Source organism: Pleurodeles waltl, chromosome 10 (genome assembly GCF_031143425.1).
Source record: "Pleurodeles waltl isolate 20211129_DDA chromosome 10, aPleWal1.hap1.20221129, whole genome shotgun sequence".
NCBI lineage: Eukaryota > Metazoa > Chordata > Amphibia > Caudata > Salamandridae > Pleurodeles > Pleurodeles waltl.
Window position 1 is genome coordinate 902,244,121 of NC_090449.1, and position 144,179 is coordinate 902,388,299.

The following is a 144,179-nucleotide window of genomic DNA, read 5'->3' on the forward strand; positions in this document are numbered from 1 at the left end:
CCTTTCTCCAGCCGCAATGCAGGTGGTGCGTGGATTTCAGTCCTTGTTCTACCAGCTTCACCTTTCAAGGGCCCAGGGACGGGATAGGGCACCATTTGGCAGGGCAGGAGTCTGAGTAGAGAGTCCAGGTGGTGGTAGTTGGAAGTCTTTGATGGTCCTGAGACTTCAAGCTCAGTCCAAGTCCTTGGGGATTCTTCACAAGCAGGAATATACTGCAAAGTACAGTTGTTGTCCTTTTTCAGGCAGAAACAGCAATTGCAGGCCAACCCAGAAGAGCAAAGTTACAGGCAAAGGGGCAGTACTCCTCCTCCTGCTCTTCTCCTTGGCAGAGGTTCCTCTTGGTTCCAGAAGCAATCTGAAAACCCGGGGTTTTGGTTCCACTACTTATGCCACTACTTATATCCCTTTCTACCTTTGAAGTAGGCAAACTTCATAGGAAAGTCTCTGTTGTTCACAAGATCCTGCCTTGCCCAGGCCTGGCTCCAGACAAACAGCAGGGGGTTGGAGACTGCATTGTGTGGGGGCAGGCACAGCCTATTCAGGTGTAAGCGACCACTCCTCCGTCCACTCTAGCCCAGATGGCCCATTAGTATATGCAGGCTACACCCCAGCTCCATTTGTGTCACTGTCTAGAGGGGATTCACAAACTGCCCAAGTGTCAGTCTGACCCAGACAGGGAATGCACAAGTAGGCAAAGTCAAAGAAAGGTTTAAGCAAGAGAATGCACACTTTCTAAAAGTGGCATTTTCAAACTGACAATCTAAAAACTAACACTACCAAAATATGTATTTTTAAATTGTGAGTTCAGAGACTCCAAACTCCAAATTTCTATCTGCTCCCAAAGGGAAACTGAACTTAAAATATATTTAAAGGCAGTCCCCATGTTAACCTATGAGAGAGATAGGCCTTGCAACAGTGAAAAACACATTTTGCAGTATTTCACTGTTAGGACATGTAAAACTCACCAGTACATGTCCCACCCTTAACATAGACTGCACCCTGCCCATGAAGATACCTAGGGCCTACCTTAGGAGTTCCTTACGTGTATAAAAAGGGAAGGTTTGGGCCTGGCAAGTGGGTACACTTGCCAGGTCGAATTGGCAGGTTAAAACTGCACACACAGACACTGAAGTGGGAGGTCTCAGCAATGTTTACAGGGCTACTCGTGTGGGTGGCACAATCAGTGCTGCAGGCCCACTAGTAGCATTTGATTTACAGGCCATGGGCACCTCTAGTGCACTTTACTAGGGCAAATATGCCAATCATAGAAAATCCAATTACACATATGATTTACACAGGGTGCACTTGCAATTGCACCTTAGCACTGGTCAGCAGTGATAAAGTGCCCAGAGTACCAAAAAACGCAAACAATAAAGTCCAGCACACAGTCAAAACATAGGAAGCAGAGGCAAGGATACCACGTCTAACACATACTAACTAAAAAGTTGTAATGTGTGGCATAATAGCCATCTATGTGTTTGTCATACACCAGTAACTAACATAGATTGAAATGCAGCCAGGGTAAGGTATCACAGTGTACTCAGGATCCCAATCTCAACACTCTTTTGCCACATCCGTGATGTCATAATCAAGGCTTATGTGTACTGATAAACCTACAAGTCAAAACCACATACATACAGGTCAATTCTCAAAGTGTAATGTCCAGGCTGTAGTAGAAAGTTACTGCTAGCTACATCAGTTTGTACCATATAAAAACATCCGACATTGCCATACGTCAATCTAAGTTAACTATGACGCCTTCCCCTACAAAAAGGATTAGCTGATTGTTGACCATAAATAATAAGACTATTCATGTCACATGTTGGGAATTTACTACATGTACTAAGCAAATAGCTATGCTAAGTTAAACGAACCAATCCAAGGCTGTGCTAATGTCATGTAGGGAAGCAACTACATCAGAGATGTGAAAAGGACAAATGTATATGTGAGTGTCAAACAAGTCGGCACTGTCACAACATATGTATCACTCAATATATGCCAGAGAATCTGATTATAAGTTTTTCACTTTGCAAATATTGTGAGTGTAAATAACATAGAGCTGTTAAGAACATCCCAAAGATACTTAACAAAGACATCAACTGCATAAGCATGCATGTAGAAGTGTCCAAAGTAACAGGGCATGGTCAACATTTGCAAAGAGACATAAAACTTGAAGATACGTGTGTCAACAAATGGTCAACAGTATTTAACACATATTGTTCAAAACTGTAAGAAATTAATATGTGTTAGCCAGCAAACATAGGTCACATAGACAGTTATGTCTCTGCAACAATGTGCATAATCATTTACTGTTGGATTTTTTTTACTTTCGGCTGACCAAGGATGTGGGTTGCAGCCATGGGGAATGACCCCACTTATCCATCCCCAGATGGAGACAGAAAAATACTATAACACGGCACACAGAAAGACCAAGAATATTGTGAAGAGGGTTTTTAGAGTTCTAATGTCGAGGGCCAGATGCCTGGATATTTCTGGGGAAAGACTATTATATTAACCCCTATGGTCTGCAAAGTAATCCTTGTCTTTACTATATTGCACACCATGTGTGTTAAAACAAAGGCCCCAGGGGACTATGACCCAATACATATGGAGGAAATGGACGAGGATCAAGACAAAGAAGGTGACATCTAGCACACATTGTCCGGTCAGCAGAGACGTGGCCAGATTGTGGCTAATTTCTTCAGCAAAACAAATCACCTGATGGTAAAAGACAGAAATTATGTCAACCTATCTACATATAAATAAATGAATCTTCAAACTTATATCATTGTGTTGTCTCTAATATGTGAAAGTCAATGTAAAAATCAAGTCACTCACAACTTCTCAACTAGATGGAGGCCTCAACATGTAACAATCATGTTGTCTGAGCTGTTGATCAACATGGGGCCATAACTCAAGAAATAATTCAGTCAATGTAGCAACCCAATGTGATATAGTGTGCTGCATTAAAGGGACAGGGCAGGACCACCAGATATCACCATATTAATGAACCATTCCTGTCTTCACACAATTAAGCAGTGCAGTGCAGCACAGCTAGCAGTCTTGCTGTTTTCTGCAGCAGCAAAGTGTGTTTCATGTGGTACTCTGTGATTGATGGAATACAATCTTCCACAACCCTCACTGTAGTTTGACTCATCAATGGACTAGCAAACAGAATGTCAGCACTTTGCAGGCGCAAATGTTGTCACAAATACCATCACAGATCATGAGTGACAGTTGTCATGGACAAGGGCATTATCCCAGTTGTTGATGTTAGAATGTCGTATGTAAAGAAGGCACCCATTTATGTTTGGAGATCCACTATACACTACACATGTGACACCTTTCTGGGGCAGATTGATGTCAACACCATATCTTGCCACAGTTGACAAAATACACATTTACCATGCTTTGCACAGCAATGCAAGCAGGCTCAAAGGCCTCTAACAGAACACAATAACCTGATGAAGTAGCAATGTCTGGCATTAACAGAAAAATAAGACAAGGGAGATGTTTGCTAAACATCATATCGCCTCAAGAATACAGAGATGGTAAACGTGTGAAGCGTCCATTTCAAAAGTCACCGCGCAAATATATGTGTACATACGCAATCTCACTGAATATGGTACAATGGAGATGTAGTATATGGAATTACCCCTGCATGTTAAGAGTACTGTAACCCTGCCCTCAAAGGAGTAGCCATAAAATTACCCCCCACTTTGAACCAAAGCTCTTTTGGCATCAAGCACACAAAGTAAGTCTTCACAACCCTCCCCAGAAGAGCTTGCTTGTCTCTTCCAGCCACCCATCTATCCATTCATCCTTTCATCCTTCCATCCACCAGCTGATGTCCACAATTTCACCTTTAAATTTGTGTCTTGCTTTAATCTTGCTTCTAGCATTTCATCTTTCACCATTCTGTCTGTCTGCCATCCATAGCTAAACTTATACAACTTTCTCCACATCTGTCTATCTATCTATCTATCTATCTATCTATCTATCTATCTATCTATCTATCTATCTATCTATCTATCTATTGATCTATCTGTTTGTCTGTCCGTCCATCCATCTGTCCTTCCGCCTGTCTGACCGTCTATCTATCTATCTATCTATCTATCTATCTATCTATCTATCTATCTATCTATCTATCTATCTATCTATCTATCTATCTATCATCCATTTACCCTTACACTAATTCATCCCTCCATCCACCCTTTCACATTATATATGAGTCTTTGTTTGATGAGTTGCAGAAAGGAGAGGCTCATCAAGCGTCCCACCCCTGCTGGAGCTGCTAAAGCTGAGGACTCCCCTGCCTGCCCTGAAGTTAGAACTACAGAGTTGTGTGGCTCACTTACTCTGGTACATACCCAAATGGGAAAAGGGAATATGCATGTTTACCATGACCTAGCCATGTTTTAAGGATTGCACTCTGCTTGGCCCAGGATGGCCACAAAACACATGACCTCATAATAGATGTATGCTACTGCATTTGCAGGATTAAGACAAAGCTAAAGTGGGGATGGCAGCATGTTATGTAGTGAACAGTAGTAGTGTTAATTAGCATTCAACCCTGTTTCACTGCAGTGAGGCCTACTAGATCACACACCTCTTCCAAAGGTCTGGTGCTATGTGTTACAATCACCCCTACCACAACAGCAGGTTGTACAGGAAATGTACTCCTTGTTATTCCTCTCCTGACAAGGCATTACTTTCTTTCACATTCCCAGGTCTACCAGTTCTGGGTAATCTTTGAATGCGTCTAAAATCAAGGGAGTTGTGTGGGAACAGCCATTTGTGCTGTGTTGTTTTAATCCTGATTTATGTCACCACTCAGGACCACACAAAGTGGCATTGTGTGCCTTCATAAATCTCTCTTAGGAGTTTTATTGCTATTGCACCACCTTGCGTGGTGCAAGAGCCACCCTAAGTCACTTATAAATATGGTCCTAATAGTCAGGTACACAAAAGAAAAACAAACCACCCTGCTTCAGCACCTGGACAATCCCATCTGCCACTCTGACCTGCCAAACGGGGCCACCCCAGTCCAGTAACAGTAACTATGGAAGCGGTCCTGAGGAGTATGATTCAGCCAAAGCCATGCTTCTACTATAGACCCAGCACATTCTCCCTGTTGCTTGGCTCCTAACCCGCACATTGCACCTGTTGTGCAGCTCCAAACCCGCTCATCGCCCATGTTGTGCTGGTCTGATTCTGCACATCGCCACCATTGCATGGAACTAACTATACTGCAGAAGTGCTACTGCTCAGTGTACCAGTCTTATCCATGCTTAGCAATGCATCAGAAAATTGATGCAGTTGTTGGAAATGTGCAGGACACGCCGAAGAAATACCACAATGGGTGTAGCAGGCTGCATTCTTGGAAATGTGCAAGTTAGTTCACTTTCTCTTTCAATCTGGCAGTTTGTGCTGGGTGTTGAAGGTGTTTTGGAGTGTCTGTGGTTTTGAACAAATTCTGGTCTTGTTGGTGTCTAATTTGTCCCGGTCTTGTGTGATTCATACACCTTTTATGTCTTTCAAAATTGTATTGTATAAATATGTGTCTTTGTGTTGTTGGGTGTACATCTTTTTCGAGGATTTATTAAGTAGGGGTAGGTATAGTTTTAAGGGGTGTTTCTTTGAAGTTTTGTATGTCATGGAGAGCTAGGCAGATGTCATGAAGGACTAAGGAGAAAACATTTTCAGAGGGAGAGTTGGGTGGCATCCTATGGCTCATAGTGCATTATCTGCCCAGGATACTGGCCTCTGGGGTGGGGTCAGCCAGGGGTATCCACACAAGGACAGGAAGGACAGGAGGGAGCATGTGTGCTGGCACCTCAATAAGGTCTTTGGCCTGTATCGGACCGCCATCCAAATAAAACATCGTCGGGCTGACTTGGTGGCATGGGAGGCTGATCTTGTGGACCTGCTTGGACTGGAGATCGGAGGTCCACTAGGTATGTTTGTATGCATATTCTGTATGTACTAATGTAGCTATAGCAGCCATGCAAAATGCTAAATTTAAGGGACATTATTTGAATTGTTGAATTTTCACATTGCATTATGCAATCGGCAACATGTGCACTGCAATGAATTAATTTAAAGAAAGTATGCTACCTAAGAAAACTTTGTGTGCCTCAGAGTGGCCACACTAAGCCAGCGTAAAGCAGCGCAGTGGCAATAGATGCGTTACCACACCTTGGAACAAGGAGTTGATCAATGGGCTGTGGGTGGTTCTATACAATGAAAATGCATGAATTTATGAGCATTCACTTATTTAACATACATGAACTACCAGGGAATGCTACCAAAATGTCAGAGTTGCACCTTTGATGGCTAAGCAGAAAATATATGTTCAATCTACATTTATGTTGAATGTTCCATGTGTGCTGCATTGTGCTGCACACGTACACAGATTAATATGCCTCAAACAAATGTAAATGTACCAAAATGTGGGCATTACAGGGGAGCACAAAAACAACCTGCTTACAAGGCATGCATCCTTGCACAGACATGCAAGGTACCACGGATATCAGCTAGTCAGCACTCTGTGCACCAGTGCCATTAAACTCTGATATGGCTTTTTCAATGTCACATACTGTGTATACCAGTCCTTTCCATTTGAAGCACTACTTTGTTCAGCCTATAGCCAATGGTGTCACCCATGTGTCATGGTACAATGGGGACTGACATAATACTGACCAACATTAATGAAAACATCACATGCCGGAGGAGTGTTTCAGGCATGTAGTGATAGATACCTATGACCTTCACCATCCAGCCAGCTCAGGCCTGCAAGCCAACTAACTGTATCACATATTAATACGATGTATACATATGTGTGTCTAGAGTGTTGGATATATCTGAAATACTGAGATGAGATCGCTTTCAACATTGCATTTTGACCTTGTGTAACAGCACTATTTACAATGAAATGTCCCAATCTTTATCTTCTATGTGGTCAGCTCCCATACAGCCAGGGTGAGGTGGACAGCTTCAGGGACCGCAATGCTACCACTGAGAGCAATAAGTACATTTATGTAGATTTTCAATATCTCTGTGTGATCTGTGTGAATTATAACTGTGTTTGATGTGTTTTGAGAAGTATTGATCACCTACAACCAATTTACAATCTGTGCGCCAACTCAACAGTACTTGGCCACAGAATGGTTTGGAATGAACAAGGAAGCATGTCATTGTGAATGTAGGGTCAATGTAAGCAGGCCCACAGCATTGAAGGATCTTTATATCTGTGTTGATGTTAGCATATCTATAATCTCAATGCTTTTGGCATATTAACCATCATCTGGTGCATACTCTGCAGGTTTTCAACACAAACAAATTTGGTCCTAGCACAAACTGCACAAACATGAGGCATCATGTTTCAACATATGCAGCTTCAAGGTCTATGGAACGTTAATAAGCTTGTCTACAGAGGTTTATGTTGCATATGTCTAAACTTGTGTATGATGCAAGGGCTGATGATGTGCAATGATAATACACAGATGCTGTTACCAAGGGTGAATGGGAAGTTAAAATAAAATCAGAAGTGTTAATGTGCCACATATATTCCTTCATCATGCTATCATAGGCACTACATTCATTTTGTAGAACCTCAACAAAAGAAACATAGACAACTGTCAAGTTTCATAGACAAAGGTTTATACATTATTTCATGGGGACAGGAGTTGGCAGCTGCCTGCCCAGCTTGCGAAGTGAAACCTCCATTCAATCTTTAATTCATAAAAAACACAAAAGGCGGGAAAACTCACATCCAATCATGACACAGAAATAATGATTACTTCATCATTACAATTAGATACATTGAGTGATGTTGATTAAAAGGTACAGAAATTGCACAACCATTAAGTATCGAGCCAATCAAAAAGAAATGACAACTTGTGGCAAAAGCGTGATACAAGATGGCTGCGGGTGTGTCCTCTGAATGACATTTAATGAGAACTTTCCAATGTGCAAATATACAAATTCTGCACAATTCATCCCCAATCCAATACAAACCTTTAGGTCTTTGACTCTGTACATCATAGAAATGTCTAACTATTGCTATTGCTGGGTTGGCCAGACAATGCACCTCACATGAAATGTTCTTTTGTGCAATCCTTGTATTACAAGCTGTTCAGCAGAGTACATTGGTTTACCTGGGGTCACCTGACCCATGGTCATGTCTTGCAGGCCTTGTCATCATTTGAATATCACAAACAAGAACAAGACAAAACAAACATTCCCTTCCATCTGGAATCTAGAAAGCAGAGTTGGGCCACTACTTACTGATCAATCCATTACCAAACACCAAGCCACTCCTCCTATTATTAGCAGCACACTGGGAATTCTATGAAATTCATGATACATTATTATTATGGACAACTCGTATTAGAAAGGTAATGAAACGTTCATGTTGATGTATTTTTTTTTCACAGCTATAGCTGGTAAAGGTGATGTGCCATACTACTCTGTAGTTCTTTATCTAGTAGACACTGTTGGAGCAGGTGTGTGCAAATATTACATGACACAATGCATGTAACTATGTACCATACTTCACTCTCAATTCAACATAGCTCTTTTTCCCTCAAAGCATGTTTGCTGACCCCCTTGATGGTCAGTTGTATTGTCAGTCTAGGAAAGGAGTTCAAATTCTCAAAGTACAAAAAGCGTCAGTGTCATTCAATGATCCTGTTTTGAAGTAAGAGGTATTTGCATAAAGCCTGTACACATCATGAGTATTGCAGTAGCACAGAGAGAAGACTGTTGTTACCCATAGCCATTTCTTGGTGGGCCTTGAAGAAGTGTCAGATGTCGTTGGCTCAATGAAGTGCAAAATAAACCTTCAAAATGATCAATTTCCTGTCCCTCATTTGTTCCATCAGAGGTCACCAGTACTTGAGGCAACAAGTACTCCAGAACTCCAGAACTTTCAGCCAGAACTGCAGGTGATCAAGGCGATGAAGCGGATGGTGCCCCTGGTCCTTGTTGTTGCTCCATTGGTGGGGGCCCCTTCTTGCGTGAGAGCTGTGTGTCCAGGAGATTGGCTCCTCACACTTTACAGGTTGGCCAGGGCCATTTCCCAGTTAGAGATTGTGTCCAGCTGGTGTTGTTGAGTCAGTAAGGGCCTGCAGCACCTGACCGGCCAAACAGTATTTTGGGTGGGCTCAGTTTGGCCACTCTGTCATGGGTGCTTCTCGAGACCAATAAAACAAGTGGTAGTGCATCAATTCAGAACAGTTCAGCAGAAGCGCAAATCTTTCCAATTTCTTTTTTAAGCACTCCATTCCTGCGATCTGTGCCCTCTGCTGGAGAGTGTTTAGCACAGTGCAATTTTACATGTTCCCAGGGCCCTTGCAAAGACCTTTGATCACTTTGGAAACTAACGTTGGTCCATTGTCAGGGCTCAAGGAATCAAGTCCTTGGCCACAGTCATAATTCACTGTTCTTTTCTAGAGTATGTCTCTAGTTCATTGTAATTGTTGCAGAAGATTAGAAGCAATGGGACTGGGATATCTGTCACTGTTGTGACGAAGTAACTCCTTCGCCGAAATCTAAATCAGGCCCTTCATCTTTTAGCTCATGAGGGTTTGCAGAAAAAGTCATACCTTGATGGAAACAGCACAAATTTACATGGAGTAAATCATCATCTTTGTGCGCACCTGTTTCCACAGGCTATTGTACCACATGTGTGGTGTAACACATAGTAAAAATCAGTTGAATCATGTGATATTCAAAAGTACACTTAATAGTACAATTCTCTCCAACTAAATGCTTTCAAGACAGCAATGTAAATTTTCATTTACATATCATTCCTTCAGGGCACAATTATTATCATTGAAAACCACACTTGTACGACATTGGGAACCTGTGACTTATCTTGGTGAGGCTGAAGTGGTGCTAGAGGCATGTGCATCTAAAATAATTTTTAAACCAAGAAAACCTAGTCTAGATGTGCAAGGGGAATAGGTCCCCTCCTCTGTACACAACTGCATCACTTCAGAACAAGGTGTATTGAAACATGATATTTAATTTGTGCTGTGGGATAAAAAATCTATTTTTATCTGATAACTGCTTAATGCAACATTTACAACAAAATCTTATTTCGTTATACATGAAAAGAAATTAATATTTTTTTAAAAGCAAATCAGTGTTAGTAGTTAACCATCATTGTTAGTGCGTAATCTATATGGATAAACGCACTGGACTGCATCTTCTTCTATTTCTCAGTCACAAAACCCCTTTTCCCACTTACCTTTTTTCTTTATCTCATCACTTGCCTTACATCCTTCTGAACCCTTGTGTTCCCTTCCTAAAAGTCCATAATACACAAGGCTGTCTCCTAAAAATAATCCCCACACTCCACCCACGCTATCCTGAAATACACATGCAAGTATTTTCTTTCTCATTAAGATGTTTAAGGCATTTTGGGCCTCATTACAAGTTTGGTGGTCAAAAGGCTGGTGGAGAAGACTGCCAAATTATGACATTGGCGGCATTCAGTACAGCACACAGCCAAAGCACAGACAGCACTGCCACTGCGCTCTGGCCGTCACAGACGATGGATGCCCCCTGCAGGACAGGGGAGACCATGTTTCTGCCAGACAGATTACACGGTTGCACACCGCCACAGTTTCCTCCACGGTTGCACCACCACAGAAACCCAGGCAGAAACCAACTGCATAAAAGGAGACACTCACCTTCAGGAAGCCATACTCATCCGGAGCCGCTGTGGAATCTGAACTAGAAGTCTTCCAGCTGCTCCTGCTCAACCATAGACTCCGGAATCTGCGACGATGACCATTAGTACACACACTTACTGGTACTGTTGTAGATTGTCAATTTGTGTACACTCACCCAACATACATTCTGGAAAGGAATTTGAGGGTGACACTCACACGTAACAGCACACTAATACTCACACTCACATACAGGCACACACACACCCACACCCACATATACACAACGACCACGCTACGGCCACCACACACACACAAAAACACACATAGGTATACACGTAAACACTGCACAGGCCCACACTCACACAGTACCGCACAACACCACAACACATCCCAACCACAACACAACCGCACCATCTCCAATCATATGGCAGGGACCCACAGGAGACACTATCCAGGGAAACGTCACACCTACATCACAACATAATACCAAGAGGCAAAAATACACACAAATACACAACCATACTACTTACTGATCTACTTACACAGATCATCGTATAGAACATACCATACACAAAACATGCACACGCACACATACACATTCAAAGCATACAAAGCTACACAACACACTAACAAACACATCTCAACACAAATAACACCCAATACCAACACTACAAAAAATCTTGAACACACAATTGTCAGTCACACATCACACACCTTACCACTTTCAGACAAAAGCACTGCACACAACTTCACATGCTGGCTAAACAACACAGGTAGCCCAAGCAGCTCACACACAACTAATGAAAGCGAGGAACAACTCCATACTAGGGAATGAAATGCATGAAAAAGATTTAAGCAGGAATCCAACAACAGGTTGGTTAAAATTATTATTAAATTCCAATAAATTGGAAAAACAGAAAACATAGGCCCTCCCTATATCACAGTCTCAATGCACACAGTGAACATATGTGTGGCCCAAACTTGACTCCTGACTGCCATGTAACCTCCACAGGTAGGGTAATCTGTGGGTCAAGCAGGTACCTCAGGGGTTATCTGGGGGGATGGCGGAGGGGGTGTTTGGGTTTTAGCTATAAAGGGGGTCTTTGGGCTCTGGTTTGGGAGGGGGGTCTTGGTTGAATCTTAGGTTTAGTGGAGGTTGTTTTTTTAGGAGGGGTAAACTTCTTGACAAGGGGAGGGGCATGGGTACTTGCAGGTGGGGCAGGGGAGATCTTGGAGGTGGTATGGCCGGACTTGGGTCCCTCAGTGTTGGTGGAATCATGACTTCGGGCCCCATGGCCAGCAGCTTCCCCACTCGGCTGTGCCCCTTCTCCTTCCGATGCTGATGCAGAGAAACAGAGAGAGAGGTAGGGTCATCAGATTCTTTACATACCATTTAACTTACACCATACACTACAGTAACATCACATCTATGTGTAAAACACCCCCAGGTAGAAACCATTTTGAGCCAACATCATGTTACAACAACAACATACATTCCACAGCCTTATATTACAGCATTGTCACACCCAATATAAGCCTGCTATCTGACCACTGCATCACCATCCTATCAATACAGCTAAAACACAAACATTTCCTGTACAAGAGGATTTGTCAATATAAAAAGTGGTTCCCTATCAGAGCATCAATGTGAAGCAACAATCCATCAATGGAAATTAGTATTCACTTTGATTTCAAATTCATAACTACTCCAAATCCACACTTGCTCAGTCCATTGCCAGATGTCATGTTCTATGAAAGTTACCTCATCACATTCCAATTACAACACAGCATTTTGCTCAGCCTTCACATCTCTAAAATGTAACTGTGTCTAAAACATTCACAATAGCAAATAATTCAGATACAGCTACCCCATATGGCATATCTCATTTTGAAGTATAATAGACTTCCAAACCATTTCTCCAACACATGTATCAACTGTATTTTTTTAAAGGATTGCACAGGCACTCTGGACCTACTTATCGTAGTCATTTTCACACAGAAAACAAAGACATGTACAGCAATAGGGATCTACTGAGCACACAGGATACACCCACAGACAACCACGGGGAGCCTACCGACACCTTCAATACAACGGACAATTGCTGTGTGCATGAAGGCGACATACAATTCCATTAATCACGCTGAGTAGCAACCTCAAGATGACCAGTTCAAATGACCAACATCACTATTAACACTTCGCACATGAATCACCTTACATCTTTGGAGTACAGTTACACTGACATAATCTACTTCTAAAGTAACCATGATTGACACATACACCGAGAGTCCAGCAATTTGACTGACAACATATACCATTCCACCAACATGTAACTGTCAACTCAAACACCTGCAACACTATGAAGTCATGGTTAAATGAGCTTATCCATACCAACATACTTAAAAAAAGATCCAAAATAGCAAACCTATGCCAAACCTAAATCCTAAATCTGACAAACGGCAGGAATTACCAATGTACACATGATGTTGGCAAAAAACAGAGGATGTTGTACCTATGCAGAATCAATCAATCAATCAATCAATCAGGGAATTTGTAAAGCGCACTACTCACCCGTGAAGGTCTCAAGGTGCTGAGGGGGTGCAGGCAGGGGGGAAAGAGGAGTGCTGCTACTGTTCGAACAGCCAGGTCTTGAGAAGTCTACTGATGAGAAGGAGGTCCTTGGTCTGGCGCAGGTAGTGGGAAGAGTGTTTCATGTCCTGGCAGCGAGGTGCGAAAAAGATCTGGTTGTAGTTCTGCTGATGCGTGGGATGGTTGCAAGGGCGAGGTCGACGGAGCGGAGCTATTCAGTCGGGGTGTAGAAGGAGAGCCGTCTGTTGAGGTATTCTGGTCTGGTGTTGTGCAGTGCTTTGTGAGCGTGGGTAAGGAGTTTGAAGGTGATTCTCTTGTTGACAGGGAGTCAGGGCAGATCTCTCAGGTGGCCTGTGACGTGGCAGTGTAGAAGATGTCCTGCCCTATGTAGCATGGGCAAAATAAATTGGCTAAGTGAATAGCAGGCTAGCCACTTACCTTCTCAATAAGTCTGAACTCACATGTCTGTGACATGTCTTGCACTAGGAATGTATAATTACCACAATGCTTTTCATTATGTAGGATGTCCACCATGATCAAACATCACATTTGCTAATGTACAGTCCATACTTAACAATGGAGACATCTCCTCACACCTCTAAGTAAGTGTAGCAAGTATGCCATGTGAAATATCTGAATGAGATAACACCCTCACATAAAGTTGCCATCTATTTCACAACTCATGAATAGTTGGCCTGTTTCTCACATGTGACACCCTATGTTTCACATAGAGCTAGATCCAGTGGAATAGGAATGGGAGGAGACCAAAGACATGGACAGCTTACCAACAGGATATCTGGACTATGGATCAGTAGGTGGGAAGGATGACACAGCAGGTTACACATATGTATTGCACTGTAGAGGTACATATATGAGACAGTCACATGTGCATCACCACATGCTGTCATACAAGAGGCTTAACATAGGTGAGTTAGAATGCCCTATACACAATACCATGTCCACACCTGTGTATAAATGGTACCAACTGTACTTCTATGTGTTTCTAGGAGACCCTTTACCTTTAGCACTTACCACATTATTACAGGTTAGAGACTTATGCATCAGACACAGAACTGGCAGAGGGATTTAAATGTCTGTAGTCAGTACTTAACCCATTGTGGCTGCTGTGCTGCCCTGAGACACCCATTCAATTCAGGGTAGGCCACCGCCAAAATGTGGGCCATTAGGGGGATCAAGCCTCGACGGGCACCCCTCCCTCATTGAGAGGACAACCCCAGGTGGGCTTCTGCGGTCCTCTGGGCTCAGCGCCTAAGGTCCTCCCACCGCACATGCAAAGTCATATTGTGAAAATGACTAGTTAGAACTGATGTATGTTTACAGCTATGCAGTGTCCATTATCTCTGTCAATCACAGATTTGGTGAGATTCTGTTTGGCTCTTCATTATTGGCAAGACACAGACAGTAACGGAGGCAGATGGGAATTGCAGACCAACATGAGAAGTGGACATGTATGAAACCAAGTAATATGGCCAGACTGTTAGGACACTAGGGTGGAATTGTGTTTTCCCACCAAGAAGACCTGTTTGGTACTAGAGGTGGTCAAATGGTTTGATGTGTGTCTCCATATGTGTCTGACACATGAAAATGTTGAACCAGATCCTCTATCATCATAATGGTTTCTGTTGTATGTGACCTACCTGTAACATAGCTGTCAGTGTGTTCCTACTTTGAAGACCTATGTGCATGTCTCTGTGGACTGACATAGGTGAGTGGCAAGCCTACAGGTACATGCCCAACATAAGTGAAAGGTCCCTAGACTGGGGACATCAGTACTGATCTCCGTCTGTAACATGGGGTTTGATTATTAGGAAGCTAAGGTATGGGATAAGGCTTTACATGGTGTTACAAAGGACCACTCTGTATACCTCCCAGCTTGTAGGAAGTCTGACATGTCCCTAACTTCTCTAGCCTATGGGTTATCAGTCAATGACTGACAATCTTAAGTCACTAGCAGTACTATTCTATCTGCTGTTTGCAAATCTAGAAATACATTTGTGGAAATGTGGAATACAGCTGTATTGGCTTCTACCTGTGTTACAGTCTTAATGTAATGAGTCTCCTGGTGATAGAATACACGTGTGATGCCCATAACAAAGGTTGTACAATACAGAGTGACATATTGATACTACAGTTGGCATCAATGACAGTTATACATGGTTGATAAACAACACTTAGAGAGGCCTGTGTTGAAATGTTATTTATTGAGAAGGGTTCAGTCGTGCTGGCTGAAATCACCAGGGCAGCTACTACACCATTAGGAAACACAAGTCGAGTGTCTTTGCACCACAGGAAAATGGAGTTAGGTTTCGGAACAGTCAACAGAGTGTATCTGTGGCACAGAAAGGGAACCAGTCAAGAGATGTTCACTTTCTGGCAGTGGGTTTAGTCTTGGCATTTGCTCCTCCTGGATGCCTGGTTAGATTTACACGTTTGCGGGTTGGGGGGCGGTTCCTCTGCTACAGAGGGTGGGGTGTCTGAGGCATGTCCTTCCCCTGGCAGGGCTTCCATTCCACTAGCAGCCGCAGCTGTTGAACAACCTGAAGAGTCACTACTAGTGGAAGAGGCCCGATGTTGTGGGGCATACCTACTCATGGTAGTATTAATGTCCCTCAGCACCCAAGCAATGGAAGCGAGGATGGTATTTTGTGCCTGCCACTGCTGCATAACTTCCTGGTGGTTGTCCTTCTTCAGCTGTTAATTTTCCCCCATCGTGTTGACTACCTGGCCCATCATGCCTTGGGAATTTTGGTAGGCTCCCAAGACTTGGGAGATGGTTTCCTGATCAGTATTGTCTCTTGAAGCCCCATCCTCCAGCCCACACCATCCCTTCCACGCATCCTACCCGCACATGCCTGTGCCCCTGCCACAGTGTGCCCACTCCCAGTGGTGGCAGGACCATCATTGTCAGGAATGACAAGGTGAGACTCAGATACCTGTACTGGGGGGCACACAATGGCTGAAACAATCCTTGGGGCACAGGCTTGAGGGCAAATGGCTGTCTGTGATGTTGATCCAACAGGGCTAGGAGAAGTCACTGTGGGCACAGTGAGGCTGACAGTTGTTGGCTGACCAGATGACCCTGATGTGCCAACTTTGTCCTTAGTAGTGGCAGTCTCTGGTATCCTCTCCATGGTGGCAATGGCAAGGTTACCTGTGGGAGAAGTGGAACACAGAGCTGCAGTAAGTGATACAACAAGTGATGTTTAATTTAGAGTATTAGTGATGCTGTGTGAGATGCATACACTGACTTAACATGATCCCCAGAAATGACGACAACTGCTGCAAAATCTGACTTAGTACAACATGACAAAAACAACAAGTGATGGACGGAATGCTGAACATTGTCAAACACTCACCCCCAGTCATAGATCTGGGTTTAATCCATCGTTCTTTTGCTCACCATGCCACCCCAGTTTGGACCCAGCCATATGCAAATCAGTCTTGACCCTGTTCCTCATGGGAACAGTCCAGACCGAACTGCCAAGCCAGGTCCTCACTGGACCGGAAACAAGCATCCTGGGACCGGTTAGTACAACATGAGACACTGTAATTTCAATACCATACCCCATGCTTACAGTTGTTAAACTATGCTGGTAGTCATTAGACTGCTGATACCATCTTCTGTTGACATGGGTGTTCACCTTTGTTACCTAGTGAAGTGTCTGGCATGATACATGGCACAGAAAAAGCTGGACAATGCAAAATAGTTTCAGAGTAGGGACATAGTATTGGAGTAAGCAATAGACATTGACCACATTCTGGATGCACCACATGTGCATAGACTTTGGTATCTAGTTTCCCACCCCAGTTGAGTAAATTTCAGTCTTAGGAATCTTTCTTCAAGGGGCAGTTTGATCGGGCACTCAGCTGTAGCTGTGTGTTGCTTGAAATGATAATAGGAGAATACTTCATCTGGAGTCCTTTAGTTCATTGAACCTTTCCTCTAGAAAAAACAGTTTCCATGGGTACTGGACTTTGTCACCTGTCGGGGACAATTTCTGACACTATAGCCCCATTCCTCACAATTATAACACTGAGGTTGACTACTACTCTCCCTCCCTACAGGTTTGGGAAGCCTAGGAATATCAGGTGGCTCTTGGAATGATGGTTTCGCTGTGGTGAGTTTCCCTGTGGGAGGAAGTGCCCTTAGGCTCTATGACGGATACGTTTTATAGTCTATGATATGCATTTGCCAGTTCAATAGCTTCAGACATGGGTACATTTGGATGCTGGTTTCTCCAATTTCTAGTGGAATTGGGTAGGGCTTCCAAAGATTGTTAAAAGAGAATATTCTGAATGATTTCCTCTTTAGTAGACTCCTCAGATTTTAACCACCTTAAGCCTAAATCTTGGACTCAGAAAAATAACGCTATAGCATTGTCCTGCGCACCCCACTTCTCTTGCCGAAATCGTATGCGATAATGTTCACTGTCAAATCGTAACCTCTTGAGTATGGTTTTTTAAAGTTCATCATACAGGGTTGTTCCCCCTGGATTGGTGGCCTGATAGGCATTTTGTAGTTCGCCTGTCAGTAAGGGGGCAATATATTGACCCCAATGTTCCTTGGGCCATGTTGTAGAGAGTGCAATCCTCTCAAAATTTGTGAAAAAGGAGTCAGGATTCTCTCCGGGCACGTATTTCTGCAAGACTTAACTGGGCACGTTGGGATGGACCTTGGCGCTAGCAATTGTCTCGGACAGTTTTTGTATGGGGGTCTTGTGCACCAACTGATTATTCACCGTTATAGTGGCATGACTTTTTAATGCCACCTGGAGTTGCTCACTGCCTTTTTCTGCGTTCTTTACTTGTTCCTCAAAGACTAGCTGTAAGTGTCTCTGACCCTTGGCTAGTTGGCGTATCATGTCCGCCAGGCTAGTGTCGGCATCCATTGTGGAGTGGGTATAGAAAGACATCTATTTCCAATTCCACTTCTAAAACCACTGTCCGAGGTTAATACTATGACTATTTATGGCAATGTAGTCTAGGGTGGGTGGTTATACATATTTATTCGTTTTGTGACATATATAAAGACAGCGTCTTGTAGTATATCTATAGTTCTTTCTTTTTTCTCTCCTTTTAGGTTGGTTCCTCTGCCTTTAGATGGTATGGTGAGAAGATTTGCTGTTCTGAGGTCACGTTCTCTGTCAGTATACCTCGGAATGAAGGAGATCCATGTATCAGGTAAGTGTAATAGTGGGTAGGTAGTAGGGTTGGGGTTTCACCAGTGAGAGAAGTGAGTGAGGGAAGTGAGGTAGGAGTCACTCCAAAGTGAAGAATGCTGTTTTTAAATGCAAAAGTGGTATTCTCCTTTCCCACCTGACCTGATTTATCTAGGAGGCTACCCCTTCTAGGATTCCCTTACTTTCCCATGTGTCCGTCAGCCCCAATAGGTACACTCAAGGTGAAAAATGTCCGTACCTTGTGTTCCCACGTCCCTCCAGGAACGTGGTGTGGTCTTTTTGCGGTGTCCTCCTTTTCTGGCTGGCTCCCAGTTCACTTCAACACCAAGCGATAGGTTCCCTCCTCGTGGCCCTCTGTTTTCCTCCTCGTACTTCTCCTTCTTGTTGCTGTCTGCAGTTTCTGTGCCTCCCTTGGAGTCTCTGTTTGATCCCGGCTGCTCTTCTGTTGTGTTTTCTCCTTCCTTGCCGTCTTTCTGTTTACTGGCATTATCTGCTTCCGTTTTGTCATCCTCTGCTCCCGTTTAGGCGTCCTCTCGCTCCTCTCTAACTTGCTGGTCCCTCCTCTCCTCGCATTTCTTTTCATTGCCACGCCAGCCCTTCTCCGAAACTTGGAAATGCTCGCTCCCTGTTGGGTCTCTGCTCTTTGAAGTGCCCTGGGGTTACTTCCTGGGAATGGCTTCCAGGGATGCCTCAGCAACCTGCTCTGCCGGCTGCAACCTTGTAATGGGGGCCCGTTACATAGTGCTATCAGTTCCCAGTACTTTACATTCCATTCCCAAGGGCTGCGGTGCCAGATAAGTTTAGTGGACATGTGGCATGCCAGTAAGGGGTATTAGGGCATTTGGACAGAGGGGTGGTCGGTGGTTTGTTAAATGAGGTGGGGTATGGTGGTGAGTGCGCATGCAGGATAAAACGATTGGATGACATGAATGTTGTGGCGATGTACCAGACTCCACTCCCCCAGGTATTCCTGTCAGGCCCTCAGGATGCAGTATGTCCAAGACCTTCTCCTCCCAAAATGTGAAAGTAGGGGGAGGATGTGGGGGCCCACCGCCAGTCGTCAATACCACCAGCTGGTTCCTGGATGCCATAGAATGCACCTTCCCCCGCCTTTTCCTGATGTCCTCCCTTGTGCGTGGATAGGTGCCTACAGCATTGACCCTGTTGATTATTCTTTGCCACAACTCCATTTTCCTGGCTATTGATGTTTGCTGGACCTGTGCTCTGAAGAGGTGTGGCTGCACCCTGACAATTTCAGCCACATAGCCCTCAACTCATCATCAGTGAAACGTGGTGTTTTTGTGGGGACTTGGTAGTGGTGGTAAAGATGGTGAGGTAGTGTTCAAAGAAAAAGCCTGAAAAAGACGTCAGTGATGAGGTGTAGGTGCGGTGATGTGAGTGGGTGACTGTTGTTGTGTGTTGGGTGTAGCAGTAAATCGTGTGTTTTGCAGGTGTGGCGTGTATGCATGGTGAAATGTGTATAGGTGGCAGAAGTTGTTTTAAGAAATCTGCATTGGTTATTGCTTCTATGTGGATATGTGTGGTGTTTTGTTTGCAAAGGATTGTGGGTTGCGTAGGGGTGTGTTATATAGTGGAGTGTGTACGTGTGTTGAGTATGTGGATGCATGTCAGGTGTGGGATTTTCAAACTATCGAATATGGTGTTGTGTTTAGTGTGATGTGATTTGAGACCACTGCGGTACACACTACGAATGGTTTTCTGCCATGGAAGAACTGCTGTTGTGATTTGTGGTTCGTAATCTGATGGGAGGATTTTTGTCGGGCTGGCAGTGCTGGAAGTGGAACAGATTCTTTTCAATCCTCCTCTGTCCTGGTGGTTTAAAAAAATTGGCTGTTTTTGGCAGACTTCGCATTGTAACTCTTAATACGGCAGTCGGCCGTCACCATGGCGGTCTTCCCAAAAGACTGCTAAACTTGTAACCAGCCCCTTTATGTTCTATGGCAACATAATTCTAATGTGATAGGCCAAGGATGTGGCGAGAGGTATTTGGTGTGGAACAATGAAAATGTTTGTAGACTCATACCTGTCCCTGTAGCGGAGTGTCAAATCAAATGCCTAATGATAAAATTATGCTGGAGAGTGTCAGCAGGATAGCCATCAGATTCGGTTCATTAGGACTATGATAGATGCTGAAAATGGTGTTGTGATGGGGCTAAGTTATTTGAAACCATGAATTTGAGCCATGACAAAAAAAAAATGACAAAGTATTTCTGTAATGGTGTTAGTACATTACCCTACATACTTAAAAAAATCTATTTCTCAACCTAACCCAAGGTATGGCTGTTGTAATCCAGCCTCAGGGGTACTTGAGCCTCCCTCAGAGTAGGCCATATGATCACTATGTAAAATGGTATGAAAAAGGAAGACTTACACATATGCCCTGGAGGATGTAGAGTTATAGGCCTGCTACTCTAGTTAACCATGAGTTGGTAACTAGGTTTTGACTGACTGATGCACATTGTGAATGTGGATGTTCACATAGCACGGTATTGGTGATGTGGTTTGGCAGGTTTTAACTGTATGTCAGCCTTCAAATATCTGTGCAATATGTATTTTGTAATCACTTTCTGCTATTGCAATTGCTGTAAAACCTATGGAGTGTCAGTAGGCCTCAATGCATTGATTCAGTCTAACTGGCATTGTGTGGCCAGCTGGACAAGCTCACTAGTCTACACATGAATGGTCACTATAATGCCAAACTCATGGTCGGTATATCCCTTATGTCCCATTTCTTGGAGGGATTCATACAATGCAAGGTATATCATTATTGATATTGGAACAGTTGATGTCGATGTGCACCATGATACGTTCACATATAAAAACAAAATCACATTACTGCTGTCAAATTCACCTTTCATGAATTCTCCGTCAATCCTGACTCAAAAGTATGTATTCAGACAGGCTTTAAGACCCAGGCCTGATGTTACTGATTGATATGTCATAGGTGGGGCAGCACATAGCTGGCAGACAAATGTGCGGACAGGAACTAAGATCAACTCCACAAATAGGTGCAGTGACACCACAATGGTCCCAGGAGATTGACCACAATAAAGCACACATAACCGGAGGAGGTGTGCACATTCTCAAAACACCATAAAGTTAGATGCCACATGTAGTTAGGAACACCGAGCCAATCAGACCACAACACACACAGTCACAATCAGCACTCATGCACCCCACAGCCCAGACATCTGGACACATTAACCACTGGCACTCATTGTCGAGGCCTACCTGCATATGTTATCAATACCTTATTTATGACTCCAAGACAACTGCTTACATTCTTCACCTCAAAAGGAATGTTGTATTGTTTTATTGTACCCAGAGAAATGCATAAAACACCAGCAGATCGATTGAACTTTGAGACAATCCCGAGACCCCATTTCTGTAACTGCTCTCCTAGCCATAATGTTTAATTAAACAAACCATTCCTGTTTTGCCAAATGCCCCTTGTCTTGTTTTTTCACAGTAAATTCACATTCAAGCAACATCGTATAGTTGCTGCATTGTGTAAAAGCTCAGGAATTGACATACTGGTGGGCTATGTTAGACTGCCTAGCACCAACAAAGTCGACCTGCATAATAGTGCAAGCTTCATTGCATTATGTGCTACAAAGTTCTTGTGCAGATGAGTGCTTCAGCATGAATACACACTACTGAGATGCATTGTCCTATTTACAATGTGTGCAGATGAATGCAACCCTGGGAGAATGAGTGCACTCAAATATATAGGTAAGAGTCAACATGTTTTTGGTACAAGTGAATACCAGAAGCAATATGTCAGATTACAGTCCATTTGCCTGAGGCTAAATTGATGAAGTGTATGCCAGTAAGGTTTGGAGGAGATAAATCATTACACTCATCCATGTTTTGGCTACCTGACACTGAGTAAGTAAAGTCTTCAATGTGTGCTGCCTTGTGTGACTCATGATGATTTATGCAATGCAGAGGAAAACTAACTTGACTGTCTTACTTTGTCAACTTTCACGTGTGTAGATGAACACATTTCAGTACACTTGCATGATGTAATACCAAGAACGGAGGTTTCAATTTGTGTGCCATGTGTCATATTTCAAATAAACACTTCATCATGAGTTTGACTCATTGATCTGACTGATGTGATTGTAATTATATTGTGACTACATTCCCATATTGTGCACCTACACTGATTGGACTTGACTCTCTTTGCCTTTCTCAAGTAGGAGATGTCTTTGTACTGAAGGTACAGTGTCCATATCTCTATCTCATCATTTTGAGTTGGTCTGGACAGACACATATCACTGTATAACAATGTCTGTCTATTTTCACAGACATCATGTACATTTACAAATTGAGCTAAATTTGATTAATTTACCTACCTAGATAACATGACAGCTGACCAGGCAAAACCTTTGAAGTTCGTAGGGATCCCTACCGCCACACTAGGCACATTTCCAAAGCCTTCCAGAAGATGGGCACACTGTACGAGAAGGCCAAGGTGTGGGAAACTGGAGGTATGACATGCAATCCAGACAAGCAGCATCTGGTGTTTCCAACATCACTTCAAGTTTGCAGCAGCAATATCCACTAGCACAAACCCAGGCGACACCAGAGACATCTGTTGCCTCATAGCCACCATTAGCACAGCCCAGAAGACCAAGAAGAGCCTGAGGATTGGTCTTCAAACATTTTATTCTGAGGAACACTGAAAAAAAGGGGATGGATACCATGCGAAAGGAGCAGGCCAACCTGCATGAACCTGTACTCAACATGCAAGATGCCATGGTGCAGGTTTCCAAACTGGTGTGAACTCTTCCTTTGTACATTACCCTTCACTTTATTATTCTGTTGTTTTTATTGTATATTTATTAGGCATAATGTTAGTTAGTGCTTAACATATGTATGATTTAGTTAGGTGTTATTTTTAAATATTTTAACCCCATAGATGCAGGTGTCGGGCACTGGCCGATGCCTGCACACACTCCCTGGTGCGGTCATGAGGACAACGCCACGGAGGGGTTTGAAAAATCCTCCATTTTTTAAATTTAAAACCCCCTCAGGAGACGCAGAAGAGCTGTTGCGTCTCCCCCTGTACTCCCACCCGTCCCTCTGTGAGGTCAGTGCACGCTGACATCACACATCGTTTTCCCCACCACAGCAGGAAGCAGCAGGTAAGGCCACTTTCTGCTCCAGTGGGGAAAACGGGCCCAGAAGAGCCACCCCACCGTTCAGGAGATTCTCCCCTTTCAAACAAGGCTTTCCTGAAATGGATTCCTGGCCGTAGATCGCAGCCATGCTGTGATCCACAGCCAGGAAACCCCACTAGACACCAGGGATTACACTTGGGGAGGGTCGGCCCCATCTGAAAATGGGCCGTTCCACCCCTCCAGGGTACATATTGTTTTAAAAGTTGATACCCCTGGCTTACCCCTTGTGACCCCTGGCACTGTTTTTGTGACCCCTGCTCTCAGAGGTGGCAAAATCAGTACCAAGAATACAACTGAAGCTTGACCTTATGGACGCCGGTTGCAGCGCCACTTTCCTTGTTGTCTGACAACATTTTATTACAGTAATAGTGGCTAATGTTTTATTTTTCACTATTACTGTTATAAAGAATGGATTACAATTAGATGCAATATGATCCTCCCTAGCAGTTCATGCAAGCAAAAAATGCTTTTAAATAAGTTGTGTGCATGCCTGCAGGTGAGAGTGTGTTTAAGAGAGAGGGAGTGTGCGCATGAATGTGTATGAGTAATCATGCATGTGTTTGTGAATGAAAGAAAAGGTTAAATGGTATTTGACGTCACTTCCACTACCCCTGGCATTTTGGTGAAATGACGTTCATGGTTCTTTACGAATCTATTTTTAAAAGGTTTAGGGTTTTAGGAGGTTGGGGATTGATGTTTAGTATTTAACAAAACAAAATACAAAATACCACAAAATATATATTTGTTTAGCATTACATGTAATAGTTAGTATATGTTTAGGTATAGTGCCTGTTTGTTTTGTACCAAAACATGAGTATTAACGGTGGTGGGGGTCTAGGTTTAACTTGTCATTTGTAGTATTTAAGATAGTTTAATATAAATTAAGACAGTTTAGTCTAGTGGTAAGGTTAGTTGGTGTAGGATAGTTAGGTTTATGTAGCTTAAGATTAGATAAGATAGGGTAAGGTAGTGTTAAGGTTAGTTAGTGTAGTCTAGGTAGTTGTAGGTTTTTAGTTAGATTTTAGAGTATTAAGTGTATTTCTACTTTCAAAACATTGTCATCATTTCATAATTAAGAGTTGTTATCATTGAGTAAGTTGAGGTGAGTACATGATGAAGCTATTAACCTGCAGTCTTTGAAGGCATATGATGCTTTATCAGAGGCCAATAGATAAGTGTCACTGTTTTGAGTCAAGTATGGACCCTTTACCATTCTTTAAGCAATGTAAGCATTCCTCTTTGGGTGATGTTACAAATAGTACAACACAGCCAGCCTCCTATTGTGCCTATTGTGATTCCTGGGTGTGATGGGACACACGCTGGTGCCTGCCACTTCCGCACACATCCTTGCACCTTTGTACAAACGGGTCATAGTTGTTGGCTAGTTAAAAATTATGAATGTATTCACACCTGCCTGGAGAACCTCTGTCATCATTGGCATTGGCTACTTGCTAGCTGTGGTACTTCATGCAGCTCACTTTTGTTAACTACTTTCAGAGTTTCATGCTCATAAGACTCCTATGTCCTCTTCCCATGGGGAGGTGTTGCATTGATTATGCTTCCATTATCTAGCTGTTATGCACAAATATGTGTCTACAATGTACAGTAGGTGTAATGTGTGGTTGGATTCACACTCAACACATAGGAGAACTCTCATGGGTAGAGGGACACAAATACCCTACTTATCACAGTGTAGCACAATTCACCATATATCAGTTGACAAAGAGCCCAGACAAGAAGCCCTTTGATTTCTTGCTAACTGGCATTCAAGGTACTGTATTGTCCTTCTGCACCCTTGTGTGGCACAGGTATGATGCAAATTCTTGAGGAGTATGGGCATGATTATCTGGCTTTTTTCAGTTCAACCATGTAAATTTCTTTACTGTATTATTGATTCACTTTGGGCTTTGAGGTTATCATATTAGATTGATCATGTTGTCATGTTCACCAAGTTAGATATATGTGGATGGGTGGAACAGTGTTATCTCCTCACATGCCACACACATCCCATTTATAGCAAGTAATTATTTGTGTGTTTAGAAAGAGTTTCTCATTGTTTGCCAGTGCTAAAGTGCTTGTACTTGTGCTCTCTCCCCTAAATGTGGTAACACTGGGTCCTACCCCATTGGCATATTTAATATACCTATAGGTCCCTAATAAAGTGCACTATGGCGCTTATCATTACACTGGGGGTAAATCGCACTTACCGCCATGCTGACTGCCGCCAACATAACGCCGCGGCAGATATCCGCTTACCATATTATGACACACACATTGCAATCTGTCACTATACAGCCACAGACACAACTCCACCACACCAAAGGTCAGTGATAAAGTGGCGGTATCCAAACCCACACGTTATGCAATGGAACTACGCCCATCACATTATGACCTACAAATCACCACGGCATACATTCAACCGCGGTACATACTGCCGCGCTCAAAATTCACACACATACAAAACAACACCACATTGGACAATTCAAACTACACAGACCTGACACTCATATACACACCGCACTCACACCACTATAAAACACACACCCACTTTACCCACAACCCTTTACAAATACAAACCATTGCCAACAGAGATAGACAGCAAGAGCACCCACACACCCAGAGCCACACACCGCCATCACCTATACACCACCCACGCACCTCACAACACATACCCCAACACATCAATCTACACACCCTCATACACACCACTCACACTACACCCATGGCACCCCAAAGACACCCCAGGTTTTCAGAGGAGAAGCTAAGGGTCATGGTGGAGGAAATCCTCTGGGTCGAGCCACACCTATTTGAATCACAGGTGCAGCAGATATCCATTGCTAGGAAGATGGATCTCTCGCGGAGAATCCTGGACAGGGTCAATGCCGTGGGACAGTACCCCAGAATAAGGGATGACATCCGGAAGAGGTGGAACGACCTACGGGGGAAGGTGAGTTCCGTGGCAGCAAAACACCAACTAGCTGTACAGAGGACTGGCAGTGGACCCCCACCTCCTCCCCCACAACTAACAACATGGGAGGAGCAAGTGTTGGTAATCACGCATCCTGAGGGCCTGGCAGGAGTAAGAGGAGGACTGGACTCTGGTAAGTCAACTCTCAACTATTTCTATCACCCCTCTACCTGCATGCCATCACATCCACCACCCTCACTCCCATTACTCCACCACCTCCCACACACTCCACCATCACATCTCACCCATCCCAATCCCAAACCCTGCATGCACCACCAATGCATGGACACCACTCACAAACCTGCATGGACACCTATCACTAAAGCATGCACATCAGAGGGAAACAGCTAGCCCACCAAATAACAACTCTGTGACGGTGCACACAGGACAGATCCAGCGAAGGAGTACCCCGGGGGCACTGCCGGCAGCAGTGACGCTGACCTGGAAGAGGTGGGAGCAGCTGCGGCGTGGGTTCGCACACCTGACACTGAAAATCGAAGGGTTTTTAAACCCGAGTGGGGGAAGGTAAAGAGAGAGTTGTATTCCCCAAGAGGAGAGGAGATGAGGACGGAAAACGAAACAGAGGGAGGAGTGCCATTGCGGAGCGCCGCTGGAGGAGAACACCGCGGAGGAGCCGAGCGTCACCAGAGCAGCGTGAGCAATGTGAGCAGAGGGCAATCAGGAGGAAAGGAGAAGTGAACAGGCCGGCCACATTCTGGGAAGAACGTGGCCCAGTCAGGTATGGCCTATCACTGAAACGGGTCACGGGGAGGGGGGCAAGGATGGGAACTAGACGACGAAAATAAAACCGAAGGGGGAGTGGCAACAGAAATTGACACAGGAGAGCACCACCATAGGCTTTGGCAGTTGTATTTTGTTTTGTTTGTGTTTTGAAGTTAGTATAGTCTTGTTTTCCCGCACGGGCACCAGATATCGTAAGAGAAGAAAGCTGTCAGTCACAAAAGTACGATAAAGAAAACAAAAGAGGGAGACTGAGCATACCTAAAGAAGCTAGTACCCCTACTAAGAGACGAGGTACCACAGAAAAGGAAGGAGAGAAACAGACCAGAGATTACCAAGAGAGACAGAAAGGTATTAAAGCCTTGAAAAGAAAGAAAGAAGGCACAAAGGACAGGAAAAGGGAAAGCCAGGAGCAGAAATAGAAGTGACAGCAAACGACCAAGAACAGGACAGGATGGAAAGGGAAAGACAGCGCCAAGGAACAAAAAGAAGACAGGAGAAAGGGAAAACCAGAAGTCAGAGAAGACAGGGAAAGAAAAGGAAAATAAACAATTTTAACCTTCTAAAGGTCTTCTCTTCTCTTCTTTCCTACTATGCACCTCCCGGATGACTCCTGATATTCCACCTGAAACCACTCGAAAAGAAAGATGAAACAGGATCAAGAAGCGGAAGACGTACCAGAAAAGAGAGAGGGAGAAAAAAAAAACTGAGATGCATGTATAGAAAGTTTTGAACACATAACAGAAATAAAAACCCTAAAACACTACATCACCTACAAGCCTCCATTATTCTGACCCTGTCACAGTGGTGTCAGAAGTGGGATTGTCAACTACCGTCTCCAGGACAAGGGCAGACAATGGACGAGAAACCAACCCTGACAGACATCATTGCTCAGTTAGCTGAAGGACAGAGACATTTGCAGCTCATCTGGGAGGAACAACTAAAAGAGGCCAAGGAAGAGCATGAAGCACTACAAACCGCTTTGAAAAGCCAGGCAACTATCATCGCTAATAATCAGTTAGTGCATGAAACAGCCTTTGGGAAACTTACTGAGACGATAGACACGACCCGGGTCCATCCTAATGTACCTAGTAGCGTCCTACAAAAATATCAAGAGAATGAGGATCCAGATGTCTTTTTTACGAACTTTGAGCGGGTAGCTAGCTCTGCCAATTGGCCTATGGAGAGATGGGGCCAATACATTGCACCCCTTCTCACAGGAACTCTGCAGGCTGCTTACCAGTCAGTGAATCTAGGGAGTGTAACTCCCTTTACGGAAATAAAGAAAGCGATCCTAGAACAAGTGGGACTAGACCAAGAAAACTATTGTGTGTGTTTCCGACATACATAATGGGTTAGTCAGGAAAATCCCAGGACCCTGTATTATAGGGTCCATCATGAAGCCAGTAAATGGTTGAACCCCACTGATTCCTCAAAAGAGGAAATGTTTGACACAAAAGTACTTGAACAGTATCTAGACGGCCTACCTTCATCTACAAGGAACTGGATTCGGCAGCGTCTGGGGCTCAATAATAAAACCGCCATCACACTGGCATGCGCATATCACCGGGAACCTGACTTTAGAGGTATCAATGTAAAGCCCATACCATTGATGACACGAGCAAATCCACCAAAACCCTTTCCATCAAGATCATTACAGGGTCCAAGTACAGAGAAACCTGGTCCTCCTCGTAACCCATCAAAAGACTTCCCAATGGGGCCTCAATGTTTCCACTGTGCAGAGTGGGGACATATTGCGAGATACTGCCCTCTTAAAAAAGATCAGGACGAACCAATGGAAATTGGTATGACTAAGGGAAGGGTATTGTGGTTAGGTCAGACAATGACTAGCTATACGACCTCGCTGTTGGTGAACCAAAAGGAAAGAATGACATTGGTCTATTCCGGCTGCAGTCAGAGTGTAACTAAACAAGTATACGTCCAACCAAATCAGTGGATAGTAAATACATAATGTTAGAAATAGGGTCTTTGGTTGGCAGTCAGGTTATCCCCTGTCCAAGCAAGGACCCTCACTCTAGTCAGGGTAAGTCACACACAATCCAAGTTATCCTGTGCCCACCCTCTGGTAGCTTGGAACTGAGCAGTCAGGCTTAACTTAGAAGGCAATGTGTAAAGTATTTGTGCAATAAATCATACAATAACACAATTTAGCGCAACAAAAATACAACACACAGGCCCTCATTACAACCTTGGTGGTAAATCCCACTTTCCGCCATGCAGAATACCGCCAACATACCGCTGCGGCCGCGGAATTCCGGTGCAGGTATTACGACCCATATCTCGGAATCCGCCACAATACAGACACCCACACAAGTCTGCCACACCAAAGGTCAGTGAGAAACTGTCGATACCAAAACCTACACCGTCACACCAACAGGAAAACGCCCACACTATCACGACCCACAAATCAACGTGGCGAGCTTTCAACCGCGGTAAACCATTGGCGGTACACACCGCCGCGCTCAAAATACACACACATTTACAAAACACAACCACATTGGACAATTCGAAATACACACACCTGATACACATACACACACCACACCCACACACTGATACCACTATAAAACACGCACCCACATTACCCACAACCCCTTACAAAAAAGTTTTTGGGAAGAAGCAGACAGAGAGATTACCTAACACAACACCAGCATCCACAGACACACAACACCATCACTTATACAACATCAACGCTCCTCAAACAACACACACCAACACATCCCCTCACACATCACAACAAACAGCACATCACCCACACCACATCATGGCTCCTCAAAGGCACCCCAGGTTCTCTGAGGAGGAGCTCAGGGTCATGGTGGAGGAAATCGTCCGGGTAGTGCCACAGCTATTCGGATCACAGGTGCAGCAGACATCCATTGCAATTAAGATGGAGCTATGGCACAGAATTGTCGACAGGGTTAACACAGTGTGACAGCATCCAAGAACAATGGATGACATCAGGAAGAGGTGGAACGACCTATGGGGGAAGGTACGTTCTGTGGTACACCAGATTGCTGTACAGAGGACTGGCGGTGGACTCCCACCCCCTCCCCAACAACGAACAACATGGGAGGAGAAAGTCTTGGCGATCATGCATCCTGAGGGCCTCGCAGGAGCAGCAGGAGGACTGGACTCTCGTAAGTCATATCTTAACTACTTTATCCCCCCCACCCCACCTACATGCCATCACATACCCCCACCCATACCCTCACACCCATCACCCCAACAACCCACAGATACCCCACTAACACAACCCACACATCCCAAAACCAAGCCCTGCATGTAACAACAATGCATGGACACCCATCACCAAAGCATGTCCAGTAGAGAGACTCACTCATGCCCCAAAATCACCAATCACACAAGGGCCATGGCAATAATGCAAGCACAGGAGTAGAGGGTCACTCACCCATTGCACAAGATGGCACACACAGATACAATAACTATGCATTTACACCCCAACAGGACCCCTACCCAACGTCACAGAACAGGAGGTGCCAGACATATCCAGTCCCCCCACAGAAGAGGCCCACAGTGACGACAGCAGCTCTGCACACCTGGATCAAGATGACCAGCCCGGCCAATCAGGGACTTCGGGACAGTCGGTTCCCCTGACACAGTCACAAACCACCACTGAGCCTCCCCCCTCAGGAAACACCACCACAGCACCCACCCAGCGGGCCCATCCCTCTGTCCCTAGGACACGTCAATCAGCAGTGTGTCCACCACTACAGGGAACCCAGGCAACCCCACTAACACAGGACAATCAGGGACCTGGGGGCAGTGGCAGTGGGCACACGGTTCAGGGGACAGAGGCACAGGATAACAGGGAAGCTGGGAGGACTGCTGTGCGACAGGGGGAGGACAGGCCCAGGGAACTGACACTCCACGAGGCATTCTCCAACATCATGGGAGTTTACCACCATTCCCAGGAGACCATGGGCACGGTACTGGCCAAGTTTCAGGAGACCCAGCGGCTGCAGGAGGAACACTACCTGGGGATCAGGGAGGACTTGAAGTCCATCAACACCACCCTGGTCACCATTGCAGGGGTGCTGGCAGACCTTCTCAACACCAGGAGGGACACAATGGCACATCAACGGGCCCCTGACACTAGCCTGGACAACGAACAGCCCTCCACCTCCGCCGGTGCTCGTGGACAGGAGGCCCTGCCACAGGACCAACAGGCCACCAGCACCCCACCCCCTGCAGATGGCGAACCACCCCACAAACGGTCCCTGAGATCCAGGAACAAGACAGAGAACATTGCCAAGACCCCGCCAGGAAATAAGACCCACCTGAATGTCACCCTTCTGTCCCACTTTGTCACCCTGTCCATCTTAAACTGCCATTGCTCCACTTCCTATGCCCCTTTGGACAATGCACCTGTGAAACAAATAGACTGGACTCTGCCATGGACATTCCTCCACCATCATCCCAGCCCATTTTACAACCCCCTCAACTTATTTGCACATAAATAAACACACTTCAATCACAAAACAATCTCAAATCAGTCTGTGCTTTCACAAATGTGTAATTGCAATATCTATGGAATATAGCAATGTCAATGTACTTGTTCACATACCAATGTAACACAGCTGTAGGCCAACAGTAAGCATAGCAGAGGGCACAAAGTGAACCCAGATCTGTGAAATGGAAAGTCAAAGTGACAAGTCAGTGTCCATACACTGAGTGAAAATGACACACTTATTCTAGCTCCAACAATAGTATGAGATGTGGAAAGCAGTTACATCTTCTTACCTGTGTCTCACTGGAAGTATTGCATGATGATGTTGTTTCGGTTGTCGACATCCTCCTCCTTTTCTTCACTGTCCACAGGCTCCACAGCTGCCACAAGACCACCATCTGGCCCATCCTCCTGAAGAAAAGGCACCTGTCGTCACAAAGCCAGGTTGTGCAGCATACAGCAGGCCACGATTATCTGGCACACCTTCTTCGGTGAGTAGTGTAGGGATCCACCTGTCAGATGGAGGCACTGGAATCTGGCCTTCAGGAGGCCAAAGGTGCGTTCTATAATCCTCCTAGTTCGCCCATTTGCCTCATTGTAGCGTTCCTCTGCCCTTGTCCTGGGATTCCTCACTGGGGTCAGTAGCCATGACAGGTTGGGGTAAACAGAGTCACCTGCAAATATCGAGGGACAACTGTTAGCCACACACTAACCCTTATGGCCCACAACATACCCATACACCAACATCCACTGGGTGTGAACCAGGGCTCATCTATTAGCCACACCCTGTGCCTCTGGAGTTGGCCCATCACATTTGGGATGCTGCTATTCCTCAGGATAAAAGCATCATGCACCGATATTTAGGATATTTAGCATTGGCATGGGAGATGTACTGGTCCGCTAAACACACCATCTGCACATTCATTGAGTAAAAGCCTTTTAGACTTCTGAAGACCTGTTACTTTCGCCTGGGGGGGGGGCAAATGCTATATGTGTTCCATCAATAGCCCCAATAATGTTGGGGATATGTCCCATTGCATAAAAGTCAGCCTTCAATGTGGCCAAATCCTCCACCTGGGGGAAAACGATGTAGCTGCACATTTGTTTAATCAGGGCAGACAACATTCTTGTCAGAGCAATTGAAAACATTGGCTGTGACATTCCTGCTGCCAAGACCACTGTCACATGGAAAGAACCAGTTGCCAAGAAATGGAGCACAGATAGGACTTGTACAAGAGGGGGGATCCCAGTGGGGTGACATAAGCATATCAGGTCCACCTCCAATTGGGCACACAGCTCTGTGATTTTTGCCCTGTCAAGTCTGTGAGTGAGGATAATGTGCCTGTCTTCCATTGTTGCCAAGTCCACCAGGGGTCTGTACACAGGGGGATGTCTCCATCTCCTATTCATCCGCAGCGGTTGCAACCTAAAGAGTGAGGAGCTGGCCATTATCTGTACATTGTAACCACTACAGTTCAATGCATGATGTGATTTTTCTAATGTATTAGTGGCATATGTCCTGAATGTACAATTGTGAACTGTGATGCATTTAGGATCCATGGCCTGCCCCCCCTGAAATGGCGTACGCCTGTCCTGTATGGAGGGACAGGTGGAAGTGAGGTAATTCCGCTGACATTGTGTGCCTTTGCGGGAGGCGGTCGGGAACCACCGTGCAACTCCTCATTGGTTATCATTGGGCCCTATGGGGTACAGTGGCCAATGGTGATGTACGCCGGGGATGACGGTGTACACCGCTGCCGACGTCACTGCCATTTTCTATCTGTACACTCACTTGCTACCTGACCTTCAACAGGAGAGGACCTACACTGTATGTGTTGCTGTGACCTGTGTCTGGAACCTACCATGGCTTGTGTAACTGGGGAAAGGGCCCTGCCTTCACCTCGGTGGAGTTGGAGAGACTGGTGGATGGGGTCCTACCCCAGTATCGACTGCTGTATGGGCCTCCAGACCAACAGGTGAGTTCACTGACAGCACAATCCATGGGTCATGAATGCATGGAGTACTGTGTGAGAAGGCCTCATGTTGGGGGGAGTTGGTGGATGGGCCCTGGGCAGCATGCAGCATTTATGCTGGGCCATGGTTGTGCGTAAGGGGAATGGGAATGGGTATGGTGGGCCATGAGTGTAACAGGCAGGACGGTCTAACTAATACCTTTCCCTGTGTATATTTCCTCTGCAGGTCAGCACCCTTCAAAAGAAGGGAATATGGCGCGCCATCGCCAAGGACGTGCGGACCCTGGGGGTCTACGGCAGGTGGAGCACCCACTGTCTGAAACGGTGGGAGGACCTGAGACGCTGGGCATGGAAGACGGCAGAGGTCCAGCTGGGGATGGCCTCCCAACGAGTAAGGGTTCCTGGCGAATCCTGACCCGCCTGATGGCCCGCATACTGGCGGTAGCCTATCCGGAGCTGGATGGGCACTTGGGGGCATCACAGCAGCCACAAGGAGGTGAGTACAGTGCCCATCATCACTACTTACGTCTGGTAGGGTGGTATCTGGGTGGGGGATGTGTGCCTGTGGGTGCCCCTAGGCCAGGCTTGACATTGATGAGTAGGTTCCATGTTGGGCAGGGTTCTGATGTGAATTTCCTTCAACCTAGCTAGTAGGCATCGACTACTGGGCAGGGCTATGTGGGCACCAGGTATGCTGCAGTTGGCGGTATGTGTCCCTCCCCATGCCCTGGTGACTAGCATTGCTACTGGTAGTGCATTGACTAGTGCATAGGGCTGTTCCCTGTGTGTGAGTGTGTTGTGTACGCCAACAGTGGTGTTGGTGAAGCAATTGACCAAGTGTATCCGTTGTCTATCACCCCTTTTTGTTTTGTCACCCTGTCCTTATGTGCATTAGCATCATCTGGTTGAGGGGCAGTGGCACCGGTGACGGAGGGAGCTGCATCCCACAGGACCCAGTAGGGAGAGTCCACCAATGTTGAGGGCACCAGTGGGATGGAGGTCGAGGGGAGCACCATGCCGGAGACTAGAGGGGACAGTTCGGACACAGATACCTCCTCCGATGGAAGCTCCCTGGTGGCGGCGGACACCTCTGTGCCTACCCCAGCTACAGGTATAGCCGCCACCCCCATACCAGCACCACTCTTCCAGCAGCCCCTCATCGAGTTGCCCGTGCCCGCTCACCCAGGAGGGTGGGCATCTTCTTCGCCCCAGGCACCTCAGGCCCTGCCCCAGTGAGCCCTGTGCTCTAGGTGTGGAGGCTATTGACCTCCTGCGATCCATGTCTGTTGGGCAGTCAACCATTGTGAATGCCATCCAGGGGCTGGCAGACCAAATGTCACAATCCAATCCAATCCAGCATTTCTGGAGGGCATTCACACTGGCTTGGCGGCCCAATGGAGATCAATCCAAGCTCTGGCCTCCTTTCTGATGGCAGCCATTGTCCCTCTCTCCGCCCTCCCCCCTCAAACTTTCTCTACCCAGTCCCATTCCCCTCAACCCCAACCTATCCCAAGCACACAGGCAGACGTGCATGCACACAGGACAACACACCAGAGTGGCACAGGCAAACACAAGCACCACACATCATCCCACAGGCACTGAAACAAACACCATCCAGATGCAGACATAAGAACATCCACTGCCTCCACTGTGTTCCCCTTCTCTCCTTCCTCCACCTCCCTCCCAGTTGTGTCTACACTTACACCTGCATGTACTACACCACCATCCACTACCACCATCACCCCCCACCTATAAGAACACACACCTCACCTGCAGACGCCACCCCAACATCCATGCACACGTCCCCTGTGTCCTCTCCCACTATGTCTGTGCCCCCCCAATGTACACAAACGGAAGCACACAGACACCCAACAACCATCCACCTCACAACAGCATCAGTCCATGCACCTGCACCCAAACACAGCAGACAGACACCTCCACAACCACTCCCTCTTCCTCACTCCCAAACCTTCTCCCTCTTCCTGCCCCAATGTGCCTAAGAAGCTTTTCCTCTCCACTGTTGACCTCTACCCTACCCCTCCTCCCCCATCCTTCACATCGGGCCAGGGTGTGTAAAACCCAGGCAAGCACCAGTCCATGGATCCAGTAGTGTCCACAGCAACTCCTGGTGGGAAAGGATCCCGGGCAGCAGGCAGCCACACGGAAAGGGTGTGTGCCCCAAGTGCTGCCAGAAAGGGCAAGGAGCCACCCCCAGGTGCTGAAAGGAAGGGAAAGGTGCCACACCAAGCTGCTGTAAGGAAGGGAAAGGTGCCACCCCCAGCTGCTGCAAGGAAGGGAAAGATGACACCCCCAGCTGCTGAAAGGAAGGGAAAGGTGCCATCCCCAGCTGCTGTAAGGAAGGGCAAGGAGGAATCCCAGCTGCTGCCAGGAAGGGGAAGGAGGAATCCCCAGCTGCTGCCAGGAGGGGCAAGGGACCCGCACCAGCAGGCAGAAAAGACAAGGGGCCTGGTGCTGGGACTCAGTCGGAGCCCACACCACCAACCATGGTGGTGCAGCCGTCCGAGACAGCACTGTTCTTTCTAGGGACTCCTGCCACCAACTCTGTTGAGATACGTGATGCCATCTGCTTCCTTAATGGGTCCAATGCCTCCTGGACTTCATGTCCTCCTCTGATCCTCATGGTTGCCCTAAATTCCTGGCCAGTATTTCTTTGGTCCTGTGCTTATAGTCATGTCACCTCTTCTTCAACTCCAGCACTGTCATCTTTCTCTGCCCTAAACTGTTGTCTTTATCCAGTATGGATTGCATAATGGCTTCCTTCTTCCCAAATGTCAATTTGGAAGTGACAAAGATAAGGTGTTCATTTTTTGTCCCCCAGCTATTAATATTTGGCTCTCCTCCTGACTGAAATTGGTCTTTCCCTTCCTCCTCTCTTGGCCTGCTGTCTGGTCATTTTGGCTGGGGATGTTGCCCTCCTGACTGGTGGGTGGTGCTCCCTCCTTTTTTTAAAGTTATTTTTTGTTCTGCTGTTCTGTCTGCTGTTCAATTTTTTTAAATGCGTCATTTGTTTTGAGGCATCCCACCAAGCAACACACTCCTTGACACCATGTTGATTTGCAGTACTTAAAAGTGCTTTACGTCACGCAACAATGACATGTTGCATCATTATTTTGAGGATGCGTGGAAATTTGTGACACAGCTTCGGAGCTTGCAACATGGTGTGCCTTTCTACAAATCCCTATAATCCATGTTACAAGCAAATGCCATTACACAGCAGAAGATTTTTTGACGCAACACTGCCGCAATGCAGCATTGCACAAGTTCTCATAAATATGGCCCTTAGTATATTCTATACAACATTCACATAATAATTTTAACTTGATATGACATCAAATGTGTGAATCCTTTATCAACATAAAGTGATATGACAAACCTCCTGACGACAGAGGTTACACTTCAATCTCTTGATGTTTCCAAACTTTTCATTGATAAGACGGCCCAAATATGCCTTAGGGGTATTAACATGATCCTGCACCTTCTCACTGGATATTCTGGCAAACAAAACCTCCCACAAGAGTCAGACCGTGGTAGGCCCTGAGAGGAAAATGCTATTGGCAACCATTGTCCAGATGGCTGTTGCAAACTTGCAGGATACATAAGGGAGTAAGCCAGAAACCTGATTGCAACTAAAAGGGAATCCCCAACAGTGGTAGAAATAATGTGCCATCTGTTGACCCTACAGCAGAAAACCAATGGGCTTGGCTCACAGCTGCTTTGGACCACGCAGGAAGTATCAAGGATCAAGTGAAGTTGTCACTCACTTTTTAGTGATTCAGTAGCCCTGTTTCCCATCACTAAAGGCAGAAATATCCTTCCTTTAATGATTTGTTGGAATGAGCAGCAGAATCAGCTTCTAGGCAACTGACAAGTCTTTACTGGAATATTGCATAACTAGGCAATCTTTCATTCAACTACACTTTCAGAAGACGTTGGTTGACCAGAATTAGGAAGAGAACTAGTTACAGGTGGTTTTAAAGAATTCTTAGTAGCAGCAAACTCACCTTAAAATGAAGATCTATGAGGTGATTAGTAACATGAAACTGGACTGCCTAGTCCAGCAACTTCCCATTTCAAATGTTTTAGCAAATGTTCAACGCACTAGAGTGTTAGAAATTAATTAATCACAAGAGATCATGGATATTTTTTAAGTTCAAATAGGCTTTATTGAGAATGATACATTACATTAAAAAACGTACAAAGGGCCTGATTTAGATCTCAGTGGAGCGGTTACTCCATTGCAACGAGGAAAGATATCCTGCCGGCCAAATCTAAATACCATTGTTTTCTATGGTATTTAGATTTCGGCAGACGGGATATCTGTCATCGTTGCAATGGAGTAACCCCTCCGCCGATCTAAATCAGGCCCAAAGTACAATATGTCATCTTGAATAGAAAAGAATAAGTAAATCATGCATTGGAAAAGTAAACTATCAAATAATATATGTAAATATAGAAAACGCTTTTTTTTTAAGCAAGATTGACTCTTTGAATACTGGGACCATGAACAAGTGAAAGTGATGGGCGTGAGGTGGGAGAGGTTAAAAGCCCACAATACTTACAACAGGTAAAAGCGCTTGCGCGCTCGACCTAAATAGGCGGCATCCAGTGCTTGTTTGCAAGGCTTCTTGTTTTGAAAGGAGCGTCATTAGGAATGCAGTGGGAGCACAGATTATACATTTTTAATACTGAAAAAGTGAGGGAAATGCTACTCTCTTAAACTTTTGGAGTCGACAGGTATTCTCATGAGTTGCTGCCTGCTCCCCTTTCAGTCTTCTGTTGAATCAGGGCTCGGTTGCTGCAGATAGACTGCGGTTGGTCATGTCCATTCCAGCACTCTATATTGCTGTTTCAGAAGAGAGGAAAGCCAACTTTTGAGCTGTGCTGCTCTCACTACTTTTCCCTATTCAAACTGAGACGTTTACTACCAGAGATTCGTTGCTTAGCCATAATTAGGTGACCTAGAACTCCACAAAATGTTTGGGATACCGCATCCTGTTTTATTTTTATTTTTAAAGAGCACCCGGTGTGTTGTAGGTGATGACAATACAGCTGTCGCAGGACATTGATGTGTCTGCTGTAAAGAGATGTGCTCAACTCGCTGGTTTTGAGTTTGAATTACATTTTAATTCAGCACTAATCTTTCAAACATTGAAATAAACACTACTTTGTGGGTTTATAGTAATGGCAGATCTGAGCGATATATGATGTAAACAGGACTGAGTCCAGGTTGCTTTGTTGGAGGCTCCGTAGGCCGTCAAGTTCGGCGTGAGCACGCCCCACATTCTAAAAGAGATACCACGAGAATACTGATTTTCACCTCTGAACTCTCCCGGCTTTTTTGGTTTTCAGTTCCTGTGACTGAGAACACGGTAATATTTGCCATTTTCAAATAGCACAAAGCATTTCAAGAGAGTGTCTGGAAAGGTTCAATTCGCTATTTTTTCGTGCCTGACTGTGCATTCGGTTGATTGGAATGAAACCGGAACGAAGTTCGCTGTCCCAAGTTAATTGTCATCTATTGACAACAACGTCCACAAGCAAAAACAAAAGAAAACATGAGAAGAAACTGAGAAACTAGAACTTGGCAAAATAAAATAAAATTTGCTTTAAAAAAATACAACTTTGCAATTTTGTGCATGCTGGGCACATTTTTGGCAGTCACGAGCCTTCTGTTTGTGGGGCACTCGAAGTTATTAACAACAAATAGTACCTCGATCATATCGGGAGCAGGGGACAGGCACTGATTAAGTTGCATTAGTGCTTGATCCCTGCTCCACACAGAGGAACGGAAGTGATGCCAGGTGCGCCTTGACGAATTACGAGGCTGTGAAGAAGAGTGCCCAGCAAACCAACAAATGGTCAGCGTCAGGTGGGCTCCAAGCCATTTACTGTACACAACAGCCTCTCGCACACGAGACACATGCATAAGCGCATGCACTCGCAGGCTCGACCCTAAAAAGGGGAGGGAAATGCGAGGAATATATGTGAGAAACATGTATAAGCCTAATACCTAAAAACATTAATATATTTAACAACCATAAATAAATGAATGAATAAATGTATGAAAGCACATCCCTAGCGCACTTCTACTCAAGAGTGTCCTAGCCCTAAACACAGCAGATCAGGTAGGTGGAAGCCTTCATCACTGAATAAATGGGTTTTTAATAGTTTCCTGAATGCACTTGCGGTATTTCCTAACTGGATGAAGAGCTGATTCCAGAGAGAAGCTACTAAAAAGGAGAAGGAAGAAGCACCTTTCCTCTTTTTCTTAAAGGCTGCAACAGCCAGGAAACAATCATTTATGGAGTGCAGTGATTTTGGGGACAATACTCGAGTATCCTTAAGTTCAAGTATTTGGGACCAGTGTTACATTGCGTGCGGTGGGTGACCATTAGAGCTTAAAATATGACTCAATTAGTAACAGGGAATCAGTGCAGTTGCTTGTGAAAGATTGTTACTGGTGACCATTTAGGGAGTTTAAACAGTAGACTAATTGCAGTGTTCTGGACCACTTGAAACACGTGTGCCAGGTAATCTGAGATAGAGCTAGAGGGCTGAGATAGAGGACGTTGGCATAGTCCAGCCAAGATGAGATCAGGGCCTGAACTACAGTTTTCTGCTCATCCCAAGGTAGAAAAAACAAACACTTTTTTCAGAGGTCCTAGATTCCAGATGGAACGTGACTACAGAGGCAATCTGCTTCTTCATAGTCAGGTTGTCCTCAAATAACCCCCAAGTTCTTAGCTACATTCGTTGTGCAGGGAGAAGTGGGGAGTCTCCAGACCAGCAGACCAATCAGACATGTGTCCAGTGGCAAACAGCAACATTTCAGTTTTGTCTGGATTACTTTGAAGGTTCTTTATGCTCAGCCAGCCCAGGACTGTTTTTATACAAGCTGAAAAGGCAACTTTGTGTTTGACGAGGTTCCTTGTATGAGAACAACACCTGCGTGTCATCTTCATATGAAAGCATTTTGATGTAAACGACTCAACCAAAACATCAAGGGATGACACATAAACATTAAAGAGGGTTGGGCTAAGTGCAGAACCCTGGGGGACCCTATAACTTTCACTTCAGAACAAAATAGTCTCACTCAGACAGCTTGCTCTCTGGACCTAAAAACAGGAGGTGAGCCAATGGAGGGCTATGCCTGTCACACCAATAGCATAGAGCTGGAGTAATAAAATCTTGTGAGAAACTGTGTTGATGTAGCACATTAGAAGATTCTATAAATTCAGAGAGCTGAGTGTTGACCAGTTTCTCCAAGGTTTTGGAGGGGCTGGAACCGGGGAAATAGGACAAAAGGTGGATATTAGTGCTGAATCTGCATTGAGTTTTTTCAACAGGGGAACCACACTAGATGTTTCCATCTGCTAGGCACAACTCCTCAGCTTAAAGATGCAGTAAACAGTGTAAAAAAGATAGGGCAGTTTGTATCATTAATCTGATGCAGAATATGGGGGGGTCTAAGGGGAGCCAGACTTGCAACTCAGGAAGCACTCTTTTAGGGTGTCCTCTGATGGAGGTAGAAAACACTTGAGTTTGTCCCCCACACCCAAGACTCAGAGGTTTTTAGAGAGCGCTGAGGCATCAACATCACTTAGAGCATTAAGGTTCAACTGCATTTTTATAAATTGGTTTTTCTCAAAAAAGTTATTCGGTCTGCTACACAGGTTTGGATCGCAGTACAAGGTGAAGCAAACATGGAAGAATTGGAAAACTGTGATACAATCTTAGAGATTTCTTTAGAATAGAAGTTATCAAATATAATCTAATCAAATCTAATAATTTGTCACAGAGAGTTCAGATGGTTTAAAGTTCTCTGACAACATGCAATCAGTATATCACCAAACTTTATATGACGTATTGGTAGAACATTTCCAATTAGTAGTAATTTGTTGAAAAGCACCAGCAAGTAATTTCTTTTTATTTTAAGTTAACATCAAATAAACTACCAAGAAAAGGGTAGACAATCTTTAAAGAGTGATAAAGTGCATTGATTTGCTGCCAAAAGGAGAGGGTATGTTGTTCCAGTTGCCTCACACTTTCATCCACTTACGAGGACATCTCCTCACTTCATACACCATCTTTTTCACCAACATGCACCAGTCCACATCAGTTTTCCGGTCTTTAATTTGTGACAGGGACTCAGCCCCCCAGAGCCAAACAACATCACGCTTCACCACCATCAGTCCCAGGGTGACTCAGATGTGGTCCATGCGGGTCAAATTGGACTTGTCCCAAATATTAAGGATGCACAAATTAGCATCAAGTTCAATATTCTTTCCACATCCAGCATTAATGCATTAATCACTGATATCTAATAACCCTGTAATAGGAGGGAGCCTTTCTGGCCTCAGCTTCTACAACACTGATTAACTACTAGCCTGCCCATTTTTGCCAACATGATACATGAAACATATGCCCTGTGCAGGATTTTAAGCTGCATCAACCGGAATCTAGCCTGTATGACCACCTCCCTGGAGAACGCCTGTGCTTCCTGCTTCCTCTAATGTAACGAAGTCACTCTTCCACTGTGCCCTCAAGTGAACCAGAGTATTGGGGGAAATGTTAAATATTTTTGGTAGGTGAGTGAGATCACCTTGTGGGGCAATCTGTGTTTAGGAGTCTATCCTCGAGCAGGGAAGCCTCTGGGAGTACCTTACCCTTTGGGAGCTCAGTGAGCAACGCTTGTCAGATATGCAAGTAGAGATATTATTACATTGGTGCTAGTTGGTATCCTATTGTAAGATCGTGGAAAAATATGACTCACCCCTGTTCCCAAAGGTCTCCTACTTTTGACATACCAATTGAGTCCCATTTGGCAAACCCAGCTGAGCACCAAAAACTCCCAAGCTAGCTGTGTTCTAAAGCAGAGTAGCCTGAGTGATTTTACCATCCCATCCCATTGCCATGAGTCCTGTGTGCCAAAGTTTAAGTGTCATAGCAGTAGGGCACTTGAAGGCTGTCTGATCCCCCATACAAGGCTTGTTGATAACCCCCAGGGTGCATGACTTGCTATCCATCCGGTAAGTGGGTTCATTTGGTGGAAGGTGCATCCAGTAATTGGACTGCCAGTTAGCTGCATGGCCCAATAGTATTGAGAGGGAGAGTGATGTCTCCATCATACAAGGTTCGTGTCAATTTACGGTAGGTGATTCGGATTGCAGCCCCATCCCAAGGCAAGACTCGCACATTGTGTTCTATTTCTGAGAAGTAACAATATGGGACCCAGTAAGGGATATCATGAAGCGCACATAGGAAGCACTGGAGGACTGCTCTGCACAGCAGTGAATGAGGCAAAGCCCTCCAACGCTGGACATTCTGTTTAAGATGGTCAAATGGTTGAGCACAGTTGTGGGTTTAGAGCTGAGTGGAATCTGCTGTGACATAGATTCCCAGATAGCTGTAACCTTCTTGAACCACCTGGGCTTCACTATTACAAGATAGCTGTGGCACGTCTCCATGGAAAATGTATATTAAGGACTTTTCCCAGTTGATGGTGTAGCCAGAGTAGGTACCAAATTAGATGAGTGCGTGCATGATTCTGTTTAGGGCTAATGTTGGGTCAGACACATACAGCAAGATGTCATCTGTGTAAAGGGAGATTCTGTGCTCCCAATCTTCTGTCCACATCAGTCCACAAACCAAGGGGTCCCTATAGATCTAAGCTGCTAGTGGCTCTATAATGAGGGCAAATAATAAAAGCGAGAGTGGGCAACCTTGATGGGTGCCATGTCAGAGATGAAATACAGGTGACAGACATCCATTAAGTGCAGCTTGGGCCAGTGATTCAGTATACAGGAGCTTAAACTAGGTCAGAAATCTCTTGCAAAATCCCAACTTGCTTAGAACTTCAAATAAATATAGCCATTCAACTGTATCAAAGGCCATCCTAGTGTCTAACGTGAGCACTACTCAAGAGATCAACTTGTAGAAAGGCTAAGAGAGGGAAACATAGGAGAGGGACAAAAAGAGGAGGGTAAAAGGACAGAACAAAGGAAATAAGATAGACAAGATGGAGACAGTACATATCAAACAAGTGATGACTGAAATAACGCACCTTGATGATTCAACAAAAAAGAGGTGGGACGGTAACAACACAGAATGAAGACAGCACATCTATGGAGCAAACATGCCAACGACGGAGCATAATGGCATAAATGGAGAAGACTAAGAAACAAAGAAAAAAATAAGGAATTAACATACAAACATATTAACAAGAAAAACCTAGTCAGAACAGAACATTATGACATAAAACAACAATTTAGAAACTTAATCAAAGGAACAAAAACAAACAAATATTAACCCCTTCAGTGCCAAGGATGTATTGGTTACGTCCAGTTGCACAGCGCTGCTAGCGCTTCCCCTGTGGCCCCCTGCCACCCTGACCCCCCCCTCAGCGATATTATGATGTTGGCGTGCTCACAGTGAGCTTACATCATAAGATGCTGCCGGGGATGCCCTGGAAGCATTTGCTTCCAGCACACCCAAGAAGAAGGACTTGTTTTTGGTGAGTCCTTCTCCTGAATGGGGGAGTTTGGGGTGGGGGGGAAACAGACACAGAGGGAAAGGAAAGAGCTTTCCCTTTCCCCCTGAGCCTGTTTTGAATGGATTCTTGTTCCACGAACTTGGGCAAAACGAGCGATCGTGGAGCAGGAATCCACCCACTAGGATCCAGGGATGTTTTTTTGTTTTTTTGGGTGAGTGACCCCTTAGGCAAGGGTTGCTCCCCTTGGGTCAATAATCGATCCGTGTTTCAGCCCCCGGGGAGCTAGATTGCCTGTTTTCTTTGGCCGATCTGCCCCCCGGGGAGACGAAACCTACTAGGTCCGAGGGATTGTTCATAATTATGTTTTAGGGCAGCAGCCCTTTGGGCAAGGGTCCGCTGCCCTTGGTGCAAGATTTTTTTGTATATTTTGCCTCCCCTGGGGCTAGATCTGGCCCCTAGGGGGGTGGGGGGGCGGTCAAAACCTGCCAGGGATCTGTGTGTGTGTGTGATTTTTGTGTTTGGGATGATCACCCCCCAAAGGGGGCACACAACTGTTGGCCATTTCTGCTCCCCTTCAGGCAGATCAGACAATTTTTTAGGCCCATCTGCTCCCAAGGGGGCAACATCCACTGAGGCACCCAGGATTGTTTTGTTATTAGCTTTTTTGTGGGGGGTTGGCCCCCTGGGCAAGGGCTGCCCCCCCAAAAGGGGGGCACATAACTGTTGGCCATTTCTGTCCCCCTTGGGGGCAGATTGGCCTGTTTGTTTTAGGCTCAACTGCCCCCCAAAGGGGCAGAAACCACAAAGTCGCCAGGCATTTTTTCTGTTTTTCTTTTTGTGTGGTGGGGTCACTCCCCAAAGGGGATACAACACTGTTGGCCATTTCTGCCCCTATAGGGGGCAGATCAGCCTATTTCTTTAGGCCCATCAATCCACTAAGACGCAAGGGATTATTTAGTTTTCAGCTTTTTTTTGGTGGGGGGCGGCCCCTTGGGAAAGGTTTGTCCCCCGAAGGAGGCACATAACTGTTGGACATTTCCGTCCCATCTGGGGGCAGGTGGCAGGTGGGCCTATTAGTTTTAGGCCCATCTGCCCCCAAGGGAGGCAGAAGCCACTAGGCGCCAGGGATAGTTTTGTTATTAGTTTGTTTTGTGGGGGGGTGGCCCCGTGGGCAAAGGCCACCCCACCAAAAGGGGGACACATAACTGTTGGCCATTTCTGTCCCCCTTAGAGGCTGAAGGGCCTGTTATTTTTAGGCTCAACGGTCCCCAATGGGGGCAGAAACCACATAGACACCAGGAATTTTTGTCTGTTTTTCTTTTTGTGTGGTGGGGTCACTCCCCAAAAGGGACACACAACTGTTGGCCATTTCTGCCCCTATAGGGGCAGAACAGCCTATTTCTTTAGGCCCATCTGTCCCCAAGGGGTACAGAATCCACTAAGGTGCCAGGGATTTTCAGCTTTTTTTTTGTCGAGGGCAGCCCCTTGGGCAAGGGTTGTTCCCCAAAGGGGGCACATAACTGTTGGCCATTTCTGTCCCCTTTGGGGGCAGATGGGCCTATTATTTTTAGGCCCATCTGCCCCCACAGGTGCAGAAACCACTAATGCACAAAGAATCGGTGTGCGTGTTTTGTTCGAGGGGGCGGCCCCTTAAGGCAAGGTTCGCTCCCCAGGGGGGCACATTATTGATTGCCATTTCTGCCCCACTGGGGCAGATCAGCCTATTTTTGTAAGTTCCATCTGCTCCAAGGGAGGCAGAAAGCCCATTAGACACCAGGGAAGTTTGAAAAATAAAAAGATGGTGGGGGTATGGCCATACCCCCACCCCAAATAAATGGGGACACAGTTGTTCTTCCCACCAGTGGGCAGGTGTGCTAATTAACCACAATCCACTCCCAGAGGGGGCAGAATCCTAACTAGATGCCATGGAATAGAGGGGGGCAGACAACCAGTATGGGCATGGTTATATACCCCCATCCCAACTGAAGGGGGGTAACAGTCTTTCAGCCCATCGTGCAAACTAAAGGATCGTATCCCAATGACCCACAAGAGGACATTTGATTATTTTTGTTTGTGATTTTACATTTGGGCCAAGAGAGCCTGGCTAACTCCCAGTATCGTCCCACTTGGAATGGTTGTACTTTTTGGAATTTGGGATGCTGCCACCTAGAAAAATCCAAAGAATGAACCGCCATTGAAATTCCAGGAACTCTTTTCTTTTAATTTTAACAGCAATAGCTTTAGAAACATCTTGTGTGATAAAAATAGTTATTCCTGACCAGATTAGATTTTTTTTTTAGATCTTGCAGCATTAAGTACTTTCAAGAGGTCAGTGAATTTCAAAAAGAAAATAATAACTCCTCTATGTTTGGTAACAATGGATGTAGCAGATGAACCTTGCCCAAGTTTGTGCGATCTTTGAATGTTCAATATAGTTGATGATGACATATCTAAGACTTGTGTTAACTACAAGGTGAAAAAGAAAATAGGATCCTGCCCCTTGAGGCCTTCTGATAGACTGTAGATACATAGACTATTTCTCAATCTCTGTTTTCCAAATGCTCCGATTGGTGCTTCAAAAGAGCAATCACCCTCTTCTTAGAAAGTACTTTATTTTTTTCATCTTGTATATCGCTCACTCATTTTTCAACAGAAGACACTCTGGCCTCCATAACTGACCATTTGTCATCAATATGATGAATACATTTTTTGATCTCTCTGACAAACTGTCTTAATGCTTGTATTTCTTCAAGTAAAAGTTTCAGAGAAATAGGTGATGATGATTTTTTCAGTGAGGGACGGTCATGTTCAAAACTCTTATTGGCAGATGAGGTACTTGAAGGTTAGAATGTATTTGAAGAAGATGGAAAGGGTCATGAAATTGCAGAGTGGGATACTTTGAAACTTCTGAGGCCATTGATGAGGAATTGACCAACAAAAATGTTGAAGAGACAGACGTGGAAAATGCAGGTAGTAAAGGTTTGATAGATAGTTTCAGTTTTCTGGATTTGCCCATGTAAGATAGCCATGAAGAGGTACCAGTTAGGTAAGGCAAGTGAATGAGCACTGAAAAATGAATAATTCAAGGGAGGAACATGCAAAACCAGATGTAGCAATCAAAAAGGAATTGGCAAAGTTCCTGCACCTCGTTCCATATAAAAGAAGAAGAGACACTTTCCTTTGTTGTAAAATGTGTGGCAAATTAAATCCTTCAGTGACTCTCATTCGGTGCAAGAAGGCGCTCAACATAGCCAACACTCCTCTCACAGAACTCAGAAGTGGGCAGAAATGTATGAAAAACATGAATGGGGCATTTAAAGTTGCCTGATAAGAGCACCCTCCTCACCTCCAACACTAGGGAGCCAATACTCTTCTAATTTCAGTAAGACAAGTTCCTCCCGACCTCTGAAAGAAAACTGACTCAGCCACATGATGTGGAGCTCTGTGATTAGGCAGACATCTTCACCAGCACCTAAATCATGCCCTCAGATTATAGACATTTTGAATGTCTGTGTTCTCCAGGTTGTAATTTGCATTCACAGCAGATCTGGGAGACACTAGAAGACACTGCATTGGAAATAAAACATTCTATGTCTTTGTCAGAGCATCATATATTGATCATCTGTGTCAATTCTGGCACCCCGATGCCCATATGAGCTTTGGGAAGAGTGATCACTGTGGGAGAAGCAAGGTGGGGCATCCTGGAACTACAAAGTGGCACAATGTAATGATACAACCATATTGAATACTCTAGCATGTGGGCCCAGGAGACACAGCATTATGCTACTCCTGTTCTATGTTGTGTGTTTTGCTTCAGTGATCAACTTTCACATTTTTAACTACATTCTTTAAAACAGACCTTAGTTTAAAATTGCCAATGCAAGTTCACACGTTTATGGCCTCTACATGTGTACTTAGGCAAACTTAAATAAATGCACCATTGACCTTTTCTCTGATGCCCATACCCACAAGCACCATCCCCTATACATATACTAGGTATTAAGCTAGGCATTCAGTCATTCTTGATATTCATTACAGATGTATTTGCTGGCTTAACAGTGATATGTTCTCCTTCCTGCACTCAATGGAACTTAACCTCCATAATCCTAGTCTGATGGTAGGTCAGCGAGTTTCCACAAGGCCCCTTGAAATAGTCTGGATGGTGGATGATGTTGTCCACTCCAGTCCAGTTTTTGCAAATCAGGACAGCCTGGCTGCCCTCTCAGGGATCTTTAAAGAACACCCTAGAGTTTCAAGCCTTATACTTTTGGTGAACATGCACCCATATATTGTGACATTGGTTGACAGATTCTTAGGGTGTCATATACCCTGATCTTCATAGATGTTATAAAAAAGCAGGGCAACCTTTGCATGTAACCTGGATCTTTCCTTTGGAAGGCAATTTGTAAGGCAGATGGGACAATGACTTTCATCCAGCCTTTTATACTAGTTAAAAAACATGGCCAGTAGCTTGAAAGTGGCAGTTAGCAGTAATGGGAAATTCACCAATTCAAATTTTGAAAGTGTTTGGTTTTGGTCAAAATATTTTATTTGCCTTGGAGTCTACCAGTTCCAGTTGCTGCTGGTGGGCATACTAGTGAAACTTCAGAGCCTGATATTTTGGGAACCAGTGATCATGGATGAGCAATTATTTTGTATGTGGGACAGTAGAGGTTTATAGCACCCTTCTGTATAGGTTCACTGGTTTCCAAGGTTTGAGAACATGACTTCACTAGAAAGTAATCATAAATCTCTCGTTTCGGACTTACAGGGAGTCCTGTGTTGTACTCACTATACTTCCTAAGCCTTTACATGTCTTCAAACATCCTCAAAGCCCGCCATGGACATCCTCAGAGCCCACCATGGGGAAGATCTCAATACACAGGTATGATGCCCAGCATGTTGGAGTCAAATAAGGAGACCGTGGCTAGGTATAGGAAGGTATTTGGAAGTGGAAGAACAAAAGGAGTAATTTATAGTTTGGGTATAAGAGACAGCCAACAAAAGTTGGCAAATATCCTGTCCACCCTATTTATGGTATGTGCAAATGTAAATGCTATACATATACATTTGTATGCGCCCAAACAGGGCGAATAGGACATTTTTGATGAATTTCTTGCATCCATCAAATTCGAAATAACAATCAAAGTTTCTTTTGTTTATTCAGGAGAGCAAGCTCTCTAGACAGAGTTAATACTCTAGAACACATCACCTGGACCACTAAATCAGCTATAGAACCTACAAAATGGGATTCTGGTTATCTAACAATATGGAATAATTCCATGTGATTCAACGATGCTTTTCTGAATATTTGAAGAGCCTATTCTCAATTTCAGCAAATTGACAAGTTTGATGATTTTGTAATTATTTGCTGATTACTGTTTAATAAAAGCCATTTGGATATTACATGATTTTTCAATTATCTACAAATATGCATACAGTATTCTTCAGAACACTGTGTGGAGTCAGTCACTAGTTAATATAAGGCCAGGGTGAAATTCAAATTATCCTCGGATGATTCTCGTACTTTTGGGAATATTGCATTATGCTATATTCAATCAATCAATCAATCAATAATTTATAAAGCGCGCTATGTACCCGTTAGGGTTTCGAGGCGCTGGGGGGGGGGGGTGGTGCTGCTATCGTTTGAAGAGCCATGTCTTGAGGAGTCTCCTGAAGGTGAGGAGGTCCTGGGTCTGGTGTAGTGAGGTAGGGAGTGCGTTCCAGGTCTTGGCGGCGAGGTAGGAGAAGGATCTGCCGCCAGAGGTCTTGCGCTGGATTCGGGGGACGATGGCGAGGGCAAGGTTGGCAGAGCGTAGTTGACGTGAGGGAACGTAGAAGTTGAGTCTGGTGTTCAGGTAGGTGGGTCCGGTGTCGTGTAGAGCCTTGGGTGCGTGGGTGAGGAGTTTAAAGGTGATCCTCTTGTCCACGGGGAGCCAGTGGAGGTCCCTCAGGTGAGGGGAGATGTGACATCGGCGGGGTATGTCGAGGATCAGGCGGGCGGATGCGTTTTGGATGCGTTGGAGTCGTTTGATGTCTTTTGTTGGGATGCCTGTGTAGAGTCACACAATTATACTGTCATGCAACTACGCACAATTATGAGCCATTCACCGTAAAAATTAACTGTCAATGGATCCATTTGTGGTTACCATTTACTGCTAATGCACAGGAATAATACAGCCTTATAGCCCACCGTAGTGAGTTATACCGGCCAATAAAGGCTGGCTCCAACATTAGCCCAGCTACCGAGGGCTGTAAGGCTATTGAAACATTCCACCGCTAGAGGGCAGAATGTTCTAATAACTAAAACAAAGGCCTTATGGAGCCCGAGGGTATGGAAATCTATTAGGGCTCGGTAAGGCCCATGTTTGCAGCAACAGCTGTGAATGACAGTATTGGAATTTTGGAGCTCTGGACTTCTCCAGGCATTAGAAGCCTGGAACACTCCATTGTTTTCAATGGCGCTCCCAATATTAGAATATTGTAAGAATAATGTGAGCACCTTTTCTTTGAATGAGTCTGCGTGCAAAATGCAGAAAAATTGATGAAGGGGCACATTTTGTGCTAAAATATAGCATGACAAAACACATTTGCACTTCACTCAATTAAATGTGCAATTTAGTGTAATTCTGCTGAAATTTCGTGTAATTACACAAAAGTAATTTACAGAAATATTGCTCACCACTAGTTAATATTTTTTGGTCTTTCTTTTTAAACCATTTGTATTGAACTGAATGGCTAAAAGCAAGGATTAAATGATAAAGAGATAAGTGATAAAAATTGGGCATTGTGGCCATAACCATTAAAATTAAGTGACAAAGAACTACGCAATTAGGAGTGGGTTTACTAAAATAGGTGTCAGGGTGTGTGTGTGCATTTTATAAGAAAAAAGACAAATTAGAAAGCTTGTGTGTGCCATCTAATCTGCTTGAAATTTCAATTAGGCATATGTAGAGTTTCAAATTCTGGTGAACCACAACTGCATCTTTTCTTAAAGCTTAATGTTGTCTGCAAAGGATAAATCTAACAAAGTTATCAGTCTTCAGAGTAGAGAGTACCGATTTCTGCTACTGTGAGGTTCCTCATGTGGGCTTCTGCCATTGGGAACTGCCCCTTGTTGGAGACCCATTCCTCTGCACATCCCCTGGTTAGCACTTAAGATCCACATTCTGCACAGATCCCTGCTCCATGAGATCCCACTTCCTTTATGATTAACTTTCTCATAACCGTTTTACACAATCCACACAGCTGGATCCTGCTGATACCTGTGCCCCCTGCACTGTCTTGTGTACACCATACCTTTAAATGCTGAATGGCAGAGAATACTATGTAGCCCATTGCATGGTAAGCAGCCGGGTATGCAGACTTCAAGTAAATTAATCTTAGCATCAGCAACTTTGGACAAAGTTGGAAATCTTCATCCACCTGTCTGGAAGAGGAGGTGCCTTGACTTAGCGTAACTATGATGCAAAATATGCTCCATACTAATGCTGTTAATTTATTAATACATTCAAGTGTAATGGCAATGTTTTCTATTGTTCACTTCTTTCACCTGCTCCAGTTTTTAAATCGGTTGCCTCTAGAACGTTAGGTTCCAGAGGATTCTAATCTGAGCACCTGGTCATTGTGAGTGATGCCAACCAGCAAGAAAAAGTAAATAAATTGTCCTCTTCTTCAGATACGTGTTGCTTTCTTCTTTCCTACATTACAACAACAACTTTGCAGTAGACAGCAGAACTTTCACTTGTCCCTATTATTTACCACAAGGACATATGGCTGCAAATTGTACCACAATTCTTGAAAAATACATACACATTCAATAGATCCTATTGAAAATGGTGTTCAACAACATACAATGATTTTATCTTTCATAGATTACCAGGAGTGGCATTCTAATTAATACTTCCCCTTCTAACTCGTAGGTAGAAATACTTTGCCTGCATGCACAAACGTACAGTCAACAGATAAACTTACATACACAGATCTTTGTAAAGTCTTTCTTTGGCGTGCTGAGGGAATCCGTAGATGCTGCATACTATCTATGTTCATTGACCTTTCCACTGGTGCACTCTAACTGTATAAACCAGTATCCGCTTTAGGCACTTTACTTTCCAGCAGAATCAAAGTAGAGCCTTCAAGGAGTGCTCTTGGAGCTTTTGAGATCCCAACAGGTGTCCCCCAAGGTTGTGTCCTAGCGCCATTGCTATGCAGCTTGTTTTTACAAGACTGGCAATTATTGCTGCAAACCTAACATTGACAGCTATGCAACAGGAAAAGAACATTGTTCTTTCCAGATTATGCCGTTTTGTTATGTCTAATGGAGAACACCACGCAGAGGCTGATGGATACATTTGTCAGTTACTGCAAGGCAAAAGACCTCCCTATCAATGTTGCAAAACCTAAAATATTGGTAATCAAAGCAGCAATCATTCTGAGAAGACAACCCTCAGGGTTATCACGGGACAGAATATTGCAGGTAGGGATATTCTTTTTAAGTGTTTAATATCTTTATAATATAGTTGACCATAAAATAGTTTAATATATCTTTTAATGATTGTGCTATGGTTTATTACTTTCTGTGTCATAAGGTATTATTATTTTATTTTTGCTCTGGTAATGTTTTCAATATTTATTTTTTATTTTATAGAATATATCTATTTATTCGTGCATTGCTGCATTTGTAGGTATGCTGGGTGGAAAGTCTTTTTTAAATATATATTTTATAACCGTTCATAAATAACATATATTTCACATTTTAATTTGTTAATTGGATTTGTTATTACGTGAATGATTCATGTTTTTAATTTAGCATTTAATTTTACATTATTACATATTTGAATTATTGTGTAGCATTTTTTTCTCTTTTTCAGTATTCGTTTTATTATTTCTGTCAGTGTTTTTAGTGTTTTAAGAGTAGCATTGTGGGAAGTGTGCTCTATCAGTGTACATATATATATATATATATATATATATACACCCACATTAGGTTCTGAATTTACTTGCACAAGCCATAGAAATTCAACTGTTGAAGTTATCTCAAGTAACTATAACTCATGCCTTCTCCATGCATTGCTAATTACTCCATATATTAGGGACAGATCAAAACCCTAGTGGGCTCTAAGAAGTTAGATCTATTACCAAATACAGCAGTTGTAATAGACTGCTATATAGTTTTCAATGCAAAAACTGGGATGGATCTTACAGGGGCCCTGTCAGTCAGGCCTAATATGGTTTACAGTAAAGCACCAACATTACGTACACTGGTGAGTCCCACTGACTCCATAAGTTATTCTATTCCAAGTGTATCCACTGGGTGGCTATCAGGATTGCCAAAAGTTACTTACAAATGTGGAAAATGTATCTGTTGTAAATATGTTTCAGTAGTTAAAAGTGTAGTGGATGTATTTGGAGGAAATCCTTCTTACATTACCACTTTTTTAATTGTAATACTGCAAACAGTTCTATATGCTAATATGTGTTTGTGGGAAGCAATACATCTGCTCTACTTTGCACAAATTAAAAGTCTGATGGAAGGAACATATTGGGCCATGAAGTCTTTTGCTAACAAATATCCCATTGCTGTCCATTTTCGATAAGAACATACTTTGATCCAATTGGACGATCTCAGAATTATTGGATTAGAGGAGGTTAAAATTGGGAGACGTGGTGGCGATCTTGAGAAGAAATTAGGAGCAAGGAAGGCATTTTTTATAAATCGCTTAAAAAAAGTGATTTTTGGCCCAAATGAAGATCGTGAATTATCAACATATTTGTGAGGGTGCTAGAGCTACCTCTGTTGTAGTACAATGGTATCCTTGTTGGTCTTTGACTTCATACAATAAGCGTTCGAGAATTCAGACTCGTAACGGTTGGATGATTTTAGATTCAGAATGATTTTGGGAATGAACTAGAAGAAAGGAAGATAATCCTTACAAATTATTTTGAGTTAGTGATTTTTGGACGTATATAGATAGTGGTGTATCAGCATTCTAGTGAGGTCGCTGGAATTGTTTTTTTTTTATATTATGACAATTTTCATAGTTTTTTTACTTTATACATTTCAGTTTTTGAACTCTGATAATTGAAAATGATGATTCTGTATTTTTTAGACATTATAAGTACATTGGTTTTTCTTTCTCCTTCCCCTCCTTTTTCTGCATATTTCAATATTGGATATAGGAGACTGATAATATCATGGGGTGAAATGTATAGTTGATTACTTGACTATATATGATGAGTTGCTACAAAGTGAAATATCTGAATGGTAGCTCCCAATATAAACCGAGAATTATCTGTATTTCTTAGAAAGGTGACAGAATGGCGGGAGTGCCCTCTTTTTGGAACAAGGTGAGGATATGGGGACTGGGAATCTTTATAGCTTGCACGAGTTAGAGTACATCCTGAGAGGATGTTGTTCTAGAGGAATGGTGTGGGCATTAAGTTACTATGTTTATGTTGCTTTCTCTTTTATAAAAGTGTCTTTATTATGGGACTATAATGATGGACAGGCTATGAGTGATCTATGTTGGACTAATAAGAGTCTTGAATATATCTTCATTTCTAAAGTAATAAAAGTTATATTATGTTACATGTGTCCTCTCTTTTATTCGATCTTAAATGTATTTGTATTAGGTTACATATATCATGGGAAATTCAACAGATGAAAGGAACTTTCTAGCAGCATTGATTGGATCGACTTTAGTGTTAAGGTAATTGGAGTGGCATTTAAGAGGGAGTGCAATGATTTTCTGAGCTTATTATCAAATGATGCATATTCATTTATCTACAACTTGTAGAAAGATTTTACTATGAGGTTGGATGCTTCTGTGAAGGGAATAACATGGATATGTAGGATTCAAGAGCTTCTAGTTCCCGAAGATAAGCACAGAGATTTTTTATGTGTTTCTTTACATTAAGCTGCATTCAGTTTTCAGCAGGATGACCATTCATAAAGACAGAGGGTGAAGGTGGATTGAATCTTTCAAGAGTTTTTAGCATATGTGAATACCAATGTTGTTGATTTGAGATAATTTAAAAAGAAATAATTATTTTGAAAATATAATAACATGTACCAAATTATTTTAATTATGTTTGTATATTTAGAGAATTTACCAAATTATTCTAAGTATTTTTGTACATCTTCCCCTTGGTTTTAGATCTGGATTAGAATATGATCTGTCACAAGAGACAGATTACAACATATTGTAGTGGGAAATAGTAGACAATGTCTGTATCTATATATATATATATATATATATATATATATATATATATATATATATATATATATATGCTTATTTATTTTATCTCATATTATTTTTTTTACACGTTATTCAGCCCTGAAGAAGAGACTGTGCCTCGAAACACTTGTTGGCTGTGGGTTTTCTATAAATATAAAAGTTTGGGAGCTCTACAATAATAGAATATTCTTTGGTGCGTATATGAGAAATGCGAAATTGGTTATTCAATGAAAACATCAAGAAAAAAACATCGACAAAAGATGTATGGCATTGACCTATGGACTTATATTTAAGGACTATTACTATTGATTCTCTCAGATAAACCAAAGTGCATATGTCCATTTGATTTATGTTGGTAGGGCATCAGCATATCTGGGAGAGCGCTGGGCTTTTTATCCAATACCCCTCTCTTTTAATATATATATATCAACAATACTTGGGTAAAGGGTTCATCGCCCAGTGCTACACTATCAGTACCCTGGTCATGACCAATGTATTCATAAATAATACAAAATTAAGAATACTGAGTTCAACATAAAATCTCAGAATGCTTTTTTTTTAGTACTTCTTCTTTTATTCGTTGTTCACTGTATCATTGGTTTTACCTCTTTGTATAGCACATGCAACCGACAGGTGTTTTGCGCACTCCGCACTTCTTCAGGGCAGTTTAAAATACAGGAATTATCCATAATTTCTTTTTAAAAATTAATAACATATGAAGAAATTGCTCAAAAGAAAACACAGTTCATGTATCTTACATAATCATAATTACAAATTCTTCATCATAACTCTGTACAAACATTAACTCAAGCACTTATCATACTATATGCTATCCATAATTAGCATTAAGTGATAGTTATTAAGTGATGTGATATCCACCACTCAATAACTGGCCCACTAAACTTCCCCAGGGGACAACACTAAGATTACTCCAATACCATACATAAGATAATGGCTCATGTTTCTCCAATTTTCAACCAATGATGTTTCCATTTACAAATCAATCCTCCCCACCTTTGCACATTGTAGTGACTCATATTTTTCTAGTTATTTACTTTTTCATTCCTAAATTAACCCTACCCATCCAAATATGCAAATCATTACCTTCGTCACAATACCAATTTCTTTCCGTCAACGTTAATTTATCTCACAACATGTGAAATGCATCTTCTGACCTTGAAAAAATGTCTTCTGTGCAATTCTTTCTGTGAACAACATTTAATTCCTCTACAATTGTGAGATGCATTTAATTCAGTATCTAGAAGGAAACCACTTCTTCCAATTAATAAATATGAGAAAGCTGGGCTGATTGCAGAGGCCTCCTAACTTTTTGCCCCCATTTCTCACTTTTTGCTCGTGTTTTCCTGCCTCTGCCCTTGGTACTGCTAACCAGTCCCAGGGCCTGTGCTCTGTGTAAAATGAGTATGCAAATTAGGCTAATTATAATTGGCAGTATCGACCTATCTATAAGTACCTAGTATATGGTAGCACCTGTAGGTTTAGGGACCCCAGCATAAGTAGTGCACCCATGCACTGCTGAGGTGCCCAGTGTCATTTTAAAGGCAGGCCTGCCTTTCTGGCTGCTTTTAAACTAAAGTAATATGCAAATTCGACTTTGGAATTAAGAGTACTTCCAAAGTCTTAAACTAAGGTATGCCCTGAGTGCCCCTAGGGTTGGGTGCCAAGTAATTATAAGCAGGGATCTTATAAAAAATGGTTTATAAGCCCTGGTGTGGTAAAATAGCCAAATGTGTTTTCCCTCACTGTAGTGAATGGCCTCCATAGGCTACAATAGGGTGACTTTATTTTAATTAACAAAGTCCCAATAAGAGTCAGATATTTTGAGTTTGGCATCAATTTAATTGTTATAATAAATCCCACATCTTGCTATTGTTGGATTTAATATAAGTAGTTCAGGTAAAGAAGTTTAAAACTCTACCTGAAAGTTGCCAACTTCAGCTCTGTAGTGCCCTTCTCTGATTGGCCAGCCTCTTGCAGCCTGGCCAGGCTGCCTTGATGAGGTGTAATGTGGCCTGGCCTGAACACCAAGGATGTTCCTGGGGGAGGAGATCTGCCTCAGCAGATGGTGAAACAGGATGGGGGTAGGGCAGCCAAACTGGTCTTCAAAGGCAGGGAAGGACATTTGGAGCAGCTCAGGACCACCACCATTTCCAGCCACCCCAGACAATTAGGTGCCCTCTTGATTAGATTAAGAGAGGGAAGGAGAGGGCTGTGTTTAGGATTTTTAGCCGCACCAGTGGCCCAGTAGATAGGCGCAGCCAGATCTAACCTCCAAAAATCAGTTTCAGCTATGTTGGATTTTTGAAGAATGTTGCTCCCTGGAATTAATTTTTGCTGCACTTCCCAGGAAGTGGTCATCCAAGGGGTAAGTGACTTGCCTGTGATTGGACAGTTGGGTCCCCCTGCTTTTCACCCCACGAGCAAGGATAAATATGGCAGAGCTGCACCCTCACCTCAGACTCCTACAAGGAACAAGACAAAGAAGAAGAAGGGCTGCCCTGCTGGAGTCCTGACCTGCACCTGGACACTGCACTAAGAAGGACTGCACCAGCTGCACACCTGGGTTTCAAAGAGGTACTCCCTGTTTGCTACAGGTGCAGAGGAGCTGCCCAGAGACCCCTGCATTAAGTCCTGCAAGCAGAGCCTAGCTGACCAGTGTCCAGTGGCCATTTGAAAATTCTGACCAGGTGCCTTCTGGGAATTGTAGTCACAACTCCCAAGGAGCAACTAAGAGCTTCTGGAACCTTGGATCAAGTTGTGGACACTTCAAGGACCCAAAAAAGACCTCTGCAAGAAGATCCAGAAGTTTGGAGATGGTTGGAACAACTCCATAAGTTGAAGAGGTGCATTGTGAGAGTTGTAGTAAATTTGAGATGATCAAGTCCCTTGAAGCCTGGGTAGTGCAGATGGAGGCAGAGAAAGCTTCAGAGGTAGGAAGGGATAGAAATGATGTCCTCTCCAACCTCCAGGAGGAGGAGGATGATTACCTAACGGTGATTTCAGCAGCTAGGGCTCCATCTAGAGCTAGTGGAAGTGGAAGGTCTGTGACATCAGACCAGGAAGAAGCCGAACTGGATGGACCTCAGTGAGAGGGACCTTGAGGCCCAGATAGCACTCATCGCTTTGGAGGTAGAGAAGCTGACCCTAGAGAAGAAGTGGGTGAATATTGAACAGAGAGATGGTGGCAGCAACAGAGAGGTTGAGGTGTCCATGGGGCTGTGACAGCTTGCGGCCTCCATCATGTATCGTGAAGAGTCCAAATCCCTGTAGGGAAGAAGGAACGTGGAAAACCAGCTGATGCACACCAATTGACTTGTGTATACAGAAACAACACATTTCACTATCACATAGATTGTTATTTTTCCCCTATGGGGTTCTGCACCCTATTTTTTCAGTGAAAAAAACCGAGGTTACAGGGAAGTTATAGTTAGGTTAAGAATTTACTTGTACAAACCCATAGAAATTCAGCAGTTATAGTTTCACTTGTTTCAAGTAACTATAACTCATGCCCTAAGGTAACTATAACTCATGACTTTGCCATGCGCAGTTTTCTTTTCAATAACTTTATTGCAAATGTGATAATATCAAAGATGCCATAGAAGATGTCATCAATGATATACTATATGGAGTAATTAGCAGTGCATGGCGAAGGTGCGAATTATAGTACCTTAGGGCACAAGTTTTAGTTACTTGAAATAACTCTAACTACAACTGCTGAATTTCTCTGGTTTTGTACGAGTAAATTCAGAACCTAACTATAATGTCTCTGTAACTTTTGGTTTTTTTTGAGTGAATTTCTATGGTTTTTTGACGTATAATAATTTAAATTACTATACGTTAATCCAATCCAGCAAAGGCTATGTATGGAGGGGGTGGCCACAGGGCCCGGCCTGTGGCCAGGCCCTGCAGTCAAGCCCTTATAACCACGCACCCCTGTGCTGTGCACAGCCTTTGGCCCTGCACAACGGGGTTGGCCACAGAGTCTGTCTCTGTCAGTAGATCTGTGAGTGGGTGTGTGAGTGTCTGAGTGGGTCTGATAGTGGATGTGTGTGGGTGCTTGAGTATCTGAGTGTGAGTATAAGTGGGCGCATGAGTCTCTGATTGCATGTATGAGTGAACTAATTAGTGTAAGAATGATTTTTTGGATTGCCTGAAATATCCTCGAACATTCGAGGATATCGTGCATGATGAAGAACAATCATTTCAAACCTATAATTTGACCCCAAAACACCCCTATATCAGACCCCTGAGGTCAGGGTACCTCGACCCTGACCCCTTATACCACTTTTCATTTATATTTTCTGCCCCGGCGACGCTCTGCAACAGCAGAAAATGGTGACCACTACTTACTAGGCGGGTTGTGGCCAGCCAACTACAGCTCCTTTATCCGCACTCGCATTCGCGAATATTTGTGATTTATTCATGGCAAGAGATATACAAATTTATTTTTCCTTTAATATCTCCAGAAATACTGTTTGGATGTACCCGAAAAATGCTAGCTTTCTGCCAAATCTGGGAGTAGCTCAGTACAGCGGTTTGGGATGTAGTTGTGTCTAACGGTCCTATGAAAATTAACATAGGAAATGTAACTTTTTTGACCCCTCTTTTTTCTCTGCCCCAATTTAAGAGATCACCCTAAAACTTTCCATGCACAACAAGAAAATACCGGCACACTTTTTTTGGGAAACTTTTGTGAAGATTCGGTGCCAAAGATATAGGCAGTCAAAAAAACATTTTTTATGGAAACATGGTCCTAACTATAACTACCTGCTGAAAAAAAAAATATATATATATATATATATATACTTTTAATAATTTTTTTTGTAATCTTCAGTGTTTCATGTTGTAATTGTAATTTTAATTATTTATATGAATTTTGTAATGTTAAAATAGTATATATATAAATCTATATTTGTTGAAATATGCATTATATTTCACGAGTGAGAATATTAAATCTGACCTTTCCAAAGTCCAACACTTTCCCTAAAGTTCTTTAAGCTTCAGTGAAGATAGGCCCCTATTTCACTGCAAAGTCCAATACTTTCCCTACTGTTGGTCAGGGATGAATAGGAATAGTAAATATGGCCCCTCCAAAGACAAGCACTTCACCAACTGTTGCTCAGGTTGGGGTGGGAATAGCAAGTCTGACCCTTCCACAATCCAACACGTTCTCCACTGTTGCTTAGTTCGGAGTGTAAATATGGAATTGGACTCCTCCAAAGTCTTATTTTTTTAGTTTAATTTTTATGTTTTGTTTTGTTTTTATTTTATTTACATATATTGTTTGTGATTTGATTTTAAAAGTTATTTTAGTTTTAATTTTATTTGTTTACTGCATATATTTTGGAGTAACACTATTTTTAATAAATCTTTCGTTGTTTTAATAATTATGCTCCATATATTTGTTTTAATTTTTAATATAGAGCATTTCAATATTCATACTTATTGTTGTTTTTATTCAATTATTGAAGGTTATTTAATAATTTTATGTATTTCCATGTCATGCTTATTATTTTTCTACATATTTTTAAAGTATATATTTGTACTATGTTGTAAGCCAAAACATCAATGTGTTATCTTTCTTACATTATATATAGTTTTAATGCAATTTTAGTTATTACAATGTTAAATACTTTACATATAAAATACTTAGCTATTTCATGACAATATTTCCGGTCCACTATAATATTGTAGTCAATATGTTTGTTCTTTACATAGATAGTAAGTCAGGTCGATATTTAGGTCCTCAGTACTGTTTTGGTGATAATATGTCATAAGCCATTGCGTTACCTCTGTGTGCATTAGCTGTGACATAACAGTAGTCGTCATGGGGCATCATAGATTAAAGCCATGGCAGACGTTTTTGCTTCCGAGGATTAACTAAAACCGTTGGGAAGCACATTTTAGAACCACCCTTATGGACTTGGGGCTTGGGCACCTATGGGATGATCCTGCTACTAGTGGATCTGATGCAGTCAAATTAGAAAAATATGTATACTGGTCGCAGAAGGTCAAAACATGACTGCCATTCACAGATCCCACTTGCTGACATCTATTCATCTCTCCATCAAAGTAACAATTCATAAATCCAGAGGCACATCACACTTTATAGATCATGTTTAGATTCCGCACTCTTACCACCAAAGTCTTCCTAATAAAATGGAACAGGCTGTCTCGTAATAATGACCTTTATAATTGTGACTTGTGGGTCGAGATGTTTCGTTTAATGCACAAAAACAGCTACCCCTGTTGAAAATGGCGTGCTCCATTATTTAAATCTTTTTCTATTACATCATGTGCTGAAGCCCTAATATTGTGCTATAGAACAGACGTCTCTACAAAATACTTCTTTCTAGCTGGCTATTGTCTGCTTGGTTTATTCTGAGAAGGAATTAGCAACGATTTAAATACCGTGATTAGCATGGGCATTTTTAATCTGGATTTGATGGTGAAGATGAAAACTAGAACGAAACACCTCGTTTTATATGCAACAAAAGACTAAACTCTTGTAGTGCATTTTATTACTTTATACTGAGTTTCTATTACAAATGTCATGCCTGCGTGTCCTGTAGAAGTATAGAACAAATGTTTTGCTGTTATAATGTCTATCTATTGTTGCTATTTCTAAATAACTATTATTATGGCTAATGCCGAAAACAATACATAGCTAGCATAAAACTATAGAGGAGTAAAAAGTGAACATTAGCCATGTTTCGCCCCTCAGGGCTCTGAGTGACTTGTGGTCGATTTGATGCTACTGAGACTCCTCGATGAAAATCAACACACCACTAGTGCATGTTCTTCCTTAATGATATATATTAATCACATTCCGGCGCTTGATTAACGCTTGCAGGGCAAACATCTGCTCAATCCCCTTCAGACTAAAACACTTGAGCAGTGGGTATGCTTTGCTCTATTCACATGTTGCGGGATATACTGCCTTTTGCTGTTAGAGAGAACAGCAGCATCCTTCGGTTTAGCAAATCTTTGAAAACACCGATGTTTCGATTCAGCGAGCATATGGAGTACCCTGTAGCGCTCAGATGCACAAATATGGGTTAGTTATGCAGTTTTAACAGTTGATGATGATTAATTCCTAGATTATGGCCCTCCCCAAGGAGGACTGTTTTACAAACTAAAAATGGACTCTCTCCAAGTCTGAAAAACTAAGAAATCCGAATGATTGTTTGACCGAAAATACTGTGATAACTGATAGCCCACATCTTCTCAACCTTTTGAGTTACAGGTCAGAACTGCAGGTCTCTGCCATAGTTTTGAGGTGACCGGTGACTATATAGTTGAAGGGATGGAGCAATGTAATCGGGTTAAACACCCCTGGATATTTTTCTCATTTGGATCACTTCTAATGATGCCCATTTACAGTCAAGTGTCACTGTCATTGATCGGAGGGTGACTCTGCAAGTCCTAGTCATTTGTTACTTAAAAGAGGGTGCTTATGCTCACTGAAGATTTTTACAATGTATGTATGTAGCATTCGAATTAATTCAACATGCAATTTGTCTCCAGAAGCAGGATCAAAAAGCTCGTTTGTGCTGGCTGCTGCTCTTGTATGGGTCGGGTCTCAGTCAGTCACTGCAGGCAGCTGCAGCACTGCCACTTCTGTTCTGGGCTAGTGTCTGCCTCAGGACTGACACCCTGACTGATTCCAAGCCAGGTCAGGGACTCTGAGCCCCTGTAGGCAATGCAGGCTTTAATCTACTGCGCTGATCTCCAAACTTTTCTGTAGCGAGAGCTACTTCTGATCAGTGAAAATCATTGTGAGATACCAAAGGTTAAACAACTTGTGCATTATTGCCAGACATCACCCGCCCCGGTTTCCTTCACTTTAAGCCTAATTTCCATACAGCCAGATACTATGGTTTGAACAAAATACTTTAACTTATGCCACTATGACAGGAATGCCATGTGTGTCAGGGACACCCTGAACATACCTCTTCCACATATTGATTTTATTTGTGTTCACAAACCCAAACTGAAATTTGGTAACAAGTTACTGGATCACAATTTGCAGCTTGTACATTACAACAAGCATTTTGGAGGGCACTAACGACCCAATTCTGTAAATCAAGCCATTTGTGACAGCAAAAGTCTTTTGTATATCTAGCCCATAGTGCTCTAGACAGTAGTACTCCCAAAGTTCCAGAAATACAAAGTTTAAAATAAATTGTAAAGAACTGCACCACAGTGGGTACAGTAAAATAGAGCCATAGAATATAAATGAATGAAGTACATTTTTAAAGCACACTGCTACCCCAGGTCGTGCCCTGAAACTGGAAATTAAATAGAGCTGTTGAGCCAAGTTGTCAGAAACTGAGATGGTAATGGATCGTGAGTTTAGAAAGAAGCAGGTAATTCCATTGTTTAGCTGCAAAGCAAGGAAAGAGCGTCATCCAGCAGTCAATTTCTTCATATGGGGAAAAGGAGGGCAGTGGATGAGTGAAGAGTTTGATTAGGGAGTTATTTGATGAATTTCTTTCTGGGGTAAGAGTGGCCAGATTGATAGGGCTTGATGGGTCAGGCATAGACGCATGAAAATGGAAAGCTTGGCCATGGGGCCTTTGATAAATTAACTTGTACTTAATCCTGTGTACCATGGCACAAAAAGCAGTCAGGCTTAACTTAGAGGCAATATGTAATGTATTTATGGATCACGTAAACAGTAATACAATGAAAACACAAGAAAAGAAAAACCCCATACCAGTTTAGAAAACGTGAGTACATTTTATTACATTATTTGGCACCAAAACAACAAAAATCCAATCAGTAGAACAGGAGTTATGATTTTTTACTGTTTATGTAACAAAATGGCACCTGAATGACCAAAGCACAAATTGCAGACATCTAGCCTCACGAATATGGGTGAAAGTAAAAAAATATGGCTGACCATGATGGAAAGCAGTTCAGATGCAAGAAGTGGATTGGACCCCGTCAGTGCTTACCTTCAGACTTGCAGAAAAATGTTCTGAGAAGGTAAAGTTCTGCGGGGCAAGGCTGCAGGAGGTGTCCGAGGAGGGAGCATTGTCAATGGAGGGCCTTGGGTAGAAGCCCCAGTGAAGATTTCTATGCTTGGACTCTTTTTTAAAAGTCAAACAACTCCGGCAGGACGAGGCAGAAGTCTATAGCCGAAGACAATTCCAAGAGGTCAGATATTCATTTGGCGAAGGACCGCTGAATAGGATTTGCTCTTGTAGAGAAGACTGTAACAGGAGAAGCTGCAAAGTCGATCCGACCAGTGATGCACCTTGGGTGGATAGGTGAGGAGGTTGGTGCCTGTCTTCTCCTGGTTCTCAGAGCAGTTTTTGAGAAATAATGTTTTAAGTCCTCAGTTTAGGGATTTGACCATCTGGGCACCTTTAGCACAACAACCAATGGTCCAGAAATGGTGGGACACCACTTGGGGGCTCGGAACTTACACAGGTTGAGTCCAGGGGTGAGTTCAAGATGGTGGGAGTCTTTTGTGTTTCAGTGGCGTGGAACAGGAGGCCAGGAATCTAGCCACTCTTGTAGTCCTGGGTTGAGGTAAAGCTGCAGGGCTCAACTGCAGGGTTGGCCTTTGAGGGTTCATGCAGGTTCCAGGCTGCAAGACAGTCCGTCCAAGTACAGCAGCAGTGTGGCAGAGTGCACAGCAGGTCACATGACAGGTATTCATCTGAGACTCTTTTTACAGGTCCAGGAGTGAAATGAAGAGGAGGTCTGAGAGTAAGTTTTTATATCCTACTGCCCGTCCTCTGGAAGGTGGGAGAAGCTTCCAGAAAGGATCTTGAAGTACATCGAATTTCCTGACTACCCTGCCGTGGCTCCAAGCTAGCTGCAGTGACAATGTGGAGGTGATAGGTCCTTTTGTCCATTCAGACACACCTAATCCTTTTATTGTGCGACTGCGAATGACCGATTGGTGATTGTCCGTTTTCTCTTCAAGGAAAATAACGAGATGTATGTGTTTAAGGGTCACACTCATCTTTATTTGGTGCTCTTTTACTTTACTTTTTTTTTTATAACTGTTATGGTTATATACAGTGTCCTCTGGTTCCTATCCCCTTTCAGCACCTTGTCTTCTGTCTTTCCAGGTGGAGATGCTGGTGTTTTTGAACGCCTTCATACCTCAGTCAGAACAGTACAGGAAGGAATCATGTAAGTGTTCTTTTTACTTTGAGTTAGGGTTAAGGAGGGGAATAGTGCTTGTGAGGGGAGAAAAAAGTTAAGAGGTGTTCACCCGTCTGCACTTTTGGCTCTTCTGTGCTCCCCAATTACTGAGTCACTTAAGGGTGACATGCAGTATCTCAGTGCCCTTCTCTACAGCCTGCCCCTGCCCTCTCTCTCTCTCTCTCTCTGTCTCTCTCTCTGTCTCTCTCTCTCTGTCTCTCTCTCTCTCTCTCTAATGGCCCATCTGTGGGTTTTTCCAGATGGCCTCTCCCAAACAGGGACCATACCTTGGTCAGCCACGTCTCTCCTTAAACGTGGCCCGGAGCGTGAATCTGTCGTACACCTCTTCCTCTTTGGGATACTTCGCCTCTCTCTGTTCCCTATGTTCCTTCATTTGCGCCAGTCCTCCTCACCTCAGTCACCTTCATGGAGGTCTTGGTCTCCTCTTCTCCGTCCTCTAGTGGTGCTCCTGCCATCACGCTTTCCTTTTCTTCCCTCTGCTGTCCTCTCTCTGCTCCTTCCTCTCCGTCGCCACCAACACTGCATCTTGTAACTTCGAAGTCGTAGAGACTTCCGGGTAACGGCCTGTCTGCAGTCCCCCAGGGGGACCGAGGAAGCAGTCAGTCAATGGCCGAGGCTCCTTCCTCATCCTGCTTCACCACAGCAACCCCGCTACAGTCACTCCCTGGGAGGAATTCACAAACTCTGTCAGTTGCACCCAGTCATGTAACCCAAGACAGCCTGCAGACACAAAGGGTAAGGATAATTAAAAATCTGACTTTACCATTACATATGATTTTTCATTATAATTTCATAGATACCAAACTAGATACCTGGCCCCAATCAAAAGTTAGCAGTTATTAAATGTGATAAGGCAACCAATGTTATCCTACGAGACAAGTAGGCCTCATAGTAGTGTGGGTGGCACAATAAGTGGGGGAGGCCCCCTTATAGAATGTAATTTACAGGCCCTAGGTATATGGTATATCACTCTACAAGGAACCTAAAAGAAAATTAAATATGCCAGTTAGGTGTAGGCCAATTAAACCATGCTTAGGGGAGTGAGCACAAGTACTTTAGCACTGGTTTGCATCAGAGTCCTAAGGCAACAAAAATGAATTTCAGAACAACAATGAAGGTTAGTAGGCACAAGGTTTGGAGGAAGACCACCGTAAAGCTGATATGTCTAATGGGACCCCAGTGCAGTTTATGAAGAAAAACAAAAACTGAAGAACAAGGGGGAAGTTTAAGGAACTGCTGCATTCTGGACCACATGTAAACAGCAAGTCAAGTAGGTAGGCCTGCGTAGATAATGGGAATTACTGTGGTCCACAACAGACATGATGAGAGGTTGTACCTCCATGTTTCAGCAGACGTGGAGCTAAGGGAGAATTTTCCTAGGCATTTGAAGATAGTAAAAGCAGGGAGCAGCAATGTGTCTAATTTGTGTGGAGAAGCGGAGAGAGGAGTTGACATTGACTCCCAGGTTCCTTGCCATGCAGACCATGAAGGAGTTGTTCCCTAACTCTGGAAGCTATCGGAGGTAGGTCCAGATTGAAAAAGAGTTTTCAACGATTAGGATCCCTGCTTTGTCACTGTTAATGTTGAGGCAATTTAGGAACATCCATTCGGCCATCGCTTGCAGACACTGATGAAATCTGTCTTGAGTGATATTGATCTTGTACTGACTGATATAAAAATATGTGTTTCATCAGTATTGGAAATAAACGCAAAGCCAAAAAGTAGACAGCAGAAACAAAATGCTCATAGAAAAAGTTCAAATATGAAAACACGCCGAGCAAATGAGCAGGTTAACCTTTTGTAAGGCGCTCAGAGCTAATCAGAAGCTCTCACAGTGGTCCACTCCAGCACATATGCAAACTCGCCCGGAAGGTATGCTAAGATGCAAAGACCAGGCAGATGACAGTTTGAAGATCCCACATCTGTCAATATCAGCTTGATTGAGGCTTTACTGAATTGGCGTACACTTTTCCCCAAGTTTCAGGAGCAAACCGTATCTCTGGGCAAACAAGCTTACACTGCTGATATTGCAGTGGGCGTCTACCAAACGTCAGTTAAGACAGGCCAATGTGAAGGAACCCTGCCATCCATGATCCCAGGAATTCAAATTAAATTCTGCAAGGGGTTTTCACTGGCCCACAATGCATTGTGACCAACAGTCTTGGTTCATATTTAATTCTGTGTGGATGAGTAGTCCTGAATTAGTTGACACATTCACATCTTTTGACAAGAGTGATTGTTAACTGCTATTATTCAGTATTCTGAGCTGGGAATTTCCCCAGCATTTGATAGTTTTGTTAACAAGTTATTCCATGACATCTGGGAGGGAGCGAGAATGGGACATGTTAGTATTAGAGGCACAGTTGAACGTGCTGCCGTTTTTACAGAGGGGTACTTGCTGCATCCATTACTCAGCAACAGATATATATATATAATATGATTTGGCTAGGGGCTTACTTACTATATTTTGAATTGCTTGTCTTAGGTAAAGCATGCACCCTTGCATTCTATTTAATAGACAATATTGTACTCGTTGACACCATTTGTTCATCATAGACCCAAGAATAGAGTTAACCACTGTTCACAGAAGAACAGCTTGAAGATGAATATGAAGAAAACACATGTGATCACTGTATATGGTAAATGGTAGAAAAGATGGTGCTCTTATGGTGATGCAGGTTTATCAGCGAGCCCATGGCTTTAAGCACAATGTAAAAAGTGTGTAGGGGAGGTCTTTGAAGTGGGCGTGGCCTAAAAAGTACAACCAGGATTCTCTTTCCAAGAGGAGAGGCCTACTTCATTTAGGGTGTGGCTTGAAACATGCACACTAAAATCCTGTATTTTCCATTGTGTGCCACGTGGCCAGTATTTTGGTGCCTGTCTGCGAGCTTTCTGCTAATGCATCAAACAAGTTTACACAGTAATGGTATGAAGGCTTCCTGTATATCTCCTCGGCCTTCTGGATTTCCTTGTGGTCATTTTCCTGTCACAGTCAGGAAGTGTTACATGTGCCAGATGTGGAAATCAATAGGAGTCATGGAGTTGATATTTAAACCTGTGCCTCCCTGGGTCAGTGCACCCAGCCAATAAAAGGTCACCCACTCTGTTAGAAATGGGGTTTCTGGTTAGCTAGGGTATACACCGAAGCCAGGCAGAACCCACCCACTCTATTCAGGGCAAGAGAGTTACCCGTTCAAGATAACCCCTGCTCACCCCCTTGGTAGCTTGGCACGAGCTTTTAGGCCTATCCCAGAGGCAATGTGTAAAGCGTTTGCACAACACACACAACACACGTGACGCACTATCCCCACAACAAAGGAAACACAACACCAAGTTATATAAAAACAAACTGTATTGTACACAACTAAATTATTAGACCAAACACCACATGTCAGTAATACCCTGCTGTAGTCAGGAATCACATTACTACACAAATGCACTTGTCACAGGAATATCATAAATGCCCATATCAGGAACATTATAAAACATATAACAAGTCAGGAAAACATATTAGCATGTTATGCCCATGGAAGGAACATTAGCAAACATATGTGTAACATCATCAGAAGCCCAGGAAAACATATAAGCCTACAATGTCCATATCAGGAACATTTAGAACGCAAAATACCTGTAGTGATGATGGTGAGGTACTTTCAGTGCCACAAAGCTCTACGAAGGAGGCCCCCGGTGCTCTTATGTGCCAAATAGGGGCCTAGGGATAATTTGAGGGGTTGGGGGGCTTGCACCCCCTCCTACTTTATTATCGGGCCCCTCACGGGCCCCAGATCTCTGGGCCCCCAAGGGCCTTAACTGGACCTCCACAGGAGGGGCCAAAGTGCACAAAAATTGGGGGCCACCACTGGTGACCAGCAGTGCGGGGGCCTCCGGCAAGGCTTCTGCCCCACCCGTGGTCTCACAAGATCATATGGTGACTCGGGTGGGGCAGGTGGAGCCTCGATGAGGCTTCCTTCCCCCCTTCCCATCCTCAGCAAAGTCAGGGATTACGGGGGGCGGGGAGCCTCCGATAAGGCTTTCTTCCCCCCAGCCTTTCCTGCAGCAGCAAAGGGGGCCTGGTGGAGCGGGGAGCCTCCAATGAGGCTTCCTTCCTAGCCCGGGTTCCAAATGGAGGCTGTGGCCCGCACGGGCTGTAGCAAGCAGCAGGCACCAGAGTGGGTGCCTGCTTGTGCCCCGGGGGCGCTTCTCAAAGGGGCACGGTAGAGGCGTGCTCACTCCTTTTCCTTACTTGATGGTGCCTTGGAGGTCCCTGGGACAGCGCATCTCAGGTGCCAGAATACCCAGGTGGTGATTCTTTCCTGGCAACGGGCCCTCCAGGTGCTCAAGAATTAAAACAAAGGCGCTCTCCAGGTAACAGGAATACATGCAGCGACAGTGCTGTCCAAGCACTGTACGATGAGGGGAAAGAGCTCTTCTAGGTGCTACTGGCAGTTGCAGGGGTCAGGGGCCACAGCACCGTGCCCCTGGGAGACAACAGTCAAAGGTAAGGAGCACAGGTGTCTCCAAATTGTGGGGAAAACTCCCCTGTACTTATACTCAGTTTTACAGTGTGCTTACAAACAAAGAGGAGAGGAGGCTCCAACCAGTTCCAACTGGTTCTGGGAGTGCACCCTCTCTCCTCCAGCACACGCTCCAAACATCAGTTGGGGATAAACTACCCTATTGTGTAAGGCCAGGGCACAGCCTTTACAAATGCAGGTGTGCCCGCCTCTCCCTTCTCTCAGCCGAGGAAAACTATTCAGTATGCAGATGCGCCTCTGTGACACCTCCACCCTCCCTGTGTACAGGCTGTCTGAAAAGTATGCACAAAGCCCAACTGTCACTCTGCCCAGACGTGGATTGGAGTCAAGCTGCAAAACACTAGAGTAATAAGCACAGAGAAATGCTCACTTTCTAGAAGTGGCATTTCTGTAATAGTAATAAAAAATCCACTTACACCACTAAGCAGCATTTCTCACTACCATTACAACCATACCAAACATGCCTACACTGCCCCTCATAAATCAGACAATACCCCCTAGACATAAGGCAGGGCATTTCCAATGCAATCCTATGAGAAGGCAGCACTCACAGCAGTGAGAAACCAAATAGGCTGTTTGTCATTACTAGGACAGGCCACACTACTAAGCACATGTCCTGCCTTCTACATACATAGCACCCTGCCCATAGGGCTAGCTAGGGCTTACCTTAGGGGTGACTTACATGTAGTAAAAGGGGAGTTCTGGGCCTGGCAAGTAAACTTAGATGCCAGGTCCCTGTGGCAGAAAACGGTGCCGGCAGACCCTGAGCTAGCAGGCCTGAGACAGGTTTGAAAGGCTACTTCAGTGGGTGGCACAAGCAGCACTTCAGGCCCACTAATAGTATTTAATTTACAGGCCCTAGGTATAGAGATACCACTGTACAAGTGAGGTACTGGGTTTTTCAGAACCGGTACTGATCCGGTAACCCAGTGGTGCCAGGGTACACCCAAAGACCTCGGGTACTTTCCTGATTCAGACCACAGAAACTCAGAGTCTTCTAGGTGAAGTCAAAGATCGAATTTATTGGCTGCAACCAAGTAACAAGCGTCCTAGAAGTACAACAGCACGGTTTGTATGTTCTCAGGAGACTGTGTTTCAATGCAAAGTCAGGTTTCTTTATATACAGTTTTTTAAGCTTCAGGCAAACATTCTTGACATTTTGGTTGGTCATTCACATGTTTTCATTACAAAGGAAAAAACAGTGTCATGATGAAACCTCATATTTCATGTCATCCAACCCATAATAAATTACCCGGCAAGGCCTAGTATTTTACATCAGATAAGTGTGGACCCCCAATAAAAACGGGCACCTCCCCCTCGTAAAGTAAGAAGAAGAAAAGAGCAGGTGTAGGTGTGAGCAAGATTAAGCAGGGTGTGTGAGCGATAATAAGGGTTTTATGGCATGGTGTGCCTTGATGCTATCTGATTCGGCCACTGGGAGAGGGACTGACCAAACAGGTTTGGCCTGAGGCAATGGTTCCAGCTTGCCCAGGTTAGAGAAAAGTCAATCAAGGTGTACGTGTCCTTGGAATCAAATCTGACTGTATTATAAGCCTATGTGAGGGCAACTTTTAAAAATGGCTGCCATGTATAAAATGGGAGCCACGAGTGCAGGACGAAAATGGCGATTTCGAGGTGAAAACGCTGCTGGAATTGAGCGAAAATGCTCATGTTTAGTGTACTAGTCATTATCGGTCTTTTGATACTAAAATCGTACTGCTGTGGCAAAGTAAATTACATGGGTCCAGAATTTTTAGAACCACAAACCCTCCTTTTGCCCTTACATAGGCAATAAACCTATTCTCATGCTAATCTGAGTCCAGGTCTATGTTTCTAAAGTCGTTGAGATGTTGCTGTAACATCATCCTAGTATTAAGCTCGTCTCTTGGTGCAGGTTTCCTTATGCATGATGTAACACAGAGGCCACATATCGCAGGAGCACACTGCACGCATAGACAGAACAAGAAAAGAATGGCCAAGATCACCCCAATGACCATCAGTATCTTCCATCCCCATGCTGATATCAGTTCCCAGAACCATCCCATTAATGACCAATCTCCTCTATCTAAATGAATAGATTCGGAAATTCTATGCAGTTTGGAGATGGCCTGGTATACTGTTGGAGCTTTATCTGGGACAAAAACACAGCAACTCGATTGGATCAATGTACATACTCCACCCCGGTCTGCAAGTATGACATCTAATGTGACCCTGTTGTGAAGGGTCATAAGACGATCCGACTGGAGCTCAGCAGTCAAGTTACCAAGGGCACCAGCAGTTTCAGCCACGGTGGATTCAACCACTCTTATCAATTGCCTTATGCTCCTGCTGTTACCTATTTGTCCCCAGAACGGCAGAAAACCCTTTACGAAGTCCCCAAATTCTTGTCCTGCAGTGTCTTCTTCACTGAAGATACCTCTAACTATCCTTGTCTTGTGGTAATCTGCCGCTGCTGAGTAGGTAGGGGGCAACAGGAACGAAACGAAGCATGTGCCCGAAAAGTCAGGGGGCAACCATGTAAAGGCTCTATCATGGCAGATGAAATAGGTACCCTTAGCTGCCAAGAGCGGAGGGGAGGTCTGAGATGCGAAGACATATGTTTCAGTGCAGACGCTTTTCTCTAGCTGAGCTCTGGGATTCTTGCCAGTACCTTGCAGACACAGGTGACCCTGATGGGGTACATCCCAAATCAGGGAAGATATCTTAGCTTGCTGTTTCTCACTCATTGTGGCTTCATATCCGGTCATGTTCCATCCTATATATGCCATTATCTCATCTCTGGGGATAGTCTTGTAGAAGATATTGTCCTTCATCATGTCTTTGATACCTTTAACTAAAGCATTTTTCTTAGGGTTGTCTTCCGCAAAACGTAGGGGGTAGTGTGCATAGATGAATATCGTTCTGAATGCCCACACGGAACCATTGTGGCTGAAAGGCAGGATCAGATAAGGGACACCTTTATCTGCTGTGTGAGGCATAAGGCCACACACCCAACAGTTAGTTGTATTTATCACTAGTTGGTGTTGGTGCAAAAGCTGGATGAAGGAGTTATTAATGAACTCTAGTCTCCTAGCAGATTCATGTTTAGGGAGGAGTTGAAAAGAATGTGGGGAAACAGTGGAAGGAGGAGGTGTAGACGAGGTAGTGGGTGCCAATATCACGTTAAAACAGAATAAAACATATCCTATAAAAAACATAAGTATACTAAATAACATAAAAATGCACAGCAGCAAAAACCGTTTCCTGGTTATCGTTTCACATATTCTCTTCTTGAAACTCAGTCTTTCAACATGTTCTCCATTTTGGAAAGATTCCATCCTCTAACCGTTGCCGTTCGTGGCGGTTGGTTTACTTCACTTAGGAGTGTTCTGAATGTTCCAGGCCGCCCTAGAACAAACCAGACCTGTAGACCTTGTGTCCACAGGCTACCCCCCTAAGTCTTTTCAGCCACGATCCTACAGCTGAACCCGGATGGAGGTTCAAAAAACACAAAAAAGCAAAAAGTCATTCAAAAATAATTTTCCATATTGGAGAACTTTGCTAAAGGGAAGAAAAGTAAACTGCTTTATTTGTCCTTTATTCTTGGTCGTAGATTATAACGGTTAGTCCCAGGTATCGTGTGGTCCTGAAAAAGGAGTTCAGGTTCTGTAGTGTCCAATCGAACTGACGGTGATACTGCTGATTGTAAAATGTCATCACTTTCTTTCTCAGTGAGTGTTCCTTTTATTCGTGCATCGCTGAAAGGCAGAAAACGTGGCACGGTTTCAGTCTCTGAGTCGGCGACACCTTCCTGGACCCACCGGTCATATGGCAGAGGTAGGGGTACCCTTTTGCAATGGGTCCCATGGATCCAGTGTTTCTTCCCTTCTACTCGAACAGCTGATCTTGTGGAGAGAAGAACGAGGTGCGGTCCTGTCCACCTGGGCTGCTCGTTTTTTGTTCGCTGAAAGTTCTTTATTAAAACCCAGGATCCAGGCTCAATGGGATGACCTGGAGATTCAGAGACCGGAGGCAGGGTGTCGTGGACCTGTTGATGTAAAACACGCCATTTAGCCGTCAATTCATACAGATAGTCAAGCAAAACAGGATGCTCTATCTCGCTAAACTTCTTGGGCCTGGGCACTCCCCATATATTGGCCGGGCGGCCAAAGACTATTTCATAAGGACTAAGTTTCACTTGTGAATGCACAGTCATTCTGGTTGATAGGAGTGCTAAGGGTAGAGCGTCAGGCCATTTAAGACCAGAGCTCGCTTGTATCTTGGCCAATTTTAGCTTTAGAGTGCCATTATAGCACTCCACTAATCCAGCTGATTGGGGGTGATTTGCAGCGTGAAACTTTTGGTTTATGCCTAGCCCTTCGCATACTTTCTTCATCACTTGACCCACAAATTCACTTCCATTGTCACTCCAGATCATTCTCGGCATTCCGAATCTAGGGAAGAACTCTTTCACAAGGGCTTTGGCTGTGGATAGCGCAGTATTGTCTTTTAGGGGATAGGCTTCCACCCATCTTGAAAAGGCACAAACAACAACGAGTACGTATTTTAAGTTGTTGCACCTCTCCATGTGGATGAAATCTAGCTGCAAAACCTCAAACAGATACGTAGGAGGTGCAAAATGACCAGCTGGAGTTAGGGTTCCTCTAGCAGGGTTGTGTTTCAGGCATACCATGCAATTTTTAACCACATTTTCTGCGCACTTGGGAATTCCTGCATTTTGCCATACTGGGGCCAACAACTTACAAATCCCTTTCACACTGATGTGAGCCATTCCATGAGCCATTGTAACTACTGCAAGCACATACGCATCGGGTAGCAACCATCTCTGATGTTCTGACAACTCGATCCAACAACCATTCGCATCCAATTTACCCGTACTTTCTCTCCACACACTCAATTCTCTCTCTGTGGCTTCAGCTTGAATCGATTTCATGCTTTCTATCGTGTCTTCACACATTCCAACATCACCAATCCATCTTGCAGGGCCCGCAACATACATTCGGCTCATCACATTCCTTGCCGTTTCTTTTGCGACCTCGTCAGCAAATGCATTCCCACGACCAACATCATCAGTCACCTTTTTATGTGCGCTACACTTCACAATCGCAACTTGCAATGGTAAAGTAAGTGAATCAAGGAGCTCATTTACCAACTGACCATGCTGTATTTTAGTTCCATGCGAGGTCAGGAACCCACGTTCCTTCCACAAACGCCCAAAACTATGGGCCACACCAAACGCATATTGGCTATCGGTATAGATAGTCACTTTCATTCCTTTTGATACTGTACATGCTCTTGTTAGGGCTATTAACTCAGCTGCTTGGGCTGAATTGTGTGGGATACGTGCAGCTTCAACAATCGTACACAAAGTTGTCACAGCATATGCCGCAGTCGTGTCACCATTCGTGAGCTTAAAGCATGAACCATCCACCCACAAAGTACCATCACTCTTTGCAAGGGGAGTGTCCAGAAGGTCTATTCTCCCTTTCGTTTCTTCTTCTGTTCTTTGGAGACAATCATGTTGTTCAGAAGTATCTAACTCCGTCACAATTGGCAATAACGTAGCTGGGTTAAGTGTAGTGCATCTTTTTATATGTACATGGCTTGCTAACAATGTCAACTCGTAACCTGACAATCGATCACTAGTTAAATGCTGTGTCTTGGTTCTGTTTAACAACGTGTCCACTGCATGTGGAACCATTACGATTAATGTGTTATTCATCACTAAACCAGCAGACTGTCGGATAGAAACAGCAGTTGCCGCTGCCGCTCTTAAGCAGCTTGGTAGTGCCTTAGCTACTGGGTCTAAGGTTGAAGAGAAATAGGCGCATGGACGCTCCCTGTCTCCAAACTGTTGTGTCAAAACTGCTAACGCACAACCTTCTTTCTCATGGACATACAATGTAAAAGGCTTGCTGTAGTTGGGGGTACCCAACACAGGAGCTGAACATAATGCATCACGTAATTCGACAAAACTTTTCTGACAATCTTCAGACCATGGGACGGGATTTGGTGTATCTTTACAAGTTAATGCCACCAAGGGTTTGGCTATTAACGAAAAATTAGGTATCCATTGTCTGCAATATGATGTAATACCCAAGAAAGCACGCACTTCTCTCTGTGTTCTTGGCACACTCATTGCTGCAACAGCCCTGATTCTCTCTGGGGTCAGTTGCCTTCCCTCCTTCGAAAAGAGATGATGACCTAAATAGGTCACTTCTTTTTGACAATACTGTAACTTTGAAAGGGACACTTTGTGGTGTAAATCAGACAAATGACGCAATAATGACAATGTTGCTTCTTTGCAGATCTCCTTAGTATCTGCAGCAACTAGCAAATCATCGACATATTGAATGAGAGTGGCGCCATCAGGTAACATAAGAGTGTCAAGTTGTGCTTTCAAAGCCTGAATATAGATAGATGGACTTTCACAATAGCTTTGAGGAGCTCTCTTAAATCTGAAGCTTCGTCCTCCCAAATTGAAGCCAAAAATGTCCCTGCTCTCTTCTGCAATAGGGATGCTGAAGAAAGCATTTTTCAGGTCTATCACTGAAAACCAAGTGGCTGAAGCTGGAATCATTGTCAACAATGCAGTGATATCGGGGACGACTGGAAACTGTGGCACAACTATTTTCTTCACCTCTCTAAGATCAATTACAAACCTATAAACATGTGGCTGAGTAGGGTCAGTATGCTTCAAGACAGGCAAAACAGGACTATTGCAAACGTTGCCTCTTGTCTCTTCAATTACATCCTTCTCAATCAGATCACAAATAATTGCTAACAACGCTTTTTCCCCTTCACTAGAGATCTTGTATTGGGGAATACGTGGCATTTTAACATTGGCTTTTAATGTTATCACATATGGCTGAATTTCCAAAAGACCTACATCATTAGGTCCAGTAGCCCAAAGAGTATTAGGAAGAGACGAAAATTCTGGTGGAAATCTGTCCTTTGACAAATACATTGGTGAAACCACTTTCTTACCCAATGTGAGTTGCACTCCAGAAGGAGAGCAATACAATGTCGCATACAATCTCTTTAACAGATCTAATCCTAACAAGTTCTCGCCACAACCTGTCATCAAAATAAGGGGTGTTTAAAATTTACAAGGTCCAACAGAAAGAGATATAGGGGGTTATTCTAACTTTGGAGGAGGTGTTAATCCGTCCCAAAAGTGACGGAAAAGTGACGGATTTACCACCAGCCGTATTACGAGTCCATTATATCCTATGGAACTCGTAATACGGCTGGTGGTATATCCGTCACTTTACCGTCACTTTTGGGACGGATTAACACTCCTCCAAAGTTAGAATAACCCCCATAGGGTTAGAAATCGGATTTCTAACTGGGGCGCCGGAAAACCCTACTGATACATTTGTTTAGCCAGACAAAGGTGCGCCAGGGAGTTTTGAGTGCATAATAGAACTCTTGGTAGCACCAGTATCCAACAGAAAAGGTTCTGACACACCTGATGCAATCACCTTAACATAAGGCCCACTCTGATCTACTGGAACTGAAACAACTCCCTCTCTTTGTCTATGGCTGTCCTAGCAATCATTACTGTCCAAATGCTCATCCTCTGTATAGTAATCATCAGTATAGTACTGAGCCGTCATACCAGATGCATTAACCTGTTGATCAAATCTGTTCATTGAGTTTTGAGGGAGGAATGGGCGCGCGCTCTGGGGAACATATCCACGTCCTCTTCCTCTAGGTGCTTGTGGAACACCTCGACCTCTTAAACCAGAAGTACCATTTGCGCTGTAGCAAAGCAGGGCAACTATACTTGAAATTACCCTCTTCCTTGCAATATGAACACTGATTGGGACCTACTGGGATACTTGGTTGAGCATACTCGGCTCTTTGCGAGTTTCTCTGAAACGGTTGGGGCTGATAGTTATTCTGATAGTTGTTCTGATAGTTACTCTGTGCACCACTATTTTGACCACCACGTGGCGGGTACGCTTGTTGTAACAGAACCTTCGTTTTCAATTCTTTAGTTTTCTTCTCTACTCTATCTCTCTCATCTTTATCTCTATTTTCGTAGTACTGTGCAGTAGCCAATATCTGCGCTGAAGAGGAAACTGCCCAAGAACTTTCTGAATCTTTTAACTTTTTACACAACTCAGGAAGGAGATTATGCACAAATTTATCGACGAACAAACGTTGACCACCTTCCGTGCTCATATCTTGACCACTGTGGTCCACAAACGTTTCTTCAAACCTGGTGAAGAAATCTGATACCGTTTCTTCTTTCTTTTGCTTACATGCAGACAATTTATCCCAGTTTACACGCATCGCAGGCATTATAGTTTTCATGTAATCAATAATCCTACCAGGAAGCTCTGTCACTAAAGGCTCAGGTTTAGCACCACCAATTTGTCGGGCATCTGCAGCAGCAATATTAGCCCATGTGTCACCTAACTCTTGAGCATGGTCTGTATGGCGAATCTTTCCCCATAAAGACTGTGGAACAACATTCCCAAACAACATGTCTATGTCAGCTAAATTCATAATGCAAGACCCCGCAGTCTGTAACAATTCCTTGTAATACCCTGTAGGATTCTTACGGGGATTAGGCAATGTCTGCTTAAGGGCTAAAACTTCAGCTCGCTTCCATGGAACGTGTACCCATACACGCTGGAAATGAGGCAGGACAGGTGGATTAGCATTTGGGTCCCCTTCCCTCCATTGTGGGGGAACTTCTCTCATGGGGTACTGTTTCCCTTTCTTTTTAGTAGAAGAATCATATTTAAACAATAACCTGGAAACACCTTCAGTCCTAAACGACAATAACATCGCAACTGCTTTCTCGACATCTGAACCCACAATCAAACCTGTCGCAAAATCGAACTGTACACGACACAACTTAGGCGGATTGGGCTCCAAACCATTTTCCTCTAAATCCTCAGAAAGAAAAGTACACATTTTCTCAAAAACGTATCTGTTTCGGTTCTTCCCACTGACATCCATAACAGACTCTAGTTCATATGTCGCTGGTTCAGTAACCCATTTATGCGCCAAATAATTCAGTGTCTCTTTCTCCCTACCATCACGCAATTGGCTACGCAATTGTTTACGCTCTGAAACTGGGGTCGTAGCTAATGACCCAAAGAGAGGGGATAAAAGACTAGTCACAGTGTTTGTCATCCTCTGACGGATAGAGGGAGAGGTTGACAAATGAACAGGAGGAAAAACAGAATGAGACAAGGCAGAGACAGAAGCAGTGTCAGAAACAATACCAGGAGTGGTAGTCACTATAGTAGTCAAAGTTGTAGGAAGTAAAGGCAGAGCAGATGTCAAAGCCGGTGGCCCTTGAGGAGGCTGCACCGGAGGAATAGGAACCAACTGAAGAATAGCTGGTGGGTGCTGTGGAGGAGCAGGAGGCAATGCAACCACTGGTTGTGCAACTAGAGGTTGCGGAGGTGCCGTGGCATTCTGCGCATAGGGTGGTGGCGAACTTAGCAAATGCGACATTAGGGGATCTTTTTCTGAGTCTTTTGCTGCATCTTGCTGAAGAGGCGGCAAAACTGGATAGCATTTATCTACTGTCATTTTATGTCGCCTATGCAACTGCTCATTCAACTGTTCTACTTCGTTATCTTTAAACTGTATAGCAGCTTGCATAATCGAAATACCTTTTTCTCTCTTATTTTTCTTAGCTAATTTAATTTACTTTTGCTTGGCTTCCTTACGCCATAAGCGGAAAGAATCAAACATTGCCGGCCGGGCTTTCTTCTTAAAAAGTCTAACTTCAAGGTTATCTAAGATTTCTGTGTCAAAGCTACCATTTTGGGGCCATTTTAAAACACCATCTTTTCTGGTGTAACGGATCCATACTTCATTATATGTGATGGGGCCTACTCCGTGCTTCACATATAGTTCATAGGTTGGAGTTCCAATCGGAGGAACCGGACATGAATCCTCCAACCGGGAGTCCCTTTTACAACCAAGACAAAACAAATTTCCAAGTCTGCTAAGACCAGGCATCTTCGCTCACTAGTCTAGCTTCAAACTTCAAAGGATTATCGTTTACGATAGTCTCGTGAATACACGAGTCCTTCGGCTTTGGTACCTGCAAGTTCCAAATCAAAGTGATCCCGAAGGGATACCAAACCAAATGTCCAACTAAGGACCAAACCAAGTGTCCAACTAAGGACTGGGAGACGCTCCACTTATACTTAACTGAAAATATCGATGACGTCACCAGAAGACTCGTCTTATCGTTTCGCTCTACCAAACAAGGGTCCAAATCAGGGCGATAGCCAGGGCAGCAGTCCTTCGTAGCCGTCGGGAAGCGGGGAACCTCACAGCAAAGAATTTCGGACCACGTCGACATGCAGGGGTCGATGAAGTGGCGGCCTTCCTCCAGAATTTTCACACGAAGCTCCTCACGGACCTCAGGCTTGGACCGGTACCGCTGGTATCGCCCCACGTTGGGCGCCAACTGAGGTACTGGGTTTTTCAGAACCGGTACTGATCCGGTAACCCAGAGGTGCCAGGGTACACCCAAAGACCTCGGGTACTTTTCCTGATTCAGACCACAGAAACTCAGAGTCTTCTATGTGAAGTCAAAGATCGAATTTATTGGCTGCAACCAAGTAACAAGCGTCCTAGAAGTACAACAGCACGGTTTGTATGTTCTCAGGAGACTGTGTTTCAATGCAAAGTCAGGTTTCCTTATATACAGTTTTTTAAGCTTCAGGGAAACATTCTTGACATTTTGGTTGGTCATTCACATGTTTTCATTACAAAGGAAAAAACAGTGTCATGATGAAACCTCATATTTCATGTCATCCAACCCATAATAAATTACCCGGCAAGGCCTAGTATTTTACATCAGATAAGTGTGGACCCCCAATAAAAACGGGCACCTCCCCCTCGTAAAGTAAGAAGAAGAAAAGAGCAGGTGCAGGTGTGAGCAAGATTAAGCAGGGTGTGTGAGCGATAATAAGGGTTTTGTGGCATGGTGTGCCTTGATGCTATCTGATTCGGCCACTGGGAGAGGGACTGACTAAACAGGTTTGGCCTGAGGCAATGGTTCCAGCTTGCCCAGGTCAGAGAAAAGTCAATCAAGGTGTACGTGTCCTTGGAATCAAATCTGACTGTATTATAAGCCTATGTGAGGGCAACTTTTGAAAATGGCTGCCGTGTATAAAATGGGAGCCACGAGTGCAGGACGAAAATGGCGATTTTGAGGTGAAAACGCTGCTGGAATTGAGCGAAAATGCTCATGCTGAGTGTACTAGTCATTATCGGTCTTTTGATACTAAAATCGTACTGCTGTGGCAAAGTAAATTACATGGGTCCAGAATTTTTAGAACCACACAAGAGACATACAGGTAAATTAAATATGCCAAATAGGTATAAGCCAATCATACCAACTTTAGAAGGGAGAGCACCTGCACTTTAGCACTGATCAGCAGTGATAAAGTGCTCAGAGTCCTAGAGCCAACGGCAAGAGGTCAGAAAAAAATAGGAGGAAAGAGGCAAAACGTCAGGGGATGAACCCACCACATGGGCCAGGTCCAACACACCCTAACCCCCAAATTGTTATACATGAGATAGGTGTAAGTGGAAAAAATATAATTATTTGCAACTAGATCCAAGTTGCTCGACTATTTTCATGTACGTTTCAGGTGGGTAAGGGGCTGTATAAATGAAGGGCTGACCTGCCAACCTTTCACCCTTACCTCGGGGTTGCCTGCTTTTTATGTTTCAGGTGGGTTTGGACTGCATAGAAGGAGGACTGACGCAGGTCTTTCAGCCAAAGAATGGGAGGTGGGAGACATGGGGTAGTTAGCAAGGTATCTAGGGTTTAGGTTGGGCCTCTTCAATAGGGGAGTTTGCATGCGGAGCAGAGTGAATATTCAGGTACAAGGTGTAGGTCAGTGAGTATTAAATAGTTAGGTTTAACAAAGGATTTCTTGAAGAATTTGAATGTATTAGTGAAAGATATGAAGGTGGCAATACTCTGTATGTATTGCTATTTGTGTGAAAGTTTAGGAGGGTCTCCCTGACAGGCAAAGTAAACAGATCTGCTCTGTCAAAAGGATGAGGTGTGAGGCAGGTGAGGTAAGGACAGTCTGATACTTTGAGGTCTTGAATGTGGTTGTGTGCAATATGGGAAAGTTGAGCAATTCTTTGAGATTTGGGTGGCAGTTGTGGTGTTGGGTTCTGAATGATGTTGTCATGTATGTGTGTGTGTGTGTGCGCGTGTATGTGCGAATATGCACACAAATGTCGGTATGCAGAATGTTGGAATGTAAAAAGCTCAACTTGTGAAGTGTCAGTTATCATTGGATTGGTCCTGCATGCAGTTGCTCTTACTGCTTCTTGTAGTTGCTGTATTTTAACAAGCTAATTAAGTATCACTGATGCCCTTAACCTATCATTTCAATAGAGGTGATGAGCAGGGTACAGGAGCAATGAAGAGCAAAGGTTATTTCTATGCAGTGACTTGTATTCAGGACAAGAGTTGTGAGTTCCAGTAAAAGAATAAAGGATTGAGTTTGAAATACTACAGCCTATGAAAAGACCTAAACATCTTTGAGTAGGCTACTAAACACATGTCTTTACCTTATAGAAGACAGAGTGATACAGTGAGGAAAGATTATACGTTTTCTCATGAAAACAAGTGGCTGTGAAACTATAAACGAATATACTTCTTTACTCATTTGAAACTCAACTATTATGTCCAGTTAGCTGTGTGGGGATTGTTAAAAAGGCAACTGTACGTTTGCACAGAATGTCCCCCAGATCTGTTATGGGGTGATCACCTTTTAGATTAGTGAGAGATAGTGTTGTGTTTTTGTATGTCTGTGCATATGGATATGCAGAACCCTGGAATATGGAGTGTAGCTTGTAAAGCGTCTGTTATGATCATATTAGTCTTGTGTGAAGTCACTCTCTTCCCTATGAATTTGCTCTAGCTTAATAAATTGATAAACTATATTTCGATGCTCCGGACATGTTTTTTCAACAAGACTTTCGTACAGATTTGGTGTATTGGGGTTCAAAAGATTGAAGTCACCTAGGCAGGTGTGATCAGCATTTGAAATGGAATGGAGGAAGAGAAGATGAGATTGGAAAGTGACCTAAGAAATGCTTGTCATAGCCACATTGTCAGTTTCTAAGGTGGATTGTGTCAGGTTTGTTTGAGGGGAGACAAGACAAATGCAAAGCTATTTGTAGTTGATGATGGGAAGGTTCTGATAGTGAGAAAAAGTCAGTGAATATAACAAAGGACACAGTGTTTGTGTGTGCAGTGTTAGATAGATGTTCTTTCTGTTTGTAAGCAGCTTGTCAACAACTGGGGAATCGTTGTAGCTTGCCAAGTCCTAATAAGAGAATGTTAATGTGTTTGGGTGAGGAATTCAGAAAGTTGGTCTGAATATTCATGGGCAGAATGAGAGATGAGGAGCATAAGGATGTTAACGCAAATGTTTTGATTAGAAATTATTAATAAATGTTTCGGTATTTTGAATTTTGAAAAATGTAGAAAATGACTAACGTAGAAAAATAATGTGCACGTTTGAAATTGTGACATCGGAGAGCCGTCGCCAAGATTAATGAATTATACTCAATTATAAATTATATTTAAAGAATAACTAACATATGTGAAATATTGAAAATGTATTAAAATGACGTAGTAGTATCTCATTATGAGAGATATAACTTATGTTTTGGATTATATTGTAGAGCTTAACTTAGCCAAAGTTGTGGCCTAGTTTTGCCAGGCCTCATGCAGAAGCTGTATTTCTTCATGTTTAGTGAAAAAAAATACTGATAAGCTGAATTAACGGTGAACTGTTCATTGTTTAATAAAATTTGTTTAGCTGAAATCTTTGCATGAACCAACGGACAGGAGATGATGGAACTAGAATGTAGCAAATAGAGTGTAAAGCGCTCTGAGTGTACTTTCCCAGGACTCGAACAATAGAGACACTGACTGGAGAAAAAGATGCAACAATTATTATACCTGACGAGCCGGATGATGAGGACATCGCAAACTGAACCAATCACCTACATGAGAACTGTACAATACTAAACTTCATAGATTTGGAGTCAATTTTGCTGTTGGATAGAGTCATAACTGGTGATTAATTGACCAATTAGGATTTGGGGGATAGTCTGGGTAACTTTGATATAATAACCTGACAGAGGGTAGGGAGACAGAGACGGATGGAGAGAGATGTCAAATGCCAGACGTAGATGCTAGGTGTTGTTAAGGCGATTATAGATTCTATCATTGGACTCATACATGTGAGTCTGATGTGATGCTGACCGATTGATGACCTGAGGACAAAGACTGACCTCGTTGCTGATCTATACCAATGATACGTAGATATGATAATGTGACTGAATATAGTTTTCTTTCTAGGTACCAACTGCGCTGTACAAATAAGTCTTTTTCTTAGCTAGATGTTTTTCCAAATTCATGTTCTAAAATGTTTTCGCATGAAGTCCCACATGCTGATGCGAATCTGGGTTAGGTGAGGTTCCTACCCTATGACATTGACAAAACACAGAGACAAATGATTGACGGAATGATTTGCTGAACTTATGTTGACCTATTTATCTTTGTTACAATTGATGACTTATGCTAATGCTTTGAAGAGTATTCTAATGCAAGCTTTGATTATGTTATGCTTTTTGTGTCTACTAATGAATTAACTAGAGAATTGCTTGAATGAATAAAGTTTGAATTAATCTCATGACTTAGTATTGTAACTAATAGGGAATAAAATTACTAAAATATATAACAAGTTGTGGTTATTCCTGACTGGAGGGTCAGGGGTTGTTATGTTCTTGATTCATGGCTGATGATGACTAATGTTTATTGAGCTGTGTATTAATCATTAGTGTACCAGCCATTTAGCCTATCTAGGGTACTGCATGCGAAACAAAAGGCTCATCGACCTATACGCGTCCCTTTGTAAGTTTACTTACTAAAGACCATGAGCGCTAGCTGTTTTTGGTAGCAGCTTGATGGTTAGTTTCCTTGGCAAACTAGTTAGGTGGTTATGTTAGTAGTTTAAGGTTGGTTAGTTATTCATTATTGAGATTTGGATTTTGTTTTCTGAAATGGTTATTGTAGCAAAGATGATGTCCCCTTAAGCCCAGAAATGACTTTCCAAGATCCTGGATCCTGCAAGTATAGTTGGGTGTGTTCTTGGCGTTCTAGTGATAGAGTGAAAGGGATAAATTGCGCTTGCAAAGCTCATGCAAAAGGCAGGTGAATTGTGATGTATGGGAGGGAAATTAGGGAGTCTGCATACTTCAGTTGAAGTTTAGTAGAAGTGCTCATACTCCGCAGTATGAAAGTAGGGAAGTCGTCGAACTTCATATGTGTGTGGCGCTTTGTGCTAAAAAATTGTCCACGTGGTTGTTGATGTACAGAACCTGCGTGGTCTAAGACTCCGGAGTATATCGACAAGTGTAGGAGACACTTAATTATATGTTGTAATCTGTCTGGTTTAATAGGTTGATTGGGCGTGGTCAGCAAGTCGGTGTGAGAGTTAAAGTGGACGGGAGAAATTTCGACTGAGATCTGGCAAGTCCTATGTGCACCAGGACAGACCCATTGATCAGTTGAGAGTAAAACTCGTGGGTCGAATTTTACTTGCGAATGTGGGAGACTGAGAAAGAGGAATAGCTGTATGAGTGAAAGGGCCATCAGTGAAAATCCGTAAGGTCTCTGAAGCAAATGTGTTACCTTTCTGTAGTAAATCAGCAGATTTGTTTTGGTTATTGGTTTGGTTAGTGCTCGCAATAATTTGCATTAGTTTGTGTGAATTGAAGTTTGGGAGGTCGAGCCACAAGACTTTGGCCCTCATTACAACCCTGGTGGTCAATGTTAAAGTGGCAGTAAAACCGCCAACAGGCCCACTGTAAAAAAAAATGGGATCACGACCACGGCGGAAACCGCGAACATAGGAGCCACTTTAACACTCCGACCGCCAGGGCAGTAGCAACAAACACCGCGGTGGTAACCGCCAACAGACAGGCGGAAGACAATGTACCGCCCACAGTAGTATGACACGCCAATCCACCACCTTTTCCGGGGTGGTACCAATGACATCAAAAGCATGGAAGAAACAGTACACTGAAAGGGAACCACTCACCTTTCGACACTCAACAAAGAACCAGGACACCTTGGAGCCTGAGCTGGAGGTCCTGCCCATGCTGGTCTACCTCCTCATCTTCCAGAAACACCAAAGAAGGCGGCGACGACGACGTTGGGTACGGCACCTAGCACACAGGGGAGGGGGGGAGGTAAAAGAGAGAGACACACACACGCGACACGCAACACCCCCCAGCCCCTACCCTCACCCACAACAACACATCCAACAACATTACAGATACACCCCATAACTCGCTGGAAGAACGCAAGGACAAGCGGAATTGAGTTCAATCAGTGATATTTTGGAACATGCAGATATAGCAAATGAGTATCAAAAAATTAGTATATACAAATCTTTACATTATGTACAGAAGGCCGTACACTGTCCCTTGTAAATGTCCGTGGACTAGTGGGCCCAAAAACCATGGGTGAAGCCCACACTTGACTCCTATTTCAAAACGGAGAGAATACTGCAGGGGCATCAGGTCGAAAACACACAGGCACCTCAGGTGGAAGGAGAGTGGGCCACCTCAGCCAGAAGATGGTACTACGCCACTGCTCCTGGAGGGGGCAACATGCCCACAGCGATGTCCTGAGGAGTGCAAAGTCTCTCAAGTGGGTGGTTTGCCCACACATTGGTCCTGGGGAGTGCAAAGCCACAGTCTCTCAAGTTTTTCTTGTGGGTGGTTTGCCCACTGCTTGGTCCTGGGGAGTACAAAGCCACAGTCTCTCTAGTGGGTGGTTTGTCCACTGCTTGGTCCTGGGGAGTGCAAAGCCACAGTCTCTCAAGTCTCTCAAGTGGGTGCTCTGCCCACTTCTCGGTCCTGGTGAATGCAAAGCCACAGTCTCTCAAGTCTCTCAAGTGGGTGGTTTTCTCACGCATTGGTCCTGGGGAGTGCAAAGCCACAGTCTCTCAAGTGGGTGGTTTGCCCTCGCATTGGTCCTGGGGAGTGCATTGGTCCTGAAGATGGACCACAGTCTCTCAAGTGGGTGATTTGCCCACGCATTGGTCCTGGGGAGTGCAAAGCCACAGTCTCTCAAGTCTCTCAAGTGGGTGGTTTGCCCACTGCTTGGTCCTGGGGAGTGCAAAGCCACAGTCTCTCAAGTCGATGCCTTTCTCCACTGGTTCTGGAGGGGGCATGGTGCCCAGTGTGCTTCATCCTGCCAAGGATTGGGTGAGTGGATTCCTTTCTCCATTGGTTCTAGAGGGGGCCTGGTGCCTAGTGTGCTTCATCCTTCCAAGGATTGAGTGAGTGGATGCCTTTCTCCACTGGTTCTGGAGGGGGCATGGTGTCCAGTATGCTTCATCCTGCCAAGGATTGGGTGAGAGGATGCCTTTCTCCACTGGTTCTGTAGGGGGCATGGCGCCCAGTGTGCTTCATCCTGCCAAGGCGGGGATGAAAGGATGCAGTTCTCCACTGGTTCTGGGGGGGGCATGGTGCCCAGTGTGCTTCATCCTGCCAAGGATTGGGTGAGTGGATGCCTTTCTCCACTGGTTCTGGAGGGACATGGTGCTCAGTGTGCTTCATCCTGCCAAGGATTGGGTGAGTGGATGCCTTTCTCCACTGGTTCTGGAGGGGGCATGGTGCCCAGTGTGCTTCATCCTGCCAAGGAGATGGTGAGTGGATGCAGTTCTCCACTGGTTCTGGAGGGGGCATGGTGCCCAGTGATGCTGCACTTGGGGTGTGGCAGTTCCCATTCCCTCACTGGGGTGTCTGAGGCACGAGATTTTCAGGGAACAGGTAGCATGATACTCCATGGAGGCAGAGCCACACTCCACCCTGCGGCGACTTAGGCTGGAAACTGCCAGTGCTGGTGGTGGTGCCTCATGTAGTGTGTGCAGGGTACAGGACGTCTCCTGCAGCCTCAGTTGGCTGCCCACTGGGGATGCTGCTGATGTCCGCTGTAGTGGCACTGGCTGGGCACGTGGCAGTGCAAATGGCGGTGCAGGTTGCTGCAGCGGAGATGCTGCCGGTGCTGCCGGTGGTGCAGGTGTCTGTAGTAGTGGAGGGAGACACCAGGCCATCTCCAGCAGCCTTGGACGGCTGCCCAATGGGGATGATGCTGGTGACTGTAGTTGTGGCAGCTGCGGTGCAGGGGGTGGTGCAGATGGCGGGGCAGGTGGCGGTGCAGGTGGTGGTTATTGCGGCGGTGCTCACCGTGGTACAGGTAGCTGGCCTGCCATGAGAAATGGAGGCTCCGTGCCCTGAGGTGACTTTCCCTTGCTTTTGCTTCCCTTCCCCACCTTGGTAGTTGCTGCTGGGACCTTGGCACTGTCCTCTTTGGTTCTGGATGAGGCATTGCTGGGTGGGTGGTGCGTCTTTTCCCTTCTGCATGTCGGCCCCTTCTTTACCTTGGCAGGTGGCGGAATCCGGTGGTCCTTAGCTTCGGTAGGTGGCACACTGGCAGCCCTGACGGGTGCCCCCTTTGATCCTCCCGGACTTGCAGGGACCACAGCGGAAGCCGACTCGGTGGCTGAGGTGCTGGCCTGGGATCTAGAAATCCTGGCACTAGGGGAAGGATGGCGGGGGGAGGTGTAGGAAAGAGGTCAATGTTAGCCAGGAAAAGTTTCCTCGACACACTGGGACGCAAAGATGGAGGGGGTGTGGGAGTGGAGGAAGAGGTAGTGGTTGTAGGAGGTGTACATCTGCTGAGTTTGGGTGAAGGTGAATGGGCTGGAGGCTGTTGTGAGGTGGATGGCTGTTGGGTGGGTGTGTGCCTACGTTTGTGTACTTAGAGAGGAGGGCTCACAGACACACTGAGAGAGGACACAGGGGACGTGTGCATGGTTGTAGTGGTGGTGATTGCTCGTGAGGGGCGTGTTGTGATGGGTCTGCTGGTGATGGAGGCAGTGGCTGATGATGTAGTGCATGCAGGTGTGAGTGGAGATGCTACTGGGAAGGAGGTGAATGAAGAGGAGGAGGGGGGCACAGTGGAGGAAGTGGATGTTGGTATGTGTGCATGGGTATGGTGCTTGTGTGAGTGCCTGTGTGAAGATGTGTGGTGCTTATGTTTTACTGAGCCACTTTTGTGTGTTGATGTGTGTGCATACTGGCCTCTACATGTGCTTGGGATAGGCTGAGGTATAGGGGATTGGGTCTGGGTAGTGGAAGTTGGAGGGGGAAGGCTGGACACAGGGACAATGGCTGCCATCAGTGCTGAGACCAGAGCCTGAAATGCTCTCTGCTGGGCCGCACGCCAGAATGAATGCCCTCCAGGTATGCATTTGGTTGTTGCAAATGCCTCTTGACACCCTGGATGGCATTCAGAATGGTTGACAGTGAGGGATCTCAGGAGGTCAATAGCCTCCTCATTGAGGGCAGGAGGGCTGACTGCGGCAGGGCCTGAGGTGCCTTAGGCGAAGGAGATGCCAACCCTCCTGGGTGAGCGGGCACGGGAAACACGCTGAGGGGCTGGTGGGAGGCCGGTGCTGGTGGAGGGGTGGAGGCTGTACCTGTTGTTGGGTTAAGCACAGAGGTGTCCGCCACCGCCAGAGGAGGAGTCGCTGTTGCTGGTATGCCCTCCTGTCCCCTTCGTGGAGCTCCCCTTGCCCTCCCTCCCAATGGTGCTTTCACCCTCAGGTGCATTCACCTTCATGGGCCATGTGGGCTGCAGCTCCCTCTGTCGCCGGTGCCTCTGCTCCTCCGCCAGATGATGCTAATGCACACAGGGACAGGGTGAGAAAACAAGAAGGGGTGGGAGAGACAGAGAATACACATGGTTAATGCCAGCAACACCTCTACCGTTGGCATACACAACACACACTGAGCTGCCCTATGCACTAGGCCATGCCCAACCACTCACTAAAGTAATCACCAACCCATTGGGTACAATGACTAATGCCAGCACCTGCACACCTGACACCCACAGGACCCTGCCCAGTAGTAGTTGGCCACTTGTACCATAGGGGTAGGGGTGCTTCAGAGCCTGCGGACAAGGGACCCACCCTGGCATGGTCGCCCTGGCCTAGGGGCACCCATAGCCCACACCCTCCACCCAGCTAGTTCCTAAAGCGCGCAAAGTCAGCTTTCTGAAACGGTACTCACCCCCATGTGGCTGCTGTGATGCCCTCAGGAACCCATCCAACTCCGGATAGGCCACCGCCAGGATACAGAACATCAGGGGGTCATGCTGCGATGGGCACCCCTTCCACGTTGGGAGGCCAGCCCCAGCTGGGCATCCACCGTCTTCTTGGTCCAGCGGCGCAGGTCCTCCCATCTTTTGTGGCAGTGGGTGCTCCGCCTATGATAGACCCCCAGGGACCGCACCTCCTTGGCGATGGCACGCCAAATGGGCGCTGACCTAGAGGGAAAAGACAGCGGAAAAAGTATTTACTCACCCGTCCGAACCATCATACTCATTGCCCACCAGTTCCCACCCATGCCCTGATGCACATACACTGACCACCTCTCATACAACATTCAGGCCAGGACGCTTCAGCCCCCCACTACATGTGGCCTACATACACAGCACTCCCTACATTCATGGCCCACGCATCATGCTCACAGTGTACTCACCTGTTTGTCTGGAGGACCGTAGAGTAACGTGTACTGGGAGAGGACCCAATCCACCAGTTTCTCCAACTCCTCCGCAGTGAAGGCAGGGGCCCTTTCCCCAGACACTCTAGCCATTGTCGTTTCCAAACTCAGGTCACAGCAGCACTTGCAGTGTAGGTCCTCTCCTGTTGATGGTCAGGTAGCAAGTGAGTCAATAGCTAGAAAATGGTGGTGACGTCCGTGGCGGTGCAACCGTCACCGCCGGCATACATCACCATTGGCTCCTGAAACCCATAGGGCCCAATGATAAGCAATGCGGAGTTGCGCGGCGCTCTTCAACTGCCTACTGCGACGCTGCACAGCACCAGCACAGTTACCTAATTTACCCTTGTCCCTCCTCACTGGTCAGGCAGACGCCATTTCATTGGGGCACATGGCATGGCACCTAACTGCATCACAGCACATATTGCCACATATACTGACTCTAGTTCACACCCAATGCTTCTGTGACATTCATGCATACACAGTTGTGCTATCTCTGTGGGAAATGAACTTCTGCTCACCGTTCTCTTCCATAGGCTACAACCGCTGAGGCAGATGATGAGATGGCGGTACCCTCCAGTATACAGACCCCTGGTGGATCTGTTGACAATGGAGGACAGACACATTATAATCACATACAGACTTGATCGTGCCACTATCCAAGAACTGTGTGCCCAATTGGAGCCAGACCTGATGTCAGCTATCCGCCAGCCCACCTGAATACCCCCTGTGGTGCAGGTCCTGTCAGTCCTCCATTTCCTGGCAAGTAGCTCCTTTCAAACTACAGTGGCCATGTCATCAGGAATGTCGCAGCCAATGTTCTCTAACGTGTTGACCAGAGTGTTGTCAGCCCTGCTGAAACACATGCGCAGCTACATCGTCTTCCCTCAGGTGGAGGATTTGGCCACAGTGAAAGGTGACTTCTCTGCCCTGGGACATATCCCCAACATCATTGGTGCCATTGATGGTACACATGTGGCATTTGTCCCCTCTCCCCCGCAGAAATGAACAGGTCTACAGGAATAGAAAAAGCTATCAGTTGATGAATGTGCAAATGGTGTGTTTGGTGGACCAGTACATCTCCCATGTGAATGCCAAATATCCTGTCTCTGTGCATGATGCCTATATCTTGAGAAATAGCAGCATCCCTTATGTGATGGCACAACTCCAGAGACACCGGGTGTGGCTAATAGGTGAGGCCAAGATCCACACACATTATATGTAGGTGTCTGGGTAAGGGGTTGTCACTAAGGGTTAGTGTGTGTCTCACAATTGTCCCTCAATATTTACAGATGACTCTGGTCACCCCAACCTGTCATGGCTACTGACCCCAGTGAGGAATCTCAGGACTAGGGCAGAGGAAAGTTACAATGACACACATGTGTGAACAAGGAGGATAATTGAGTGGACCTTTGGCCTCCTGAAGGCCAGGTTCCGGTGCCTCCATCTAATAGGTGGTTCCCTGTATTACTCACCGAAGAAGGTATGCCAGATAATCGTGGCATGCTGTATGTTGGCCAACCTAGCATTGAGACACCAGGTGCCTTTCCTGCTGGAGGATGAGCCTAGTGATGGTCTTGTGGCAGCGGTGGAGCCTGTGGACAGTGAGGAAGAGGATGCAGATGAAGAAGATGTGGACAACCGAACAAACATTATCCAGCAGTACTTCCAGTGACACACAGGTAAGAGACTGTAACTCCTCTTCACATTTCAGTATATTTTAGGACATTGTACATGGCATGCTCTTACTCTCTGTGTATAGCTACCTTTGGGTTTCCTTTTTTCAGATCTGTGTACCCTATTCTGGCTTCTGCTATGTTTACTGCTGCCCCCCAACTTTCATACATTGCTATGATTCAAAGACCATGGACGTTGCAATGCTTTGAGAATGTTGTAAGAATACATATTTCCAATCATTACACTGACTCCAGTATGGTTCATATTTCGATAGTGTTTATTTGTTGTGCTAAATAGTAGGGGGGTACGGGCAAGGGGCTGGGGTGATGGTGGAGGAAGGTCCATAGTAAAGTCCAGTCTCTTGGTATCACAGGTGCATTGTCCAATGGGCATAGGAGGGGAGTAATGGCAATCAAGGTGGACAGGGGAACAGAGTGGGACAGAAGGGTGACAATCAGGAGAGTCCTATTTCCTGGCAGGGGTCTTGGCAATGTTCTCTGTCTTCTGCCTGGATCGCAGGGACCATTTGCGGGGTGGTTCTCCTTCTGCAGGGGGTGGGGTGCTGGTGGCCTGTTGGTCCTGTGGCGGGCCTCCTGTCTACTAGTGCTGGCGGAGGTGGAAGGCTGTTCCTCGGTTTGGCTAGTGTCAGGGGCCCTTTGTTGTGCCACTGCCTCCCTCATGGTCTTGCCCATGTCAGCCAGCATCCCTGCTATGGTGACCAGGAAAGTGTAGATGTTTTTTAGGTCATCCCTGATCCCCAGGTACTGTCCTTCCTGCAGCCGCTGGGTCTCCTGCAACTGGGCTAGTACCGTGCACATGGTCTCCTGGGAGTGGTGGTATGCTCCCATGATGTTTGAGAGTGCCTCATGGAGTGTTGGTTCCCTTGGCCTGTCCTCCCCCTGTCGCACAGCAGTCCTCCCAGCTTCTCTGTTGCCCTGTGCCTCTGTCCCCTGAACCGTGTGCCCACTGCCATTGATCCCAGGTCCCTGCTCGTCATGGTTTGGGGGGTTGCCTGGGGTCCCTGTAGTGGTGGACACACTGCTGATTGACGTGCCCTGGGGACAGTGGCATGGGCCCGCTGGGTGGGTGCTGTGCTGGTGTTTCCTGAGGGGGGAAGGCTCTGTGGTGGTACAGGACTGTGGCATGGAAACCAACTGTCCAGAGGTCCCTGATGGGCCAGGTTGGTCATCGTGATCCAGGCGTGCAGAGCTGCTGTCATCACTGTGGGCCTCTTCTGGGGGGGGACTGGATGTAGCTGGCACCTGCTCTCCGGTGACGTTGTGTAGGGGTCCTGTTGGGATGCAAATGCATTGTTATTGTACCTGTGTGTGCCATCTTTTGTGATGGGTGTGTTTCCCTTAAATAATAGTGGTTTCCATGTCACATTGGCCTTGTGTGATTGCTGATTGTGTGGGCTGGGTGAGTCTCTCTACTGGGCATGCTGGGGTGATGGGGTGTCCATGCATTGATGTTGCATGCAGGGTTTGGTTTTGGGATGTGTGGGTTGTGATGGTGGGGTACATGTGAGGTGATGGAGTGATGGGAGTGAGGGCGAGGGTGGGGATATGTGATGGCATGCAGGTGGGGGGATGAAGTAGTTAAGGCTTGACTTACCAGAATCCAGTCCTCCTGCTACTCCTGCGAGTCTCTCAGGATGCATGATCCCTAAGACTTGCTCCTCCCATGTTGTTATTTGTGGGGGAGGAGGTGGGGGTCCACCGCCAGTCCTCTGTACTGCTATCTGGTGTCTTGATACCACGGAACGCACCTTCCCCTGTAGGTCATTCCACCTCTTCCCTGGTTCTTGGATGCTGTCCCACGGCGTTGACCCTGTCGACGATTCTCTGCCATTGCTCCACCTTCCTTGCAATGGACATCTGCTGCACCTGTGATCCGAATAGCTGTGGCTCTACCCGGATGATTTCCTCCACCATGACCCTGAGCTCCTCCACAGAAAAACTGGGGTGTCTTTGAGGTGCCATGGATGTGCTGTGAGTGATATGTGTGAGGTGATGTGTGGGGTGATGTGTTGGGGTGTATACTCTGATGTGCGTGGATGGTTTATGAGTGATGGTGTTCTGTGCCTCTGTTGGGTGTGTGCTGTTTGCTTGACTCTCTGTGCTTGGTCTCTTTTTTTCATTGAAAGGGTTGTGGGTAATGTAGGTGTGAGTTTTATAGTGGTGTGGGTGTGTGGGTGTGGTGTGTGTATGTGTGTCGGTGTGTGTAGTTTGAATTGTCCAATGTGGTGTGGTTTTGTAAGTGTGTGTGTATTTTGAGCGCGGCAGTATGTACTGCCAATGGTTTACCGCGGTTGAAAGACCGCCGAGTTGATTCGTGGGACGTGTTACTGTGGGCGTATTTCTGTTGGTGTAACGGTGTGGGTTTTGGTACCGGCAGTTTATCACTGACGTTTGGTCTGGCGGTCTTGTGTGGGTGTCTGTATTGTGGTGGTGTTCTCTGTGTGGGTCATAATACCCGTGGCGGATTTCCACCGCGGTCACGGTATGTTGGCAGCCGTCAGCAGGGCTGTAAACGGGATTTACCTCCAGGGCCTTTGTCAGCCGCAGTGTGTGTAAGGGTGACGTCACTGGAGCCGCGCTGGGATAGGTTGGTTAGTGAGAAGGGTCGCACATGGATTGGCAGCCGTCCGTGCAAGGCAATTGCTTGAAAACGCGGGTGAAGGGAATCTTGGAAGTAAAAGTCATTTCCTGATTTGATTCGAATACACAAAAACACAGAAAAGATGAAGGCCCTCATTACAACGCTGGCGGTCGGTATTAAAGCGGCGGTAATACCGCCAACAGGCCGGCGGTAAAAAAAATGGGATTTGGACCCTGGTGGTTACCGCCATCCAACACCGCCACTTTAACACACCACCCACCAGGGTGGTAACGGCCACTGGGCTGGAGACGTTTGTCTCCAGACTGGTGGCCGTCACATTCCACCCTCAGCATTACGACCCAGCCTACCGCCATGGTTTTTGTGGTTTCTGTACCGCCATGAAAACCATGACAGTAGGCACCATCAGTGCCAGGGAATCTCTCCCCTGGCACTGATAGGGGTCTCCCCCACCCCCTCCCTAGAGTCCTCCCCCACCCAACCCCACCCACTCCTCCCCCCTGCACATATACACACCCACATGTGCACCCATATACACACATGCACACACGCATACCCACCTCCACCCACACATGTACACATACATACCCACACACCACAACACACACCAACATACCTTGTAACACACATGCATCCACAACACACAACACTCACAATCACTCATTCATGCATGCATCCAACATGACTCACACCCACATGCACGCATCCCAAAACATACACACACACCACCCCACATACACACAAAAAAAACCTCTCCGGTCGGAGAACCCGACTTACCTGCTCCGGCTGGAGATGGTCGGTGGTGTTTTACTGGTGTGGCCATGTTGTCATCAGCAGCGCCGCCGTACCGCCGTCCGCAGTCATGACCGTCGGCAGTGTTCCGCCAGATTCCTGTCGGCGGTCATAATACGCTTTGCCGGCTGTGGCGGTGGTATGTTGCCGGCCGTCACCGTGGCAGTAGGCGGTCATTTCCGCCAATGTTGTAATGAGGGCCTACATTTTTCAAAGCTTTCAAGAGTGCTATGAAGGGAGATACATACATTACGGTGACTGTGGGGGAGCCTACCGCACTGGAAAATTCTTCGGCTTATATTGTGATGGAGGAGAGAGGTGTTGCGCCGTGTCTTTGGTTAAAGCAATGCTAAAAATTGACAGAGAAACAGAGAGCTTTAGCGTTTCCAGAGCATGGAATGTTTAATTTAAGAATATTAGATCAGTTACAGATGGCATTGTATGAAACAAAACCCCTTCCGAGACCAGCACAGTTTGAGGGGTTAGCAGTTTTGGAGCTGAGAGCGAGACAGCAGCAAGTTGCAGAGGAGAATAAGACAAGTAGAGAAGTCTTTAGCAGAAGCAAGATGGGATTGGTAACAGAAGAAGTGGAGGACAGTGACATTGCAGGGCGGTAAGTTGTTTCCTGCTACCACAGAGGAAGATGAGGCAGAAGGGAAAGAGGAGACTAGCGAAAGTGATAAGAGCTTGTCAGGGAGTAAAAAGAAGAAAAAGACCTAAATAGAAGAAGAAGACTCAGATGTTGAGGATCTTATTACTCAGGTGTTGAGGGACTGACCTCCACCATTTGCGACGCATGAGGGGGGTCCGAGTACAAGTCCTGCTCCAACTCCCCCTGCGCAAGTGTCGGGGACAGCGGGACCAGTGCAAGCAGATAACGGACAGCTACAATTGGTAGTGCAGAGTACTCCTAATGCATTATCAGCTTCGGAAGTCCAAGAACAGATGCATCCGCCACCGATACAAAGAATTTATCCTGAAGTACCGGTTCTTGAGACGACTTCAAATTTCATGGTACCTATGGAACAAGTGGTTCCAAGACCATTACTGGTACAGACTGAGCCAACTCCGATAGTAATGCCCCAGGCACAGTCACAGGGTATGGCGAGTGTTGGAAAATGGGTTATTGGTAAGGGCAGGTAAGTACCTACACTTAGCAATAGGCCACTAACCTCCACTTAGGTCCAGTTAGGTCTCAGTAAATTAAACCCAGCTCAAACCTTGGTAGCTTGGCAACAAGCGACAAGGCTTAACTTAGGAGACAGAGTGTAAAGCATTCAAATATCACAAAACAGTAATTAAATAAAATACAGGAAACTGTTTAAAAATCCAAAACCAATTTATAACATTAGATTATATTTTTATCGTTAAAATGACACAAAAATTAATAAAATCGGATAAGGGGAACCAGAGATATACATTTTTAAAGAATTGTTTTCTAGCGCCTAGAAACAAAAAAGCGCCAATCTGGTCATCTGGTCGCACCTCGACCGTGGCAAAGTCAAAGTTTAAAGCCGACCGTGATGGAGCCCGGCTAGGCTACAGCCCGCGGGAGGCACCGGTCAAAAGTTTACCTTCGCACTTAGTCGTTTTGCTGAAGATTTTCTTCCGTGGGACGAACCTGCCAGCCCAATCCGACCTCCTGGAACTCTTCTCCGGATACGCGTCGCGGGAGCCTTCGGTGGAGATTTGTACCTTTGGACTTAGTCGTCTTTTCGAGGGGAAAATCTTTCGACTGGGACAAACCTGGATCTTGATCCGACGTCCTTGGAGCCCTCCTAGGATACGGTGGCTGGGAGGTCCCGGTCAACTTTCTACGTTCGGACTTAGTTTTTTTTGTGGAGATTTTCTTCACTGGGACGAACCTGCAAATCAGGCCAGGTCGCGGTTGAGGCAAGCCAGCTAGAGTTGCTGCGGCGGGTCGGTCCCTCTATAGAGCTTTTTTTCAAAAGTTCTCCAAACCTCTCCAAACTTCTGGATCGTCTTCCAGATGTTCCTTTAAGGTTCTTTTGGGGTCCACAGCCCACCCCAAGGTTCCAGAAGCACGGAGATGCTCCTTGGGGGTGTGTACTACAACTCCCAGAATGCACCTAGCGCAAACTCCTTTTTGGCCACTGGACAGTGGTCAGCTGGTTGGTTTCCTCAGGAGTTGGTGCAGGGGACTCTGGTTAGCAATTTTTCACCTGTAGCAAACAGGGAGTCTCTCCTTGAACCAGTTGAAGCCAGGCAAAGTCCTTCTTGTGGTGAAGCCCAAGTGTGCAGCTGGTGCAGTCCTTCAGAGTGCAGGGTTCAGGGGCAGGCCAGGGGTCCAGCAGGGCAGTCCTTCTTCTTCTGCAGTTCTTCCTGGTAGGGATGTGGTAGGAAACTGAGGTGTGGGTGCAGGTTTGCCAGTTTTATCCTTGCTCCTGGGTGAAAAACAGGGGGGGCCTGGTTCTCCAATCAGGTGCCGGGTCCTTCTCCCTGTGACGACCGCTTCCTGGGAAGTGTGGCAAAAATCAGTCCCAGGGAGCAACATTCCTCAAAAATCCATCATGGCTGAAAGTGATTTTTGGAGGTTACATCTGGCTGAGCCCACCCACTGGTGTGGCTAAAAATCCTAAACACACCCCTCTCCTGCCCTCTCCTAATCTAATCAATGGGGCACCTAACTGTCTAGGTTTGCTGGATGTGGGGGTGTTGCTGGGTTGCTCCAAATGTCCTTCTCTGCCTTTGAAGACCAGTTTGGCAGCCCTCCCCCTTCCTGCCTCACCATCTGCTGAGGGGAGATCTCCTCCCACAGGCACATCCCTTTGTGTGAAGCCAGGCCACTTCACACCTCATCAAGGCAGCCTGGCCAGTTGCCAGAGGATGGACAATCAGAGCACGGCAGCAAAAACACTGCAAGGCTGAAGTTGGCAACTTTTCAGGTAAAGTTTAAAACTCTTTACCTGAACAAGTTACATTAAATCCAACAACTGGAAGTGGGATTTATTATAACAATCAATTTGATACCAAACTCTTGGTATCTGTTACTTAAGGGGACTTTTAAAATTAAAATAAAGTCTCCCCATTCTAGCCTATGGAGGCCATTCACTACAATGAGGGAAAATTATTTTGGCTGTTTTACCTCACCAGGGCTTATAAAACTATTTATAAGGTCCCTGCTTATAGTTACATGGCACCCAGCCCTAGGGGCACATAGGGCACACCTTAGGGGTGACTTATATGTAACAACAAGGTAGTTTAAGACTTTGGAACTACTTTTAATTCCAAAGTCAAATTTGAATACAACTTTAATTTAAAAGCAGCCAGCAAGGCAGGCCTGCCTTTAAAATGACACTGGGGCACCTCAGCAGTACATCTATGGGGGCACTACCTATGCTGGGCTCCCTAAACCTCCATGCCCTACCATATACTAGGGACTTATAGGTAGGTTGACTTAGCCAATTATAATTAGCCTAATTTGTATACTGATTTTACACAGAGCACAAGCCCTAGGACTGGTTAGCAGTACCCAGGGCACCATCGGAGTCAGGAAAACACCAGCCAAAAGTGGAAAATGGGGGCAAAAAGTTAGGGGGCTTCTGCAATCAGTCCTGTTTTCTCACAGCAAGGTTTACACCATTAACAGGAACACAGTCAAATTTGACCCCGGTAATGAATCAGAGTATGGGAATAACTCTTCCACAGAATGCAGGAGCTAGAGCAGCTCCAGATGCAATATCACTGCCGATTACTGTTGGTCCAGCTGTACCATTGTTTGCGTAGCAGAAATTAAACACTGGAGAACAGGGTGAAATGTCACAGAACCTCGTGAGGAGGAGGGTGAGCGAACATGTGCAGGAGGTTTCTTCCATGGGTCAGGCTTTTGATGGATGCAGGCCACTGATGGATCTCAGTCCACTAGTCGCGCTTCCCAATATGATAGATGGTGCGAGTGCAGGTCAGAGCTTGAAGCTCTTGACACTGCAACCTCCAGGTGCAGTGGTGCAGCAGGTGCCATCACCAACTGCGAGTAACATTACGTTACAAGGATTGACAGCACAGCAGCTGAATGAGTGGTTAGATAGTTTGAACACTCCACAGAATATGTCCAAGAGTGAAAAGCAGATTGGTCGTGTTAGATTGAGTACATAAATAACGGAACTAGTCAAAGGGGCAATGGGAGTAGATAGGTTGGAATCCTATACAGAAGAAGAGTTGAGATACTTATGACCGAGAATCACGAGAGAGGTAGGCAGAATACATCAGAAATTGGCAGACTTAGCAGAAAAGCACGATATTGAAAATGGAAAGACAAAACATTTGAAAAGAAGTTACAGGTTAGATTTTGAGGCACAAAATTTTGAACACATGAGGTTAGCTGGAATGAAAGTGAATCTTAAAGAATTATTGCAGAGTGCTCAGAAATGGGGAGCATTTGAAAAGTGGGACAGCAGAAGGGCAAAGAAGAAGGACAAACAGAAACTGGATTCACAACAAGGGTCTGAACTTGTACAAAAAGATAAGGATCCAGTGAAAATTTTGCCAATGAGGGAGATTCCAGGTTCATTGGCACAGGAGTGATATTCTGTCATTCACAAATGATTATCCAAAATTTAGGGAGAAACCGGTTGAATGGTATCAGCAAACAGATAGATTTGTGAAGCTTTAAAAATGTTTGTGGATAGACCTGAATACTTTACTAGAAATAGTGGTTCCAGCTGATTTGTGGGTGGAATGCAACAAAGCTGTAGATTGGCCGATGAGCAAACCAGAAAAGGATAGGACTACAGGTGCACCATCTCCTGAAGTAATGAAGCATTATTATAAGGTGATTGAATTCCTGAAGACGAGAACTTGGCCTAAAAAATATTGATTGACAAAAGATTGACAGGACAGTGCAGGAGGTAAAGAAGTCGATGCATGCATACTATGAGAGACTGTTAACCTCTTAGCTGCTGGGCCTTTCCCCCCCCCCCAGTGCTGAGCCTTTTTTTGGCTATTTGGGTTGGTTCGTGCTTAGGCCTTCATAACTTTTTGTCCACATAAGCAATCCACGCCAAATTTGCGTCCTTTTTTCCAACATCCTAGGGATTCTAATGGTACCCAGAGTTTGTGGTTTCCCCTGGAGGAGACCAAGAAATTAGCCAAAATACAGTGAAAATTTCGTTTTTTTTTTAAAAATGGGAAAAAAGGGCTGCCGAAGAAGGCTTGTGGTTTTTTCCCTGAAAATGCCATCAACAAAGGGTTTCTGGTGCTGAAATCGCCATCTTCCCACATTTCAGGAACGGGCAGACTTGAATCAGAAAACCACTTTTTTCAACACAAATTTTGCATTTTACTGGGACATACCCCATTTTTACTATTTTTGGTGCTTTCAGCCTCCTTCCAGTTAGTGACAGGAATGGGTGTGAAACCAATGCTGGATCCCGGAAAGCTAAATATTTCTTAAAACTAGACAAAATTCTGAATTCAGCAAGGGGTCATTTGTGTAGATCCTACAAGGTTTTCCTACAGAAAATAACAGCTGAAATAAATAAATATTGAAATTGAGCTGAAAACAACAGCCATTTTTCTTTATGTTTTACTCTGTAACTTTTTCCTGCGATGTCGGATTTTTTAAAGCAACATACCGTTATGTCTGCTGGACTCTTCTGGTTGCGGGGATATAAAGGGCTTGTAGGTTCATCAAGAACCCTAGGTACCCAGAGCCAATAAATGAGCTGCACCCTGCAGTTGGTTTTCATTCTATACTGGGTATACAGCAATTCATTTGCTGAAATATGAAGAGTGAAAAATGGGTATCAAGAAAACCTTTGCATTTCCAAAATGAGCTCAAGATAAGGTTTTGAGGAGCAGTGGTTATTTGCACATCTCTGAATTCCGGGGTGCCCATACTAGCATGTGAATTGCAGGGCATTTCTCAAATAGACGTCTTTTTTACACACTCTCTTATATTTGGAAGGAAATAATGTAGAGAAAGATAAGGGGCAATAACACTTGTTTTGCTATTCTATGTTCCCCCAAGTCTCCCGACAAAAATTATGCCTCACTTGTGTGGGTAGGCCTAGCGCCCGCAACAGGAAATGCCCCAAAACACAACGTGGACACATCCCATTTTTTTTTACAGAAAACAGAGCTGTTTTTTGCAAAGTGCCTAGCTGTGGATTTTGGCCTCTAGCTCAGCCGGCACCTAGGGAAACCTACCAACCCTGTGCATTTTTGAAAACTAGAGACCTAGGGGAATCCACGATGGGGTGACTTGTGTGGCTCTGACCAGGTTCTGTTACCCAGAATCGTTTGCAAACCTCAAAACGTGGCTAAAAAAACACGTTTTCCTCACATTTCAGTGACAGAAAGTTCTGGAATCTGAGAGGAGCCACAAATTTCCTTCCACCCAGCGTTCCCCCAAGTCTCCCAATAAAAATTATACCTCACTTGTGTGGGTAGGCCTAGCGCCCGCGACAGGAAATGCCCCAAAACACAACGTGGACACATCACATTTTTTGACAGAAAACAGAGCTGTTTTTTGCAAAGTGCCTACCTGTAGATTTGGGCCTCTAGCTCAGCCGGCACATAGGGAAACCTACCAAACCTGTGGATTTTTGAAAACTAGATACCTAGGGGGATCCAAGATGGGGTGACTTGTGGGGCTCTGACCAGGTTCTGTTACCCAGAATCCTTTGCAAACCTCAAAACGTGGCTAAAAAAACACGTTTTCCTCACATTTCAGTGACAGAAAGTTCAGGAATCTGAGAGAAGCCAGAAATGTCCTTCCTCCCAGCGTTCTCCCACGTCTCCCGATAAAAATGATACCTCACTTGTGTGGGTAGGCCTAGCGTCCGCGACAGGAAATGCCCCAAAACACAACGTGGACACATCCCATTTTTTAACAGAAAACAGAGCTGTTTTTTGTAAAGTGCCTACCTGTAGATTTTGGCCTCTAGCTCAGCCGGCAGCTAGGGAAACCTACCAAACCTGTGCATTTTTTAAAACTAGAGACCTAGGGGAATCCAAGATGGGGTGACTTGTGGGGCTCTGACCAGGTTCTGTTACCCAGAATCCTTTGCAAACCTCAAAATGTGGCTAAAATAACACGTTTTCCTCACATTTCGGTGACAGAAAGTTCTGGAATCTGAGAGGAGCCACAAATTTCCTTCCACCCAGCGTTCCCCCAAATCTCCCAATAAAAATGATACCTCACTTGTGTGGGTAGGCCTAGCGCCCGCGACAAGAAATGCCCCAAAACACAACGTGGACACATCACATTTTTTCAAAGAAAACAGTGCCTACCTGTGGATTTTGGCCTCTAGCTCAGCCGGCACCTGGGGAAACCTAGCAAACCAGTGCATTTTTGAAAACTAGAAACCCAGGGGAATCCAAGATGGGGTGACTTGTGGGGCTCTGACCAGATTCAGTTACCCAGAATCCTTTGCAAACATCAAAATGTGGCCAAAAATTCACTTTTTCCTCTCATTTCGGTGACAGAAAGTTCTGGAATCTGAGAGGAGCCACAAATTTCCTTCCACCCAGCATTACCCCAAGTCTCCCGATAAAAATGGTACCTCACTTGTGTGGGTAGGCCTGGTGCCCGCGACAGGAATAGATCACACAACGGTCAATGTTGGTCCTTACATGAGTCAGCTGTTGACCCTGGGGTGATCCATTCCTGACGCAGGCACTAGGTGTAGGCACTCAAGTGGGGTAGTGTTTTTATCAGGACAGGTGAGGAATCACTGGGTGGTAGGAATTTTGTGGATCCCAGCATATTCCTGTAGTTTGTGTGACAGAAATGCAAGAAAAATAGTTTTTATTCAACATTTCAGTTTTGCAGGGTATTCTGGGTAAGAAAACTTTGGGTAATCCACACAAGTCACACCTCTGTGGACTCCCCCGAATGTTTAGTTTCCAGAAATGTTTGGGTTTAGTGTGTTTCTCTATATGGCCGCCGAACTCAGGACCAAAAACACAGGTGCCTGCCTTACAAAACCAGTTTGTTTTGCAATAGATAATTTTTATGTCTCCACAATACGATTTGGGCGGTGGAATTTGGGGCTGAACTAAATTGGGGAGCTCCCAAGAGAGCCCTCTCTCTCTCTCTCTGCTTGCCGCCGCATTCACCTGCTCTCTGGGTTGGGCTAACCCACTATTTCCCACTTGCACAGACTGCTTGCGAAGGGACAGCAGGACTGTCCTCATCACCTCCCTCATAATGTACTGGAAGAGGAGTTATCGAATGGGACTCCTCTGACTGAAAAATCACTCCCAGAGTCTGTGCTATTGTCCTATCCCTCAGATGCTGTCTCAGTATCTGATGTCTCAGTCTCTGATCCTATGTCAGAGCTGTCCTCTATAACCCGAGTGCCGGCAGCAGTCATTCATCAAGATGCCATCTCTGCTATTGGCTAAACTGTTGCTCTAAAACACTAGCCTACGTAGACAGTCACAAAATCGATGGTGTGTGTGAGATACGTGCAACAGTAGAGGCCACATTATCTGCGCTTCTTCCCTCAATCAGCACGTTCTTTCAAGACACTCAAAAAACACCTTGTCACATACCATTCGTCACAGTCTTTAGCACCTCCTGCGCCCAGTCCAACAATCATTATTGGTGCTCCCACTCCCTCCTCCTCGGATTCCCTCATTACCACCCAGCAAAAGTGCCCTTCATCTCTCCATAGCCGCCCGCACATACATTTCATTTGTATTATAGCACAGGTAATGGCTGACTTTACTAATGTACTCAGCTATTGACATAAAATACAGATTTGCTCTTTGCAGTAGGCATATAAACCTTCTGCGCTTCTTTATGGCACTAAAACTGCCACTAGACCAAAGTCTGATCCTTTCGTAGCAGAAACATAATCACAATACTTACTTGACTTTTTTATTGCTGCCTCAAAGCCACAGGTGAAATGCGTCAGTTGAAGTATGTGCTTTGCTTTGAACACGCAAGCTGCAACTGCGAGACAACTGGTGGCAAATCTATATATAAATATATATATATATATAAATATATATATATATATATATATCACTTTTATATGTGGGTCTGGTTTTCCTGGGGGCCGATCGCAGCCCCCCAGGGAAACCACACACATATTGACAAAAGTAATAGATATATATACACACAGATATATATATATATATATATATATATATATATATATATATATATATATACACATTTCTTCCAAGTTTACGAAGAAAGACAGCACTCCACGGACAGAGCAAGTTAATTATTTTAATCGCCAACAGGGACGCGTTTCGGCGTTGCCGCCTTCTTCAACCTGTCGATCCCCATATTGGCTCAGTTTAAATACTTTCATGTTGTTGTTTGTAACCAACCATTGTACGTGTTGCACAAAACTTATCACACAATGAATTTTTCAAAAAATAAATACATGAAAACTAAATTTTAAACAATATTAGCTGTTAACATATTACACCTTACATAATAAATCTACAAACTGATGTTTTAACCAAATGTACCATGTTTTGGAAAATCTTATTGCCGATTGCAAAATTGCTGTTAAATACATTGAGATGGATTTCATATACAATTTTGAATATATGTTTTTGATGTTAAACGTTTGTGAATATTTGATACTGAAGAAGAAATATACAGACCTAAATTCAACATATGTGTCTTTATTCAATATCATTCAAATCGGTTTCTTATGTACTGATGTGTACTATGCTTAAGTATGATAGCCTTGCGTGTCAATGTAGGTGAATGTACATCTCCTCGCTACTGTTTAGCCCTTTTGGTGCTTTGGTGTTGAATGTTAATATGTATTTGGATTAAAATTTTCTCAACTTCTTTTCTCTGTCACCTCCTCGAATGTCTTTCTTGATACCATCTATGACACTGTATGAGATGTCCTCTATTTTACCTCCATGTCTATCATGTATGTGTCTAGCTATTGGGTAAGAATCATCTTTGTTCAAAATTGCCCTCAGATGCTGCAGAATCCTTCCATGTACTTGTAATTTTGTGCTGCCCACATATATTTTGGGACAGCTACACTTCAAGATGTAAACTACAAAATCACTTTTGCAGTTGTATCTGCCTTTAATACGATTAACTATCTTCTCATCCATTTCAACAAATTTTATGTTTTCACCATTTCTATATGCTTTGCATTTGGAAGCCATCTTGTGCTTGAATGCAATTCTTTTTAGACTTGTCCTGTCTTACGTCACTTTTTACTAGGATATCCTTCATCGAAGTTCCTTTCCTGTATGTGATTAAAGGTTTAATAGGTATTTGCTCCCCTATTACTGGATCACTTCTCATTATATGCCAGTGTCTCTTCAACAATTTTCTCACATCATAATGTGCAGTATTATAAGTTGTTATGAACCTTACTGGCCCTTGTGTTCTAGTTGATTGACTCTTGCTCCTGTTATCCCTGCCTTGATTGGAAAATAGGAGAGCATCTCTGGAGTATGACTCTACTTTTCTGGAGGCTCTGTCCAATGTGGCATTGGAATATCCTCTAATGCGTAATCTGTCTGTCATTTCTTCTGAAACCTTCTTGAAACTATTCTCTGTACTACAAATTCTTTTAGCTCTTATTAACTCTCCGAATGGGATGTTATTGAACAATGGTTGGGGATGATAACTCATGGCATGCAAAATACTGTTGCCTGCCGTTGGTTTTCTAAATACTGTTGTCTCTATTTTATTGTTGATAATCCTTACTCTCACATAAAAAAATTCAATATCTTGATGATCAATTTTCCCAGTAAATGTTAAATTACAATCATTCATGTTGATTTCCTCAATAAATTCTGTGGCAGACTCTGAATTCCCCTTCCAAATTATAAAAATATCGTCTATGTATCTGACCCACATGATTATGTTATCATTCCATTTATCTAACGGGGGACTGTTTAATGTAAGTTCTTCCCACCATCCCATGTATAAATTAGCGTAACTTGGTGCAAAGCAAGTTCCCATTGCTGTGCCCCGTAGTTGTTCAAAAATCTCTTGGTTGAAGAAAAACATATTATGCTCTAGGCACCATTCTATCATTTCAATTAACATTCTACTTTGTTGGTAAAACTTGATTGGTCTGGCCCGTAAAAAATGCTCAACTGCCATTACCCCCAATTTATGTGGTATACTTGTATACAAAGACGTAACATCCAATGTTATCAACAAAAATTCATTTTCCCATGGAACATCAAAAATCCTTCTCAAGAAGTCGGTACTATCTTTTAGATATGATGGTAAGCTCATCACAAAGGGTTGTAAAAAGGAATCAATATATTGTGATACAAACTCAAATAGGCTCCCTTTAATAGATACTATAGGTCTGCCTGGTGGTTTTAAGGCATCTTTATGAATCTTGGGAAACAAATAAAATACCGGGAGTTTGGGATAGTTAACCCTTAAAAATTTATATTCATGGTCATTAATTAATGCTCTTTCTCCCCATTGCTCGAGTTTCTGATCAAATTTGACCTTCACTGCCTCCACATGTTGCATGTCTACCCTTTTATAACAAGTTGTGTCATTTAACTGTTTGTATGCTTCTTTCATGTAATCTTCCATTGACCATATAACAATGTTCCCTCCTTTGTCTGAACCTCTGATTACAATTTGAGAATTATCGACTAATTTTTTCAAAGTCTTGAAATATCCACTTCTCTTATTCGTTGTTTGTTCTGTAACTTTATATCTCAGAGTTTTGAGTTCTTTGATCATAATGTCAGAAAATTGATCAATCAATTCTCCACTTGGAGCTGGTACTATTCTGGATTTTGGTTTTAAACCCGATGCTCCTTCTTCATCTAATCGTATACCTTCCATATCAAGCCTTGCGACTAATTGGTCTTCTCTGGACAATTCCATTGTTTCATCTTCTAATGCCCATAATTCTCTCTTTAGATACAAATCTTCAATCAATAGGTTGTCCTTTCTTTCGATGTTCTCACCTACAGTTGTTTGTTCAGATAATGCACAAGGTTCGCTTACCTTTCTTTTGCTAATTGAATTATTTTTGACAATTTTAGTTTACGTGTGAACATGAAAAGATCTATACGACTTTGCTCATAATCAAACCCATCAGGTTGGCAATACGAGAGGCCTAAAGTTAAGTTCTTAATATCATCATCTTCTACAGTCATTTCCGATAAATTGATCACTGTATTATCATCCTTCAATAACGTTTGTTGCTGCGAGTCGTTTTCTCGCCCTCTGCTATGTTTGCTTCTCTTCCCCCCTCGTCTTTTCTGCCTCTGCCTCTTCCTTTTACGCAGAGTTCGAGTGTTTGTTTATATATATATATATATCTGTATATATATCTATCTACATAGATATATCTATAGATAGATCTATATATATATATATAGATCTATCTATAGATATATCCATGTACATAGAGATATCTACATATATAGATCTATATATATATAAACGCCATCAAAAAAATTCTCTGCTGAGAGCCAAGTTCACAAAGTAGGGCGGCCTCGGTGCTGAGAAGGCGGAGAGCCTTCACAATAAATCCCAAACTTTCTCCTCCTGAAGAAATGCACCAGGCCAGTAAACCAGCATAGAAGGGCACTTTTATTTCATTTACATCACTGAAAAATAGTTATTTTGAATTTGGAAAACGATGCACCTATGAGGAAGGCTACTCTGTCAGCCGAAACACGTCAGGGAATAACTTTCGTTTTTCAGTGATGTAAATGAAATAAAAGTGCCCTTCTATGCTGGTTTACTGGCCTGGTGCATTCTTCAGGAGGAGAAAGTTTGGGATCTATATACATATATATATATTTTTTTTTGTTGTATGGTTTCCTTGGGGGCCAAAATGGCCCCCAGTGAAACCCTACAACAACAACAAAAAATATTGCCCCCACAGGGGGTCGCCCTGCCCACGGGCGACCCCTTGCCATTTATTTTTTTTAAAGAAAAAAAAATGTTGCCCCGGGGGGCACCTACCTTTTTTTTAAAAAAAATATGCCCCCGGGGAGACGGCCCGTTTTCTGAGGGGGCTGACCCCCCAAGTGAAATCCCTGGCGTCTGCCAGGAAACACTTTCAGAAGGCCTCGTAAGAAAGGGGAGACTCTCCCCTTTCTTACGAGGCCTTCCCGAACGTGGGGAAGGCCGTTTTCCCCATCGGAGCAGGAAGCGGCCCCAAGGCTGCTTCCTGCTCCGATGGGGAAATCAACTTTGTTACGTCAGCGCGCCTCGCGGCGGAGCTGACATCACAAAGGGATGGGTGGGGGGCGGGGGGAGACACGGAAGAGCTTCTGTGTCTCCCTGGGGCAAAAAAAATAATAAAATCCTCAGGTGCGACTCACCCGAGGATTTATTAACCCCCTCCCTGGTGTTGGCCACTGGTCGTGACCCGCACCAGGCAGGTAGTGCGGGCGTCGGCCAGTGGCCGACGCCCGCATTGAAGGGGTTAAAGGCATTCGAGGAGTACAGTGTAAAGGAAGCAATCGAGCCAAGAGGCATGTTGCATTTTGTGTTCAGGTTTGTGGAGGGTTTGGGACCTGAAATAGGTCAGGTGATTAAGAGTCACTTGATTTGCTAGCAAGCGAAGCCAATTGTTGAGGTGTTGCAGTACGGAAAATACTGTAGTGATGAGATTGAGTTGAAGCAGAAAAAGCTGAAGGAGAAAGCAACGGTGATGAGGATTAAGGCAGCGCAAACAGGAGTGCAAGGGACTTTTGTTTAGCAAATACCATAGCAGCAGGTAACTGTCATGTTTCAGCCTCAGATGAGAGGTAGGGGCCATGGAGTCAATATAAATATTGGTGCGGATTTGGGTACCTTAGTGGTTCAAAATGATGTGCAAGGGATGAAGAAGATTTTACTGTGTCACATTTGTGGAACGGTAGGAGACTGGAAGCAGGAGTGTCCGATGATGGTGCAGGAAGGTGTTGCTCAGCAAAATGGTGACTTCAATACATTTCAAAATGTACGAATGCCAAAAATGAGGTGTCTTAATCCAAATTTTCAGAATAATGCAAATCAGATGCAGAAATTTCAACCCAGGCAGCAGGTGCAAATGCCACATGCACAGTTGAATCAGTTGCAACCAGTGCAGCAGCAGGTTCCTATGGTACCTAGACAGCAAATGCAAATACCTCAAGCCCTGATGGAGCAGCAACAGGCTTACTCAGCAGTCCACGGGTCAGAGACAAGACAGAAGTAATAACACAGTGCACCAATTTTAATTACATAGTGAGAATGAAATAAGCAGTGACTGGATGAGTGATAGTTTGGATGAGGCTCCATGCATGCTTGCAGCATCCCTAGAGGTAGATCAGAGAGGACCTTTTGTGAAGGAAAAAGTGATGGGTCATAAGGTATAATTTCTGGTGGATACGAGAGCTACATGCTCCACAGTGAGGAGTGTAGAAGTTCCAAATTTACCACTTTCGGGGAGAATAGTTCAGTTTGTGGGGATAGCGAATAAGCATTTAACAAATCAGATCACAGACCCAGTACAAGTTGAGATGGGCAACTTCCAGGAACTGCATAGGTTTGTAGTCTGCGATTCCAGTCCAGTATCCCTACTGGGAAGGGAATTATCGTGCAAAACTAAATGTTCGATCTCTTGCTCAACTGCTGGAATAGAGATTCAGACAAATAGTGATGATGAAGAAGAACTAACTCCAGAAAATGAAAATGACGATACCACTGAAGAGGATCCATTGATTGCGCTTTTTCCAATGTTTGCTGTAAGAGAGCTTCAATCAGATTTCCAGGGAACAGTACAGGAAGATGTGTGGGATCTAACAGGCAAAGAAGTGGGTTTGATCAAGAGAGTAGAGACAATTAAGGTTACCTTGAAACCCAATGTAGTGTTTCCACTGCTTCCCCAGTACAACATGCCACAAGACGTCTTGATGAAAGCAGCGCAGATAATTGGAGATTTTGTGAAGCAGGGAGTCTTTAAAAGAATTGCTAAGTAGCCCATGTAATTCACCGATAATGGGTTTGAAAAAGCTGTGTGGAAAGGTGTGAATTGTGCAGGATCTGAGAGAGATAAATGACATAGGCCCTCATTCTGACCTTGGCGGGCGGCGGAGGCCGCCCGCCAAAGTCCCGCCGTCAGGTTACCGTTCCGCGGTCGAAAGACCGCGGCGGTAATTCTGACATTCCCGCTGGGCTGGCGGGCGGTCTCCTTCAGACCGCCAGCCAGCCCAGCGGGAAAGAGGCTTCCACGATGAAGCCGGCTCGGAATCGAGCCGGCGGAGTGGAAGCTGTGCGACGGGTGCAGTTGCACCCGTCGCGTATTTCACTGTCTGCGCAGCAGACAGTGAAATACATGTAGGGGCCCTCTTACGGGGGCCCCTGCAATGCCCATGCCAGTGGCATGGGCACTGCAGGGGCCCCCAGGGGCCCCGCGACCCCCCCTACCGCCATCCGGATCTCGGCGGTCCGACCGCCGGGATCTGGATGGCGGTAGGGGGGGTCAGAATCCCCGCGGCGGTGCAGCAAGCTGCGCCGCCGCGGAGGATTCAATGGGGCCGCGGTACACTGGCGGGACCCCGCCAGTGGTGCCGGTCCGACCGCGGCTTTACCGCCGCTGTCGGAATCCCCATTGGAGCACCGCCGGCTTGTCGGCGGTGCTCCCGCGGTCCTCCGCCCTGGCGGTCAAAGACCGCCAGGGTCAGAATGAGGGCCATAGTGTTCAAGTGTTGTTCTGTGGTGCCAAATCCAGCAGTAATAACGTCCCAGATTCCATGTGATGCAGAATGGTTTACAGTGGTTGACTTGTCACAAGCTTTCTTTTCTGTGCCTCTTCATGAGACTAGTCAGTTTCTCTTTATTTTCAAATTCCTAGACAGAGTCCACAGCTGGTACAGGCTTCCTCAAGGGTACACAGAGTCACCATCATTGTTTAACCAAATCCTGAAAAGGAACCTGGAGTCATTGGAATTGCCATATCAATCGACTCTGGTACAATACATTGATGACTTACACATTGCTTCCAAAACAAGGGACGAGTGTAAGTACGACTCGATTGCCCTATTGAATCATTTGGGAAAATGTGGTCATAAAGTGTCACCATTGAAATTACAGTACTGTCAGAAGTCAGTGAAATATCTGGATCACCAAATTGAGAAAGGGTCTAGGAGAATTTCCAGAGAAAGGATTACATTGATATTGCAGAGAAGTCCCCCAACTTCACAGAGAGATGTCAAGATGTTTCTGGGAATGGTAGGCTATTGTCATCAATGGATCCCAAATTTTGCTGTGATTTCAAAGCCATTGCAACAACTGACGCATAAGGATGTCACTGATCCTATAACATTAAATTATGAACAGATGAAGGCATTCACTGAGTTGAGAGAGAGTTTGTGCAGAGCTCCAGCTTTGGGTATGCCTGACTACACAAAGCCATTCACATTGTTTTGTCATGAATGTGATGCTTATTCTTTGTCTGTCTTGACACAGGTCCATGGATGTGCCTATCACGCAGTAGCCTATTTTTCAGCTACCTTGGATCTAGTTGCAGCAGCCTTACCAGGTTGTTTGTGTGCAGTTGCCGTAGTTGGTCAAAGCCTTTCTCAATGAGGGAGTAGTGACGGGATATCCCCTGACGGTAATGGTCCCTCACTCGGTTGAGATTTTACTGACTAGGACGAAAACACAGAATTTGACTGGTGCTAGACTGACAAGGTATGAGACGAGCATCTTTGGTGCTCCAAATGTAACATTGTAAAAGTGTACAGTGCTGAACCCGGCAACCTTACTTCCAAGTGATACTGTTGAAATTGAAAAGGAAGAAGACATTGAGCATGATTGTCTTGAGGTAACTGCACAAAACCAAGACCTGACATTAGAGATACTCGAAGAAAATGGTCAAATTGTTTTTGTTGATGGTTCATGTCTCAGAGATGGTACAGGGACATTGAGAGCAGGCTCTGCCCTGTGCACAATTACTGGTACTTTAGAAACTTCCTGGCTTTGAGGGGTATTCTGCACAAGTAGCAGAACTTGTTGCTCTTACTAGAGCGTGCCATGTGTCTGCAAGATTAAGAGTTACTATCAATACAGATAGCCAATACAGATTTGGAACTGTTCACAATTTTGGTCAATTGTGGTTGAAAAGAGGTTTCCTGAGAAATGGCGAAAGAATAAAAGAAATGTTGAATGCAATACAATTACCTGAAGAAATTGCCATAGTAAAATGCAGTACACATCTGAAATCACAGGACTACGTGTCACTGGGAAATGGATATGCGGATTAAGTCGCAAGGTTTTGCACATTGAACTGTATTTTGTTCAAAGACAAATGGGAACTGATGTCTGAAGATGACACCACGTGTACAAGTTAAGCATTAAAGATGCTTGACACAATGGAAGAATTGAACACTTTGCAGAGTACTGTTGACAAGGAGGAGAAAAGAGAAAAGAGGATGGTTGAAGATGAAATGCACGCAGAGACAGGACGAGCTATGGGTATCAGAAGATGGTCAAATGGTTCTGCCAAATAGTTTGTTATCACAAAGGGCAAGGTATTACTATGGTCAGGCACACATTGGAAGTGATGCCATGGTTTGTTTGTTAAAAATCAATTGGTTTAACCCTAGGATTAGAAAGGCAACAGAAGCAGTATGTCATTGCTGTGTTATTTGTCAGCAGTTAAATGCGGGAAAAGGGACAGTGGTAAATTTGAGCCACATAAGAAGAGCAGGAGGTCCATTCACCAGAATGCAATTGGATTTCATTGAGATGCCTATGTGTGGAGGGTTGAAATACGTGTTGGTGATTGTGTGCATTTTTTGTCATTGGATTGAAGCGTACCCTACAAGACGAAATGATAGCCTAGGAGTAGCGAAGCTGTTGCTTAGAGAGTTGATACCACGGTTCAGATCTCCGATCTTTTTAGAATCAGGTAGGGGAACACACTTCAATAACGAGGTGATTAAACTTTTGTGTGCAGCACTAAGCATTGAGCAGAAATTGCATTGCAGCTATCGCCCTGAACCATCATGACCAGCAGAGCAAATGAATGGTACTCTGAAATAAAAAAAAATTCCAAGATGTGTGCAGCTACGAATCTTAAATGGCCAAATGCATTGCCTTTGGTGTTGATGTCAATGAGAAATACACCCGACAGGAAGACAGTACTGTCGCCCCACGAGATTCTTATGGGTAAGGCAATGAGATTACCAGCAGTTCCAGCCAATGCACTTGTCAATATTACAGATGATATGGACTACTGCAAGAGTCTGGTTGATGTGGTTCGCTCTTTCTCTTAGCAGGCCGAGGCTGCCACACTGCCACCAGTTCACGATCCTGGGTCCAACCTGAGAACTGGTGATTGGGTTGTCGTCCTCAAGCATGTGCGCAAGACTTGTTTAGAGCCTCGTTGGTGGGGACCCTACCAGGTGATTCGGACAACCACAATAGCTGTAAAGTGTGCAGGACTTCTGAACTGGATTCAAGCAAGTCACACGAAGAAAGTGGCATGTCCAATGGATTATGAAGAAGCATTGTTGAGAGCACCAACATTTGCGAAACAAGCTGCAGCACCTGAACCAGAAAAAGAACAAGGAGAGGCTGAAATTGAACAAGAGCTTGTGGAAGATGGTTCTGTTACCCCTGTAAGAGACGAAAGTGAAGAATTACAGGAGGGTGCTGGAGAATCAATCTTGACAGATACAGCAGGAGAGCCTAGCACAGCAGGGGTTCTCCCAGAAGCAAACGGTTATGAGAGACAAACAGAGCAAATGCAGACCAAGAAGGGGAGGGAGTAGAGTTGTATCAAAGTCAAGGTGATTTAACTCCTCCTGAGCCTGTTGCAGGTCCATCAAGAGAAAACACCATAGAAAAAGAAAAGGAGAAAAGGCCAATCCTGAGAAAAATATTGACAGATGGTTCAAGGAAAGGAGATAATTGGCCTGAGTCACAAGTAGAGAAAAGAAAGAAAGTGGTCATTGATCAAACAATAGAGGAAGAAGTAGATACTACGAGAAAATAAGAATTAAATGAAGGAGAACTGAGCGGTGATCGAAAGTTGAAAAGAAAGAGAAGAGCAAGTCAAAGATACGCAAGTCCTGGATGGGCATACACAGCTACAGACGAATGGCAGCACGTGTTTATGTCTTTGTGTTTTGATAGAGAGGTTTTGAGTCAATATTTTGATGTAACCTGAAGATAATCCAAAGGAAATGAGTTGATGAAAATTGTCTAGGAATTACTTTGAGAAAAAGAGACTATTGAAACCCAACTGGAAAAGACATTGATGACCTGATTTGACAGCTGCTAATCGATATTGACAAGGATAAGGGTTATTGGCTGTGAAGCTGAACTGTTGAAAGAAGAATATTTTTGTTTTTGATTTTTGCTGCACTTTTCTAAGTTACTTCTGCTTTCTGATTCTTTACAGATCATGGCTGAGTAGGGATGCTAAGCGCTGTAAATATCTGAGCATTGGATTGGCTATTACATGTGGAATTTTGTTTATTGTAGTGATTGTGGATATGTCTGTTCTTGATGCAAAAGGAGCCAACCATACTACTGCTTTTGAAAGTACTACTCTAACGGTTTTGGAGAAGTTTAAGTCAGATGAGAAATATTTGCATTATTATACTAATGCTCAAGGAGAACTTTCTTCTAACGTCTTCTATCAGTTGTTGAGTGAATATGTTGAGATGATAGATGCAAGGGATTGTCTCGTGTGTACGGAAATTCCTTCATCAGTAGAGGAAGGAGCTACGTACCACAGCCTTCCACTAACCTATGGGATAAGTTGTAGTCTGCTACTAACAAGGTTTTATGATCAAGAGTATATTCAGTATTTTTATTCTAATTATGATGTAGTGTTTTCTTTTGTTTCTATCATTAGATATTTGGGTAGAGTAGCTAAAGATCATGACATAGTATTGGTTAGAGGATTCTTCGAACCTACACTAACGTTTGGAACGGCTTATGCACACAAAACTTAACATGCTTGCTTATACCTTTAGAGAAAAGCTTTTTAAGGCAAACTGACGATAGGAGAAATTAGAAAAAGGCTTAGAGAAAAGGACTTACAAGAATGATCATGCTTACACTGCAATGAAGACACAAGGAAAATTAGCTTGAGATGCATTATATGTAGGGAAGCTTTGTATACATAGGCCAAAGTCACGCACTGATTCTTTGTTTGTGGAACGAGTGAACGTAAGCATGTGTTTTTGTTTCAGAGTAATGTTGAATGGCCAGGACCCTGTGATTCCAGGTATTTAATGTATTTGTGGACTTAATGCTTATTACCATCTTCCAAGAGGATTGTATGTGACATGTTATTTGGGAATAGTGTTCCCAAAGATTTACTAGACAAAGTACTTGAAAACGTTTCCGAAATTGACTGAATTACATCATAAGAGACGGAGGAGGAAATCCTCTTCTGTGATAGTGGGAGATATATTTGGTGCGGTGGTTCCTTCATAGAGAGTCATCCTGATTTTGATCAAGATTCGAAAGTTGTCTACTATTGTGGATAACATGCTGACAAATTGTACAGGGGAAATACTCCTGATAGATATAGAATTGGCTGCGGATAGAGCTATGACTCTTCAAAATCGTCGTGCTTTAGACCTCCTTCTAGCGAAGGATGGCAGAGTCTGTAAAATGATCAACTCTAGGCATTGCTGCTCATACATTCCTAACAATAGTAAGGAGATAAGAGACTTATTTACTAACCTGACTAACTTAAGTAGTGATTTGAAGGAACCAGGTGTGTGGGAAAAGGTAGGGAAAGGATTTGCTTCAGTGGGGAAGTGGCATAGTAACATTTGGAATGGGGTATTACTAAAGATCATACAGGGAATATTGATTGTAATTGCTTGCATATTAGAAATATGGGATTAAATTTTTTTTATCCAAAAGAATAAATTGAAAAGGTCTAAAAATAATCAGAGGAGGGAAGAACGAAATAGAGAAAGAATCTATAGGGAAGATTTAAGGAGAAGACAAAATGCTGAAGAGACAGAATTGTGAATGATAAAAGTTAAAAGTAGTGTGATGACATATTTAGTCATCAGGCGAGGGATTGTTAACACAAATGTCTTGATTAGACATTATTAATGAATGTTTATGTATTTTGAATAATGAAAAATGTAGAAAATGACTAAGGTAGAAAAATTATGTGGTCGTTTGAAATTGTGACATCGGAGTGCAGTCGCCAAGATTCACAAATTATATTAAAAGAACAACTAACATATGTGAAATATTAAAAATGTATTAAAATAACATAGTAATATGTCATTTCGAGAGATATAACTTATGTTCTGCATTATATTGTAGAGCTTAACTTAGCCAAAGTTGCGGCCTAATTTTGCCAGGCCTCATGCAGAAGCTTTATTTCTTTGCATTTAGTGGAAAATACTGAGAAGCTGAACTAACCGTGAACTGTTCATTGTTTAATAAAATTTGCTTAGCTGAAGCCTTTGCATGAACCAACGGACAGGAGATGATGGAACTAGAATGTAGCAAATAGAGTGTAAAGCGCTCTGAGTGTACTTTCCCAGGACTCGAACAATAGAAACACTGACTGGAGAAGAAGATGCAACAATTTTGATACCTGACGAGCCGAATGATGAGGACATCGCAAAGTGAACCAATCACCTACATGAGAACTGTACAATATTAAAAGTCATAAATTTGGAGTAAAATTGCTATTGGATAGAGTCATAAGTGGTGATTAATTGACCAATTAGGATTTGGGGGATAGTCTGGGTAACTTCAATATGATAACCTGACAGAGGGGAGGGAGACAGAGACGGATGGAGAGAGATGTCAAATGCCAGACGCAGATGCTAGGTGTTGTTAAAGTGATTCGAGACTCTATCATTGGGCTCATATTTGTGAGTCTGATGTGATGCTGACCGATTGATGACCTGAGGACGAAGACTGACCCTGTTGCTGATCCATACCAAGAATAGGTAGATATGATAATGTGACTGAATATAACATTGTGCCTTTTCTTTCTAGGTGCCAACTGCGCTGTATAAATACGTTTTCTCTTAGCTAGATGTTTTACCAAATTCATGTTCTAAACTGTTTTTGCATGAGGTCCCACATGCTGATGCTAATCTTGGTTAGGTGATGTTCCTACCCTATGACATTGACAATACACAGAGACAAATGATTGCCAGATTGATTTGCTGAACTCTGCACTTATGTTGACCTATTTATCTTTGATACAATTGATGACTTATGCTAATGCTTTGAAGAGTATTCTAATGCAAGCTTTGATTATGTTATGCTTTTGGCTCTTTTAATGAATTAACAAGAGAATTGCTTGAATTGAGTAAAGTTTTAATTAATCTCATGACTTAGTATTGTAACTAATAGGGAATAAAATTACTAAAACGTGTAACAAGTTGTGGTTATTCATGACTGGAGGGTCATGGGGTGTTATGTTCTTGATTCATTGCGGATGATGACTAGTGTTTATTGAGTTGTGTATTAATCATTAGTGTACCAGCCATTTAGGCTAGCTAGGATACTCCATGCAAATCAAAAGTTTCATCGACCAATACACCTCCCCTTGTAAGTTTACTTACTAAGGACCAGGCGCGCTAGCAAGGAAAAAAGGTTGAGTAGATCTCAATTTTAAAAGTGTGTGGTTTTGTGAATCTTGTTAGGGAGAAAACTGTTATGGTGAATGTTAGAAATGGGGTATTTGGTTGGCAGTCCGGTTACCCCCTGTCCAAGCAAGAACTTTCACTCTACTCAGGGTAAAAGAAAATCACCCTCAGCTAACCCTTGCTTACCCCCTTGGTAGCTTGGCACGAGCAGTAGGCTTAACTTCAGAGTGGTAGGTGTAAAGTATTTGTACCAACACACACAGTAACTTAATGAAAACACTACAAAATGACACAACACAGGTTTAGAAACATAGAGAATAGTTATCTAAACAAAACAAGACCAAAACAACAAAAATCCACAATACACAAGTCAAGTTATCAAATAAAAAACAAAAAGAGTCTTCATGTAGTTTTAAACACACACTAACACTGTTAGCGTGAAAATGTATAATGCCGCACGGGCGAGTGTGCATCAAAAAGGGCTTGTGATATGTCGATTTCACTCACGAGCGAGACCCTGCGTTGTTTCTCCTTTCATCAGGTCGGGCGCGTCATTTCTTCTCTCCGTAGGAGAGTGATGCGTCGATCCGGTCAGCACTCTTGGGTCCGGGCAGGCCTTGCATTGTTTTTACACTGCCAGCGGTGGTTGCATCTGAAATCCAGCCGCACGATGATCTAAAAACCATGCAGTGCGGGTTGCGATCTCACCAACCTCCGTCAGCGATGCTGGCGTCGTTTCTCCAGCTCTGCGTTGATCTTCCGGTCGCGCTGCAGACGAGCGTTGATTTTCAGCTGCATAGCCGAGAACCCGCGTTGCGTCGATATATCAGCCGCAGATCAGAGTTGCGTCGATCTTTTCCCTGCATGCCATTCTGTGCGTGGATTTCTTCCTCTTAGGCTGCCAGCTTCTCCTTTCAGGGTCCCAGGATCTGGATGGGCACCACAGGGCAGAGTAGGAGTTTCTCCAGAGACTCCAGGTGCTGGCAGAAAGAAGTATTTGCTGTCCCAGAGAATTCAAACAACAGGAGGCAAGCTCTAAATCAAGCCCTTGGAGATCTTCACAAGATGGAAGGCACACAAAGTCCAGTCTTTGCCCTCTAACTCTGGCAGAAGCAGCAACTTCAGGATAGCTCCACAAAGCACAGTCACAGGCAGGGCAGCTCTTCTTCTTCAGCTCTTCTCCAGGCAGAGGTTCCTCTTGGTTTCCAGAAGTGTTCTAAAGTCTTTGTTTTTGGGTGCCCTTCTTATACCCAATTTCTCCTTTGAAGTAGGCCCACTTCAAAGCAAAGTCTCTCTTGAATGTGAAATCCTGCCTTGCCCAGGCAAGGCACCAGACACTGACCAGGGGGTTGGCGACTGCATTATGCGAAGGCAGGCACAGCCCTTTCAGGTGTGAGTGACCACTCCCCCCCTCCCTCTTAGCACAGATGGCTCATCAGGAAATGCAGACTACACCCGGGCTCCCTTTGTGCCACTGTCTAGTGTGAGGTGCAAGCAGCCCAACTGTCAAACTGACCCAGACAGGGAATCCGCAAACAGACAAAGTCACAGAAATGGTATAAGCAAGAAAATGCTCACTTTCTAAAAGTGGCATTTTCAAACACACAATCTTAAAATCAACTTCACTAAAAGATGTATTTTTAAATTGTGAGCTCAGAGACCCCAAACTCCACATGTCCATCCGCTCCCAAAGGGAATCTCACTTTAATCAGATTAAAAGGTAGCCCCCATGTTAACGTATGAGAGGGACAGGCTTTGCAACAGTGAAAAATGAATTTAGCAATATTTCACTGTCAGGACATATAAAACACATTACTATATGCCCTACCTTAACCATACACTGCACCCTGCCCTTGGGGCTACCTAGGGCCTTCCTAAGGGGTGTCTGACATGTAAGAAAAGGGAAGGTTTAGGCCTGGCGAGTGGGTACACTTGCCAGGTCGAATTTACAGTGAAAAACTGCACACACAGACACTGCAATGGCAGGTCTGAGACATGATTACAGAGCTACTTATGTGGGTGGCACAACCAGTGCTGCAGGCCCACTAGTAGCATTTGATTTACAGGCCCTGGCACCTCTAGTGCACTTTACGAGGGACTTACTACTAAATCAAATATGGCAATCATGGATAACCCAATCAACATACAATTTACACAGAGAGCATAGGCACTTTAGCACAGGTTAGCAGTGGCAAAGTGCCCAGAGTTCAAAAGCCAACAGCAACAGGTCAATAAAAATAGGAGGCAGGAGACAAAAAGATTGGGGAATGACCTTGCATGAACTCAAAATTCTAACAGTGAAGGACTGTTTGGGTTTGTGTTGTCTAAGAGGGATAGAGGTGGGGAGTGTTGAAGGAATGGGCAACAGATTGTATTGAGGCCAACAGGGCAATGCAATAATTAGTCCGGGTACCGATGTATGTTAGCGAACAGATATCTTAAACAGTTAACTATAAAAGAGTTGCTTGTCATGAGAAAATAACAGGCACAATTGAGTCAAATCCATTTTTGTCGGGGACTAACAACTGGGGAGGGCAGCAGACTCAGTACACATTTTTGTAAGAGAACAATGACTTCAGGGGCACAGTATTCTATGACTGCACTTTTTGTAATGAGGTTAAATGCCAGTAGCTCAGGAGACTCGGGGGTAAATACCATGAGATTACTGTTACCAAAACTCATTTTTTGCCGAGATGCACATATCTCAGGAGTATAGTTCACTCAACTACTCCTTTCATCAAGAAGCAAAAAACGGGTGCAGTTGATATAAATGAAATTTCTTATTAGGCAGCAAATATCTTTAGGCCTGGTAGACTCAAAATAATCTTTCGTTAGTGAGAAAGTGAGGAACGCGGCTGCAATTTTTGTCAAGGTCTTTTTGATGCATGTACATGTAGAGGCAGTGTAGTTGTTTTATTTGTAGCTTATGGGCAAGGAATGCTAAATGGGGTTTAGATCAAATAATATATCAGTGCGTATTGCGGTTGTTCTTACACTGTAGAGAGTAACAAGCTAAAGTGGTAGGGGTTGTACCCTCTATCATCCCAAGTACACACTAGGGGGTTGCCATGGAGAGTCACCCTTGATTATTTTGATTCTTTATCACAAAGCTGATGATGACTGGAGGGTTGTTATTATCACAGGCTGTCGTCATTAGGTGACTTTGGACATGTGCTGATGCCGACTAAACAAGGTCCAATATTGTTGGGTGGATTAAGGATTGGGAGGCAACTTAGGGACACATACAAAAGTTTTTAGTGGTCACAAGTGGTACGATTCGAAGAATTGCAGTGGGATGTAAGTGACTGAAATGCGGTTGCAAAACATTCGCAGGTTAGCACCAATTTCAAATTGGTGGTAACCAATCCTCAAATGTGAATGTGGGTGACAATTTTTTAAGAGCAGGCAGCGGTCCCACAGACCACTACCTACTCTTAAAAATTGAAGAGAGAACTCTTCAGTTTTCTTTTTGAAATGCATACTGTTTTCTTTGAATGAAAAAGGGCTGCATTTTTAAAAAACTGCTTTATTTAAAAAGCAATCAGGGACATGGTGGTCTGCTGACCCTAGCAAGCCATCATCCATTTGATATTTAGCCATTCCCAGTGGGTTGCAAATTGCGACCTACCTCTTGAATATTAGTGGGATAGGTCCATTTGCAACCCACTGGGAATCGCTAAATGTGTTTGGATCACATTAGTACATGCGTATTTGCGAATTCCTAATTGTAAATCTAAAAAATTTGCAATTAGGAAATCACAAACACGTTTTCGTGCATGTGGCCCTCAGTGCGAAGAGACCAATGGGGTGTTTTTTTATTCTTGTGAACCAAGATGATGGTGCTGGGCTGAACTCCTGCTAGGAAATAGCCTCAGAATGGTGAACATTATGTTTTTAACACATCGAAAAGAAATATTCAACTCACGTAATAAATGCACAGGCAGCTGAAACATTGCTTGTGTTTTTAAGTGAAGGAAGTGTATCACTTTAGTGAAATAGTATATTATCTTGTAAAATTAAGATTTAAAACATAATATCAAAAACGAGCAGCATATTGACATGGTTATATAATATACCTATACCGTATCATTTGCGTGAGAACCGTGGCCATCAATTAGAAGTTATATAGTTTAACGTTTATTTGAAAGAGGTTGTTTTGTACTTGGACCGTCAGCGTTCGTTGCATGACAGTGCTTGTCCGCAGAGGTCACAGTCACTGAAACATGGTTGCTGGGGAGAAAAGGAATTTCTTTCCTATCACTTTTGAAGGCAGCAGTTTGCTGAGCATAGAAAACCATCTGTCATGTGTCAGACATTGAGCACTTTGTCCACAAATAAAGTCATTATGCACACATCATAAGCTCCAACGTGCAGTAGATGTCACTGTTAGTGCCAATGCGTTCAGAGCACAGCGAAGAGTTTATAATTCTATCAGAGTTACATGAAAGCTGCAGCAGTTACATAGCCTCAGGAGTCAGTCTCGTCTAAACATCTGTCTGCAGAAAAGGGAAACGATTTGTGGACTTGCCTTCAGGCTGACGGGTTGCATTGATGACCCATAAACATGTTGTATCAGGATCTCTCGGCACCAGGGGCGGGCGATTTAAAAAAAAAAAACATGTGAAGTGGAAACAAAACCTAAGCAATGTCGTCTGTTTGGACTAGTTTCACATCCATCTGCCCCGGATCAAAAAGGTTGCATGCTGGCAGAATGACCTACACAGAACACAATTATTCCTCGTTCCAAGCAGTGATGAAAACACTGAATGAGGAATACTTGTATGGTCCAGAACTATCAGGTGCCGAGCAATGTAATTACCGTAATGATGATTTAATTAATTGATAAGACTTCCTGGCCCCTAACAGTGTATGAGCCCATACAAACAAGTTTTCTGGCAGGGGTTTATCTACTAGCATGCCATGAGGGTCCTACGGGTAGGCGCTGCACATAGGCTTCTGCTGGGGAAGTTGCTTTTTGTTGCATTGTTAAGAGTCCAGGTAATGTATCCATCCTAATGCAATTTTCATGTAGGCAATTACATTGCCTATCTCCTCACAGGGCTCCTCAAAGCAACTGTGTGGCCATGACGTAAATAAGGTGCAATGAGTCCTAATATAAGCAAAGAAAATATGCCTGACTGTTTGGTGCTCTGGTCCTTGGTGCCAGTACGCATGTTGAACCATTGAGAAATGCGCCCATGAGTGTTGGGATTTTGGGCCAAGTTTATTGTTGCTTAAAGAGCAACCCATACTTCTGGACAGCGTGCTATAGAGCTACACTCAGCACCGCAGACTGGAAATGAACAACCCTAATGCACTGCATGATTAACAAGGTCATTTGGGCTATGCAAGATCTGGGCAGGATCCCCTGGAAGGCCAGACAGGAACCTTCAGTAGAGTAGTTAAGATATCCCAATATCCTGGACACTAGCCCTGGATGGGCTGAACATTATCCCCAGGAGGATAGACTGGGACTCTCACAAACTAGTAGACTGCACTATGATAGCCACAAGGCTTAGTCAGGACCTCTCAGTATGTGAGACAAAGCAGAGGCCAGATGAGCCACCACATCACTAGGATATTGAGTGTTACCCACTATGTGGTGGTGTGTTATGTGGGAAAGTTGAGGAATTCTTTGGGATGTGGATGGCAGTTGTGGTGTTGGGTGTAAATGATGTTGTCATGTGTGTGTGTGCTCATGTGTATGCATGCAAATGTGGGCATGTAGAATGTTGGAATCAGGATGAATAGAACATAGAGAAACACAGCATCTGAAACAAGCATTTGCAATGCAAGGGGTCTCGCGTTAGAGCTATTAGCATTGTAAATTCCTAACTGGACTTTTCTTGCCACAACAGTTGACATAAGTGAGCCGATTCAAAGTGCCACCGTGAGCGCTAAGAAAGAGACAAAAGGAAAAAGAAGTGACTAAAGTGCAATTATCCATGAAACAGGGTCGTTGGCCAAGGTGGTAAAAAAAACGCCCTAAGGAGGGACAAACGTAAAGCAGTTACCAAAGAAAACAAAGGATTTTTAAAAGGCAAGCCCATGAATGAGAAGTAGTGATGGGGGTGCGGTAGGCGTGGTTAAAAGTTCAGATACATACCAACAAGTCGGAAAAGTAGCATTTGCGTGCTGCTATGCTCCACCTAAAAACTGAAGCAAGGAAATTCAGCTGAGCTCAGGAGACCCTGATAGACGAAATTAACTTCAGCTTGGTTCCTAACCTGAGCATTGACTTATCTATAAATATACCGAAGTTAAGGTGAGGCATACTATGAATGAAACTCAGCTTAAAGAGGTGAGGCGTGCGATTAGAAAGAAGACTACAATGACCGCGGACAACCCACCATTAGTAAATGATTTCTGCCAGTATTTCAGGGTCATTGTAGTGTGTATTTCAGTTTCTTGAATCTACACTTGGGGACCCCACTTCGAAACTGTAGCCTATTTTGCGATGAAGCTGGGCAAGAAGTCTTTTTTCACATGCACAGCGTTTCTCGGTGGGCATTGTTTTGCAAGTGAGGCTCCATCCCTCACCCCCTTTTCAATTGTGTGAAAAAAGGTCCAGAGACGTGTCACAAGTTCTACTCTTCAGATCGTTCTCGTTAAAATTACTCAGAGATACACCTTTGCTATTATGTTTGTATGCCTGAAACATTGAGAGTGCTTTCGTTTTACGTGGCCTCAGAAGCACAGTTCAACCATTGTCCACAATAGACAATTTGTGCCCTAAGAATAAAGTATTTACACCTCATTTTGGTTAGCGGTGCCTCTTAGCTAACCGCAATGCCATGGATCTCCAGTGTATCTGATTATATATTACCAGGGCGAATTCTGTATTGTGAGATTCATGTGAAGCTAATTTCATTTACATATTTAATCAATTTAATCATTACTATACATAAGTAAATCATTTTTTTTCTTGCACACCATAAATGACGTTTTTGACAGAAAGCACCACGTGAACACAGTATTTATTCCTACTAAATCCCTGTGCACAGCAGCTCCACAGGCTGCAGTGAGTGGGCGAGATTCCCTGACAGCTTGTGGGCTGGAGGCTGCTCTGCCACGCGGCACCACAGAAACATCAAACTGCTTTCAGTAAAGTATCACGTGCACTGCGAGAGACTACAATATGAACGAATGTGCTGCTGCTTTTATAGAACCCTGTCTGAAAACAGAAGGACAGTCAATCACTGAAGTGTGACCTCAAATTATGCAAACATACATAATTGGCATTTCAGCAACATGAAAAAAAACGCAAATACCAGTCAGGTATTTCAAGTTTGCTAGAGGAATGTTGTTAATATCAGTGCATATATGCTATGCTGTTATTGGCGTTTGTGTAGCATACAGTTTGCCATGTGCATGGCCTCTTAGAGCCGTCGGTTGTCATCAAGCTATTCTTGGCTTCCCATCTCCGACCGGGCCTGAGTCGTGCTGTTCTGTTATGTTCTGGGCATTGTGTACAGCGAGTCTCTCACTGGGCATAAGGTGTGATGCTCTTTGTATCAAAGTGTTTTATTTTTGTTTTTACAATTTTTCTGGCATGCTTAGTACACTCACTCGAGTATAGGGAATGGGACAACCCTGTGTTTTTGTGCTTGCCTAGTTATTATTTGCAGGAAAGGGGACTGAAACTAACAGCTTGACTGGTGGCCTAATGTGTGGAGACTAAACGTGATGCAGCCATTTAGTTGGACCGCAAAAATGCAATATGGTGAGTTTCAATTATTTTATAAGAATATAGAACATTAATATTGGATATAGTAACAACATGGAGTTTTAAATGCAGATTTGAGGGTGCTACCATTTTTTGCTGCTGAAATATTTCACCCTTGAGTTGGACCATGAGACAATTTGTATCTCTTGGCAGTTTGAAACCTGGGTAGATAAACCGAACACATGTTTTTTGTGAAGGAGATTGCCATTGTCGAAATAGTTTTCTAGGTAGATGTAGTGTTTGGTGGACCTTGTTTCTAGATACCATATATTGCATGAGCACAGCCAATTGCAGCACATATTTATTTTATTTATTTATAGTAGTCACCATAGCCCAACATGGAACTTCTAAAACCTGCCTGGTGATTAAGTGTACTTATAATTGTGTGGTTGCTGTTTTTTTTTATTTTTCGAGGTCTTGAAGTGATTTGTAGAAAAATGTAATTGAATTATTCTGCCCTGTGTAAGTGTCTTTAAAATGTATGACGAAACATAGACAGTGGATGCTATTCTGTAAATGATACAAGCTTTTATGATTTTGGTTCATCTACGTTAATGAAGAGTGTGATGCGTCTCTAATACCCTTCCAATGAATGCAATGTTGTTCTGGTTGATATCTTATTATATTCTAGGGCTCAAATCAATTTTCACAGCGACTGAAAAAAAGGTTCTATTTCACTTGTTGGCACTTCATAACTTCAATGTTGCCTTTGCATGCAGACAAAAAAATGTATGTGTTAATTTTAAAGTTCTGGCAAGTTATGTGCTCTTCCTATTTGTAATATGAACTTTCTACAATTGCAACTCACAAGTTTAACTCTTGAGGCCTATTCACAAACTACATTTTGTAGTATGTTTAGTTGTACTACAATAGTACTTGTCATGTACCACAAATTGCTATTCACTAACGTATATGTGGAAGTGTTCAACCCCCACCTTTCTTATTGTTTTTCTGTGCCGAGATCCCAGCCGCACCAGTAGAGATCTACTTAAATGTACACCTGTGTTTTAGTAGTAAATGTGGAAGGCATGGGGGAATTGGTTGGAATACGGCTGGGATTTTGGGAGGCATAATGAGGGTTTACGTGAGAGCTAGGGAGAGGGTTAAAGAGGTACATGCAACCACCCACAAAATAGCAAACTCATTCCTACTTACAAGCATCACTTCTAATGCAACTATAGCTGAAAAAGACCACAAAACGTAACAAATGTCACCATCTCAGCCCTAAAGTAACTCGCGCATGACACATTGGCAGTCACTGGTACTTTTTGCTCTTCTGGTTCTACATGTTTGTGTTCTGTATAGGTGTGCCCAAAGTTGTCTGGTTAGCATTTCCAATTGGAGCTTCTGTTGTATCTGGATGTTGTTTTGGTGCAATAGTGCGCAGTAGGTAGAGACCTATGCATGCATGTTGGTAGTTTGTGCTGCAAAAGGATATGAAGAAACATACTGCCATACTTGCATGATGTAGCACCCATTTTAGGCTCAGAGCCTAGTAGGAGACAGTAACACACCGAATAATTTCTTTGGCTGACCCAAAGGAATACTTAGGCCCTCATTCTGATTCTGGCGGGCGGCGGAGGCCGCCCGCCAGAATTCAGCCCTCCATAATACCGCTCCGCGGTCAAAAGACCGCGGAGGGTATTATGAGTTTTTCCCTGGGCTGGCGGGCGGTCTCCAAAAGACCGCCCGCCAGCCCAGGGAAAAACTCCCTTCCCACGAGGATGCCGGCTCGTAATCGAGCCGGCGGAGTGGGAAGGTGCGACGGGTGCTGTTGCACCCGTCGCGTATTTCACTGTCTGCAAGGCAGACAGTGAAATACATTTTGGGGCCCTCTTACGGGGGCCCCGCGACTCCCCCTCCCGCCATCCGGTTCCCGGCGGGAGAACCGCCAGGAACTGGATGGCGGGATGGGGAGTCGGAATCCCCAAGCCGGCGCAGCAAGCTGCGCCGGCTTGGAGGATTCCTGGGGGCAGCGGGAAACCGGCGGGAGACCGCCGGTTTCCCTTTACTGACCGCGGCTAAGCCGCCGCGGTCAGAATGCCCCGCGGGGCACCGCCGGCCTGTCGGCGGTGCCTCCCCGTCCAGCGGCCCTGGCGGTTACAAACCGCCAGGGTCGTAATGAGGGCCTTAGTGTCCAAGGTAGCAAAAACTGCTAAACAAAATTGCACCAAACATGGTATGAAACTAGGGCTTCACTCAAAATAGACCATTTTTGTGGAAGGACACAAAATCTTTGTAGAAGATTTTGAAACTTTGATGTTACAAAATGGTGATGGACGGACTTCAAACAAATACAATTGTATGTATTTCTAAGGTTTATTCCAAATTTTCTTTGGATCCAGCTCTGTGGAGGATCTGAGGACCATAACATCATGTGTGGATCTGCAAAAGCCTGTGGATCATGCATTGAACAAAAATGTGGGAGAATATAAATGGGTAGGGGAGCATTCCCTGACACAGGAAAAATGTGGGGATTGAATCACAAGGGAAGATACTGCCCAGGAAAAGCAAACAAATGCTGCTTTTACTGCAGCATTTGAGAATCCCTAAGAACTGGCTCTGGTGTTTTTTGTTTTTGTCTACTGGCTACCTAAACATAACCATTTGTTTAAGATGTATTTGAAGGGGAAAGCTTCCCTTAAATTAGATGCCCCTTTTCTGGGGCTTTCCATGCCTCAGATTGTCTGGGACTTTCCAAAGGGCTACACTTGGAGAAGACTGGGTTGCCTAGGATTATAACCTTACTGTGCCCACAACTAAGTCAATCGCTGATGTCACTCAGTCACTGCAAAAGGGAATTACACTGGCTAGTCATAGGGCATACTTTAGCAGTAAAAAGTATTAAATATCTGCCACTTTCAGTGGAAAAAAGGTGGACCTTAAAGACTTTAAGAACTTCCCTATAGATCTCCACTTGGCACTTCTAAAAGGATTCTGTACATCCTATGCAACTGAGTTATTGCTCAAATATTGGGGTATGGGCGTTAGGTGTCTGCAGGCCTCATGGTTTCATGGTAGATGCCTCCCTTGATGGGAGATGTTCTTTTATAGCCAGTGAGTATATGTAAATAAAGGAATGAAAGCAAGGTGGTGACTGGCGCACGATGTCCGAGGCGTTCCCGAGGAGGAGTCCCTTTAAGGAGGTGGAGCGCTTAGCCTTTAGGGCTGCATGCTGCACCACAGATGACTTCTTGTCGCGTTAGTTTTCACCCTGTACTTACCTGCCGAATGTGGCATTCTGCATGCAACTACTTTTTGGATTCTTCTGTTGCTCGCTAACATCGTGTGTGCTGTTCCTGCTTTCATGTTGGGCTCTTCTGGGCCATGCGGTTATTAAGTGAAGCCTTGCAGCATTCATCTTTGGTAACTTGCGTTTGGGACCTTAGTTTGAACGTTGGGGAATTATGTCCAACAATTAGGCCCTCATTATGGCATTGGCGGTAAATCCCACTTACCCCCACGCTGACCGCCACCAACATGCTGCCGCGGCGGCAGATATCCGTTCACCATATTATGACACACACACACCAATCCAGTACTATTCAGCCACAGACACAAATCCGCCACACCAAAGGTCACTGATAAACTGGCGGTATCAAAACCCACATCGTTCTGCAACAGAACAACACCCACCACATTATGACCCACGAATCACCACAGCGGACATTCAATGGCGGTAAACCATTGGTGGTACATACTGCCACGCTCAAAATACACACACACAAACAAAACAACACCACATTGGACAATTCAAACAACACACACCTGACACCCATACACACACCACACCCACATACCCACACCACTATAAAACACACACCCACATTACCCACAACCCTTTATGACTACAAGCAATTGCCACCAGAGAGAGACAGCAGGACCACTGACACAACCAGAGCCACACACCACTCACATCTACACACCACTAACGTACCCCACATCACACACCCCAACACATTACCCTACACACTCTCACCTACAAACCTCACACAACACCCATGGCACTACAAAGACACCCCAGATTCTCAGAGGAGGAGCTAGGGGTCCTGGTGGAGGAAATCAGCAGGGTAGAGCCACAGCTACTTGGAGCACAGATGCAGCAAATATCAATAGCTATGGCGGAGAATTGTGGACAGGGTCGATGCCGTGGGACAGCACCCAAGAACTAGGGATGACATTAGGAAGAGGTGTAACGACCTACGGGGTAAGGTACATTCCATTGCAGCAAGACACCAACTCGCTGTACAGAGGACTGGCGGTGGACTCCCACCTCATCCCCCACAACTAACAACATGGGAGGAGCAAGTCTTGGCAATCATGCATCCTGAGGGCCTAGCTGAAGTCAGAGGAGGACTTGACTCTGGTAAGTCAATTCTCTACTACTATCACCCCCTACCTGCATGCCATCACATACCCCTACCCTCACTCTCACTCCCATCACTCCACCACTTCCCACACCCCCCACCATCACATCTCACTCATCCCAATGCCAAGCCCTGCATGCCATAGCAATGCATGGACACCACTCACAGACCTGCATGGACACCTTTCACTAAAGCATGCACACTAGAGAGAATCAGCCAGCCCACCACATACCAACGTACACAAGTTAAAGCTGCCAGGGCAAATACAACCAAAGAGGGCAACTCACCAATGCACAATATGTCACACACAGACACAATAACACTTTATTTACATCCCTACAGGTATCCCAGCCAATGTCACAGGTGAAGAGGTGCCAGCAATATGCAGTCCCCGAACTGAAGAAGCCCACAGTGATGACAGCAACTCTGGCCAACTGGATCTGGATGACCAACCGTGCCCATCAGGGACCTCTGGACAGTCGGTTACCCAGACACAGTCACACACCACCACAGACCCTCCCCCATCTGGAAACACCCCAAAAGCACCCACCAAGTGTACCCACACCTCTGTCCCCAGAACACGTCAATCAGCAGTGTGTACACCTCTCCAAGGACCCCAGGACACACCTCATACCCAAGACAGTGAGGGATCTTGGGTCGTTGGCAGTTGGCACACGGTTGAGGGGACAGAGGCACAGGACAACAGAGAAACTGGGAGGAGTGCTGTGTGCCAGGGGGAGGACAGGCCCAGGGAACCGACTCTCCAGGAGGCACTCACCGAGATCCTGGGAGCATACCAACATTCCCAGGACACGATGGGCCAGATCTTGGGCAATGTACAGGAGAACAGGCGGCTGCAGGGGGGACAGTACCAGGGGATCAGGGAGGGCTTGCAGGCCATCAACAACACCCTGGTCTCCATTGCAGAGGTTCTGGCAGACATGGCCAACATAATGAGGGAGGCAGTCTCACAACTGCGGGCCCCTGCCGCTAGCCAGACATCTGAACTGCCTTCCAGCTCTGCTGCCACTAGTGGACAGGAGGCCCCGCCACAGGATCAACAGGCCACCAGCACCCCTTCCCCTGCAGAAGGAGATCCACCCCGCAAACATTCCATGCGATCCAGGCAGAAGCCAAAGACTACTGCCAAGACCCCCGCCAGGAAATGAGACTCTCCTGATTGTCACCTTTGTGCCCCACACAGTCAGCCTGTCCACTTTGAACTGCCATTGCTCCCCTTCCTATGTCCCCATGGACAATGCACCTGTGCTGCAAATAGACTGGAACAATACCCTGGACTTTCCTCCATCATCACCCCATCCCCTTGCACTTGCCCCTCTTCTTCTTAGCACTTCAGTAAACACCCTTGGAAAAAAAACAAGTATGGAGTATGATACATTTTTTGAGTATGAATTTGCTTAACCAGGTTCAAACATTGCAATTCAACTGTACAGTAATTGTGCACATAGGGAAGTCCTGTATCTGGCTGCAGTGATCACACCAGGAGTGATAGTGGGGCACCAACATCTGTAAAATGAATTGCCAAAGGGTACAGTAAGTGGGCATAGATGTGAGAAATAACAGCATGCCAGTGCCAAACATATACAAATAATTGACAATGAAATGTGAAGTAACACTCTCTTACTTGTGTGTCATTGGAAGCATTGCCGTATCACTGCTGTTCTGTTGTCCTTATCCTCATCCTCTGCTTCCTCATCATCACTGTCCACAGGGTCCACTGATGCCACACGGCCATCTTTAGCCTCCTCTTCCTGCCGAAAAGGCACATGGCGTCTCAAGGCAAGGTTGTGCAACATGCAGCTTGCCACGATTATCTGGCACAGGGATCCATTGGTTAGATGGAGGCACCTGAACCTGGCCTTCAGGAGGCCAAAGGTTGTTTCGATTATCCGTCTTGTTTGCCCATGTGCCTCATTGTAACATTCTTCTGCCCTTGTCCTGGCATTCCTCACACGGGTCAGCTGCCATGATAGGTTGGGGTAACCAGAGTCACCTGCAAATATTGAGGGACAACATTTAGCCACACACTATCCCATATGGCCCACACCGTACCCATACACCAACACCTACTGAGTGGGAACGAGGGCTCACCTATTAGCCACACCCTGTGCCTCTGTATTTGGCCCATCACATTTGAGATGCTGCTATTCCTCAGGATAAAGGAATCATGCACCGACCCAGGATACTTAGCATTGACATGGGAGATGTACTGGTCTGCCAAGCACACTATCTGTACATTCATCGAGTGAAAACTCTTACGATTTCGGTACATCTGTTCATTGTGACGGGGGGCACAAATGCAATATGAGTTCCATCAATCGCCCCAATTATGTGGAGGATATGTTTCATTGCATAGAAGTCAACCTTCACTGTGGCCAAATCCCCCACCTGGGGAAATACAATGTGGCTGCACATGTGTTTAATCAGGGCAGACAACACTCTGGTCAGCACTATTAAGAATTTTGGCAGTGACATTCCTGCTGCCAAGCCCACTGTCACTTGGAAAGAACCAGTTGCCAGGAAGTGGAAAACTGATAGAACATGCACAAGAGGGGGGATCCCAGTGGGGTGACGGATAGCAGATATCAGATCAGGCTCCAATTGGGCATACAGCTCTGTGATTGTGGCCCTGTCAAGTCTATAAGTGAGGATGAAGTGACTGTCCTCCAGTATTGCCAAGTCCACCAGGGGTCTGTTCACAGGGGTATGTCTCCATCTCTTATTCATCTACAGCGGTAGCAATCTAAGGGACAAAGGAGTGAGGAGCCAGTCACAAACTGAACATTGGAGCCACAACAGTACAATGCATGATGTCAATTTGTATTGGGTAAGTGGGATTTGTCCTGAATGTCCAAATTTTAACTGCGACGCATTTATTATTAAGGGCCTGCCCCCCCCGAAATGTCATCCGCCTGTCCTGTAAGGAGGGACAGATGGAAGTGAAGTAATTCTGCTGACGTTGTGCGCCATTACAGGAGGTGGTCGGGAACCGCCGTGCAACTCTTCATTGGTTAACATTGGGCCCAGTGGCCAATGGTGATGTTCGCCGGTGGTGATTGTATGCACAGCTGCAGATGTGATGCCATTTTCTATCTGATTCCTCACTTGCTACCTGATCTTCAACAGGAGAGGACCTACACTGCATGTGCTGTGTGATCTGTGTCTGGAACCTACCATGGCCCGTATGACTGGGAAAAGGGCCCCTGCCTTCACCTCGGCAGATTTGGAGAGACGGGTGGATGGGGTGTTACCCCAGTACGGACTGCTGTATGGGTCTCCAGACCAACAGGTGAGTACACTGTGAGCACGATGCATTTGGCATGAATGTATGGAGTGGTGTATGTGAAGGCCTCGTGTAAGGGGGGTGGGTGGATGTCCTCTGGGCGACATATGGTTGTGTGCTGGGCCATTTGTGTGCAAATGATGGGTGAAGGGGTATTGTGGGCCATAAGTGTAACAGGCAGGACTGTCTGACTGGTACTATTTTCCTCTGTGTATTCCCTCTGCAGGTCAGGGCCCATCAAAAGAAGGGTATATGGCGTGCCTTTGCCAAGGATGTGCGGTCCCTGGGGGTCTACAGCAGGCGGAACACCCACTGTCAGAAACGGTAGGAGGACCTGAGAAGCAGAGGAAGACGTTGGAGGCCCAGCTGGGGATTGCTTCCCAACGAGGACGGGGTGCCCGTTGAACCCTGACCTCCCTGATGGTCCGCATACTGGCAGTGGCCTATCCTGAGCTGGATGGGCGCTTGAGGGCATCACAGCAGCCACAAGGGGGTGAGTACAGTGCCCATCATTACAACTTATGTATGGTAGGGTGGTATCCGGGTGGGGGATGTGTGTCAGTGGGTGCCCCTAGCCCAGGCCTGACATTTGCAGAGTAGGGCCCCTGTTGGCAAGGGTCCTGAAGGGAGAATCATGCCACCTAGCTCATAGGCATCCAGAACTGCTCAGGGCTGCGTGGGTCCCAGGTGTGCTGCATTTGGTGGTGTGTACCCCTCACCATGCCTTGGTGGCTAGCGAAATAACTGGTAGTGCAATGCATAGTGCGTAGGGCTGTTCCCTGTGTGTGAGAGTGGTGTGTACGCCAACGGTGGTGTTGGTGCAGACATTGGCCAGGTGTATCCTTTGTCTCTTCCCCCCCTTTTTGTTTTGCCACCCTGTCCTTATGTACATTAGCATAATCTGGTGGAGGAGCAGAGGCACCGGCGATGGAGGGAGCTGCATCCCACAGGAGGCAGAAACCACTGACGGTGAGGGCACCAGTGGGACGGAGGGGGAGGGGAGCACCACGGCAGAGACTGGAGGGGACAGTTCAGACTCCGATACCTCCTCCAATGGTGGCGGCCACCTCTGTGACCACCCCAGCTACAGCTGCCACCCCCCTTACCAGCACTGCCCTCCCAGCAGCCCCTCATCGAGTTGCCCGTGTCCGCTCACCCAGGAGGGTGGGCATCTCCTTCGCCCCAGGCAGCTCAGGCCCTGCCCCATTTAGCTCTGCTGCCCTGAGTGAGGAGGCTATTGACCTCCTGAGATCCATCTCTCTTGGGCAGTCAACCGTTGTAAATGCCATCCAGGGGCTGGCAGCCCAAATGCAACAAACTAATGCATTTCTGGAGGGCATTCACACTGGTGTGGCGGCCCAACAGAGATCGATCCAGGCTCTGGCCTCCTCTCTGATGGCAGCCATTGTCCCTGTTTCCACCCTACCCCCTCCAACTTCCTCTTCCCTATCCCATTCCCCTCAACCCCAACCTATACCAAGCACACAGGCAGACGGGCATGCACACAAGACAACACACAAGAGTGGCACAGGCAAACACAAGTACCACACATCATCCAACAGGCATTCAAACAAACACCATCCAGATGCAGACATACCAACTTCCACAATTTCCACTGTCCTCCTCCACCTCCCTACCAGTTGGGTCTACACTCACACCTGCATGTACTACATCCTCATCCACTACCAGCATCACCACCACACCCAGCAGAACACACACCTCACTGGCAGACACCTCTACAACAGCCATGCACACGTCCCCTGTGTCGTCTCCCACCGTGTCTGTCCCCCTCTCCTAAAGTACACAAACGCAAACACTCAGACACCCAACAGCCATCCACCTCACAACAGCACCCAGCCCATGCACCTGCACCCAAAATTTAGCAGACAGACACCTCCTACAACCACTCCCTTTTCCTCCACTCCCAAACCTTCTCCCTCTTCCTGCCCCACTGTCCCTAAATAGCTTTTCCTCTCCACTATTGGTCTCTTCCGTACCCCTCCCCCATCCTTCATGTCTGGCCAGGGTGGCAAAAACCCAGGCAAGCATCTCAGCTACCCAGTTCACGGGCCCAGTAGTCTCCACACCCACTCGTGGTGGGAAAGGATCCAGTGCACCTGTGCAGATGGTGAAGGAGCCTGCACCGGGCAGCTTCAAGGAAAGGGTGCCTGCCCCAGATGCTGCCTGAAAGTGTAAGGATCTAGCCCCAGCTTCTGTCCAAAAGTGCAAGGAGCCAGCCCCAGCTGCTGCCAGGAAGGGCAAGGAGCCCACACCAACTGCTGGCAGGAACGGCAAGGAGCCAGCACCAGCTGCTGCCAGGAAGGGCAAGGAGCCAGCCCCAGCTGCTTCCAGGAATGTCAAGGACCAGCCCCAGCTGCTGCTAGAAGGGGAAGGAGCCAGGTGAATGGACTCAGATGGAGTCCCCACCACCAACCATGGTTGTGGAGCCATCCGAGGCTGCAGGGGATGGGCAGGAACTTCCCCCCACCACCAGCAGCAGCACCACCACCACCAGTGGGCAGCCATCCAAGGCTGCAGGGAATGGGCAGGAGCTTCCCTCCACCACCACCAGCAGCAGCACCACCACCACCGGTGGGCAGCCGTCCAAGGCTGCAGGGGATGGACTGGAGCTTCCCACCACCACCAGCAGAAGCTATAGCAGCACCACCAACACCAGTGGGCAGCCGTCCGAGGCTGCAGGGGATGGGCAGGAGCTTCCTCCCACTACCAGCAGCAGCAGCACCACCACGACCAGTGGGCAGCTGTCCGAGGCTGCAGGGGATGGGCTGGAGCTTCCCCCCACCACCAGCAGCAGCACCACCACCACCAGTGGGCAGCCGTCCACGGCTGCAGGGGATGGGCTGGAGCTTCCCCCCACCAGCGGCTGCAGCAGCACCATTACCACCACTGAACAGCCGTCACCGCTGGCACACAGTATGTAGTCCTGCCTCCGTGGGCTGCTATGCAGCCTGTCCCCTGCAAATCCAGTGGCTATGACACCCACCTGAAAGACTGTGACCCTGCAATCCCCAGGATCAAGAGCACACAGCACAATGCCCCCTCCAGAACCAGTGGGTAAGACACCCACCAAGCCCAGCCTCCCCAGGATCAAGAACACAGGGCATGATGCCCCTCCCAGAACCAGTGGGTAAGACACCCACCAACCCCAGCCTCCCCAGGATCAAGTGCAAAAACAACAGAAGATGGACGGAATGCAGAACATATCAAACATTCACCCCAGTCACAGATCTGGGTTTAATCCACCAGTTTTTTTGCTTGCCATGCCATTCCTGCTCAGGCCCAGCCATATGCAAATCAGTCTTGACCCTGTTCCCCATGGGAACAGTCCAGCTCGAACTGCCAGGTCTTCCCTCGACCAGACACAAGCATCCTAGGACCAGTTTCAGGGTATCATCCCTTCATCAGCCAGGCTAGCTTGAATCTGGTGGCATAGCAAGCACCAGGATCAAGAGCACAGGGCACGATGCCCCCTTCAGAACTAATGAGTAAGACACCCACCAACTCCAGCCTCCTCAGGATCAAGTGCACAGGGCACGATGCCCCCTCCAGAACCAGTGGGTAAGACACCCACCTGAGAGACTGTGCCCTTGCACTCCCCAGGACCAAGCACAGGGCATGTTGCCTCCTCCAGAGCATATAGGCAAGTCACCCGCATGAGAGACTGTGGCCTTGCACTCTCCAGGACCAAGCACAGGGCATGTTGCCCCCTCCTGAGCATGTGGGCAAGTCACCCACCTGAGAGACTGTGGCCTTGCACACCCCAGGACCAAGCACGGGGCATGTTGCCCCCTCCAGAACTAGTGGTCTTGTTCCATCTGCCGGCTGAGGTGCCCCCCGTTCCCTGTCCCCCTGAGGTGCCTGCCTGTTTTTCAACTGATGCCCCTGCAGTGTTCTCTCCGTGTTGGTGCAGGTGACAAGTGGGGCATTGGACTTTGGTCTGTGGCCCACGCACACTGAGGTCTGGACAGTGTCCCTTGAACTGTACATTTGTATATACCAGTTACAGTGCATATTTCTTATTTCTACTGTGTTAATCTTATTACAATCACTTTGGTAAATTCATGTTGTCCTTGCATTTTTCATCCGTAGTATGGGGTACAAATGTTTTGGTAATGCAGCTGATTGTGTGTATGGTGTTGGGGGCATGTGTTGCGTGTGTGTGTCACTCTCTTTTTCCTCCCCCCTCCCTTGTGCGCTAGGCATCTGTACTCACCGTCGTCGTCTTCGCCATCGTTGGTGTTCGTGGTGGAGCAGCACGTAGAAGAGCATTGGGAAGACATGCAGCTCGGGCTCCATGGCGACGTGGTTGTTCCCTGTGTCTCCAATGGTGAGTCTTTTCACTTCTGTGCAGTGTTTCCGTCAGGCTTTTGATGTTGTTGGTACCGCCCCTGAAAAGGTGGCAGATCGCAAGGTTTTAATACGGTGGGCGGGACATTGGCTTCCATCTGGCTGCAGGCGGCTACCGCCGTAGTGGCTGTTGTTTCCGCCCTGGCGGTTGGTGAGGTAAAGTAGCTGTCTGTTTGAGTTCTCACCGCCATGGTCAAACTTTTGCCTGTTGTCGGTATTGACGCCACTTTATCACTGACTGCAAGGGTTGTAATGAGGGCCATAATGTTCTAGGTCAAACATGGCGAACATATGTATAATCACATTAAATTGCCCCCAAAAAGTGAAATTTGGAAACTTAAAACATAGGAAGGGCAATACAAAAGTATTGTACATAAGTTATATTGCACAGTAAAGTCCTCATATTACACACAAGCAGGAGGAATAGGAGGTTCAAATTTACAGAAATATATGTAGTTCTCTATCTGTATTTAGTCCCCTATCCACTGTTCGTAACTGAACAATCCATTTTGCTTCACATTTTCTTAATTTGTCAACTCTGCCAGCTCCGCGTGAATCATTGGTTACATGTGCTATCCCATGGAATCTAATACCAATAATTTCTGACACTGTATGAACGAAGTTATGGTGAACTGCTAATGGATACCTGGTATTATTGTTTTTGATAGCCCTGATATGCTCTTGAATATGGTTCTTCAAAGGACTGATGGTGATACCCACACACACCAGGCCACATTTACAAACAATACAGTACACTGTAAATTGATACAATTAATAAATTGTTGTAAAAAATATCTACTAGAGTTGTATGAAAAATCAATGTTTTTGTCCATAGCACACTGAAATACATTACAACATGTGCATTTACAAAAACCTGCAGGTTTGCAAGCTAGCCAATTGTGACTTTGCACATGCAGGATGGAGACAATGTAGCTAGGGCATAGTTTGTTCCTTAAAGTGGTTCCCCTACTGTGAGTGATCTGGAGCTACTAAATCCCAAATAGTGTAGAACTTTTTGAACTGAATTTGGTAATAAGTGTCAAACATCTGTCATTGTTACATTTGCGAGTCCTATGAGTCAGTAAAGAATTTCGAGAAACATTGGCAATTTTCTTTCTAGAGTTAGAAAGTATATCATCAGTGTAACCCCTCTGGTGAAATTGGTTTTCCATTGATGTTAATTCCTGAGAAAAGATCTGGTCATTGCTACAGTTGTGACATATCCTCATCATCTCACGCAAAAGAATGGCATTGAGCTCAGTTTTGGGATGTGCACTACAAGCGTGCAGAATAGTTACAAGCTGTAGGTTTATGGTACAGTCTTGACATACTTTTAGAACCCTCATTATATGAAATACCATCAAGAAACTCAATCTGTTCTAGGCACATGTGACTCGTGAATCTAATGTTGGAACTGATTATCATTGAGGTGATTAAACAGTTGTTCCAAGTCAGTCCGACCTCCTGTCCGGATGACAAAAATGTCATCAATCTGTCTGCCCCATTAAAGGATATGCTCTAAAACCTCAGAGTACCGGGATGACCATAAATGATATTTCTCAAAATGTCCCATATATAAATTGGCATACGAAGGTGAGAATTTTGCTCCCAAAGACACTCTCTGGGATTGTATAAACCAGTTACTATTGTGTAAAAAACATTGTTCTCCAGAACTAGTCGAGTCAACTCTATAAGGGTTATGTTAAAAAGAGTGGCATCCCTACAGGAGAGAGAAAATGTAAGGGCAGAGATGCCTTTCTCCAAAGAATTACCAGTCTAAAGAGAGTTGACCTCTAAAGTAACAAACATGCAGTCAATTGTCCATTCTGTGCCTTCCAGTTGGCAAAGTAGGTCCTTAGTGTCACAAATGAAAGAAGGCCAATTCTGAAACAGAGTCTGTAAAAAGACATCAATACATTCTGAAATGTGCTCTGCTGGGGATCCAATACCAGAAATGATTGGTCTGCCTGGTGGAAAGGGGCCAGGCTGATGTATTTTCGGCAAGATGTAGATACATGATGCACGTGGTGTATTGTTTAGCATGTACTTATATTCTGAGTTGGAAATGATGCAGATGTTCCTCTAATGTGTGAGGCTTTGTGTAATGATGCGAGTAATTTCAGTGAAGGAGTATGGGGGAGTCTAACGTATGCCTGACTGTCTGCCAATTCTGTTGATCCCATCCACATATTCTAGATGATCCATGACCACCACATTGCCCCTTTGTCTGGCTTCCTAATGACAGTGCCAGTGTTGTTCATTAAGTCATTAAGTTCCCTCCGTTGATTAGCATTTACATTAGCCCTTATATTTGTACGCAGCCATACACTACTGTCTTCCAGTTTGTTCAAGTCATGTGTAACAGCTTGGTAAAACACATCAATGTAGTTGTGTGCTGGAAGACTAGGAGCAAAAGTAGACCTAGATCTAAGGACACTGTCAAGTTCCAGGTTGGAAGTGACATCAAAATATTTTAGGAGATCCATTATAGGTAGTGGTGAGTCTTCACTGTGTTCCAAGGTCAGCAAAAGTTGAATGTTCTGAAGGTCTCTAAGGGTTTTGTTGCACTTGGGCATGGGGGTACAGGTAGAGTTGTATAAGTTGGCTTTTCTTCAAAGTATTTTCTAAGTTTCAAACGTCTAACAAACTTATAGAGGTTAATTTGTATCTGGGTATACTCAGGAAGAGAAGTAGGACAAAAGCCCAACTCCATGGGTAACACATTTATTTGATCAAAAGTTAATGACACTGTAGAGAGATTTACAATCTGTACATTTTCAATATCTGTAATGTCGATAATACAAGGGGAATTAGAGCTTGCCATCAATTCCTTTTGTTGTGGGACACTGATGTGGTAACCATACTCTACCCCTGTATTTTCTTTTCCTCCCCTTCATGCCTCTCCCTATCTTTATATGTTTGTTAATGCAGTTTCTCTGATGATGTTTGGTCTTGTTTGCTTTCCTACAATTCCTGTTTTCTAATTTATTTGACAGATTTGTTCTGGTTCCTTCCTAATTAGACTTTCTATCTTTGTCATCTTTCTTTTGCTCTGCTCACAATTTACCAGGCACCCTTTTCTCATTCTTATCTGTTATCAGTCTATTCAGAGAGTTGACTTTTTCATATCTTCAACATGGCCACAGGAACTGGCCGAACATCTGCCATCAGGTAAAGTTAGTCCTTTTTTATTTTCTTTGGCTACTTACGCAGAGAACACAAATGGCATCTCTGCTCACCTGGGGGTATCTCACGTTTGTGCCCAAAGCTATGCAAGTAACTTTGGTTACTAATTTGACACATTTTGGTTTATTTTCTACTGCGTTCCTTTGAAGTTGGCCTCCCCCAATCTTAATGTTTTTTTTACCATTTGGGTATACTTCATTGGGACGGGCCACTTTGAACTGTAGAGTCTCATGGACATACTTTCACGACCACTCAAATTACATTTTGCATCTTTCCTGTTGATATGTAAAATTGGGTGTTGTTTTACCATTTTAATTTCACATGTGCATGGGGTTGCATTATGATAGGCTTTCATATTTATTTGGCCTTCTCTGATTTTTCAGTTTCCGTACTATTTATTCAACTTCATTGGCAACTACTGTTGTAATTTGGTGCGGTTACTCACATTTTCGATCTTACAAACTTTCTATGATCTCTGTCAAGTGCTTGCATATAGTCACAAGTTCCCAGCTACTCGTTAGGAAGCAGGGGTGGGAAGCTTTAATGTTGTGTGATTTCCACAGTCTTCTTTTCCGGCTAAACAAATAAAAATACATCCTTCTAGGCATGTGACTTATCAAGATCACACACCACTAATACCACTACCATTTCTGGAGTTTAATGTAAGGAAACTTGTTGATACTTGCTGCTACTGGAAAGTTACTTTCATCTCTTTTTCCTGTTACTAAATGGCAGGTCGGATCTGGCAACTTCCTCATGCGGGTGGTTTGGGGTTTTCTACTTTTTTTAGGCAGAGCCACTCCTCATTTTCTCCCGTTTTTATGCCTCTTCATAGAATTTGCTTGACACATTGCTTTTTCCAATCGCCATTGACTGGACCGGCCTTACATTGGTGGCAGAGCTATTACTTCTCCATTTGGCTAATATTTCAATTAAAAAATATATACAAAAGACAACCTTATCAAGGAATCAGCGAAAAAATGGAAGTAGAACAAAAACAGTCCCAAAAAAATCAAAAGATCACCAATCAAGTAGTATGTGATCATGTAGTGGTCTGAACTCAAACAGTAGTGTACACCTAATCACTGTATGTCAAGTACAAATACAAGTCCAAATCCCAACCGCTGATCACCAATGTTAGAAATGGGGTCTTTGGTTGACAGTCAGGTTCCCCCTGTTCAAGCAAGGACCCTCACTCTAGTCAGGGTAAAAGAGAATCACCCTCAGCTAACCCCTGCTTACCCCCTTGGTAGCTTGGCAGAGCAGTAGGCTTAACTTCAGAGTGCTAGGTGTAAAGTATTTGTGCCAACACACACAGTAACTTAATGAAAACACTACAAAATGACACAACACCAGTTTAGGAAAATAGGAAATATTTATCTAAACAAAACAAGAGCAAAGCAACAAAAAAAATCCACAATACACAATTCAAGTTATCAATAAAAATGCAAAAAGAGTCTTTAAGTAGTTTTAAACACACACTAGAGCAGCAAGCGTGAAAATGTACTTGGTGCGTGTCAAAAATAACCCCGCACGGGCGAGTGTGCGTCAAATAGGGCTTGCGAGGTGTTGATTCCACTTACGAGCGGGACCGTGCGTCGTTTCTGCTTTCACCGGGTCGGGGCGCGTCGTTTCTTCTCTCCGCAGGAGAGCGATGCGTCGATCCTGTCAGCACTCTCGGGTCCGGGCAGGCCTTGCGTTGTTTTTCCATGCACAGCAGTACTTGAGTCGGAAATCCAGCTGCACGATGATCTGAAAACCCCGAAGCGCGGGTTGTGATCTCCCAGCCTCTGTCAAAGATGCTGCACGTCGTTTCTCCTGCTCTGTGCGACGATTCTTCGGTTGCGTTTCCTGCGAGGGTTGTTTCTCAGCTGCAGAGCCGGCGGCGCGTCGTTTTTTTTCAGCCGCAGATCGGAGTTGCGTCGATCTTTTTCCTGCACGGCACTCTGTACGTAGATTTCCTTGTCTTTAGGCTGCCAGCTTCTCCTTTCAGGGTCCCAGGAACTGGAGGGGCACCACAGGGCAGAGTAGGAGTCTCTCCAGAGACTCCAGGTGCTGGCAGAGAGAAGTCTTTGCTGTCCCTGAGACTTCAAACAACAGGAGGCAAGCTCTAAATCAAGCCCTTGGAAATTTCTTCTCAAGATGGAAGGCACACAAAGTCCAGTCTTTGCCCTCTTACTCTGGCAGAAGCAGAAACTGCAGGATAGCTCCACAAAGCACAGTCACAGGCAGGGCAGCTCTTCTTTCTGAGCTTTTCAGCTCTTCTGCAGGCAGAGGTTCCTCTTGTTTCCAGAAGGGTTTCTAAAGTGTGTGGTTTTGGGTGCCTTTGTTATACCCAGTTTCTCCTTTGAAGTAGGCCTACTTCTAAGTAAAGTCTCTTTCGAATGTGAAATCCTGCCTTGCCCAGGCCAGGCCCCAGACACTCACCAGGGGGTTGGAGACTGCATTGTGTGAGGGCAGGCACAGCCCTTTCAGGTGTGAGTGACCACTCCTCCCCTCCCTGCCAGCACAGATGGCTCATCAGGAAATGCAGGCTAGACCCCAGCTCCCTTTGTGTCACTGTCTATTGTGAGGTGCAACCAGCCCAACTGTCAAACTGACCCAGACAGGGAA